The following is a 141,246-nucleotide window of genomic DNA, read 5'->3' as shown; positions in this document are numbered from 1 at the left end:
GAGCCACATGGAATATTAAGAGTTCAAAACAGCAGTGAACACTGCTTTCCCAAGGCCATTCCTTCTGCTGTGGTTGCAGCCAGGAGGGCTCAGGAGGGCGCGAACAACTATCTGTGCTTCAGCAGTGATGTTTTATGGCTGGGTGCCCAGATTGTCTAGCTCCGCACACAGCTCTATAGCCTTTGGAGGGCTACAGGGGAAGAATGCATTCTTAACAAACAGCTCTTCATCCCTGCAACAGCTTCTTCATTCTCTGAAAGCATCTACGGCCAAGAAAAGAATTCATTTTTAGTAAAACTCTAAAAATGGCACAAAGGGTATGAATTTTCACCATGTTTTTAATACACAAAACCTCATCACATCCCAGTTGGAGAATTAAAGAACATGTATTTTACTTTTCATTAAATAAGTTATAGTTCAAACGCATGCTCTGCACAATAGGAAACTTACAGGATTATTTTAAGCAAGTTATTCAAACAAGTTCACTGGGCAAGGATTACACATTTCTTGGTTTCAACATCACACATACAATCTCTACACAAGGTTATAGCTATTTCTGACAAGTAATCTTTATATTTGTAAGTAATTATATTCTTGAAAAGTCGTGTATAAGCTGAATGTTTATAATTGAGGACATCTTTACTGCATTGAAATCTATTTAAAGAAAGCTTACTGTATGTTATTTTGCAAATTAAGAATGCTCTCCTCATGACTGCACAATTATTTAAAAGCTAATTTGTAAAAATTTAGATATTCATGATTAGACTGGCTTAATGCAAGAAAATCTGTAAAAATCTACCTAAAAAAAAAAGGTCAGTTTTCATTTGCTATTCTGTTCTCTCTACTTAAATCTATGACATCTTCAAACAAAATTAAGATGCTTTCTTAATTAAGCAAATAAAATCCACTCATCATACAAAACAGACCGCAGCACCAATACTCCTTCAAAAGATTTCCTTACAGCTCATCTAAAACATCAGAAGACCCTCTGAAATAAAGCTAGCGTGAAAGGTAAAAAGCCATTTGTCTCAAAATCACCAGTAAGAAGCCATAACAATTTCAAAGAAACCAAAAACAAAACACACACGCACGCGCGCGCGCACACACACACACAAAACAAAGTTGCCTGGCTCTTCCCCACTTACTTCGACTTTCTAGGCGCTGTCTGCTAAAGGCTCCACCTCCTGCTCCCCCAGCCCATCCTTCTCCTGGTTCTAAGACCTTCTATAAATCTGTTCCTCCTCACCTCTCCATTTCTCATGTTCCCCCCCCCCCCCATGCCTGGGACTTCAGTTGCTCTGGCTAGATAATCTCTGTTTGCTGCGTCCCCAAATCTTAATGATCTCATATGTTGTTCTGATATGGGAAACAGCCTCAGTGTTGACGATCTATTTTCTTCCTTATAAAATCTTCTCAAATAGCAACCTTTGCACAATAAAGCCTGACTGAGTGCTAAAGAGTCGTCTACAACATACGCATGCCATCTCATGGATCTAATTCTTACTGGGGAAGGCCAAAAAGACCCATGAACAGTCTTTAAAATGGCTCTTAAGCCTTAAAATGTTGTTAGAAAAATTCTATGATGCCGAAGATATTCTATATACTCAAATAATGGATAAATAAACTAACTTCCACTAGTACCCCCCCCCTTTTTTTTAATTTAAGATTAGCATCACTTTGAGTGTAGCAAGAGTAAGTTTATACTCAGGCCCTTCTCGCCCCCACTTGGAGTTGGGGCAGTCATGCAGACACTCCGTCTGCAGCCAGTACTGTAGGAATTCTATCTTCCATTTCTTTCCAACTGAAAGCTCTCTTCACTAAGGAAAAAGGCATGCCCCACTCCAGCCCTGACCTCCTCCTCCCCAGCTTGGTTTTGGAAGTGAGCCAGATGACAGCATTTGGAAAAGCACAAATTTATCTCAGTAAAGCCGGCTGTTTAACAAAAAGGTAGTGGTGAGAAATACTGTAATTTTAGAGTATATCCCCCCCCCATTACTTACTTCTGTTTTAATCCCTGCGGGTCCAATGAAACAACGCACCCCACTTTCCCTCATAATCAGCCCTCTAATGCAACTATGTGTTCCAAAACTCCTGAGCCAACTAAGTATAAATATAAACCTGCTACAAAATAATCTTTGTCAAAGTGTTAAAACATATGCCACTTGAAAAAGAACAACAACAATAAACATTGTAAGAAGGAAAACCAAAGTCAACTACTAAAATATTTAAATGCCAGAATCCAAAATGAAATAGTGAGGATTAAGCCTTATGACAGCCTTAGTGTCAACCTGATTTAATTTAATAGCTTAAGAGTAAAACAGAGGTACCTGTCAGTAAGGTCTTTGGTTTGGACAAGAAACATGGACGACTTAGAATCAGTCTTTTAAAACTGGATCCTCATAATAAAATCAAGTCTCTCTCTCTCTCTGTATTTAATGTATATATAAAACATCTGGGATCCCCAGATCCATTCTCCTGCTTAAAGTGCTAGCTTGAAGAAATCACTGTGTCACCATAAGTCAAATTTAACTTAACCAATACTTTTACTGTTACCATTTTCTGAGCTATCAATTTCTCATGACCCAAGGTGTGAAAGAAAAACAGATTCTGAGAAACTATTCTTATGAAAATATAAATATTAAAAACTTTCTGTAGAAAAAGCAAACTGTCAGGATAGGTAAGTAAACTAGCAGCTGTTCAGACCATTACTATCTTCTGTAAACACTGATAATAAAATTAGCTTGGATAATGTAATTGGGCTAGTCATTTCTTAAAATCTCTTTTACCAGCATTTCCCCCAACAAAGCATCCTAGGAGTGCCACACTGAAAGGTGTTCAAAGACCTTCACATCGCTGTGGTTCGGGAATAATGTAAATTCCTTCAAGGTGCCCTCAGCCAACCAGGTTCATCTGGCCCGGGGCTAAGTTTTATCTTCTACTCCTTCTCATAGTACAGAAGGAAGTCTGGAATCCATGCATATAGCTGTCAACACCCGCACACATTTCAAGCTGGCCCCCACTGCTAAGATCACTCAAGCCACATTTCCCGTGTCTCCACTCATCCTCATAGTTACTCAATTCTAAACGTAGGAAATAAGTTGCATAAAATAAGCCTTCAGCGGGTCGAATTCCGTTCAGGCTCGTAGCAATCTCTACACAGTGATCATCATAATCTGACCACCTACACCGACCGCAGCGCAGCGACGAGCGTACCCGATACAGGAGAAAACCCGACCGTCGGCAACACAATGGATTAAACCAGCCAGACGCTTCCAACTTGCAACTCCTTCAAGACGCTCAAGTTGGACATCCACAGAGCACCATTTTGAGCTCAGAATCTGCAGTTCATGCCTAGACATAACCGAGCAGACAACTCAAATGGAGGTTTAATCTGACAGAGGCCGAGAGACAATTCCACTCACTCTGCACAGGATCACTGACACCGTCGAGTGCCTTAAAATGCAAAAGGTGCAGCCAGGATCTGCGGCTCCTCCTCCCCCGCCCCCCGCGGCACCGATCCTGCATCTTCGGTGAGATTCCCAAAGCTCCGTGCAACCGGCAAACGAACGGTTTCTCCGCCCGGTTAACACGCAGGGAACCCCTATATTCGCACCGGCAGGTTTTCACAGCCACGGATCAATTGATTAAATGTCATCCACAAGGTAAAGGTGCAAATGAGGCGTCGCTCAAGCAGAGGTGGCACTGAGGCGCTCGGGTTACGTGCTGTGCTAGCAGGGCAGCTGTGGTGCGGCTCCTTTTCCTCGTGCGCATTGCTCCGCAGTCTGCAACCCCGCTAGCAGCCCACCTGATCGCAGACCCGCAGAAGGCCGAGGGGCGCCTTCACCCTCCCCCAAATCACGCCCAGGGTTCGCTCTTCCCCCAAACAACGGCACGGGAGGCCCTACACCGAAAACGCTTCGGGTTCGTGCGTGCCATCGGAAATGCAAAACCCGTGGGTGACTGTTCAGGAGGAGCCCGGCTCCAACGACCCCACGAGCCTAAAACACACACAGCTGGCGTGTGACCGCACCACCCGCCGCGACCCCGCGGGCTCCCCCTCATTCGGCGCTCTGCAAACCTCTCTCCCCGCGCGCACGCACGCACCGGCCCCGCGCCGCCGGCGGCTCCTCCCGCCGCCCCGCGCCGCGCATCCCTTCCCGCCCGGACCCGCCAACCCCTCGCGCTCCGGGCCTGGCCGAACAAAGGCGACGCCGCCAGCTCGGCCAGCTGCGGCGGCTCGGAGGCCCGGCCCGCGCTCACCTGGGCTCCGTCCCCGGCGGCGGCGGCGGCGGCTCCTCGGCGGGGCTCCGGCGGCGCGGGCCTGGCGGCGACAGCGACAACGACGACGACGACCCGGGCGGCCGCCCCGGGGCCTGCGGAGCGCTCGGGCGGCAGGGGCCCGCTCAGCGCCGGCGCCGCGGGCTCAGGTCCCGGCGCTGGCGGCGGCGGCGGCGGCGCGGGCGGGTGGGCGGCGGCGCGTCCCGGCAGGTCCAGGTCCGGCCCCGGCGACGCCGCGACGCGCCCTCCTCCTCGCACCCGCGAGCGGGACGGCGGCTCTGGCGCGGCCCGGGATCCGAGGTGGCGGCAGCAGCGACGCTCGGCGCTCGGCCGGCTCCGCTCCCTCCGCCTCCGGCTCGGGCGGGCCCGCAGCGGCGGCGGCAGGAGCGCGGCGGGCGCGGGGACGGCCCTGTCAGGGGCGGCGGGGGCGGCCGGAGCGGCGCTCAGGACTGCAGGGCGGCGGGGCCGGCGGCGGCGGCTGCGGCTCCCGGGGCCGTCGCGCTGAGGTGCGGAGCTGCCACCGCGGCCATCTTGTTGCTCTAACTGACAAGAACCCCCCTCCCCCCGCTCCAGCCAGACGGGGCGCTCGCGCCCCCTTCCCCGCCCCGCGTTGGCCTCCAACAGGAAGTCGTCCCGGCCCCTGCCACGTGACTCCACTGTATCTGCATACCGGAGGGCGAACTGGCCAATCGGCGCTCTGCGCTCGAGCTCCGCCCCCGCGCGCCCCTCCCCGGCCCATTGGTTCGTCCTGGCTAGGCCACACCCCGTCCTTCCCCCTTAATACCCGCTCGCGTTGTCGTTCCGCAGACTGCGCTGGGAGCGCGCCAGGGTGCGAGCGGTTGCGCGCTCCCCCTGCCCGGGTGCGTGCAGGTCTCGGGGGCTCGCGCTCCGCCTGCGGTGTTTGAAGACCCGCGCGACATTCTTTCCGATCTGTGGGCGCCGTGGCTCGGTGTTAGCGCGCTGGACGGCGGGGGCGCGGACCCGGCCCTGCACATCCGCCCGGTTCCGCCCCCCCCCACTTCGCCAACACCCTGCGGTGCCCGGGCCCCGGTTTTGCGCGATATTTTCACCCGGCGGCGTCGGCCCTCTGTGCAGCAGCGACCGGAGCTCACTCCGGCGCGCGTCCTGCCGGTGCCGTGCACACGCCCTGCACCTCCCCACCGTGCACATACTCGTACACGCGCCGACCCGGGCCCGGGAGCATCCTGCTTGCCGCGCGCTTCCCAGCCTCCCCTTGCACGCAGCCGATCCCCGGGGAGCGCCTTGCTGCGAGCCAAACAAGCCTCCCTACGAAACAGCCCCCCCACCCCCAAAAGCGAACCACCCGCCCCCACCTCGTGGACTCCGTGCGGGGGGTTGGAGGGGTGGAGGGGAACCCGGACGCTCCCGCGCTCGGTACCCGGTGGTGGTCCTCCATTCCGCCGCTTTTCTTCGGTATACAGTAGTCATTAACCGTAGGTAGGGGTCAGGAGGGATGTGCAATTTAAAAGTCCCTTTTTAACTTTCAGTACAAGTCATGAGGAAATTTTAAAACCAAGAATTTTCTCCATTTTCGTGAAGGGTCGTGGTAGCAGGCCAGCTTTCCCCTTCGTGCGGTGGAAGGAAGCTCAGCGGTGCTCTTTGAAAGTTGTTCGTGTTGGAGGAGGCCATTCCCAGTCTACGTGTCCCCATCTTGAAGAGCAGATAATGACACACTACTTTCAAAATGCAATTTTGTTACCGCAAGTGTCATGCTTTGAAAGTCTGTGGATGAAAGAGACACAACAAATTCCCCGCTCTCGTTTCCCATCAGGGTCTCATGAGCTCGGTGCTCTCCTTTCTTCTTACTGCCATAGTTTAAGCCCTCTGGTAGCCAGATTCACAAACCACTCTCTAAAGTCGTCTTCAAATGTCTGTGTTGTGTATTTCCCTTCCCCCAAACCCGTATCACTTAGAAAGATCTGAAGTCAGATTTTATTTACATTAATTCTTGACTGCAGAGAAACCTGCATTTTTTAATTATTATTTCTCAAAGATAGAGGTATTATCACATGTTCCAGGAGGGAGTGCAAAATAATAACATCTTCAAAATAAGCAGCATCCACTAAGTAGATTGCTAAATCAATGGAGAGGAATCCAGGTACTTGGGTAGACCAATCATTGTAATAAACAGAAATTTGGGGGAAATGGAATCAAAGTTACATTATTTAATATTCTTGATGTTAAAATTGTGACTAACCTCTCAACTTTACCTACCTTGTTCTCTTTACTACTCCCCTCCCTACAGCTTAAACTGGGCAAAATAATTGTCTTCTCCTGTTATCTTAGAGCACAAACACTTGGAAGAAAAGTAGCCCTATATTGACCATATTTTTTTAAAAGATTTTATTTATTTATTTGAACGAAAGAGCATGAGAGGGGGGAGGGCCAGAGGGAGAAGCAGACTCCCTTCTCAGCAGGGAGCCCAATGCGGGACTCCATCCCGGACTCCAGGATCATGACCTGAGCTGAAGGCAGTCACTTAACAAACTGAGCCACCCAGGCACCCTGATCATATTTTCTGAACCAAAAATTAGACTCACGGTTTGGCATGAAGACGTGTGGCACTAGAAAAAAATATTTAAAATTAAGGTTGACCGAGAAACATTGAGGCATATGATGGCTCTGAGTATGGGGATTGCAGAACACAGTGTCACTCATTCATGGCTGTTTGAACCGATTAAAGAATGAGCAAAGACCCCAAGCAAAGTTGTAAAATGGGGAAGTGCATATTTGGGGTCTTCATCCCCTTATGGGCCCTGTCATTACCATCTCATAGCTAAGATATGAGTTAATAATCTATAATAATAGTCAAAACCGACAGAATCACATTTAAGAGGATTAAATGTTGAATGTAGCTCTTGAGTTAAAAAGTCAGCTAGTTGAGGGCGCCTGGGTGGCTCAGTCATTAAGCGTCTGCCTTCGGCTCAGGGCATGATCCCAGGGTCCTGGGATCGAGCCCCGCATCGGGCTCCCTGCTCAGCGGGGAGCCTGCTTCTCCCTCTCCCACTCCCCCTGCTTGTGTTCCTGCTCTCGATATCTCTCTCTCTGTCAAATAAATAAATAAATAAAATCTTAAAAAAAAAAAAAGCTAGTTGAAGGCATATGGAGAAGATCTGGCTGGACACAAAAAAATTGTGGTTTCAGGTGGTCACATGCTCACATGGCTAACCATGAAAAATGGTTTGTTAAAAGACATGCAATCTACTTTTTTTATTCTTAGAGGGGGGTGGGGTGGGGGGGAAGGGGCAGAGGAAGAGAGAAAGAGAATCTTAAGCAGGCTCCACGCCGAGAGCAGAGCTGACTAGGGGCTCCATCTCACGAACTGAGATCATGACCTGAGCCGAAATCAAGAGACACTCAACAGACTGAGCTACCCAGGCGCCCCAGGTGCCCCCCCCTTTTAAAGTAAGCTCTACACCCAACATGGGTCTCGAACTCAGAGATCAAGAGTCCCATGCTCTCCCTCTTGAGCCAGCCAGGTGCCCCCAAAAACATACCATCTGTATTAAAATAGTGTCCAGTTCAAGAGACGGTATTCTGAGCTGGCCAGACCCCACATGGGGTATTGCGGCCAGTTCTGAGTACTAAGGCACATGAAAGAAATGGACAAGCTTAAACACTGCATCAGGGAAGAGTCAGGGAGACAGCAGGTTGTTGATGGAAGGAACAGGAGAGGCTGATATAGGGAAAAAGAAACAGGCAGGACAGGATGGCTGTCCTCAAATTTTTAAAGAATACAAATAGGCACAGGTAAATTTTGTGAGATCCTAGAAGGCAGACCTGTGGTCAGTGGGTGGAAGGTTTGGAGGCAACTTTTGGTTTCATTCAAGGAAGAATCGTGAAGGTTATCCATAGAAACTCCAGCTTGAAATGTAACAAGATCTACATCTGGTTTATGCAGAAAGACGGGGGATCATGTTCCTGTCTCCATGGATATTGCAGAATAGATTACTGCATTGGGCACAAAGGTTGAACTAGCTCAGCGGTTCTCAAAGTGTGCTCCCTGGACCAGCAGCTTCAGCATCACCTGGGAACTTACTAGAAATGCAACTTCTTGGATCCCATTGCCAGATCTGCTGAATCAGAAACTCTAGGGTTGGACCCCAGGTACCTGCAGCTTAACAAGCCCTCCAGGTGATTCTGATACACACTAAAATTTTAGAATAAAACAAAATAAAAAATAAAGGGCATCTTTTCTTAGGGTTCTATGTGTGTGTGATACCTGCCTCCTTCATACCACCAACCCCTTCTGACCACACAGGACCCGGACCACTTTGCTTCCTCCTGAAATCCTGTCCATCCTCCCAGCTCTGTTGAGTCTGCAGGTAGAATTTGCAACTTAATGGTAAACTCTTAAAGGGAAAAGCTTCAAGACTCAAATGATTGCTTTCCAAAGACAAGGTAATGGAGCTGGGCTTGGTTCTCCCTGCTTGGGACCAGAAGATCGCAACTAACTTAGCCTTAAAAAATGTGATAAGCAGGGCCCCTGGGGGGCTCAGTCCCTTGGGTTTGCCTTCTGCTCGGGTCCTGATCCCAGAGTCCTGGGATTGAGCCCTGCTCCGCGGGGAGTCTGCTTCTCCCTCCCTCCCTCTCTCTCAAATAAATAAATAAAATATTTTTAAAAATGTATAAGCAAAACAAAATAAAAAACAAAAAAATTAAAAATTAAAAAAATTAAAGAATGTATAAGCTTGGGGTGCCTGGCTGGCTTATGTGCAGCATGTGACTCTTGATCTCCAGGTTGTGAGTTCAAGCATAAGCATAAAACACCTTTCAGAGCTTTGCTTCTCAAACCCTGTTCACATAAATTAAGGAGGTAGCTTGTTTAAAATACAGATTCATCAGGTTCAAGGTACTGTCCATGAAGCTGCTTATTTAATCAGCTCCCCACGTGATTCTGATGCTATTGTCCTCCCACTACACTGAGGAAAATACTAGAATAGAGCCAAGAACCTTAAATATGAACAAGGGCTTCAGATTTCTTTGTGAGTTAGAGATAACTCGTCAAACATTTATTGAAACTGTATTGTGTGTCAGGCGTGGACTAGGGCTTTTGAGCTGAAAGCCATGATTATAATACGTAACAAAGTGCTGAAGAAGGCAGGAGGAAAGACCTAGGCCATTCTGGAGGGCTCAGAAAGACTTCTGAGTGGGACCTCTGATTTGATTCTTGAAAGATGCAAGGGAGCAATGGTCAGAGGCTGAGGAAGGGCAGTGAAGACAGAGGGAACAGTCGGTATAAAGGGAATGTGAAAGAACAGTGTAACACTTTTGGGGGGCGGCAAAGTGTCAACAGGGTTGAAACAATCTTCATAGGGATGCCTGGGTGGCTCTGTCAGTTGGGCAGTTGGGTGGTTGGGCGTCTGCCTTCGGCTCAGGGCATGATCCCAGGGTCCTGGGATTGACCCGCATCCCTGCTCAGTGGGGGATCTGCTTCTCCCTCTCCCTCTGCCCCTCCTCCCTGCTTGTGTTCTCTCTTTCAAATAAATTTTAAAAGGAAGAAAGAGAGAGAGAGAAAGAAAGAAAAGAAAGAAAGGAAGGAAGAAAGAAAGAAGCGGCCCTCATATAAAAGCAGGAAAAGAATTGGGAGAAATGAGCAGGGGCCAGATTTTAAGAAGCCTCACATGTCACATTTAGGAGTTTGGGCTTTATCCTGAAGGCAATGTAGAGCCCTTGAATGATTCTAAACATTATACTTGGCTGTCTGAGAGATCACTGTGGAAACATTGTGGCAGATGGCACAGAGGAGGAGGGGGAGGAAGGTGGGACAGGAGGTGATGGCTCAGGGCAGGAGCAGAGTCCTGCAAGCAGGAAATGAGGACCTATGCGAGTGACCACAGTGGCAACAGAGGTCAAACAGGAAGGATCCATTTGAAAGATAATTTTCACTCTTGGGGACTCCGAAGGACTCCCAAATGATATATATGATGCCTATGCAAGGTGGTAAAGGATGATATCCGGTTTCCTTGCTCAGTGAGAGGTGGAGGGACGGTGAGGCAGGGGCCTTAGGTGAGACTCGGGGGTGAATCAGGTTGGGTACATTTGGAGTGGGAGGCACCTGAGGAGTTGCAAGTAGAGATGGTCAGATCTGCAAGTTGGGAAAAGTGTCTGGGCAGGGATGGTCTGCAGAGGGGTGCAAGCTGAAGGCAGGAACGCAGAGGATTTGCCTGGGCCATGAGTTAGGAGAGAAGCTGGGGAGGCTGGGTGCTGAGCCTGAGGAACCCTGAGGAGGAGGGGGAGGGGGGGAAGAGGAGGAGGGGGAAGAGAAGTGTCAGAGGAGCCTGAGAAGGTTCCAGCAGGACACATGGAATCTGGAGAGGCCAAAAGAGGAAGGAGAAGGAGGTCAGTAACAGTGTGACTGTAAGCTCCACATGTTAGGGTCAGGAAAGTTCTACCAGACTGGGCAACCACGAGGTCACTTAGTCCTCAGCAAGGGCAATGCCGGAGCCAGAGGGCAGCAGGTTGTGGGGTCAGCTGGAGGAGGGCAGACGGAGGGGAGGAGTAAGGAGGGATCCCGTTTTGAAGCTCGGCTGTTCTTATGGGTTAAATTGTATCCCTCGCAAAAGATTTACCAGAGTCCTAACCCCACCTATGTCAGAATGCAACCTTATTTGGAGATAGGGTCTTCCAGATACAGTCAAGTCGAGTTCATTCAGTGGGGGCGGGGGCTAACCCAAGAAGACTGGTGTCCTTACCGAAAGGGGAGATGTGGACGCGGACACGCACACAAGGGGATGGTCAAGCGCAGATGAAGGCAGAGATCCAGGCAATGCATCTATGAGCCGAGGAACAGCAAAGATGGTCAGCGAAGCCCAGCAGCTGGGAGAGAGGCCCAGAGCAGATCAGCCCTGCCGACATCGGGATGCTGCACCTCTGGCCTCCAGAGCTGGGAGACAATACACTTCTGTTGCTGAAGCCACCCAAGCGTGCGGTTCTGTGTCCCTGAAGCCCCAGAACACCAGTAGAGCCGTGGAAGGAGGGACAGGGGCCAGAGAGGAACGTGAGGCCAAGAAAGTGGTTTTTCATTGTTTTGTTTTGCTTTTTTAAAGGGAGAAACTTGTGTGTATTAATATGCTAAGAAGAAAGAGCCAGTAAAGAGGACAAAGCAAAGAGCAAGAGGTTACCTTGTTTGTTTGGAAGGAGTTGAGCATGGAGTAAGGAGTAAAAAGGGCCTTGGGCAGATGTGTGGGAGGGGGCTCTTCCGTTACTGAGACTAGAGGCAAACACGTGCGTGCGTGCATGAGTGTGTCCTTGTGTGCGTGTGTGTGCGTGTGCGTGTGTGTGTGCTGGGGGGGCATGTTTTGCAAAAAACGGAGGGCATTGCCATCTTTTAAAAAAAAAATTTTATTGGGACACCTGGGTGGCTCAGTCGTTAAGCATCTGCCTTCGGCTCAGGTCATGATCCCAGGGTCCTGGGATCGAGCCCCGCATCGGACTCCCTGCTTGGCGGGAAGCCTGCTTCTCCCTCTCCCACTCCTCCTGCTTGTGTTCCCTCTCTCACTGTGTCTCTCTCTGTCAAATAAATAAATAAAAATCTTAAAAAAATAAAAAAAATAAAAATAAATTTTATTTAGGGGCGCCTGAGAGGCTCAATCGGTGAAGCGTCTGCCTTTGGCTCATGTCATGATCCTGGGTTCCTGGGATTGAGCCCCATGTTGGGCTCTCTGCTCAGCGGGGAGCCTGCTTCTCCCTCTGTCCCTCCCCTGCCCCCCTCTCTCTCAAATAAACAAATGAAATCTTTAAAAAAAGTTTTTTGATTTAAATTCTAGTTAGCTGTTATTATTTTTTTTTATGAAGTAGCCTAAATTCCTTCTGGATCTAAAATTCTGTTTCTAGATCTTTCAGAACTCATAGCTATTTAAATACAAATTACTGTTTTATTCTATATCAATAATGTTGCATTGTAGCTTATTGTCTCTGGTGTATTAAACCTAATAGGAAAACATACTCCTTGTATCTTTGCCTGTTGTTAAAACAAATTCCAAATCTCAAACTATAGGGGACCCCATACTAAACCATGGGAGGCATATTCTGCCTGCCTTTGTTTTTTTGGGTCTGAATTTCAACATGACATTTTGGATGTCTGGGAGGCAAGCCTTGGTCTTGCATGTGCCCAGCACCTGGACACTTCATGGCGCTCTCTTTATATACACTTGGGTCTATTCCTTCCAGACTCAGGAGTGAAAATCTGTGAGGTCATCTAGGTACGGAACATAAGATGCTTGATGAAGTCACAATATGGATGTCACCTGTACGAGGTGTTTGGGTATGTAAAGCAGCTTTGTTTGTCTGGGTCCCGTGATACAGAGCAGAATTCTTTCTTCGATCCAATTCTGCCAAATTGGCAATCTGGTGTACCAGAGAGAGATAAGGTGGTTCATGTTGAAATGAACGAAATGAAATTCTTTACATTGGGGGTTGAAGGAAGGATTCCCTCATAGATTGTCCCCCAACTGGGCTTCCCTGTGGCCAGAATCTGCTCATATGTCTGATGATCACCTAGAAGTAGGGGTTTTGTCTCAGCAGCCAGTAACTCTTGGATTTGCCATCTGCTGGAACTCCCCATTCCTGGGCTAGCTCCTTTATCCTTGCATGAATTAAGCAAATATTTGCAAGCACCTGGCATATGCAAAGCACAGCAGACATTCCAAGTTCACTGGCAACCCCTCCTGAGCCTCTAACAGAGGAGACATGATAAAGATATAAGCAATTTGAACTTCCTGTTCTGTGTTTTACTTTTTTCTATAGTGTTTATCACCTTCTGTGATATATAGTTTGCTTTTTATTGTGTTTATTGTTTCTTTCTCTCCCGTTAGGACTCCACTAGTGCAAAATCCTTGTGCGTTGTTCACGGATGAATCTTAAGCACCCAGAGTAGAGATGGATCTAGGTGCTCAATAAATATTTCTTCATTGAATTAATGAACAAATTAAGATAGACTATGATAAATGTCATAAGAAAGTTAATATCATGGGGCACCTGGGTGGCTCAGTCCTTAGGCGTCTGCCTTCGGCTCAGGTCATGATCCCCGGGTCCTGGGATCTAGCATCGGGCTCCCTGCTCCGCTGGAGGCCTGCTTCTCCCACTCCCACTCGCCCTGCTTGTGTTCCCTCTCTCGCTGTGTCTCTGTCAAATAAATAAATGAAATCTTTAAAAAAAAAAGTTAATATCAAACGGCTATAGGGAAGTGACATCTAGATATTACAAGTAAGGAGTGAATCAGGGAAAGCCCCATAGGGATGTGGCATTCAGATAGCTTTGAAGAGATGGACAGGAGTCCTGCTCCCTCCCTCCTTACCCCTCTCCCTCCCATCTTCCCTTCATTCCTTTTTTCTTTCCTTCCTTCCTTCCTCTTTTTTTTTCTTTTTCTTAGTAGTTTATTTGGTTACTTAGGACAATACACAGAAGAAATACCAGAATGTTTGATATTTACAGTAGACATTTTATGTGCCCTTTGTAGAATCCAAATTAAAAAAAAAAAAACTTTGATATATTTTATAATTTTCAATTTTATCCCCCCCAAGTAAACAAAAATGCATTCTTGATATTGAGCAGAAAACAATGGCTGTGTTAGTTATCTGTTGCCGAGTGACAAATTATCCCCAAATTTAGCAGCTTAAAACTGCAGCCGTGTTGTATCACACAGTTTCTGAGAAATCAGGAATCCAGGAGCAGCCTAGCTGGTGGCTGAGAGTCTTTCATGATGTTGTGGGCGAGTGCTGGCTAAGTCTGTGATCAGGGCCGGCCGGAGGATCTGCCCAAGCTCACTCCCCTGGCTGCAGGAGGCTTCTGCTTTTCACATAGACCTCTCCATAGGGCTGCTCAGGACATGGCTTCCCCCAAAGTGAGTGATCCAAGAAGGAGGGAGCACCATAACGGAAGCCTAACTCCTCTATAATCAAATATTACAAGCAACACCCTGTCACTTCGGCCAGATGCTACGGGTCACACAAACCAACCCTGGCTCAGTGTGGGAAGTGACTACACAGGGCATGAATATCAAAAGGCAGAGCATATGGGGCCATCTTGGAGGTTGGCTCCTGTAACAACAAATCCACAAGGAGATGCAATGCTTGGAGTCAGCAAGGCTTACTCCCTGTACATACAATCAAATTCCTGGCTAGCAAAATTCAGATCATGACCTGTCCTTGCCTTTGAAGTTCCTGCTGAATGGTTCACATGCAGGGCAAACGGGTCTGCTTTGAATGCCACACTTTGGGGATTCCCTTAGCCTTCCTGGGTCTCATTTCCCGTCTCTTCTATCAGTGGGGTAGACCATATTGCCAACTGTCCAACACTCCAACTCTATGACTCAGAAATTCAGTTTAGGTGAGTCAGTACATGGTTATAGAAATGAAAAAGTCTTCAAAGAAGAGAGGGAGTTTGTATTTCAAAAAACCATCCTGTATTTAGAAGGATGGAATGTGCCCCATAGAATGAACATACAGAACTAAGTGGGAGAGATGTTAGCGAGACTGGCAGTGGGGACTACAGAAGGTTCCTGTTGGGGGGCAGGACCCACACAGTTTGGATAAGTAAGTGAACCATTGGGCTAAGCCAAGATTCTGGAAGTCATTCTGTAGGTGGTGAAAATGGCAGAGATGCCTCCATCAAAACGCATAGTGCCCTCCCAGGGTGAGTCTCCACTGAGCAGGGGCTGTACAGCCAGGGACTACATTTCCCAGCATCCCCTCCTCATCTAGGTAGGGCCATGTGATGACTTCTAGCCAATGGGGTGTGACCAGAAGTGATGTGCCTCACTCCTAAGCCAAGGCCGCAGAGAAGCAGTGCTGTTTTCTCCTCTAGCTCCTTCCTCCTTATTCCTGGATGGAAAGGACTTCAGGGCTCCAGGGGGTGGAGGAGCCTCAAAATCAAAAGGGCCTATGTTCCTGAGATGTCAAGAATAAGATCTCCTTGGAATGCCAGAGGAGTGAAAAATGTGCCTGTATCACGTGGAGCCCTTGCCAGTTGGGGGTTTGTTTTTTCCAGCAGCTACCGCAGCCCTAACACGCCCTGGAAAACCTTTGTCAAGTCTCTTAATAGGGAATGAGAAATGTAGTCCTAGGGAGGTGAGGGTGCCACTGGTCGGTGGGATGGGGCATAAGGAAGGAGAACAAACACCAAAGGCGGAGAGATCGGTTGGGAAGCTGTTGCGGGATTGCCACATGAGGTGACGTGAGGAGGCAGGGCACCCCCGTTCCTGCCTCTGCTTGGTGGCAGGATGCATGGAAAAGACACAAGTAATGGTGACTGTTTCTTCTTTGCTTATGACATGCCAGACATTATGCTATGCACTTTATAGACATCACCTCATTTAATATCTTTAGTTCTTATTTAAATTGTATTTTTATTATTTTTATTTTTTTAGGGGGGAGGGAGGGGCAGAGAGAGAGAGAGAGAGAGAGAGAGAGAGAGAGAGAGAGAGAGAATCTTAAGCAGGCTCCATGCCTAGCATGGAGCCTGTAGAGGGGCTTGATCCCTTGACCCTGAGATCATGACCTGGGCTGAAATCAAGAGTTGGATGCTTAACCAACTGAGCCACCTAGGCGCCCCTAATTCTTATTTAAATTTTTATCTTGCTTCATTGGCCATTAAAAACAACTTTTTACAAAAAGATTTTATTTATTTGAGAGAGCAAGAGAGCGAGAGCACAAGTGGGATGGAGGGGGAGAGGGAGAAACAGGCTCCCCACTGAGCAGGGAGCCCTACATGGGGCTTGATCCCAGGACCCCCAGATCATGACCTGAGCCAAAGGCAGACATTTAACCGACTGAGCCACCCAGGCGCCCCTAAAAACTTTTTAAAGCAACTTTTTTTTTTTTAAACCTTGGACTTTTGGGGGCGCCTGGGTAGCTCAGTTGGTTGAGCAGCTGCCTTCGCCTCAGGTCATGATCCCAGGGTCCTGGGATGGAGCCCCATGTCGGGCTCCTTGCTCAGCGGCGAGCCTGCTTCTCCCCTGCTTGCCATTCCCCCTGCTTGTGCTTGCTCTCTGTATCGCTCTCTCTCTCTCTCTGGTTCTCTCTGTGTCAAATAAATAAATAAAATCTTAAAAAAAGAATGAATCCATGCCTTTTAGAAGGCAATTACGTAATATCAGTCTTAGAACAAACAAAACCTCCCAGTCTTAAACCCTGTCCCTCCTAACTCTCAATTTCTACCCCTGGAAGCAACCAATATCAAGTCCTTCAGCTGTTTCTTCTGCCATTTACCTTCATATTTCTAAAAAAAAATGCGTATTCTCTTCTTTCTTGATTTTTCTATTTTAACATCAGGACTTCCCACTTTAGAAGATGAGGCTTTGGCTCTTCTCCACCAAATCCTGCTATCCTACACATTTCCCCTCCCTCAGATGAGTAAGATTTCACCAGCAGACGAGATCGGGCGCGTTCAGGGTGGTATGGCCATAGACTGATTTCACCAGGAGGACTAGAGGTGAGTTTTCTGGACAGGCAAAATAAGCATAGCAATAGTTATAATAGGACATAGGTTCTCCTAGTGGATTAGAAGGAAATGAAGCTGGAGAGGTAGCTTGGTACCAGAGCATGAAGAGCCACCAGGCTGGGGAATTAGAACTTAATCTAGTGGGCAGTAGGGAGCCATTGAAAGTTTTATGCAGTGGAGGGGAAGTACAAGGGGATGCTTATTCAGGCAGCCCACTGTAGGATGGATCAGAGCAAGGATCATACGGCAGTCCAGGTAATTGGCCATGTATGCATTCATTCATCCATTCATTTATCCTATCAACGTCCTCATTTACATTTACACAGGGGCCGTGGGTAGTGCTCCTCTCCCCTACTAGCCTGTACTTTCCACGAGAGCAGAGACTGCTTGTTCCTTTGCTTGCTGCTCTACCCCAGGGCTTTCCAAGTGTCTGGCACCCTGTAGGTGTTGAGTAAATGTTTGTGGAAGGAAGGAAAGACAGATGTTGAGAATGTGAAGATTAAGTCGGGTGGTGGCCATGATGACAGACTTGGAGGCATTTTCAAGAGAGACATGAGTCTGCCCACTAATGGGAGGGCAGCCGAAGTGACTCTGAGGACAAGGCAGCCATGGAGAGGCTGGCGGTGCCAGGAGCGGGGACAGGGGCATTTGAGGGGGTGGGTTAACACTCAGATGATAGTTCATCTTTAATAATGTTTGAGTAAACAAATCACCAACCACCTTCAGTCTGCTATTAAAGTCCACCCAAGGGAGCCCCAACCTGGTTTCAACCAAGATATCTCCTCGCTTTGCTAGCCCAGGGCTGTCGCATTAGGCTCCCACGCCCGCTGTGCTCCCACAGGGGCTGAACTTCCACTGCTGTCCTTTTGGCCGTTTTATTAAGTGTCTGGCTGTTTCCACGGGAGCAGAATCCTGTCTCACTGGCTCACTACTGTATCCCCAGTCTGGGGCACCTAACAGGTACTCAATAAATATTTGTTGGATGAATGAAACCAGTCATTACTGGGTTACCTCTGCCTGTGGGCGTCAGGGAAGGTGTCATCAAGAGATGACATCAGAACGAAGGAGTAGGTGAGTATGGGTGGGGGGGGGACCAGGGAGGGACAAGCATCCCAGTTCAGGGTTCCATGTATGTGAAGGTGAGGCAGCCAGTTTGGGGAATGGAAGTAGATTCCTCCTGGCAGTTAAAGAATGGAAATAATTCTGACCTCAGATACTCAGCTGCAATTATTGCTGAAATCAACAGGATGAATAATGAGGGGAGCAAGGCGGGAGAAAAATCCACAAGCTTAGACCAGCTGCCCAAACCAGAGATTTCAATCAGTTGATGCAGTGGAAACAAGAGCAGGTTTACCTGGAGCCTGTCACAGTGTGTGTGCCAATCTCCCGGGACGTGAGTGTGCTTCCCTTCTTGTGGGGACAGGTCTTGCTCTTAGATCCAGAGGAGGATGCTCGGGGAGGCTCCCTATGTTGACTCTCTCAAAGTCACCTCTGGAATGCAGACTTTGTGTTGGAAAGCATGGCTCTGGGAATGATCACTGAAATCTATCTCACTCACAGCTACGCATCAGGGGGCAGTGTCCCCTGGAGAAGAATGGAAGCGGGATTCCAACATCAATGAAAGGAGGTCATTTTTCCGTAAGGAGACTGTGTCACGTACCCTGTGAGTCTGTTTCTTGCAGAGGTGCCACCCATGTGAGCTCCTTCAGCCAAAACGTGGAGATTCTGGGACGTGTGTGCGTGTGTATGCAGCCAGAGTGAGAAAAAAAGAAAAACCCAAACCTGATAAAATTCAGAGGTTGCCAAACCTCTAAGTTTGGCATGTGGTGTGATCAGGAGCCGGCCAAGAGGCCTTGGGTGTTCATCTCGCAGAGCCTGGGCAGGGTGCCCGGCCGCCAGTTGTCAGACCACGGGTAAATGCGATTCCGGAACAAGGGAGAAGCTGGATAATGGGGTTCCCAGCCTATTCTCTCATAGCAACCACTTGTTTGTTTATTTTTGTTTATTTTATTCTTTCCAACTAGAAAGGAATACAGGCTCTTTATGAAAAATGATAGAAAATGGAGAAAGATAAAAGAAGAAAAAGATCACATTGTCCCACTCCTCAAAGATTATGTTAACATTTAAAAGTGCTTCCTTCCAGACTCATATTTTAGCATAATTTTAAAAAACCATAGACATGTTCACGCTCTATGAATTGTTTTTGAATTACTCTCTGGGGAAAAGAGAAACATGTTTAGTCTAGGAGTAAGAAACTTTTTCACATTATAATTTTTCATGTTATTACAATAAACTCTATAAAAACCATCTTAATAGCAGACACACTGTTTTATCAAATGAATTTGCCATAATTTACGTAATGACTCTCCTACTAGAGGCAAAAGGGTCTTAGATCTAAGTTCTTGCCTCCGCTGGGACCTGGGAGCTCTTGGTCCCCTTTAGTGCTGTGTCAGTAAAGATGCATTCGGAGGGGTCAGCCCTGTTTATAGAAAAAGCATCTCCCCTCGCTTTCTTCCACCTATTTAGTGATTGAAGTTTACCCCTGAAGAACAGATTTTAGGAACTGCTGCATTTATTTGGGAAAGTCTTATTTCTGTTAGTCTTCTTCTTTTTTTTTTTTTTAAAGTAAGCTCTACACCCAATGTGAGGCTTGAACTCCTGACCCTGAGATCAAGAGTCGCACGCTCTACCAACTAAGCCAGCCAGGCACTGCCCCCATTAGGCTTCATTTTTATTTTTACTTATTTTTTTAAAGATTTTATTTATTTATTTGAGAGAGAGAGAGATAGTGAGAGAGAGCACAAGCAAGGGGGAGTGGGAGAGGGAGAAGCCGGCTCCCTGCTGAGCACAGAGCCCCATGCCGGGCTCGATCCCAGGACCCTGGGATCATGACCTGAGCTGAAGGTAGACACTTGACCGACTGAGCCACCCAGGTGCCACTAGTCTTCATTTTTATTTATTTATTTATTTATTTATTATTTATTTATTTATTTATTTTTAAGATTTTATTTATTTGACAGAGAGAGATAGCGAGAGCAGGAGCACAAGCGGGGGAGTGGGAGAGGGAGAAGCAGGCTTCCCGCTGAGCAGGGAGCCCGATGTGGGACTTGATCCCAGGACCCTGGGATCATGACCTGAGCCGAAGGCAGACACTTAACGACTGAGCCACCCAGGCGCCCTAGTCTTCATTTTTAAGGCAGGTGAAATAGTGGGTTGGTTTTCTTTTTCTTTTTTTTTTAAAGATTTATTTGAGAGAGAGAGCGTGAGTGAGCACAAGTAGGGGGGAGGGTCAGAGGGAGAGAGAATCCCCAAGCAGACTCCCTGCTGAGTGGGGAGCTCAACGTGGGGCTCAATCCCAGGACCTTGAGATCATGACCAGAGCCGAAATCAAGAATCAGACGCTCAACTGACTGAGTCACTCAGGCACCCGCGGGATGGTTTTCATGAGAGAAGTCAAACTCAAGCAGTTTGCTGTTGTCTTTGGGAGCCCCTTCTTTTTGGGGCTCATGGACACCAAGTTCCTTGCTCATGATGGCCCTGGGTTGCCTGTGTGGCTGACCCCGTGGTGACAAAAGCTACCCATCAGGGGGAACATGCACAGGTCCCCCTTCTGAGCCAGGAAGCCTCAGTTTACTGGCTGCTCCTTTGAAACCCAGCTTTCTTCTCCAGCTCTTCAGGGAGGAGATGCTGCTTGAACTGGGACTGCGGTTGCCCCGGGGTGAGATATGACCTTGGAAAGCCCAACTGGGCACCCTGCAGCTGTCAATGGAGCAATGGCCTGGGAGACCGCATCACCTGCCCTCCCCAGCTCCTGGCTGCGCGGCCCGCTCGCGGGGCAGGGCAGAGTGGCTCCCCAGAACCCCATGCACGACAAACTCAGCCTCCTTCGTCCAAAGACCTGTGTCAAAAGGTCCAAGACACTTTCCTCAGCTGGTCGGGCACAACCGGGCCTTTGTGTGTTGGGGTCACTCATGGCTCCTAATTGGCAGGGTAAACAATGGGCCTCTGTGCTTGTTCCCAGAAGACAACAGCGTTCTGGAGCAACGACGCGCGTTCTCAACGTTAAAAAAAAAGAAAAAAAAAAGGAGCAGAGCCTGACATTCCAGGGAAAATCTCTTTGGAGAATCCTGTACTTCTCACTAAAAGACCTTGTTGTACATCGTCCAGATGGCTGCAGCAACAACCTCCTGCCACTCGGCGGGCCTCAGAGGCCACTGTCCCTCTGTGGGGATCGTGTGTGCGCAGGAGACGAGTGGGTGTGCGGTGCCAAACGGCGGGGAGCAGCTCGCAAGATCTTATTGGGCTTGATTTAACGGCCTTACCTGCCACAAAGTACCTCCATCCTGGGGCCACCTCAAGCCGAATACAAGAGCCATCAGGAAGAAAGCAAGCCTCTTTTCCATACAAATGGCCCCCAGAGGACTCTGGCTAGGGCCAGGGTGCAGGGCCTCCCGCCCCCAGACCCCTGAAAGAGGGAAATGGGAAGGCACCTGTGACCTGATCTTTGGCACAGGGAGGGGAGCTCCCACGCTGTTTGGGCTAGAAACTTCGAGGAGGGGAGTCCTGAGATGCATCCCTGAGCTTGGACGCTGCCCACCCCCCACCCCTCCCCCTCCCTCCCTCCCTCTGCATCCTGACTCTAGCAGCTAGTGAGGCTGGGAGCAGCCCCAAGCCAGCAGCCGTGCCTCGTGCATTGCTCCATTGGTCAGGGTTCTGCAGAGAAACAGAACCAATGGGAGAAAGAGAGACATAGGTAAAAAGGTAGATATATAGAAAGAGTGAGAATAAGAATGGGGGAGAGAGAGGAGAGGGGAGGGGGAAGGGGAGAGGGACAGGGATTTCAAGGAATTGGCTCAGGCCATTGCGGGAGGGGGGGCGGGGGGGGAGGGCTTGCAAGTTTGAAATGTGCAGGGAGGCCAGCAGGCTGGAGACCGAGGGAAGAGTTGATGTTGCAGTCTTAGGTCCAAAGACAGTCAGGAAGCAGAATTCCTTCTTCCTCAAGGGGACCTCAGGTTTTTTTTTCTCTTAAGGCCTTCAACTGATTGGATGAGGCTTATCTACATTATGGGGGGGGGGGACTGCTCTACTCCAAGCCTATTGATTTAAATGTTAATTGCATCTAAAAAATCTGATAAGGAACTTCACAGCAACATCTAGGCAGGCATTTGACCAAACAATTGGATATCATAGTGTAGCCAAGGCAAGCTGACATGTAAAATTAACCATCACAACTGCCTAGGTGCCCACCATGGTAGCACATGGTAGTTGGTCACTCTGTAGACTGCACAAACGAGCATCCTAGGAGTGCCCTTACCTTGTCCCCGGTCTTGCTCTCCTCTCCAGCACCTACTCCTATCTGACATCGTATTCGTTTTATGTAATTATTTGCTGTTGCCTGTCCTGGATTTGTGTCTGTTTTGTCCTCAGGGCCCAGAGGAGTGTCTGGCGCATAGTAGGCACACAGTAAGTCTTTGCAGAATGGATGAATTTAAAAAAAAAACCAGGATCCATCCTTAACGTGGGCCTTGAACTCATGACCCTGAGATCAAGAGTCACAAGCTCTATCCCGGCTGAGCCAGCCTGGCATTCATTCAAATGAATGAACTTAAAGGGTAATAATACCCACCAGCAGAGCATTAATCCAAGTGTGAGGTCCTTCTGCTTGGGGGGCCTGTGGGCCTGCACAGGTCCTATCCCTGGGGAGCCCACCCTGCTAGCCTCAGTCACTTCTAAAGCACCTTGCTCAATATGGTCATCGTCGGATTGTAGGTTTTTTCCTCCAACACGGAGGCTGTGAGACTCTGGAGGGCTGGGCCATCCCAGTTATCTTAATTTCCCAGCGCCTGGCACAGAGCCTGGCATCGACCAGTGAGCTCAGTAAAATCGAAATGATTGAATGAATCCATCGACAGCTTCATCATTAATTCCTCACCAACTTTTGGATTCCTGACAGTCTGCAAATGGCCATTTCAACCTTTGCTTCTCATCTCTTCCCACAAGGAGTGAATATAATTTGACTCTCAGTGCCATTCTGAAGACGCTGATGTTGTCTGGCCACTTTATAGTCTCTCCGCATTGTCTTCACCCTCCTGCAGCCAAGGGTTGCGCAGGCTTTTAACTGAGCCTGTCCGTCGCCTCTGTAATCTGATGGTGGGACCTCTCGTGGTTTGGAGGGATTTATGGACACACACCCACCTCTCATGGAGTGTTAGGGCAATACAGATCCATTAGACAGTCATTCAGAGAGAGATTAAAATAATGAAGGTGAGAATACAGTGAAACCCTTGTCCTGTTGGAACTCCATTAATCATAATTTGTGGCTTAAAGAAAGAGTTATCATCCTAGCCCATTAAAGAAAGTTGTCAATTAGGCACGATGTGAGATCTCAGAAAATTGTTCCCTGAAGAGAATTTCAGGAGGGCAGCCACATCCCTGTGATGAATTTATCACCAGAGAGCCCAGTGTGGTTCCCTGGGTGAAGCCGGGAGGATCTGGAATGCCAAACGGAATGCCCTGCTCACCACGGTTCCAAGGATGACTGGAGAGGGCAGACTGAGGCAGTCTCAGGAAATCGCTCACCAGGGTGGGTTCCTGAGGTCCCATCCCCCACTTTTTAAAGAATTACCTCCTCTACCCAACGCGAAATGTAAAAATGCTTCCGGTTGTATTTTTATTGCTATATTTTATAATAGCATCTATTTGAAAAGCAGCCCATTACAAAATAATTAAATAGATCGGTATACATCATTCCAACAACTTATTCTGCAGCTGTTAAGTGTTTATGAAAGCTGTGGTTTTAAGTGAAAAAAAGACATCAAACAAATAGGTAATATGATGACAGCTACAAGAAAATGTCTATATATAGAAAAAAGACTGGAAGGAAAAGCACTCCCAAATACTAGCAGTTGTTGTCTTTGAGGGGTGAGATTTTGGTAAGTGTTTTGGGGTTTTATCATTTCCTGTATTCTCAGAAGGCTCTACGCTGGGCGAGTGTGCATCGGCTCAGGCCCTGCCAGTGCAGCAGGAATCGGTGGTTTTGTGGCTCAGCTCTCCTCCTCCTTTTGTGATAATAGCCACCCCAACTTTTATTTAAGGACCTACCCATTTCTTTCAGATGACTAACAGTGGGATGATGACGATGATGGTGATGATGGTGATGAACTCCTGGTCCGATCAAGGGAAGGCAAGTAAGCTCAACCAGTCACTATTCCACTATTTTTATTTGAATTACCAGGAAACCAGACTCCTCCCCATTGGATATGAAGCTGAGAGCATCTCAGGGAGAGTGGGGCTGGGAACAAAGCCAATGGAGGGAAGCCAAGAGGACAGCAACAAGTTCTGATAACACCGTCCGGGTTCCTGCAACAAGCCGCACCTGAAGCCAGCCCGGCCTTCAGCCTCGGGAGCTAGGACATTTTTTGTGTGTGCTTGATATCATTGGGTTAGTTTTCTGTCATTTGCAGCTGGAGGCGTGCTTTCCAGTACACTTGAAGAGCCTTCTGTCGGGCGTTTGGCACAGGGACATAAGGATAGGGGGCCAGGCCTCTGTTCGTGGGGCTTAGCGGCACGGGTGCCTGAGCTGAGTTTTGCACGATTGGACTGAGTGAAGCGTGAGGGTAGCTGTCGGCATCTTGGTGTGCTTTGAGTTCATGGTGTGAAGCAGTAGGCGGGGGGCGGGGGCTGGGGGCTGAATCCCAGTGTCTCCAGAGACCCTGTGAGAAGCTCAGGTGCAGGGGCTGCAAATAACTGAAGTCTTCGTGGAGGCTTTCCAGAAAGCGCCCGCATTTCCTGGGTACTAGAGTGGAAACATTTATGCTCCATCGGGAAGGGAATTCTCCGTGAAGGAAAGCTGTGCTTTACTGTTGTCTGGTTCCAGACTGCCAGAGCAAGCTTTGAGGAGGAGAGAAACTGAGGGACAAAATGCAAACCTAGCACTAAAGCCCCCAGGGAGGAAATTTCACAGCGGATTCAGGTGGTTTGGGATTCGGAAGAATATACACTTTGGAGGAGAGCTGGGAGAAGCGGGAGTATATTTTTCCTTCTGCTTTTGGTAAAAATGTATTTGCAATAGAAATATCATTCAAGGGGCGCCTGGGTGGCTCAGTTGGTTAAGCGTCTGCCTTCTGCTCGGGTCATGATCCTGGAGTCCTGGGATAGAGCCCCGCATCGGGCTCCCTGCTTGGCGGGGAGCCTGCTTCTCCCTCTCCCTCTCCCTCTGCTCATGCTCTCTCTCTCTCTCTCAAATACATAAAATCTTAAAAAAAAAAAAAAGAAATATCATTCAATAAATAAGTAAGTAAATAATGAATAAACCATCCAATACTGCTTTGGGTTTCTGCTGACAGTCGGGAAGAAGCAAGTTCAAGCAGATCATCAAAGATAATGGTAAGGAGGAGGCTCCAGCTGAAGGAAGAAGAGACCACTGCCCTTGACTGATATTGCCCTGGGCATGGATGCCTGTGGTGGAAACACCACTGGTAAATACCCAGCAGAGAAGAGGGGCTGGCTGGATGCAAACAGGTCAGAAGGGAGGCCTTTGCACAAAATAACCCCCCAGGAAGATCTGGCCTGCGGTGATTTCCTAAGGGACAGTGCTCAAGTGCCTCAGTTTATTGAAAAGTGGACTGTGTGAAACAGGGTCAAATTAAGGGACCTTTCTCAGCAGTTACCTGAGGGACCTCTTCTCTCTAATTCCCAGGATTGCACAGTTAAAACAACCCCCATTGTTCGTCCCGGCTTCTGAAGGTGCACGAATCAAAGCACCACGTTTATCTGATATTCTCTGAAGTGGTTAATCTACCAGAGCAATGAAAGGGTGGTTTATTAGGTTAACTGCTGATGCAAAACAAAACAAAACAACATGCAAAAAAACCCCCAAAAAACCCAAAAACCCAAACTGCTGCTGGGGACATATATTTGAAAACAGACACAATGGACCGTGCAAGTAAAAATATAATTGCGCCCCCCTCCCCCTGTCCAGTTTCCTTCCTCATAAATCTGTGTGGTTAAAAGTATGGTGACCAGATTATGTTAAGCCCTTCCGATAACAAACCGGAGAAGTCCATACCAGTCTGCCGGCTGCACTAAGAACTTTAGACCGCCCCAGGTGATGTTCACCTTGTGAGCCTCAGGGACGACCTTGAACACAATTATTCCCCCCCTCTGTTCCAATTCACCATGATTGTAAGATGTACCGTTAGCTGGCAGGTTTCTCCTGATGCTGATTATAAGATGAGCTTCAATTTGGAGAACATTAGAAAGTGAAGCGAATGTGTATTTTCAAGTGGAGAGAATATGGTATTAAAAGGTATGATTATTTCCCTTTGTCCTGTTTCTTTTTTTCTCTTTCTCGCCTTTTCTTTTCTCTCCTCCTTCCATGCCTTATCCCTTCCCTACTTTCCATTTTTGGTTGTACAATACACTAGGGGCTGGGAGGGTGTGTGGGAGCCCTTAGGAATGTCTGCCCCGCCGCCCCCCCCCCCCCCCCCCCGCCACATTTGCCTGGAGACCTGTTCCGCCATGGCTGCTGAGCCCTGGGGAAGCAACCCCACCTCCAGCAGAAAGAACAGAGCTTTGCTATCTTAGGGCCAGCCAGGTGCTTCTTGCCAACCCCATCTGCCCCCTCACCAGAGTTCACACCACCACCTCCCCCCCGCCCCCCCATCCCGCCCCGCCCGCCTTAGGTCACTGACTTTGCTTCTCTGAGTCTCTTGATGGAACAGTGGTAGTGGATCCTATTTCATAAAGCTCTTGAGAGCAGTGAATGACATGATACCTTTATATTTTTTAAAAGATTTTTATTTATTTATTTGAGAGAGAGAGAGAGCGTGAGCAGTGGGGAGGGGCAGAGGGAGAGGGAGAGGGAGAAGCAGGCTCCCCGCTGAGCAGGAAGCCCCGTGCAGGGCTCGATCCCAGGACCCTGGGATCACGACCAGAGCTAAAGGCAGAGGCTTTAACCGACTGAGCCAGGCAGGAGCCCCGATACGTTTAGAACTCCACGGAGAGGTCTGGACACATGGCTGCTCAGTACACATCCAACTCGTCTCCTACCTGTAAAACCCTGAACATAAACTAAGAGCATCTCCTTGCTGGCCCGGACTAGACCAGTCTAATATTGGACTGGTTGTCGTCAGACATGCGAATGGATTCTTTGAACTTAAATGAGCTGGATCTCTCGGCCATCCTCTCTCAAGGTTGTGGAACATCTCTTAAGTCTTGTTCTCCGAATAATGAAGAAGATTTTCAAGGTTTGGAAAACTGGAAGGACACTGTGGGGATGAGGATGGGGTGGGGGGAGCATAGTGAAGCCAGAAAAGAAGGCGCCCAGGAGAGGAGACCCAAAGAAAGAGTCTCCTTTCTCAGACAGAAAGGTGTTGCCCAAGAGGAGTTCTGCAAGTGGGGGAGGGAACAGAGAGGGGCGCCGGGGGAGGGGGCTCAGGCGAGGGGGGCTGGGAGTTGATCTGGCCGCTGGAAGTCTGGGTGTCTCAGCTGACCATATTAAGAGGAAAAGCCTGTCCTGGAAGGTGATGCTCCCTGTGGGCATTAGGCCTGGAAGAGCCTCTGGGCCTTGTGCTCCATGGGGTTGGGTCCTGTCTGGACTCAGGGTGTAGCTAAACTGCAATGTAAAATGTGACACTGGACACCTAGTCCCGTAAGCCGGATTTTTTGGGAAGTGGGGGAAGTGGGTTTCTGGCTCCCATAGAACATTCCAGAAACATCTTGATCCTCCCCCACAATTTGGGGAGGCTTGCCCCATCCCCCTCCCTTGCTCCCCGTGGTGATGAGGCTGAAGAGGAAGGACAGGCACGTGGTGTAGAAGTGAAAACTCACCGTGCTCCCTGTTGGCTATGTGGACTGTAGGGTTTAGGTTCTGGAAAGGGACAGGGTTGACATCGGTTCAACCCCATAGGGGCAATTCCAGGCAGGGGGTTGGTTGGGTCAGGGTTGGCCCAGAGATACTCTTAATCTTGCCTGCTTGTACCATTCACTCCCTCCCCCATGAGCCCTGGCCCAGCTGCAGGCCCAGTGGCCTGGGTGCAGATCCCGGGGGGTGGGGTGGGGGTGGGGTGGGGGTGGAGAGGTGCTTGGCCAGGGGGACCTTTGGAGGCTTTTCAAAGTGCCTCTCCTAGGCTGGTCACAGCCTGACCCTGCCTCCTTCCTGCTGCCCTGAGACTGGGGAAGAATGTGCCCAAAGAGAAAAGAAGCCCAACATCCCTGGGAAGAAAGGTGGAGTCTGACCGCAAAGAAGGAGCCTCTGTCCCCTTACACTTTTTTTTTTTTTAAGATTTTATTTATTTATTTGAGAGAGAGAGACACACAGTGAGAGAGGGAACACAAGCAGGGGGAGTGGGAGAGGGAGAAGTAGGCTTCCCGCAGAGCAGGGAGCCTGATGCAGGGCTTGATCCCAGGACGCTGGGATCATAACCTGAGCCGAAGGCAGACGCTTAACGACTGAGCCACCCAGGCGCCCCGTCCCCTTACACTTTTCATGGGACAGGGAAGGGGTTGGGGCTGCAAGTCTCCACGGATACACCACGGATCACTGTGGTGATCCCAGGCAGACAGCTCAGTGCAAGCCTCCGTGTGTGTCCCCTGAGTAGCCACCTGCCCCATGGCCTTTGGTACAGGAAGTCCCACTGTCTCTAGGAGGCTTCCACAGCTGTCTCAGTGGAACCCCATTCCCCCTCCAGCCAAGCCACATTCAGGCCTAGCCCCATTGTGTGTGTGTGTGGGTGCGTGTGCATGCCCACGCCCGCGCGTGCCCACGCACACAGGCCCAGAGAAAGCCTTTGCTGGGCAAAAGCAAACAGGAAGAGTGCAAGGACATCTCTGTGTTACATTCTCCAATGACCCTTTTAAATATATGACAAACAGTTAAAACAAAAGCCCATTTAGCTTTTATGCCCGTGATTCTCGGTATCCATTCCAGTTAATTACAGTGATTTAAAAACATCTGCATTTAATAAAGAACCTTCTTTTCCTCCTGTTCTCAGTCCACCCCCCCACCTGATCTTTCTTCAGGCCACTGGGCTAACGCAGTAATTATCATCTCCACCAGCCCAGGCCAGAGCCATCCGTGGTGTCAGAAGACCAGACTTCAGGAGGCCCAGAGAGCAGAGTGAGACTTGGGGTGAAGGGGGGAGGGGGAGGGGAGGAGAGAATAGGGGAGAAGGGAGGGAGGATGGAAGGAAGGGGGAGGGGAGGATGGAAAGAGGATGAAAGGAGGGGGAGAGGAGGACGGATTGGGGAGCAGGGAGTGGGAGAGGAGGGAGGGAAGATGGAAGGAGGGGGAGGGGGATGGAAGGAGGATGGAAGGAGGGGGAGGGGAGGTTGGAGAGGGGGAGGAGGGAGCCTAGGCAGCCTTTTCTCTAGCAGAGGATCCTGGGCTGGGAGGGTTCAAATCCAGGGACTAGGAAATGGCAGTATTTCAAGTTTTAATTCTGGGCCTTAGGACTATTTATTTGACAAAAGGAGAGACTGAGGCAAGGCAGGGGACTTCACTCTTGACCCAGGATCTCCCTTTGCTCCAGGAAGGGGGCTGGGGGTGGAGAAGCCTCCAAACTGGGTCTTCCGCCCTGGGTCTAGAGCCTTCCTTTTATAAAATGCCATGTGTGGTCTCTGGCTCCCTTGGGCTGCTCTGGGGACTCGTTGGCGACTCCTGCTCAGGATAATGCCTGTCATCAGCCACAGCAACTCCTCGGTGGATGCGTGGAGGCTCAGTGGCCCCCAGATACCTTGGGTGTATTTTGCTAGGCTTAGGCCGGCAAAACACAAGCAGAAAGGCTCTCGGCTGGGGCTGCTCCTGGGGACGGGGATGCCAGGGGCCCAGCCCCCTGCCAAGGAATCTGCTCCCCCAGCTTCTGGCCCCTGCAGGTCTCCACCTTCAATGCGGAAGAAGGCCAGGCCCTGTCACCATGAGGACAGTTCTGGGCAGGTGCCAACAGCCCGATTTCAGTGGAGGTGAAAACAGAACATCTAGCTCCACCCAGCAATTCGGGGCTCAGGAGATCCCTGGGAGATCTGGGGACCCTGGGAGGGGGAGGCAGGAGCAGAAATCAGCTTTGGGGCCTGGAGACGGAAGGCCAGTGGGGGCATGGGGAGGTGACAGATTCCCAAGTTCCCAGTGGGAGACCTCAGGCTTTCAGGAAGTAGGGTGGGTAGGGGCAGAGGGGCCAAACAAGAGGGAGGGAGGGGCTCAGACTTCACAAGAGTGTATGTCCTCCCTACTGGTCTTAACACTTCCAGCCAGAAAGCTCCTTGACTCCTTCCCTGCAACCCATCCATAGCCCCCACTTCCTAATCCCAGAGGCAGAGACTCCTGGCACTGGGGGACAGACCATCAACCCCTAAAGCTTCAGGCCTTGGGAGGCCCACAGGGGAGGACTGTTGGGTGGATTCAGGGAAGGTGCCTGAGTGGGGAGGACCTTGCCTGATAGTAGAATGCTCTGCGAAGTTAAACACTGAACACCCACGACTTTGAAAGCCATTAGCCCCAGGGTATGCGGGTATGCGCTCAGGAGCCGTGTGACCTTGGACAGGCTACTTAACCTCTCCGAGCACTGCACTACCCCGGCTGGGAAGACGGTGGCGGAGCACGTTGCTGGAGAGGCCCCTGTGTTCAGCACTGCCTGGCTGGCCCCCGGCCCCAGCATCTAGCCCCCTCTTAGGTCAGGATCCTTGAGAGAACTGTCCTGTCTCGGTACCTCTTTAAACTTGGAAATGAGAAGGAACTTTGCTTCCCGAGGTTGCTTTTTTTCCAAAGTCGCAGCGAGGGGGAGGCAGGATCAGAGACTGAGTTCTCAGTGGGATTCAGGTAGCCCTGCTGGGCCCTGCTGCTACCTGCTGCGGGTAGGCTCAGATAAAACCCAGGGGGTCAGACTCTGCGGCTGGGCTGGGCTGGGCTGGGCTGGGGAGGAGGTAGGAGGAGACCGCCCCCCCCCGCCCCCCCTGACTTCCTGAGTGGCGGCCGGGGCAAATATCCTCAGCAAGCAAGAGCAACACTCAAAACCGGCTGTGCCCTTTTACCCCCTTTTACCCCCTTCACCCTGCCGAGAGCTCTCTGGGATGGGGCTGCCCCGGGGGAGGGGCTGCACCTGCCTCCAGGAGAGGTGGAAGGAGACTCAGGAAAGCTAACCTCTCAGAAGAGTGACCCTCGGGAGAAAGGAGACTTTCTGCAGTTCCCGGAATGCAATTTCTACACCCCCCCCACTTTGCGCCCACCACCCTCCCGTACCCCACCGATTTTTCTTCATTGTTGCTACCAGAGCATCATGTTGATTTGCTCCAAGAGAGCGCTGACTGGCTGTCCTTTTCCCTGTTGGGCCCCCTGGCGACTAGTACGGTGCCAGGCAGGGTGTGAGGCCTGTGGGGCGTGCCAGTTCTGGGGCCCGCGCCGAAGGGGGGGTTCCGCACAGCGCACGCAGTGCCTGATGTCTGGGAGCAGATACGGTGGTCTCGTTTTGATCCTGAGCTTGCTTCCACCTGGTCCTCCCGCCAGTCCCTTCCTGGCTCCTTTCATTCTGAGCTGGCCAGTTCCTGCCCCCTCCTTCGGTTTCCTGGGAAGTCCCATCGGTCCTCTCCCTTGAATTCACGGAAACTTGGATCTCCCTGACGACAAGGTGTACCATGCCTCTTCCAGGAGGCCTCCTAGGACTTTCCCTGCTCCTCTGTTCCTCACCCACCCACCGCTGGGAAGAGACCCCCAGACAGCGCCCTCCCACGGAAAGTTCCAGACTGACAATCTTCCCTGTGGGCTCCCCAGGTCCCAGCTCTTCCTCTGAGGAAGCCCCTGACCCTGCTTGCCTTCTCTTGCCATCATGCTCAGCCAGGAGCTTTGTGCTCTGCCCCCTCACCTCCCTTGTCTGGCGACTGTGGGGAGCCCTGACCTCCTCCTTCCTAGACTCTCCTTCTGCTCTCCCTGTTCCCCACTCTGCCCACAGCACAGCAAGGACTCACTGTCCCCAAGAACTGCTCCCCTCCTCCTTTCTCCTTCCTCCCTGATTCCTCAACTGTCCCCTAGATCGTTGGCCACTTCTGGGGCTCCCCAGGTGTCCCGGAGATCATGGACCTCACTCGTGAGGCTTTAGTCACCCTCTTTATCCACAGACACCTTTTCCTGCCCCGTCGGACAACGGCTCGCCTGCCCTGCCAGGTCCCAACCCGGGTCAGGGGAACCATCTGGTTTGGCAGGCAGCTAAGTTCAGTTCAAGTGGACGGGGCTCCCTACCTGCATGACCCGGGGCAGGTGGCTTGGCCTCGTGAGTCTCAACTTGCTCATCTGTGAAATGGAGGCAAGCGCCGCTTCCTGGGGCTCCGAAGATGATGAAGGCCTGCCGCGAAATGGTTCGTGCGGGCTCCAGTGCCGAGCACGCGCTCAGTGGACGTGACCTGCTATCAGTGTCCTTTGCCGGCTCCTCCCCACAGTCTTGTCGTGTGTTATAGACATGGCGCATCTGTCTTCTCCAGATTGCCTGTCCCTGAAGAAAAGGGCCCGAGTCTTTTCATCCTTGGATCTTCAGTACTAGGTGTCATTGAACCGTACTGAATCGCATCTGCATTTCTGGAATGTTCCCAAATTTTGGTGGTAAGGGGGCTGTGGGGACAGGTGACCTCAGAGTGTTCTGATAGGGCCTTCACATGAGAGGTGACAAGCCCCTCCGGCCTTTTCCCACCAGGAGAAGGAGGGCCTCTGCTGAAGGCGTGGCCAGGCATTAATGGGGCTTATTGGCCAAGGCTAGACCAGCAACGCGAAACCGCAAACCTCTCTCTTGGCGTGTGAACTCACAGCAAATTGACGAGTGCATGTCCTGTGTGTGAGCTGCTGAGGTTTTCCATGACATCAGCAGAACCCAACAATATCCTGGGTTCACCAAGAGCTTCGGGCCTTTTGCTCGTGAGAACCCCTAGCAATGACCAGCTGCTGACAGCAGAGAGCCCACCGCTCGGCGTTAGGAAGTCCACCCTCGGCAACCCCAGCCTAGTACGGATCAGCCTCCATCCAGTGCTGAGCACACCGTGGGTGCTTAATAAATATGCCCTGAATGGGTGAATGAGTGAACAAGTGAATAAAAGGCCAAAGTAGGGCCATCTGTTCTAAACACAAAGGTTGTGGGTTCTGTCCCTGGTTGTGCCAAAGAGCTTTATTCCTTTCCAGAATTAAATCTGTGCTCTGTGGCCCCATGAGGGGCTCTCTCTGTTGCTCATTCATTCATTCAGCAAATATTTATCGACCCCCGCCCCCGACCATGGACCAGGCTCTGAGCTCTTAGAAGGGGCAGGACGCACCCGCCCAGCCCATCACACTATGGGAGACGGTTCCAGCACCCGAAGGCTGTGGGGGGCGAAGCAGCGTCCATGGTAGTGACAGCTGTCTTCTTGCTCTGAAAATCATTATGGCCTGGTGTTTGCTCCCAGATGGCATTTTGAGCCTTGCCCAGTGTGATGTTCTCAATCTTGGATTGGATTTCTGGCAATTTCAAAATCTCCAGGATTGACTGACCCGTCTATTCCTTCATCAACCGTTTGTGAACGGGGCTGTGGCCCCAAGCATTACTCAAATTCTTGCTGGGGAACACAACCCGGCCCCACACTTTCTCCACCCAGTGCCAGGCCTGCCGGGTGAACCCCAGATATTGTTGGGCTCTGCTGACGTCGTGGAAAATCTTAGCAGCTCATGCATAGGACGCACACTTGTCAATTAGCTGGAGAGCTGACTGCCGAAAGAAAAAGGTTTGCGGCTTCACGGTTTCACATTGTCCTTCCAAGAGACAAAGGGTCCTCTCCTCTGGCCTCGGAGGAGCATTTTCCCAAGCGGGGCACTGGACAACCCGAGGCCAGGGCTGTGCCAGGCAAGCCCCTGCCCCTCCCTGTTCAGATGTGGGAGGTGGAGGTCAGGGAGATGCGTGTATTCGTTCTGGGCACCTGGGCCCGGGCTGAGCTACCTGGGTGGGAGGGAGGGCCGGGGAAGCTCTCGCGGGCTTGGCTTGCTCACTCCTAGGGAGTAGAAATGACAAACGGCTCCCGCTGGGAACCCTGCCGGCCTTCCTGCTGGATCGTTTATCTCGGCGGCGAGTGATTTGCATACTGACGGGGTGGGAATGCCTCTCTCGGCACCCCTCCCCTGCTCACCCCTCCCCTCTCCTCCCCTGCTCCCACTCCAGCACAACTCAGGGCGAGCCGCCTGCCCCACGGCCACCTTGAGTGGCGCCCTAAAGCCCTCGATCGCCTCCTCCACCGGCACTGCCGGAGACCATCATTGTGTCTCCAAAAGGCTCCTGTTAAAACAGTCAAAGCTGCCCCTGAGGGGCAAGCAAGACCTTTCCCTGTTGTAGCGGCAGAGAACAGGGGCTCGTGATGAATGATACTGAGCCCCACCATTTGGGTGTCCTGATAAAAATTCGGCCAGGAGGAGGAAAGGGGAAGCCGAGGCCAGGTACCCCCTCTGAACCCTTCCAGTCGCACACTCTCAGCGGCTCTGAACATTCCAGTCCCAGTTACGGGGGAGGCCTTGCCTGGGCAGACAGCCTGAGAGAGGCAGCATTTGAATCCAGGTCCTCTGACTCCAAAGCCCACAGGTAACAAGAGCTACCTCTACCCCAAAGGGCATCAGGGGGGACGGGGGTGGGGGGGCGTGGTGACCAGGGACTCGCCACCACATCGGCTCCGGAGGCGGTGACCAGGTGGGGGGCTGGCTGCAGGAGCTGGGCAGGGTGGCTGAGATCCAGGCCCCCTCCTCCCTCCCTCTGCTTCTCCTCTGCTTCCCAATGACCCCATCCCTCCACCAGCGGGGCGCACCACATGCCCAGAGACTTCCAGATCCTCCCAATTTGCAGGGCCAGTCACGCTGGGGGTGGTAACAGTCACGGGCCGGCCGGGTGGGGGAGTTCCTGATTGACAGTGTCCCTCTGGGGTAAGGCCAGTGTGGGGAGCTTCGAGGGGCTGGGGAGGGCTGTGCAGGGCTCTCTGGGAGGCCAGGCTCGGTGGGGCTGGGGTGGTCCAGGAGAGAAGTTTCCCAAGTCAGAGATGGGGCTGCACAGGGGACCCACTTGGTACACAGGCCAATTCTCTCAAGGTTGGTCTTTTCTGCAGATCCCTTGTAAGCCTTATCACAGTGGGAAGCCTCCTTCTGCCCCGTCGTTAGTAAGGGTTTCGGGGTGTTTTGTGGACCTTCTCCCCGGGTCCTCTGCCCTCAGGCTCTTTTTCTGAGACCACACACTGCCCTGGGTGTATGGCTCAGCCCCCTGGAATGGGGTGGGGGGTGGGGGGACTGGGGTGTCCAAGGAAGGCTTGGCTTTCCCTTTTCCTGGATGGTGAGCAATAGTGTGGGACCTAGGGCAGGCGGTGGGAACGGTCTGTTCCACGTGTGGCCAATGAGGACATGCAGCATCTGTAGGAATTTAAAAACAACAATAAAACCAGCAAAAGTTGGTCAGCTTTCTAGTCTGCTTTTTTTTTTTTTTTTGGCCTGCTTTTCGTCAACATCATGCACCCGCAATTCCCAACGATGTCCCTGAAAAATGTTTTTGTTGGTCTCAGTTCTAAATAAAAAATGCTGTTTGCTGTTGGGTTTTAATAACATGTATGTAAGCTTCAGATTAGCACGTTTTTATTACTTAACCTTTGATAAACCTCGCATTCTTTGTGGGAGTCAGTTTGGAAAACCCCCGTTGTGCTGGTGGCTCCCAGCACAGGGACGGCCACTTGGGTTCATTTGGGGAGGTAGCTGTGGTTCCTAAGGGTCCCGCATCATTCACGATAGTTCTAGGGGCAGTTAGTGTGTCCAACCCCCCCCAGAATGGCTTCGTCCAGCATTTGAACAGCAAGTTTGGAATAAACCATGGCGGCCCTGGGTTTGCAGGGACGAAGAGACAGAACTTGACTCAGAACTGACTTGACTCAGTCCTTCTGTGTGACTCCGTATGGTTTTTGTTTGTGTTTAAAATTTAAAACAGTGACACAGTGGCACCCGGGTGGCTCAGTCGTTAAGCGTCTGTCTTCGGCTCAGGTCATGATCCCAGGATCCTGGGATCGAGCCCAGTGAAGGGCTCTCTGCTCAGCGAGGAGCCTGCTTCTCTCTCTCCCTCTGCCTCTGCCGCTCCCCCTGCTTATGCTCTCTCTCGCTCTCTCTCTCTCTGTCAAATAAATAAATAAAATCTTAAAAAAAATAAAACAGTAACACAGTATGAACTGTGACGAGAAGTTATTTACGTTTGGCAAGTACCCGTTTCAGTTCACACATGAAATACTGTGCTGAATGTGAATGATCTTTTTAAGGTGAAAATTTATTCTTTTTTAAAAATAATTGTTTTAAATCACAAATCAGGAAAAGAGTGACTAGTACATATTTTATTCCTGTATGAGTTTCCTGCAGCTGCTTTAACAAATTGCCCAAAATTTCGTGGCTTACTACAATACACACCTGTTATCTTAGGGCTCTGGAAGCTGGAAGTCTGAAGTGGGCGTTCTCACCTGGTCAAAACCAGGTGTTAGCTGGGCTGAGCTCCCTGCAGAGGCTTCAGAGGAGCGCCCCTTGCCTTAACCTTTTTCCCAGTTTCTAGGGGCTGCTGCATGCCTTGGCCCCTTCCTGCATCTTCAAAGCACTTAACTCTACTTTGTTCTTATATTCCCCTCTCTCAAATCTGCGTCTGCCTCCCTCTTAGAAGGACCCATGCAATTACTTTTAGGGCTCACCTGGATGATCCAGGATAATCTCCCCATTGTCGCAAGATCCTTAACTTAATCACATTTGCAAACCCCCTCTTGCCATTTAAAGTAACATTTACAGATTCTAGGGATTAGGATATATTGGGGGGCTGTTTTTCAGCCTACCACAATTTCCAAAAATTATTTTGTTGTAAGGTGTAGGGGTTAAAACATCACCCACTCTGCGTGTGAATCGAAGCCGGAGGCCTGACATTGCAGAAGATGCTTGTGGAGAATAGGTTTTGTCATAGGTGTTGAGGGGGACGGAGATTGTATTTTGACACGAGTCAGGGATGCGTGTGTGTGTGCACCTGTTTATGTGTGTATGGTCCACCGGCTTGATTGATTGAATGGTATGTGAAGGGCAAGTGTGGGGCTGTTTTCAGGGCTATGTCCATCCCACTCCAGGATCAAGGATATTTGAGCTCAGCCCCTGTAGGACCTTTATGATTTATTCTTAGGAAGTGTTCCTCATGGTGTGCAGTATTTGCCGCCTGAATATGTAACATACCCAGCACTCCGATCCATGATTCAGCAACGAACACACAGACAATCCCTGTGCTTCTGGACTTTCTATCACACCTGTATGTGTTGGTTTAGTATCTGTCTCACCCACAGAAGGCAGGCTCCTTGAGGGCAGGCACTTTTGCTGGTAATTAGACACTGCCCAGGAAGACGGCCCGGCACCTGGCAGGCCTCGGTGAACAGTGACGAAACCAGCTCAGGTCCTGTTGGGTGCATCTCTGAGAGGCAAGAATTTGGAGTTATGGCTCTCGGAGTAAAAATGTCCCAGCAGATGACAGAAATGGATTTCCTCCTTTCCATGGTTTTTATCGTGGTGATGCCATTGTTTTGCCTTCACTGTTTGCTTGAAGTCTTGGAATTCAGTGTCTGTTGTGGATCCGAGTTGAATTTCTGAACAACTACATACGGGGGGTGTAAAGATGATCCTTCGATGGTCATTCACCATTTGGCCGAGACACTTATTAGGTACCATGAAATCTAACAGGACAGAAACCTGCCCTAAGAAGGACTTTCCCCCAAATCACTGGATAAGAAAACCTTCCATTTGGCCCTCAATGTTTACCCTGCCTTCCGATGCCTCCCTTTCCCTAAGCCCTCGACAGGGCATGCTGCTCCGGCCCCCTTGGATCCCACCCAGCCCTGCTCTCCATAGGGACAGGGAGGCAAAGGAACCAGAGAGGCAGACACTCAGCCTTACAGAGAACAGCATCTCCATCTTCAGGCAGACCCTGGTCCCCGGCAGAGTCAGCCTGCTGCTTGAGATGAGCTTGGAGGTCTTCCTGGTTCTCCTTCGACCCTGCCGAAAGGCATGAGGGCCTCATACTTTATTCCAGCTTTCTTGATTCAGTTCAGAATCTCAGAGCCAGCGCATCATGCCCCTTTAGGGAGGCGGACAATCTAGGTGCTCAGCATACGGTTCCAGCCGCCCTCGGGTGGAATGCAAAGGAGGAGAGGCCCAGACGGAACACCCGGGTTCCCGAAACACAAGCCCGAGACAAGAGACAGATGAGAGAAAATGATGTGAAGTAACCACCGCCCCCCAACCCCGCCCCGAAATGGACATAAATTCAGGCTGAGATCCCATCCTGGTGTTCCGATGACGTGAACCACAAGAACAAAGCTGAGGGGGATTTTTAAATGTCATCACCAGGCTCCTCTGTGGAATTGCAGCTTTGTTATTTATTACGTACCCCGCGAACATATCACTCCTTCTGTTCCGTGGTGCCAGAGCACTTGCAGCCCGGCCACCCCGCTGGGCTCCTCCCCACACCACCGTGTGAGTCCTGCCTCGGAGAGGTGCCAGCTGAGCGAGGAGAATTTTTTTGTTTTTAATCGATGTCATGGAGGAGCATGCCAGATCAGGAAGACAGAGGCAGGAAGGCTGAGGTGCGGGGCAGCGTGTGTGGTGCCAGCCCCCGTCTGCTGAGATCAGGATTTGGGGAGCCACGGTCTGTCCACAAGTGGCAGGGTGGGAATCTGCTTGTGTATTTGCGAACTAAAAAAAACTCCCCAAACCCAAAAAACCAGAGTCCCAGTGTGTGCGGCGAGTTGGCGGAGGCTCCAGGCTCTTGGGGCCTCCCTGAGCCCAGCGTCCCCGAGCCCCCAGCTGCTCCTCCAAGTCCTTGGGGGAGAGAGGCAAGCGCGCGTTGCTGGCCCATCTGGGCAGCCACCGCCCGGCCATATTTCACCTTTACGCCTGCTGAGCTGCCTTCTGCTTTCAGAAAAGGGAAATCCAGACAAAAGTCTGAGCTCTCCAAGAAGTTTCAGTTCCACGTTTTCAGCCCGCGAGGCGGCACGCTGACAGATTTCGCCCAGATGACGGCATTCAGGGGACGGGTGAGGCCCCCAAAGCCACCGCTTTCTAGCAAGGCTGTCGTGCCCGGCTACGGTTTTGGGATTCAGATGGGGGCTCCTGCTTTTCCCAGAGAATCCTTTCTTCTTTCAAATTTGACCTTTTATTTTTTATTAAAAAATTTTTATTTATTTATTTATTTATTTTAAAGATTTCATTTATTTATTTGAGTGAGAGAGAACGAGAGATAGCACGAGAGGGAAGAGGGTCAGAGGGAGAAGCAGACTCCCCGCTGAGCAGGGAGCCCGATGTGGGACTCGATCCCAGGACTCCAGGATCATGACCTGAGCCGAAGGCAGTCGCTTAACCAACTGAGCCACCCAGGCGCCCAAAACAAATTTTTTTTTTTAAATTCGACCTTTTAAACAAAGCTTTGGCCCTTGGTCATGCGAAGGCAGCCCTTACGGAGAAGCCTCACCGCCATGTTACGTTGCACACCAAAGATGATGGAGCAGCCATGCAAACTCAATTCTGTAAGAAATATTCTGTTTAATTGATTTTCTAAAAAAATCTATTATGTTTCTGTGGGCCTGTCTATTGATCTGCAGCCCCGCAGAAGTAATGAAGAAGCTTTGTGATCAATAAGGCCAAAGTGTATCTTACCCTGAATCTGCTCTGCCCGCCCGCTGGGGATGCGACCAGCCGGATTCCCCAGATGGGCTTCCCGAGTGTGAGCAGCCTTCTCTGTGACTGCTGAGATTTATTTCTATTGGTATCAACATAACAAATGAAACCCTGATGACTTTCCTTGCTCTGAAAGCCAAGAATATATCACACCAGAAGTCGTGAAACACACAAGAACACAATTTGCAAAAAGAAAAAAAGAAAAGAAAAACCCGGCATCTTTAACCTTAGCGCCTTAGCTCCTCCCCCACACTTAATTAGGATAATATTTTACTCCTCAGCTCTTAAGCTGGTTTTCTCTCGTATTCGCTGCCCGCCGCCCCCCCCCAACCCTTTCGGATTGGTTTTACGAGCCTTAGAAGGTTTTCCTGTGCCCGTCGTGAATGCCAAGTGCAGGTAAGTGCAATTGCAGACTGATCATTCTGGGTAGAGCTGACATTGCTGTCTTACCCTCTAAAAAATAATGTTGAAAGAGACAAGTCACCTGCAGTAACACACGAGCGGCGGTCGGTCGGAAATGCTGCAGACACCATCAGGCAGTATTTTGCTACAGAAAGAAGAGCTTCCTGAACCTGATAAGTAATCTTGGTTGCTGTTAATTTCAGAGTTTATCATTTGCATTTTGCCTTTAAAGCAGAGGACACTGCCTGAGGCAGATTCTGATCAGATGCTGTGCAAACTCAACCTACTGCTTTGAGTGGGTTTAGGAATGGGCTCTCTTCAGGGCTAGCGCTGTGCTTCCTGACCACCGCCCCCTCCAGGGAAGCCGGCAGGTGCAGCCGGATGGGGCGTTACGTGGTGCAAAGCGATGCTATCAAGGTCAGCAGGGACCACATCATGAAGGGCTTTGCCCAGGGGCACTGGGGAGCCATGGAGAGATTATTATAAGGGGAGAGAAGTGACCAGATGTGTAACTTTACAGCCATTACCCGCTACAGGGCAGAATGGCCGTTCTCAGCCCCCTTCTGTGTGCACACACTGAATGAGGATGGTAATGATAATAGCTAGCACTTACAACGGACCAAGCTCTGCTTCAAGTTTTATATGTAGCCACTCATTTCACACAGCAACCCTCTCAGGGAGATACTGTTATTCTCTCACTTTACAGATAAAGACACACGCACACGTGGAGTGTCCCACACGACAGGTGAGCATCTCATGAGCCACACCGCCCTGGTCAGGTGTGGCGTTGTATCCCTCCTCTCTCAGCTCCCCAGGAATGCATGCTGGATAGGAAGCACCTGGGGGAGGATGCCTTTCATGGAAGGATCATAACCCTGACTTGGTTCAAATTTGGATTCAAAAAGCAAATCATTTGGGGGAATGCAATTATCAGTAAATGATTGCACAAGCACGTCTTCCAGCAGGTTAAGACGAACCAGTGTGTTCTGGCTCCAAAGCCCAGCTAGGAGCGCGGCCCAGTGGGGGAGGAGGGTGTAGCCATCACGGGAGGGACAGCGCCTGCCTTGCCGTGGTGAGGGAGATGGAGCAGGGGGCGCTGTGCCCAGGGGTCCGGCCAGAGTGACCCGGGGGATGGCAGTTGCTCGCAGAGGCGGATGCCAGCCCGTGTGCAGGTACGTGTGTGTGCTGTCCCCCCACGTGTTCACCGGTACCTCCTCTGCATTGCACTCCTCCGTGCGAGGCACTGGGACATTGCAGTGACACGCTGGGGACATGGCTTTCAGAGCCGACATGCTAGTGGGGAGCTCACGTGTCTGCAGTGGGGGACAGAGAAAGAGGAGCTGAGATGAGCAGAGCAGAAGGGATGATGATGAGTTCAAAGAGAAATCCTTCTCAGAAGGCCTTCTGCACCAAACACTGAGTAACCCTTACAACCGGCACAAGGGGAGGCATCCTTGGAGGCTGGCCAGTCCCCAGTGGCCATTCAGACAGCTCCCAGGTTGGGACAGTTAGCTTTGAACGCCTGAGGGAGGGAGGGAAGAGCCCCGAATGGACGTGCAGGTGGAAGGAAGGGCAGGTGTCTTCTCCCTTGCACACCTGCCTGGGTGTTGAGGTGACTTCTCAGGCAGGAGGCCTCTGCCCTCCAGCATCCCCCAGCTCTGCTCCAAGCCATGGAAAGGCCCGCAGTTCATCCCTGTTTCTGTCCAGATGACAAGGCTTGGGAGGTAATTTGTTATCACAGTAGCCCTAAGTGGCCCTAAGTGGCCTTCGGGGCCAGAGGTTATCACTGGCTGGTGTGGTACAATGCCCCGGGATGCTTTATTTTATTTTATTTTATTTTTTTAAGATTTTATTTATTTATTTGAGAGAGAGAGAATGAGAGAGAGCACATGAGAGGGGGGAGGGTCAGAGGGAGAAGCAGACTCCCTGCCGAGCAGGGAGCCCGATGCGGGACTCGATCCAGGGACTCTAGGATCATGACCTGAGCCGAAGGCAGTCGCTTAACCAACTGAGCCACCCAGGCGCCCCGCCCCGGGATGCTTTAAAACCACGGAAGGGAAGCTGGGCCAACCCAGACATGCGAGGTCAGGGTCTGTAGGCGAGGCGTGGGTCTCAGTTTGCAACCCCCCACCCCCCCACCCGGCAGCCCTCCTGTGCGGCCGGAGCTGAGGCCCTGGGGTGAACCCTTCCCTGTGCTTCAACGCCATGGTCCTCAGGTTTGGTTGGCAGCTCTCTGAGAACCAAAACGGAAGAGGCAGGTGGGAAGGTCAGGGAGAGAGAGGCAAGAGGGTTGGCGGGGGGATACCTCAGGGACAAATTCTCTTTCCTTCCACTTTGGTGACAGAGGGCCACAGGCTGGGGACCTTTGGTGGATGAGAACCTTGTGCGTGCCTGGGCACAGGGAAGGTGCTGAGTGACTGTGTCGCGTGAGGATGGGTGGACAGGGGATGGGAGGTGGGGGATGGGAAGACGGATGGACAAGGGATGGGAGTGGGGGAGGTGAATGCGCCCAGGGGTGGAGGATGGGAGTGGGGATGGGAGTGGGTGGGGGATGGGGTGGACGTGGGGGTGGGAAGACAGATGGACAGGGGATGGGAGGTGGGGATGGGAGTGGTGGTTGGGAGGTGGAGCGGGGGAGGGGTGGGGGTAGGGGTAGGGAAGGCCGGTTGGCTTCTTAGGCTCCTTCTGGGTGATGCTTTCACGCGGTGTGTTTGTGGGGCGGAGGTGGGGCTGAGGAAGTGGGGTCTTCTGTTCGCCTTGGCCCTGGTTTCACAGGAAACGCTCAAGAAAAATGAAGACCATGTCGGTATAAAATTAGAGTTTTGACGGAGAGCCAGCCTTGAACACGATTTGTCTCCGGTTCTTTAACTGAGAAGCTGAAAGGATCTCAGTGTCCAGAGGGAATCTTTAAGAGTTTCCCGTTCAGCTTTCCAGGTGAAATCCTATCCAAACTTGGCTGGGTCCCAGCTCTTGAGTTCAGCTTTCTCCCCTGTGGGCTTCCTGGTCAAGATCCCCCTCATCTCCTAGTCTTGGTCTTGGCCTCTGCGTGGGAACCTGGGGTGTCCTGCTCTGACCGTGAGCCCCGGCCCCCCACTTCCTTCCTTCTTTCCTGGCCGGGCCCCTTCCTCCTGAAAGCCCTCCTAGTCCACTGTCTGAATGCTGGTTCTCGAAGGCGGGAAAAGGAAGAGAATACCGACAGAGTTCTGAGTTTTTCAAAATGCTGCAAGCGGTCCCTTTAAAGAGCCACCCTCTATTCTGCGATTATATCCTTCCCACCTTTTGGGTTAAGAAGTCCCTTATTTTATAAAATGACTGTGACGTGGGCTGGCACGTGCTTTAAATGTTGCGCTTACTCAGAGCATAAGTTGGCCATCCATAGTCATTCCCTACTTTCCTGTTCTGAAATTTTGCCACCTTGATGGAGCCATCAAGGTCCAGGTGAGGATGCCACAGAGTGGGGCTTCCAGGCCAAGGGACAGAATTAGGGGCGAGGGCCAGAGAACCCCAGGAACCCTTCTTACCCATCTGGGGCATTGGGAGGGCATTCGTTCGACAAATGTTGCTTGAGCACCTGCCGTATGAGAGACAGCGGGTGAGGTTCTGGGGAGACCAAGATAAATGACATGGTCCCTGCCCTCAGGTGTGTGTGGGGGCTGAGACTAAAAGTCACCAAGTGCCTTCAGAGGGTGGACACTGCTCACATCACATGTCCCCCCAGCCAAGTCACAGTGTTGTTGGGTTAGTAACTGGAGCTCCTTTCTGCTAAATGGGACAACCCCTGGCTAGTTTCATTGGCCGGGATGGATATATGACTGTATGGACGTGCGTACATTTTACAGGTAAACCCAGATCACTAACATTGTAACTGTTTTATCTCTGTGTGTGTTAGCTTCACGCCAGTGGTGAAGAACAGGCAAGTAATGCTGCTCAGATGTGGGAATAAGTGTGTCATTTTGCATCTTTAGGATTGGCTGCCATCCTGGTTTTTTCTTATGGCCGGTCCTTGTGTGTGCATATCTATGTGTGTGTGTGGGCGGCGGGGGGGGGGGGGGTTGCGGAGAGTGAGGGGAGAATGGATAGCCCGCCTGGGATAGAAAACACTTCCTAGCTGGGTCATATGATCCGTCCCCTTTTGGCCTGAGTTTCTAGTGAGAGCAGCCAAAAGAAAAATCAGAATGAAAAAGGGTTTCCTGGTAGAAAAGGAAACCATTTTGGGGACATGTCATGAAGTTTAAGATTTGGTGCCCTGGGGCGCCTGGGTGGCTCAGTCGGTGAAACGTCCAACCCTTGATCTCAGCTCAGGTCTTCTTCTTCTTTTTTTTTTTTTAAGATTTTATTTATTTATTTGACACACAGAGAGAAGCACAAGCAGGCAGAGGGAGAAACAGGCTCCTGGCTGAGCAAGGAGCCCAATGTGGGACGCGATCCCAGGACCCCGGGATCACGACCTGAGCCGAAGGCAGACGCTAAACAACTGAGCCACCCAGGTGCCCCCTCAGCACAGGTCTTGATCTCAGGGTTGTGGGTTCAAGCCCCGAGCTGGGCTCCAGGCTGGGTGTGGAGCCTACTTAAAAAAAAAAAAAAAGGAAGATTTGGTGCCCTGGTCCTGAGGTGGGATGAGGTTTGGGGTCTGGGCCCGCACACGTGGCGGTTGCTAGGCCACACGCTGGCGCGGGGGACACGGCTCTCCTGGGAGCCTCTGGGTGGGTGGGGGAGCAGGTGTTGCCAGCATTTCTGTTGCAGGGGTGCATACCACACCGTACTGAGGGAGCCCCCACATCTGCCCCCCTCCTGTGCCTGGTGGGCTCCGGCTCACCCTTTAGCTCTTGGCCTTCCCTGCCCCCCAAAGCGGGAAGCCTGTCCTCCTTACCCTCGCTCACGGCATCCTCTGTCCCCTTTGTGGCGCTTGTCACGATTCATTCTTCCGTACTTGTCAGTTTACTTGTTCGCCGACCCTCTCCTCAGCTCGACTGTGCGCCCTCAGGCTGGTGTGTCATAGGTGCTCAATAAACACTTCCCGAGTCGGTCCTTTCAGGGTCCTAGAAGTGGTGACGAGTTTAGCTGTGTCTTGCAGGTGAGGCAACAAACGTGGGGGGGCTGAGCCACCCGCCCGCGGCCACCCACGTGGGATGTGGTGGAGCTGGTACTTGACCCTGCGTCTGCCTCGCTCCAAAACCTAAGCCGTGCATGCAATGTCCCGACCCCACACATGCGCCTCTCTCCTTCTCTAAGACCTGGGGACGCAGAAGGGTCCTGCAGAACAACCTGGACCACCCTCTACCTAGTCCCGAATACCGCCGGCCCAGCAGAGAAGATGCCCAGAGAGAGACTGCCAGAGCACTGAGCCCACTGCAGACAGCACCCCTTCAGTGACCCACCCAGCTGGAGGAGGACATGACTCTTCACTGTCTGTCCCGGGCACCAGCAGGATGGAACCAGCCAGGTCTTGCCCTGGAGACTCCCCTGGTTGCCTGCTGTCCCCTTCCTCCTTTGGCACAGTGGCCTGACCAGGTGGTCCTTGCCTTGCAGCCTGGTGTCCACTTGAAGGGTCTCCTTATTTTGTGCTTAACGAGGACCCAGATGGCCCTTCAGCAGCATGGGTCTGGAGGCCTGAACTCCCAGCTGGGAGGGGACTGCTCGTCTCCAGAGGTTGTCCTTGTATTAACACAGAGCCTCTAGGGGCACCTGGGTGGCTCCATCGGTTAAGCGATTGCCTTCGGCTCAGGATGATCCGGGATCCTGGGACAGAGCCCCACCTTGGGCTCCCTGCCTGCTTCTCCCTCTCCTCCCTGCTCATGCTCTCTCTCACTATCTCTCTCACCATCTCTGTCTCTCTCTCTCTGAAATAAATAAATAAAATCTTAAAACAAAAACAAACACAGAGCCCCTATTAGCAGGTGGGGCACAGCCCGGTCAGGGTGATTAAAGCGCGCTCCTGGGTGGGGGGCTGCCCAGGTGGCACAGCTGGTTGAGTGTCAAGACTCTTCTTTTCAGCTCAGGTCAGGGTCTCAGGGTCCTGAGATCAAGCCCCACGTCCTCGGGCTCTGTGCTCAGCAGGGAGTCTGCTTGAGAGGCTTTCTCTTCCTCTCCTTCTGCCCCTCCCCCCACTCGTGCGCGCATGCGCTCTCTCTCTCTCTCTCTCTCTCTCTCTCTCTCTCTCTCTGTCTCTCAAATAAATAAATAAATCTTTAAAAACAAAAAGCCCTCTCCCGGTTGCTGCCAGTGCCCCCCAGGTGGCAACCGGGGGACAAGAGCTCCCAGCCTCTCAACCACCTTTTTCTGGCGCCCCCAAGCCCAGCACGATTATTTCTGTGCCTGCAGGGAGACCCAGGGTTGTGGGGTTAGGACTTGGGGGGGCGGGGGCGGGGGAAGGCATGTGAGGAGCTCTGGGTGGCTGTTGGGTCCCAGGCACTCACGTTCAAAAGAAAACAGTCTATGGGAAACCAGCGACAGAGCGCAGAGGGGAAAGCCTTCCGCTGCCCAGGGGGGATCTGCCCCAGGACAACTTTGGGGATGAGGTTCTGCGCGAGGAGAGATGAGGGAGGTCTTTTCAAGCCAACGTCCAGGAGCTGTCTCCATCCCGAGTCTCTGAGTGGTGCTGGTGGTGAGACCCGGGTGTGCGTGTTGGTTGTGTGGTCCCTGCCTCTGCTCGTGGTGTCCAGCTGCCCATTCAGGCCCGTGATGGTGTGAGAGGCTAGCGGCCAGGCTCTACGTACTTGATCTCATTTCAGCTTATCTCTGCACTTCATTTACACTCGGGTACCAGATGCTCAGAGGGGTTAAGATGCTTGCTTGGGGATGCACAGCTGGGGTTTGGACCCAGTTCTGTTCGCCTCCTGGGCTCCTGACTCCGTGCGGGATATTCCACGGCTGACCACATCAGCCTCCCAGTCTGCCGGCCTTGCTTCAAATTTTCATTCCTCCACTTATGAGAGCTGTGACTTACGATCTCCCAGAATCCATCTTCAGCTCCAAAAAACAAGCGAAATACCAGCCAATTCTTGAGGTTGTAGCGAGGATCAAAGACACAAATATACGTGAAAACCACGGTGGAGGGCACGCTTTTATCTGTCCAGCTGTTTAGGTTTGGGAATGAGTTCCCCATCAAAATTTTCTTTAAATAGAGGGGAGATATCCAGACAAACATGAGCATCATCACTCACTACTCATGCACACACATTCCCGTCTATTCACACACATATACATATATTTATATACACACATATTTATAGCCATCTACATATGTATGCATTCACATACACACATATCTATTCACATCTATTTATATACATATATGCATATCTATGTATGCACCCATAGACATATATTTATATATGCATGTATATTTATATCTATCCCTACGTATATTCCTATCTATCTGTGTATGCACACACACATACACACATTCCTTTTGCTTTGCTTTTCTTGGCTGGAAAGTTGGAGGTTCCTTCCTCCTCCCTAGAAACGATGGCATCATAATGATTCCTGAAGCTACATTTTCCGTGAAGAGAAGACAGCATGGCCCCTCCTGGTGCGAGAGGTGGCCTCGCTCCTCTGTTGTCACAAGCCAGCGGCTGATAGGAGCCTGGTCAGTCCACAGCCCCGGGCTCATCTTCCTTTCCTCCAGGAAGCAAAATGAATGCCTGATCTCTGACACCTCAAACCAGCAAATGGGTGGGGGGGGGCTGGGAGACCCCCGATCCTGACCCTTACCTATAAGGCTTAAAAATATGGAAATGCAATTAGCAGCCTCGGCAGCCTAATGAGACCTCTCTAAAATGCTGATAAAATACTACTCAAGGAAAATGCTTGAGAGCCTCTTCAAACTTTCCAAAATGTGAAGTGCGTCCTTATGGAGAAAACGCCAATCTAGTCTCCTTTCTTCAAGGTTCAAGATTAATTAGGGGCTTATTTAGTGCATGAATGACGAAACAAATGAACTCTTGGATCACAAAGCATTGAAACCAATTTTTTAATCATTTTTTTTTTTTTACAATTACATTCCTATCATAAAAGTCTTCATTAGACGTTGTCACCGGCATGTATTGTGCTAGGGGGAAGTGTTATCACCATGGGCTTTTGACAAGACTGCATTTCCTTCCCATTAAAGAGGGCTCTTAGAACAAAAGCCTTTTCTTTCTTCCTAACAGCTAAGGGCTGTGACTTGGAAGGCTAGTCTAAGCTCCGGGGGAAATTCAACTCCCTGTGTGTTCTCCTCAACCTGAGTGCACCTGCTTTTTCCGTAGACAAGGCTTTTTCCCAAATAGGACGGACCAACAAGGTACAGGGGACGCGTCCCTGGCTCCCTGGACTGTGTGTCCATTTACACAGCCCTTTGCGTAGACAAGACAGGCATGGAGAGCAAAGTGAATCCTGCACCCCTCTCTCTCCTCCTCCCTACAAACCTTTGAGTGGAAGCCAATCTGGACAGCCACCTGTTACCACCAACCCATCGGTTCCCTTCATTTGGTAAATGGTTATGGTGCACCTACCAGCGCTGTGCCCTGTTAGGGGCTGGCAATACAGCAGTGAGTCCTGGGTACCGCTTTGCCTGCCTCTCCCCAGTGGGGCCCCCAGTTCGATCTGTAGGGGCCAGCTAGCCCACTGGGTGCAGAGCCCTGGATGTGTGTCCTTGGTCTGCCACGTGGGGCTTTCCAGCCCTGGCCAGCTCTGAGCTGTATGACGCAGACACAAAACCAACAAAAGAAGTCTGAACCACACTCCCCACTGCCTTGAGTGCATGCCCCACCTAGGGCAGCCGCTGATCCGGCCAACTCGACATGTTGGCTCAGAGAAGGCCACGACTGCCACCATTATAAACAGGTGGGGTGTGGGAGCCTGCTCAAGGGAGCACATAATTGTCAGCAGTTGGGACATGGTCCTTTGCCTAGCTGTGTGACCTTGAACTTGTTCCTTAACCTCTCTGGACTTCTGTATCCTCATTTGTAAGATAGGAAAAATATTTTGCAGCTTTGTTATGTAGATTACATTTTTATTTATGCAACTAAAGCTGTGCTTTATTGTACACTTTCCATGGACAAAGCATTTGGTTAGATACTCTCATATCCAGGGCTTCATTTATTCATCCCAGGAGGAAAGGGAAGGGGGACTACCTTTACCTCTATTTTATTTTATTTTATTTTATTTATTTTTTTATTTTTTTAAATTTTTTTATTTATTCATTTGCGAGAGAGACGGAGAGAGAACAAGCAGAGGGAGAGGCAGAGGGAGAGGGAGAAGCAGGCTTCCTGCTGAGCAAGGAGCCCGATGCGGGACTCGATCCCAGGACCCTGGGATCATGACCTGAGCCGAAGGCAGACGCTTAACCATCTGAGCCACCCAGGCGCCCCTTTTACTTCTATTTTATATATGAGGAGGCTCTTGTTGAAGGTGGAGCATTTGTCGAGTATCACGCAGCTAAGTGGTCCCGCGGGATTCAGACCCAGGCGTTTTGACTCCCGACCCCGTACTCACAATGACTGCCACCCTTGCTGTTCAACACCTGGAACAGCGGCGGGTACGTAGAAGGCGCTCAACAAGGTGCGGCTGCTGTCGATCCCAAGTGCTGATGCTGTAGATAAAGGTGATGTGGGCTGTGGAGCCCGCCACAGGCCGACCACGACCAGAAACGACCCAGGTAACTTGCAGATATCACGGCCATCAACCTTGGTCTAGAGCTCCGTGAGCGGGACGATGTGAGACCTTCCTCAGCAGGTCCCAGGTGCCCTGGGCCTGGGAACAGATGACAGATGGGGGCTGAATGCTCGGCCTCAGCTGGACTGACGTGTGGCTTTGAGACACATTCCCGGAGGAGCAGAGGTGCTCCCCCATTCCATTCTCTTCCTAGGGGCAGGGAGCAGTCCTAAGGCTGCTCCAAACTCGGAGAATTCACCTTCGATACTATACCCACCTTTAACCACTACCCCTTGCAGCTGAAGGCGGGGGCATTTGCATTCCGGCCTCACTGCACACTCAGGATGGGGCACTCCCTGGGCTTTGGGGGGGCGCATCTTTGGGCACCACCCTGGAACTGGAAAGGCTGGCTATGGAGAAGGAAGTAGCCGTGGCCTGAGCCCCAGGACACATGGCAGCCCGAGGGTTGGTCAGGCCTGTTGTGGGTGGGCCGCCCCCTGCCTTCTGCGGAGCCCTGCTCGCTGCCCCATCGCCAGAGCACCCTGTCCCTGATGGACACGAAGGAGACGTGGCCTTCAGAGTGCCCGGAGGGCTGCAGCGGCTCAGCTACCAGATGACCACAGGAGATGCAGAGAGAGCTCGGATTTGCATCCGCTTACATCTCATTTGCATAGGACCGCATCCTGCCAAGCCGTACCTCTTGCTCATCGTCTTGTGGGGGTGATGGTGGGGGGGCGGGGAGGAGGAGGACAGGGCCCCTGCCCGGGGCTGCAGTGGCAGGATCGGCTGTCCTGAGGGACAGTGTTCCCTGGAAGACCTGCCAGTGGGCAGGAAGTTCTTCCTTTTCTGGGGAGGGTGTCATTTCTCTCTTAGCCAAGAGCTCACTGGGCTAAGGAAGTGGCCCTTGTGGCTTTTTTTTTTTTTTTAAAGATTTTGTTTATTTATTTGACAGAGACACGGTGAGAGAGGGAACACAAGCAGACGGAGTGGGAGAGGGAGAAGCGGGCTTCCCACCGAGCAGGGAGCCCGATGCGGGGCTCGATCCCAGGACCCCGGGATCACGACCCGAGCTGAAGGCAGATGCTTAACGATTAAGCCACCCAGGCGCCCCGCCCTTGGCATGCCAGGCCAAACACTGGGTCTGGGGGCTTCAGGGAGCCCCCTGGAACCTACCCCAGAGGGTCTGAGGCCTTTACCCTTTCCAGGTTTGGAAGGCGGAGGGACTGGGACAGAATCACAGGTCTGGTTTGACTGTGCCCACCCTGGGCCCCCCCCCGACACCGAATTCCAGAAGGTGGGAAACGACCATGGAAGCAGTAACCATGCACGTCACCTCTCTTTCCTCCTTTGGAAACAGACAGTAACTAACTGGGATTATGACACAGGGCTTTTCTACCCAGCGGACCGCAATCCCTGCCGGGAGCTCCGTGGTCCTGGATCCCGTGCCGGACAAGATCAAATCCCAGCTCTGCCTCTTGTCCTTGTGTGATTCTGGGCTAGTGCTGAACCCTTCTGAGTCTTAGCTTCCTGCTGCTTCCTAATCACAACACCATCCTGAAACTGATACATATGAGCAAATCTGAGGTCCAGGGGTCAGTGGCATCTGCCCTCCATGACCGGGATTCTCAGGGCATACACCTCCCTTTCCCCACCCCTCCTTGGTTTCATGGGTTCAGCATTTAGGGTGAAGATCAGCCCTCACCCAGAGGCTCCAGCGGAGTTGGGTCCTAGGATCTGACCTCAGCTGGTGCCTGTCACTCATTCTCGCCCTGCTCTGCCCAAGGGGGAGCCCAGCCTGGGGCCTCAGCCATGCCTGGCACATCACTACCAGGTACCGACGGCTCCGAAGGAGCCCACTGCACCGTCTCCTTCCCCACACCCGGGGAGGGAAGGGGGGCTTGGTTGGGGGCGGGGGGACCGGGACCTGGGAAACACCAAGCAATAAAGGACTTTAAAATAGATTTACTTTAATTATATACTTCGGTAATTTGCTGCAGCTTCCCGTCCCTATTATTAAATTACACGAGTAACTCATCTAATGGATTTTCACTGAGAAAACATTCATTTTATTTTATTATGTTTTTGTGCTATGGTCTATAATGAAGGCAACAGGGTCTGGCCTTGTACCTGGCATGGGCCGGCCGGGGGTGCCGGGCGGGAAGGGGGCTCCAAGGGGCAGGGGGTTAGTTAGGATGCTGCCTGCTGGCTTGGGGCAGGTGAGTGGGGTGCTGTCAGCCCGGAGAAGTTGACGGTGGAAGGCTGGGTGCGGTGGGGTCTCTGCGGGAGGAGGCCTGGGGTTGGGGTATCCGGGAATCGGGGTGGAAGTGGGAGAAAGGGCTGCTGGGGATGGGTGAGGATGGGTGAGTGGACAAGACGGACAGAACAGGGTCCCAGCTTTCCTCTGGGTCTGAACAGGCGCGGGCAGCCAGGAGGACTGGACCAATTCTCTCCATCCTCTGCTTGCTGCTCCTTGGGGATGGGACAGGAGGAGAGGGTGTGGGAAAGAGCCCAGGAGCAGCCACAGGAGTCCTGAGCGCCTGGTTTTCTTTGGCACGGAAGGAGAGTCTCTGAAGAAATTCAGGGCCACCTGCTCTGGTTCTGTCACCCTTACGTCTAGTCCCGTGCTCAAGAGTATGGCCGCCAGGGCCAACGCTGGTGTGAAGGCCTCTCCTACAGGTGTGCTGAGAGTCTAGAACATTCCAGGCTTGGTGGGGCCATCCTTGCTTCTTCACCTCTCTCTTCCCCGGATCCTCTGATCTGGAGCCTCAGCTGTCCCTCTGCCTGAATATCAAAGAGAGAGCGAGAAAGTACGTATGTGCGTTGTCCCCACGCTCCTGAGAGGCACGGATTGGAGGTAAGCCACTGGTCATCATCATCATCATCATCATCATCATCAAAACATGTTTTGAGCATTTGCTATTTGCTTGGCCTGTGTTCAGCACTTTCTAAGTACTTTGTTAAAATTATGGCTCTTGTGAGGTATCTGTCGATCGTTATTAGTTCTCATTGACATACAAGGAAACTGAGGCGGAGGTCAGCTTATTAGACGTATTAGTGCTGAGTGCCTGGCGGAGAACTTGACCTAGATGTGACCCCGAAGCTCAGGCTGGTCACAGCTGGCTCTCAGAGGCTAGAGCACCAGGGCCACCCGGACAGGCCCCGTGTCTGGACGTTGGGAGGGCTGGGCTGGCGGCGGCGGGAACGGACTCTTTACAACGAGTGTGTCCGGTGGCCCCGTGCCCTCCCTGGCAGCTCCCCGTTACTCCTCGAGGCCTCTCGTTGTCCCACCCTGCTCTTGCCTCTTCCTCTCCTGGCCGGCCCCCTCTCTCCAGGCCTAGGCTTCTGGTGACCCTGCCAGGGCCTGCCCCCTCTGGGATGGGGACCTGGCCCAGACTCAGGTCCGAGGGGTGGGCCCAGATGCCCAGCGTGCAGCGGGGGCCCAGCCTGCCAGACCCTACCCTCATTCTACCCACCTGCCAGTCCCACCTGTGTCCTTCCTGCAGCAGCCCCCTGGGGTGCCACAGCTCTAGGCATAGCTCACTCCACCTGTCACACGAAGGGCCTTGTCCTATCCCACTCTGTGACCCTTGGCCCTCGTGGTCCTCTGAGGCCCCTCTGTCTTGTGCCCAGTTATTCTCTAGGCTTACACCTCAGAGCCTTCCAAGCTGCCCAGGTTCTACTCAGCTTGTAAAAACCCTCTGATTTGGGGCTGCCCCGGAGGGACACACCTGCCTCACCCCAGGTAGGAAGGCAGCTGCCCAGGTCACTGCCCCCACCCTCTCCAACCTGGTTCCAGCCCAGGCATCCTCCCCTCCCCCCCGCCGAGCCACCCCAAGCCCCTAGCCTTCAGGTCCCCTGAGATCTGCCAGGGAGGAGGTGAGAGGCGAAGATGCACGCTCACCTGCACATTGTCATGGGAACAAACCATCCCGCAGGGACCACCATCACCTGTGCTTGGCACGTAGGTGAAGCAGAGGACAGAATGTCTCCCTCTCGAAGCTGCAAATAAAGACAGCCAGGCAGGTCAAAATAAGCGAGTGACATACCTCGGTGTCTTACTTAACGAATCCCTGGCAACTAAGCATCCTCATAATAAACAAATGAACAAGTGCAATTCACCAGCCACTCAACGCTGGGTATGAGGCTGGTACTCCACCAGAGGCATGAGGATGTTTATGGGAAGCAGGTGGAAAATTGCTTGGGAGGACGTGTGTAATTAATGGATAAACTCAAGCACCTTAAGGCAAATTAATTTGTCTCCAACCTTGAGTTTCTCAGCCAGGGATCCGGGGAGGAGAAGAGGAGGAGGGGAGTTCTGCTTGTTACCTCTCGATTTCCCATCCTGAGAGCACAGGTGTCTTCATCTGTTGCCCAGGTAACTCCAGGTCGCCTTCTCTGGGAGCGCGGAGTTCACGGCGGCCAGGTAAGCTATGGGTAGGAACTGTATCTGTTCGCAGGTTGGAGGTTTTCAGCAGCTCTGTTGTTCTACCAGGAGCAGCTTTGAGCCATATTCTTGGCGCCCTTACTGGACATCCTCTGCCTCGTCTGCATCGTTGTAGGGTACACGTTATCTTCACCCCTTTGCCCACTTCTGACCCCACAGTACTTCTTCAGGACGTGCTCTCTCCACCACACACTCACGCCCTTCGTGGGCCGAGTCCTGGTTCAGGAAGCTGGGGATGACGTGGAAGACCAGCACCCCAGCCGCTCCGAGCGGACGCAGAACACTTGCCCTTCTCCTTGGAGAATGTTTCAGAAGCAGAGTGAGTCTTGATTAGGAAATTAAAATGAGTTTATGCTTCCTCTTGCTGGGGAGCTTTTATTTTGATCTGGTTTATTGACCACTTATTTCTAAATTACAGCCTTTACCTTCACCCAATGGATGCGTTGCAGGTTTGGTTTCCCTGGAGGCAGACTGAGCCTGCAGGACGTTAATTAGAGAATGAACGCAGGGAAGGAAGCGGGAGGGGGCAGAGGGAGAGGCTGGCTCTCAGAGCTGTCCTGAGCTGGCTGAGCCCGCCAGCCCTTCATACGCTCCATCGGTGGGACCTTGGCTGCGGCCCCCCGAGGGAGGGCGAGGCCTTGGGGGGGCCTCTGCTGCTGAAGCCATCCCTGCGTGCGTGTGGCCAGCATTGACGGGGGATCTGGGCGGCGCAGCCCAGTGTCCACCACGCTGTGGCACTGCTCTGGGCTGGCCTCACTGACCCTCCCGGGTGGCCTAGGACCCCAGCCTTGGCCTCCTTCTCATCATTATCCATGGCCTAGCCACTCCATCCAAGTTCCCTTTGTCTGCCTAGAGAACTCCTACTCACACAGTGAGACCCAGACCAAATGTCCCCTCTGCAGAGATGGGGTCTCTGTCTTCTCTCTGGCCACTTGTGCTTCTTTCCCTTCTTAGGGCTCCACGGTGCGTCCTCCCTACCCCCTCCTAGGGTTTACCCTCATGCCTATAAAAATGATTTCCTGCAAGCCTGCCTCCCCTCCCCCGCAGACCCTGGGGTCAGAGAAATCTTTGATTTCTCTGTGCACCCTTGGCATGTAAGGCCGTGCCTTGGAACATGCCAGATGCTCAGGGGCTTCACTGAGCAAATGGTGGAGTGAGCGCAGCGGCCCTGCGGTGTCAGGCCCCAGGCAGAGCCCCCGCCTCCAGGACCCCCAGGACCCCCAGGACCCCCAGGACCCTCAGGGCCACTTGCCCCCTTGGTGGGAAAGGCCCTGTCATCAGGGACACACACGTCCCTGGGGAAAGTAGACAGAGAGTCTCAGTCGCTCACTCCGACCTCATCCCTTGGCCCTTGTCCTGCTTGGAAAACCTCCCTGGATTCTTGGTGGCCTGAGCTCAGTCAGTTTGATGGATGGGCTGGGGCTGCGAGGAGCTCTTCCTCCTTGTTCCAAACCCTCTTCCTTCCGGGACAGGGGAGTTGGGGGGCGGAGGAGGGGGCAGCAGGTGAGGATTTTTAGCTCTCCCTCCCTGGGGCTGCCACCGGGCCTTTAAAGGTTAGGTGTATATATGTGGCACCAGGAGGCGGCAGGCCTGACGAACGGGAGGAGAGTGATTAAGGCTGGTGTCCTCGCGCCTTGGGCTGGGCTGCTGCCCTCGCTGGAGGGAAGCTTCACTGGCTCCCCAGTGCCATCGTGCAGCACCTGCTTCATGGCCAAGCTCTCTTGGACCAAGAGGAGGGTGGGTGTTTGGGTGAACCTAGAGGGGAGCGGAGGATGCCCCCTTGGGAAGATGGGAGTGCCTCGTGCGGGGCCAGGATGCTCCCCATGCTGTGGCTGGCTGCTCAGCGGGGGCGGGTGGTGTAGCAGCAACGGGAGGGGGGTGGGGGTGGTGGGAGCGGACCCCCGACCCTCTGGATTGCGGGCGACCAGGACAGGGGTCTGTGAACCACTGAGTCTTGTCTCAGAAATGCACGTGCATCCTGCCCCCTGGTACAGCCCTGTGGATTTTCATAGACCCATTAGGTTTTAGATTGTTTGCCAATTGAATTCTTGAACTTCCCTTACCTCCCACCCCCCAGATTTTTGAGTAAAATGAGTACCTCAGCAAGATGTGCCAATGAATGTGTCCTGGGCCTTCTGGTGGTCCCTCACCCCCTGCCTGTCGAGAGACCTGGACTTACAGGCGATCCCTGGGAGGTGGCACAGGAGGGCAGGGGCGCGGGCACAGGGAGTCAGGATGGCCTGTGGCTTCTCCCATCCCTCGAGGCCTGTGTGTCTTTCGGAGGTGGGCCAGGCATGCTTCCTTGGGTCAGGGCCCGTGTCTGCCATTTGGGGCTCCATGGTGTAGCGTGGCGTCTGGCCAGCTCAAGTGCATGTGGGAGATTGTGAACAGTGATGGGGAGGTCGGCAGGTGACCCCCAGGACACAGTGAAGGGGAAGCCAGGTGTCAGAGGAACGAGAACCTGGGCCGGGAGGGATGAGGTCTCGTCTCACCTCTGGGCAGGGGCAGGCCTGCTGGGGAGAGGCGCTGGGACAAGGGCCATGTAGCCACGAGACCCGACACTCCAGCCTTTGACATCTACCACCCTGTTGATTTTCTTAGTTATAAGCATCCCCAAAAGAAAGCCCTGTGGTTCCCTGCCTCCTCATGAGGAAAGACAGGAACCACACTGAGTACTCTTGTGTGCCATGACTGTTCTAGAAGCTTCCCTATGACCCGCTCGTCTGATCTGCAATGACCACCCTTGTCTCGGAGGGTGAGAAGTAGTATCTGAGGTCCTAGCAGGTCCCTGGGAAAGGGTTGGCCCTCTTACTATTATTCTGAGTAGTGCTGGGAGGTGGGTGTTGAGAACCCCTGACTGAGGGCATGAAGTGCTGGCCCCCAGTAAGGGCTGCGCTGGGCCGGGCTCCCTCGGCCCTCAAGTCCTGCCTTCTCTGCTGGGTGGTAGTTGACCCAGTATTGGTATAAAAGTGTTTTGGGACCCAATTCCAATGTGCATGTGGCTTTCTCCCTCACACCACCAAGTAATTCCCTGACACCAGCTTAGGGTCCTACAGTGAGACTCAATTTTGACACCATCTGCCTGGAGATGATGTCAGATCCCCAGGGAATCAGTCCCACCAGACTGCCCCCCGCCCCTTTAGAGGCCAATCGAATGACCAGCTATAGTTTGGAGGTTCCAACGACTCCCTCCTTGGGTTTGATTAATTTGCTCGAGTGGCTCCCAGAACTCGGGAAACCCTTTTCCTCAGTATCTCATGGTGTAACTCAGACCAGCCAGATGGAAGAGACGCACAAGGCAATGTGTGGGGAAGGGGGAAGGCCTCTCCAGGCTTGTCACCCCTCCCAAATCTCCACGTGTCCATCAACCTGGAAGCTCTCCGAACCTGGTCCCTTGGGTTTCTATGGAGGCTTCCTTATGAAGGCATGACGGGTTATATCATGGACCTGATTATATCATGGTGATTGCCTGACCCTCCAGCCCCTCTCCCCTCCTGGAGGTCAGAGGGTGGGACTGAGAGTTCCAACCCTCTATCACTATCACGAGGCAGACAGCCCCCAACCTCAGTCACAGAGTCAACATAACAAAAGACATCTTTATTGTTTTCACCACTTAGGAAATTCCCAGGGTTTTAGGAGCTCTGTGCCAGAAACAGGGATGAAAACCCAATCTATTTTTTATTATAAATCACAATATTGCCTGGTGTTCCCGCGAGGACTCACTGACAACGACCCCAACCCCGTGTCCTTCTGAGGGTTGCTGGGGCTGCTCGCACAAATCCCCGAAGACTGGGGAGCTTAAAACAGCAGATGTTGACTCCCTCACGGTTGTGGAGGCCAGAGGTCCCGAAATCGAGGTGTTGGCAAAGGTGGCTCCCTCTGAGGCTCCAGGGGAGAGACTGCCCCCCACCTCTCTCCTGGCTTCTGCCGGGGGCTGGCAGGCCTGGCTGTTCCTTGGCTGCAGACACATCAACCCAATCTCTGCCTCTGTTGTCACTTGAACTTCTCCCGCGAGTGTGTCTGCGTCTGAATTTCCCTCTTACGACACCGGTCGTTGGATTTAGGGCCCAATCCCTATGACCTCATCTTAACTAATTCCATCTGCAAAGACCCTATTGGGAGAGGAAGAGCGGGCGACTGCAGAAGGTAGGGAAGTGAGAAGTGGCACCGGGGGAGGTGGTCCCAGCACGAGGCCCGGGCCCAAGGCCAGCCCAGGCAGGGCACCCACCCGGGAAGCATGGATGGCGGCACATGCACCCGAACCCCAGGCCAGTTGGGTGCCTCAGATGTCCAGCCTCCATATTCGGTCTCCAGGGTGACCCATAGCATGTCCTTATGTCACCCACGTGGTGGGTGTGGACCAGGCTGCACCGCATAGGCCCCTTCCAGCCCCCACTGCCTGGGGTAACCTGCTAAAGCGCCCACCTGCCTCTGCTTTTGGGGGAGCCTGGGAGGGGGCAGGGGGGGGCATCTGTGTGTTTGCAGGAGGGCGATCTGTACGGGGGGCAGGCTGTCTGGGGGAGAGACATGAACACATCTATGCACAGAGGCAGGACAGTACCACGCAGGGGAAAGGCCGCAGGAGGGAAGAGCTAATTGGTGGCACGAGACCCCTGGAGGTGGCCCAGGTGGGGCCAGGGCAGGATCTGGGGAGTGAGGCAGGGATCTGGAGTCTCAGGTGGCAAGGAGAGGTGAAGGTGGTTCGAGGAGCTGAGGATGAAGTCTCCGGGGAATTCTAGCAGGGAGAAGAGAAGGCCCCCGGGGTTCTGATCCCTCCCGGCGGCATCGCCCAGTTGGCAAGTGGTCTGACCCTTCTTGACCCTTGTCTTCCGATCACCCTAATTGGGAGAGTAACTCCTCCCGTTTGAGACAACAGAGGAGAAAGTGCTTGGAGAATAATAGCGCTGCTGGGCGTTTAAGATTTTACAACGTATAGAGCTCTGCGTGATTGCAGTCAAACATTCATAACTCAGCTATTTTCAAATTCATAATAATGATCAATGCCCCTGGGACTATTAAAATGCCATCCTAAGTGTTTACATTATTCTCTTGGGTGAGCGGAGCTTTGGAAAGGAAAAAAAAAAGGAAACTAGAAAATGCACAAACTTCTGAAAACAAGCAGGGCTGGTAGGAACTTCTTTCTCTCCCTGGGAGCCTCACTGGGACCCGAGGGAGTCTGTCTCCCTGAGCTTATCCTGGTCTCCAGCCACCTCCCCAAAGCAGCTCTGAGGTCAGCGACTCAGTGTACCCACATCTTTTTTTTTTTAAAAGATTTTTTATTTATTTTTTGACAGAGAGAGACACAGTGAGAGAGGGAACACAAGCAGGGGGAGCGGCAGAGGGAGAAGGAGAAGCAGACTCCCTGCAGAGCAGGGAGCCCGATGCGGGGCTCGATCCCAGGACCCTGGGATCATGACCTGAGCAGAAGGCAGACGCCCAATGACTGAGCCACCCAGGCGCCCCAGTGTACCCACATCTTTGAAATGAGCCTCTTTGGGGGGCGAGCAGGGGGGCAGTGTCTGTGTGTGCTTGTGCATGTGTGCACTTGGAAGGGGGAGGCAGGAACCTTCCGAATCTGGGGCTGGTCACACTTATCCCAAATCCGGGGATACGCTGACACGAGGCTGGGAGGGTTGACAATACCCCCATATGTTCTTTATTTTAACAGCTTTTGCAATGCCAGCCCGGCACCCCGGCCCTGCCCACGGTTGCCCTCTGAGGACTGCTGGCTCAGGGGGCTTGTTAGAGCCGTGTTAACAAGCCACATGCAGCTCCAGTCTCACTGTGAGGTGGGTCCCTCTGCCCAGCACCCCATTCCTCTCTCCAAGAATGAGGTCTCTTTATGGTGACTGTGTTGTCCAGTGGAGGGGACATTGCATCATGACATCGCTGTGTTATAGCATTTAACTAGAGCTTTGTACTTCTTGGAGCGATTTCCACACATCCTGTCTGAACGAGCCTGCAAAGGACGCAATGCTCTGCCATTGTTTCCATCCTCTGCTGTGTGGCAGATCGGACGCTTGGTTCCAAAATTCTTCCTTCCCTCTCTATGTAGAATTTCACGTCTGCGTCTTTGGCTAGGTGGCTTTGCGGTGCCCCCGCTGGAGTGGGTGCACAGCTTGCCCCAGCCCACTGATGCTGGCTGTGGCCACACGTGGAGTGTTTGTGGGCGTGACCCGGGCGGTCGCTTCAGATGTGCGTGTGTGACTGGGCCTTGTGTTTCTGTTATTCACCATGAGCAGAACGGGCTCCCTGTAGCTGCTGGTCCCCAAAGGAGGTGCTTGGTCCTGGAAGTGCCCCTGCTGGCTTGTACCCATAGAGAAGAAAAAAGTTCAGTGCTTTCGGTTGTGAGTCACTGAGATTTGGGGGCTTGTCTGTTACACAGTATTATCATAGCAATAGCTGACTCATTCATGGGTCATTCATTCACTCAACAAACACCAAGTGGCTGCCATTGGTTAGGAAGGCTGCTAGGTGCTGGAGATGGAAAGACGGTGTCCCTAGATAGTCCCAAGCCTCGAGGGGTCTACAGGATAATAGAGTCATGCCTTTCAAGTTGTGGGGAGACCAGAGAAATCCTGGGGGTGGTCTTTGGAGTTTGGGGTGGAAAGGATGGAAAGGGGAATCTGAGCAAGCAGGATGCCCCATTGCTCACCCAGAGCTACACTCCTCCTATCATCTGTGTTACCTATCGGGGTCCTGAGCAGCTATTTCCGCAACTGTGCAGCCCCCGAACCTCAGGCCCCATGGGGGATCTAAGGGTGACCAGCAAAGTCTTTCTCTTTCCTCCCTTTCTGCAAATACCAGATCTGAACGACATGTGAGACCCCACCTCGCTCTTCGCATGCTCACATCTGAAGAGAGAGAGGTCAGGAGAGCAGCCCAGGGTCCCTCCTCTTTGTCCTGGGAGACACCAGCTGGGAGACACCTGTTTTGCGGCTGTGAAAACCTTCCGTGTATCAGCTAAGTCTCACCTGGTCTGTGGGTTCTTCCCGAGCCGCACATGCTGGTGTAATGAGGAATGGCCACTTTCATTCCTGCAACTTTTCTTTTCCAGTGAGTGTCTGCAAGTGCCTTGAAGAGAATTGAAACATGAGCCTCCAAGATTGTCTACTTTTGGGGAGCTGTAAGCAAGCAGCAAATGCAACCTGTCGGTCCTGCCGAGTGCCCCCGATGTTGTTTTTCACAGTGTAACAGACCCAGCAGCCTCACGTAAAATGGCGAAGACACTGAGCTCTGTAAGAATTACTCAGTCAGGCTCACAGTTCTCCAATGGACACGCTAGCGTTGCTTTTCACGCGCCCAAATGTACAGGCAAGTCGCAACTGCTCGAGCCTCGGAGTCCGGCTCTGCGAAGTGGGGTAACGGGACGCCCCTCACAGCTCACAGTGGGGCTAAGAGCTTAGGGCATTATTCATTTTTATTATCCTCACCAAAAACTATGTTTAGTCACTTTTTCTCTAAATTTCCTCCAACTTTCTGTTTGGTGTTTTCCAGATCGATGAAGCGCACAAAAGGCCCTCTGACCCTCTATTTTTGTGTTAAGGTATTATCGAAATTGTTCACAGGGAGACCCATCTGGGGCAATCCGTTTGCAACCTCCCTTCCTTCGTTCCATCTCGGTTGGCTGGGCAGCGAGGTCAGGACACCATTCTGGGTCTGTTCTGTCCATGGGTAGGGCGGGTGGGCACGGGGCTGGCAGCACAGTGACAGGTCAGTCTGGGGTGGGGATTCCTGCCTGGGGGTGAGGGACGTAGGCCTGCCTTTCAGGGTGTGGAGAGTTCCAGGGGAAAGAGACTAAGGAGCAGAGCTGTGGGTCCCCTCCTTCTCTACCCCCACCCCCGGAGAAGCGTTCAGAGACCCAGGCCCCGGAATCCTGGCTCCCAGGGCCTGCCCGGTCCCCACCAGCTCTCATGGTTTCTGTGGGCCTTCGCTCTGAGAAGGACTCCTTAGTGGCTACTTTCTTCCAGTTCTTATAGACATCCATTCATCCATCCATCTGTCCAACCATCATTTAACAGAAGGGACCACTTCCTGTCCCCAACTTTGGGGACCGTTCCCAGCAGTGACAAAAGCCCAGCAGCGGGGCTGGATTGACATTCTGGAAAGGGAGGTGGGGGGTCACATTTTGTATCAGGGCTCACGCAGGCCTGCCTGATGCGTGCTCAGCTCCACTTGGGATGCGAGCTGGCCTGGGCTGCCGGGGAGAGCCAGCTCGGTGCCATGGGCCACTTACGGCATCTCCACACGTTCCTGTCCCCAGGTCCCCTGTGGGCTCAGGGATCTTCAGCTGTCCCCAGAAGTAGGCACCATGTAAAGCAATAAGGAGACCAGGAGACACGTCCTGCCCCAACCCTACTCTAGGGAGATATGGAGGCCGTCAGGCAAATCTGAGGGCAACTGATGTCGTTGGAGGGTGGGGCTCACTGCCCTGAGTGGGTTTGCTCATTATATGGCCAGAGGCCAGCGTGGCACCCACATTTGTGGCCCCGGGGCCAGACCACATTAGTGGCCCTGGAGGCTTCCTCTTAGTCTTCACATGTCACACACAGTCTTTTACTTCCAGCAGGGACTGGAGTCTCTCCTTCTTCCTGTCCCACCTGAGTTGGGGGGATTTGGGCACAAAGGCCAAAGGGACAGAAACTCTGGAAAAAGAAAGCTAATGTCGAGGCCGGCACCCCAAAATGACACGTTGATGACCCTTGCCTGGCGTGGTTCATCTCATCCCTCAAATCCTGCGTGTCTCAGGGAGGTGAAGTGACTTGCCCAAGGTCACCCTGCTGTGGGAAGGGCACTGCGGGTGGGCGGGTACTGGCCCCGAACCCCGGCTTGTCTGCGTCCGGAGCCAGGCGCCCGCCTCGCTGGGCAGGTGTTCTCTGTGCACAGCTGGCTGCCACCGTTGCTCTGCCCGCCCCGTGCAGCGGGAGGGCACGAGCCCATTGCGGGCTGGTCTCCATGGCAACGGCTGATGAGTCTGCGTCAGGAGGTGGCAGGGACGGCGGGGGACAGGAGCTGGAGGGTGGGGTAGGGCTGGGAGATGGGCCGCTCTCCTGGCAGCCCTTTGGAAGAGGCTCCCAGTTCCACTCCGTCCCATCTGTTGGGGTCACTGGCTCCAGGGTGGGGTTCGGCTCTGCGCGGGGGAGACCTGCTCATTCCATGTGTGCGTCATGGACATGTACTGTGTGCTGGGCAATGGGCACGCAACCCAGGCTGTCTTCCTCTCCGAGATTACACACCCTGCGAGGCAGGTGATGGGGTAATCCCAGGCCACTGTGATCAGTGCTATGGTCGTGGACGTTTGGGGCATGATGTAAGCTCCCAGGGGAGGCATCCAAGCCAGACTTGGGAACATGAGAGGTATCCAGGAGAGGGGACTGTCTCCAAGGCTTCCTGAAGGCTAGGGCAAGAGATCCCTGCAGAGGGAAGAGACAGGGGGAGAGACAGAGATAGAGAGACCGGGGTCTGCAGGTTCCGAGTGCCCAGAGTCTGGAGCTAGGTGAGGGAAGAGGTGTGGGGTGGAGAACCGGGCCTGTCTTGGGGTCTAGATTAGGAAGGAAGGGGGTCTGCTCCAGGCCAGGGCCTGGGTGAGGGATGCATTTGGTCTTCACAAGACCCTGAATTGGGCATGCCATGATTCCCAGACCACATCTGGGGGCCCTAGATAGGCCAGGTGGGTCTGCTAGGGCATAGCCAGGCTTCTGACTCAGGAGGCTCACCCAAGGAGTATTTCCTGACCTCAAGGGTGACAGTGCCCGGAGTGGGCTGCCAGGACCCTTGGAGAGCCCAGAGGAGAAGGGCCTGCTGCGGGCCTCCTGTGGTGATCTCAGCTGTCTACTCATCTCTAGACGTGTCCAGGCCATTGCACACTCAGGTTGCAGATCCCAGAGCAGGGCCGGGGCTGGGCGCCCTGGGGTCTCTCACACTCTCAGGTGCGACTGGGCTCAGTTCTAACCCCAGCTGACGCAGCTGGAAACACTGGCCATGTCCATGGGCGCATCTGGTCTGAGGAAGACTCTGGTCCCTCGCTCCTTTTGCAGGGCCCTGTTTCTTGCAGCCAGCGGTCTAGAGGCAGCACCAGCCTGGACGGCTACAAGATGCTGGCGGAAGCAAGCCAGCTAAGCTCGTCCCCAAAGGCCTCCGCATTTAGACAAATGAAGGCCTGGAAGGTTCTTCGGCCGAACACTAGAAAAACAGCTTACGTCACCCAGCCTGAAGAAACAGGCAGGAAATCCCCCTGTTCCTGGGTGAGGAGAAGCCAGCCCGTATTAAGAGAAGGCTCCCTGGGGGGCCTGGGGGTGGGGCGTGCTGGCCTGGAGGGGCTGGCTGCTGAAGGTGAAGGGGAAGTGGACTTAGGGGAAAGTGGGGGAACACATCCTGGACCGGGAGGCACCTATGACCTGCACGATCTGTTGGGCGGGCACCAGCAAGTCGCCGTGCACCTGCCGCGTGCTGGGTTCCGAGAAGGAGCCAGCAGCGAGCGTGCAGCTCCTACTTCCTGGGGCTTCCCGTCGGCTGCCCTGCTGGGCAGCAGGGCTTTCTCACTGTGGCTGTCTTTCTGCTCCACTCTGCTCTCCTCCTCCCTCCCTCTGCCCCTTCGCACACACACACGCGTGTGCCCAGGCACAAACGCACGCTCATTTGCACACATCCGCACTCCCACTCGCTTGAGCACCCTGCATTTACACATCCCCGTGCATGTGCGTGCGCCCGTACACTCCCATCTGCATCCATGCGTGCACACGCATCCGTGCACACACGTGCGCCCGCGCACTCCCATCTGCACCCGTGTGTGCACACGCATCCGCGCACACACGTGCACTCGCACACACCCTATATCCGTGTCTCCAGTCACTGTTCTCTCCCTGTGATTTCCCCACCTGTTGCCCCCCGCCATGGGAAGGGGCATGGCCTTGTCGCCCATCTTGTCCCCTTGTCTGTCTTCTCTCAGTGCAGGGAGGCTCCGTGAGGACTGGCTGCCATCTCCCCAGTGCTGCTGCTGAGCGGAAGTCACCAAGGGACAGATACGGGGAGGAAACCACATCATCACTCAGGGTGCCCACAGCTCCTGCCCTGGCTGTGGGGGGTTGGGGCGCAGGGAGCCCGTGGCCCTGAGAGTCACCAGTCTTAGAGGCGGGGTGTGAGATGGTGTGGACCGGGAGCATGGCAAGCTGTTTCTCCCAGTCCCTTTTCAGTCTCAAGGACAGAGCCAGGCCACCCTGCTCCAGGAGGAGGGAAAACCCACGTCCCGCGAGGCTGGGCCCTGCTGGTGAAGTGGGCTCCCCTGTCTGCCTCTCTCCCTTTTTGGGCTCACACTCCGGGCCTCTACATGGCTTCCAGTGGACAAATGGCCTTAGCCTGTCTCCTATAGGGCTTGCCCTCTGTGTGGAAGAGGCCACTGTGTCCCACGGATGTACATGGCACCCCCCGGAATTGTGCAGAGTGGGGTGACCCTGAGGCAGCAGCTCAGCGTTCCCACAGCCCACTCTGTTTCTTCAGTCCCAGTCGGGGGGGCCCGGGGCTCTGGGGACAGGGGCCCCCTGGGAGGTTCTGTCTCCCTGGGTCTGACTGTGGGAGAAAATACCCACCTTCCAACCTTGTGTTCTGCCAGTGGGGGTGGGGATTACCCTGCCTGCCGTGGGGGGGGGGGGGAGGCTCACTCAGGGCCTGGCTGAACACAGAGCTCTGCTCTGTGCCTCTGTCCCCAGGTCTCTGCTCTGTACCTCCCGTCACCAGGCACTGTTCTAAATTCCTTACCTATGGGACCTCTGCACGATTCAGGGAGACGGTGCTGCTGTCCGCCCCCCACCCCCCGCCGTGGATGCGCAGGAAAACGGGGACAGGCCAGGTCCCATGGTTAATAAGTGGGAAGCTGACTCGATGTGATTTGAGCCCAGGCACGGGGCCATCCAGCCTCTCTCTCACGCCTCAAGGCTTGCCCGTACCACCCTCTCCATTGTTTCCGGGGAAACAAACTCTATTAGCCCCCTCACCTTGTGGGCACTTTGGCCCGGACGTCTGCCTTGCATGGTGGGCAGCCAGCCCCCTCTCCGGGAAGGCGGGACCTGGAGTAGCTCTTCTGTAGCTGGCTCCTTTGTAGACCAGGGTCCTGGTGTTTTCGTGTGGGTAAGTGAGGGTGCCAGGGGGGTCAGTCCAGAGGGCGGCCCAGTTGGGGTCCCTGGGGAGTCCATGGCAGGTGCCCAGCTGGCTCTTCCAGAGGGCGGTGGGGCACGTGACCAGGTGCCAGGTGGAAAGGAGGGGACAGTGGCGGCTTGAGTCCCCGGAGAGAGAAGGAGCACACCTCATGGAGATTTTGACTCTCCGGGGCCGTAAGGTGATACATCAGATGCCCACAGGAACCCAGCAGCAGATGCTGGTCTCCCATGGTCCTGAGCTCACCTGGTGCCATGAGGCCAGATGCCCACCCTGACCCATCGCCCCCCTCTGCTGGCAGGAGGGGAGAGGGGAGGCCCATCTCCCAGCTGCTGGGCTTGGAGAGGAAGAGCCTCTGGCAGGTTAATACATCGCTGCACATCAGACATCCTTCCTGAGCCTCATTTTCTGTCTTTTTCATGCTAACTTTCCCACCAGTAAAGAGCATTTTTAAAAAGAAGACAAAAAAGGGAGAGAGAACCAGATGAAAGGGAGAATGGAGCACCTGGAATCCTTTTCAGCAGCTTGCTGCTGCTGGGGGTCTGATCTGAATGGCAGGCAAGTGGAGGATGCCACAGGGGGCGAGAATTCGTGGCAAACCTGCCTGTCTGCTGAGCCTGGGGCAGCGAGGGAGAGGTGGTGCGTGGCTGGTCGGCCGGACGCTCTGCTTGCAGCCCAGTCTGTGCCTGGCCCACGAAGGCGCTCAGTCATTGTTGAACGAATGAAAGAGAAAACATCACCAGATGGAGGGTAGTTAGACTCTTGGGGGGTGGAGAGTTTGCACACCTCCTTCTCCTAGGGGTTCTGAACCTGAGAAAGGCTCTGGGTTCCGCACTCATGAGCACCTGCTGTGGAGGACCTGACCATCCACGGCAAGGGGGCCCCGGCATCTTTCCCGCCAAACCCGGCTGGGATCTGAGTCCATGGATTTCTCCAAATCAGAGTTTGGTGGGTCTGGCTCCCAGAAATGCCTTCGGAGCCCCCAGGCAATGACCAAGGTCACTTATTCTGAAGGAAAACCCTGGCTCTGCCCGAGCTCCCTGCACACACACACGAATGCACACGCACACGCATGCTCAACTTTCTCGCTATCAGCATATTTGTCACACTTACTCCATTTCTCCTCTGGCTCGGTGACACAAGGTGAGCTGAAGGAGAGCTGTTTGGGTGAGGATTATGAAGGCACGGGTGCCATGGAAACCACTGGAAAGCCTGAAAGCTGCCTCCATCCGGAGAACCTGCTCTGCCGCTATTGGTCGGCCGTGTGGACCCTCTCCTAGCACCATATGCGATTTTATTTAGTTTCCCCCTTTATGGGTCTCACGCCCCCTTTCCCCTGCTCTGCCAGGTTGTACACACCTCAGCTCAGGACCCTGCCTGCAGGTCAGTGGGATAAAGGTGCTCATGATTTTTTTTTTTCACACTTTATGATGTTTTCAGCCTCATTTTCTGGTGCTCGCTCCCCCCACCCCAGGAGGCAGCACTGATTTTCAGCTACAGATGTTGGAGGCGGAAAATGAGATTGTGATAAACAGGGAGGGTGCCAGGTCCTCGGGCAGATGCTCTGGAAATGGCCATCATCTTCGGTCACAGAAGCAGCCCTCAATGTACCTGCAAATCTGAGGAGCCCTCACAGGGGCCAAAGGCGGGGCAGGCTCTCAGGAGACTGTCTGCACCACACTGGGGGGTCTCTTCAAGTTGGTGCTGAGATCCAGAGCCCTGTGGGCAAACTTGATCTTCCTGAGCTGCTTTCATGTAACTGTGTTGTGTCCACTGAGGGAGGCTGTGAGCTCCTGGCCCCCCAGCTCCTCCTCCCTTTGGATCGTCATAATAATAGTCCCTTGCACTGGCCTTTCCGCTGACAGTTTCCAGATCCTTCATTTTGTTTATTTCCAGCCATAGCCCTGAAACATTGGCAGGTCAAGTAGCATTAGCCCCACTTTAGAGAGGTGAAGACTGAGGCCCAGGAGTTTAAGTGGCAGGGCTGGGGCTGGGACCCCGGCCAAGGCTCTGGCTGCAAGGGCTGCTTCCGTTACCCTCAGTGTCTCTGGTAGATCCCCGCGGAGGCTGTGAGCCTGCTTTTGGGGGTGGGCTCATGGCCCGGGACCAGGAGGAAGGAAACTGTTAAGTAGTGAGGGGCAACGAACAGATCCCCTCCCTCTCCTCCTTTCATGGTCGGTCAGCTTCCTCGAGGAGGAGCTTCTAAACACTGTCTCTGTTCCCTGCACACGCAGGTGCACACACACACACACACACACCTGTTGATGCTTTACTCCTTTTGGTGAGGGGTCTATCCCCACCACATCATTAACCTTGTTCTGGTGAAGGCTCTGAGGACATTTGTTTATCTGCTGATCCTGTGAGTTGACTGGGCTCCGGGGAGGTCCTCTGGCCAGGCTGCCGTCCCGGGTAAGCCAGGGCACACCAGAGCCCACAGCACGCGTGCTCACGGAGCCAGCATTCGATGCTGACTGGGGAGGCTGCATGTGTCCCAGGCTGGGCTCCTCTCGGCATGGGGCCTTGGTTCTGCCAGGGAGTGTCCTCAGAGAGGTCATTTCAAGAAGGAGGAAGTAGCAGAGGCCCGTCTTCTTAAAGACTAGAGTCAGAACGGGCTCAATGCATCCTGGTGGTCAGGGACATCATGGGCAGCAGGTCCGGTAGGCCTTGGTAGACCTCATCTAAATGGCCCTCTCTGGCCACGGGACGTGGCTGGCCCATGGCGTGCCTCTCTCCTCCTTCTCCTCCTCCTGTCCATTCCCTTCCAGGCCTCTGACCATTTCTCTTCATCGGCCCCCTCTTCCTTGCTTTGTCCTTGGCTCTTTCTTCTCTCGGCCCTCCACGTGACCTAGAGGTCACGTCCATCCCCTGATGCCGATACCTCATTTGGGTTGAGGACCTGAGAGCTAGCCCGGGGTCTTTAACCTTCTCCCCACATTCCTGACCGGAGGCAGAATTAAGAATTCCCAAGTGCAATCTTGCTTGTCCCGCCCAGAGGAGGACTTGTCTTCCTTCCCCAGGCTCGGTTCTCCTTGTGCAGTCCCCAACTTGGTGAGCAGACCCACCCCATCCATGGCCCGGGACTTCCGACCCCCCAGGTGCCCTCCCACCAGTGCTCCGGGGTTATACCACACACACCACCTGGGTAAGCAGGAAAAAACACCCAGAGGTCGTTTAAAACAAAATAAAAGGGAGGGGTGTGCTCGTCTCAAGGGTTTTGTTTCTTTAGAAGGAAAGCGGAGAGGTGGTTGTTTAAAGCAGAGATCTGGGAGCAGTCCCAGCTTAATTGGAAAACCGCATTCAGACTGACTGGAGAGGCCTCAGGAATGGCAAACAGCTTCTCCCTGCTCGGAGGAATTTTCTGGAAACCATAATGGCCGTTCTTCCCAACCACAGGCTGGTCTTTCTGGCAGAATTAGCGTGAGTATGTGGTCTGGGCGGCCAGGCTGGAGCCAGCCTGGATGCTTCCACAGTCTGGGCTTCTCCAGCACTGATGAACGGAAGCCGGGGTTCGGGGGTGTGTGTGTGTGGCGTCCAGGAGCTGAGGGTCACGGAAATTGCCCCACGGCGGGGAGCCCCGTGGGCTGCAGCTTGGCCGGGCCTCTCAGCAGCTCCCCGCTGCCGCAGGAGCCCAGGCCGACGAGAGAAAGGGGCCGGTGACTGCTGAGTGCTGTCCCGGGGTGGGCGCTTTGCAGTGTGTCCCAGTTAGTCCTAAGGGACATTCGGTTATGTTTTCCATTTGTCATAAGGAGAAACAGGCCAGGGTGGTGAGGAATGTGCCCAAGATGTCACAGAGGAAGTGCTGGGTCCAGCCAGGTCTGATTCCACACCCAGCCCTGGGCGCTGCCTGGCAGACCGCAGCCCTCTGATGGGGGAGGCAGGGCCCGAAGCCGGGCCTCAGAGGGCGGGCCGAGGCCCTGGGGTCCAGGATGGGGCTGGACGCCGGGGGGATGGGGATGTCCTCTGCCGGCGTGGCTGCAATGGGTCTCCCCCCAGCGTGGTGCGGCCCCTCTTCCCTACCTGCTCTCAAGTAGTGGGCTGGTCCAGATCAGGGCTTGGCTGCTGAGGCCAGGAGTGGGGCAGGAAAGGAGGGTGTGGACCCATCCTCCATGAGGGTGGTGACACTGGTGGGAGGCGGGTGCTTGGTGGGGGCCTGGGAGGTTTGAGTCTGACTGGGTCTTTCTGGGCGCTCCAACAGCGCTCTGCGGGTGCCTGGCTGGGGGGAGTCACCCCTTCTGGATATATCATAGAGATGCAGCTGTGGGAGGGAGGGTGAGGCTTTATGAACCAGCGGTCAGGTGCTTATTGAAATATCAGAGATATTGGGTGTGCCCGAGGCACTTACATTTTTTACTTATTTGTGTAATTGTTTTACTTAAGCAATGACTACTTACCTACAAGGTGCAAAAATCATGTACAAGCAAGAGCAAGGTTTGCACGAAATGTGAGCTGGGTAATTAAAAAAAAAACCTTTTTTGTGTGTCTCTATAAGATAAAGACCATTTATTTATTTATTTGGGAGGAAGATGGGGGTGAGGGGCAGAGGGAGAGAGACTTTTTTTTTTTAAGTATTTATTTATTTGACAGAGCGAGAGATAGCCAGAGAGGGAACACAAGCAGGGGGACTGGGAGAGGGAGAAGCAGGCTTCCCGCGGAGCAGGGAGCCCGATGCGGGGCTCGATCCCAGGACCCTGGGATCATGACCTGAGCCGAAGGCAGGTGCTTAACGACTGAGCCACCTGGCGCCCCGCGAGAGAGACTCTTAAGCCGGCTCCACGCCCAGCATGGAGTTCCACTCCAAACTCCATCTCACGACCCTGAGATCACGAACTGAGCCAAAACCAAGAGTCGGACACTTAACCGGCCGAGCCACCCCGGTGCCCCTGTGGTTAGGATTTTTAAAGGGGTCTTTACCTGGGGCGTCTGAGTGGCTCCGTTGGTTAAGCATCTGATGGGGAGTCTGCTTCCTTCCTCTCTCTCTGCCCCTCCCCCTGCTTGTGCACTTTCTCTCTCTCTCAAATAAATAAATATATCTTTAAAAATAATAAAAAACCATAAAATTCATAACCACGATCCATGATCACAGCAGACAGGGCTTCTGTGCTGCCATCCCACTGTTAAGTTACAGAGAGCCGTGACTTTCCGTTTGACCCAGGAGGGATGCAGAGCCTTGAAAGGCAGCTTCCAGCAACACCTTCTAGTATCCTCACCAAGTGCCCCAACCTGGACTAAACCCTTTCCTTGTGTTAACTCCTTTACATGTCCCCACAAACCCATGACACAGGCACCAAGGTTGTACCCATTTCATAGGTGCGGAAACTGAGGCATGGAGAAGTGACTTACCCATGGTGGCACTGTGTGGGATTCCTAGCAGAGTGTGAGGTGAGGGAGGCTCGAGGCACCCAGAGAGCATGGTCCAGGTTGGATTTCCCGGGGCCATCACGGAGCCCTGGCAAGTGTCCAGCAAGGAGTTCCCCTGTCCTAGGGTTTTATAAAATGTGTATGAGGAAGACATTTTTATGTTCTTTCTTGAAAGAGTCCCCACATATGCGTATGCGTCAAGCTCCATAAATCCTGGATCCTCCCTTTCCAAGTTGGGAGACCAAGCTCAGCTGTTTCAAATTGGGAGCTGTTTCAAGTCGGGAGACCAAGCTCAGCAGCTTGCCCACTCCTTAGGCAAGAATCTAAGAAGCAGGGGCGCCTGGGTGGCTCAGTCGTTAAGCGTCTGCCTTCATCTCGGGTCATGGTCCCAGGGTCCTGGGATTGAGCCCCACATTGGGCTCCCTGCTCGGTGGGAACCTGCTTCTCCCTCTCCCAGTCCCCCTGCTTGTGTTCCCTCTCTCGCTGTCTCTCTCTCTCTATCAGATAAATAAATAAAATCCTTCCTGAGCCCTTGACCTCGGGCGCCTGCCTCCACCTTGCCCTGGCGGGGCCAACCAGCTCTGATTCTGAGTTGCAGAGGGAGTCAGGTGTGCAGGCAGATGGCGATGGGGGATGAGTCTAGCTCTCAGCGGTCTTTATTCTGTATCTCATGGTGGCCCCAGGCTCACGATATGCTACCGGGCTTTGTTTTCCCCATGCTTCTTCTCGATGTCAATAAGCCATTCGTTCATTTATTCCACAAGCATGTACCAGTGCTCACCAGGTGCCTGGCACCCAGCTGAGCGTGAGGGACAAGGTGGCGAGCAAGGGACATGTACTCCTGCCTTCAGGAGTTCATGCTCCGCAGGGGCAGGAGAACAGTGTGGCAAGTCCGGGAAGGGCAAGGAAGTACAGGAGCCTATGTGTTGGGGGGCTCTGACCCGCCTGGGGGGCGCGGTGGGCCTGGGTGATGCTCCTGACCCTCTGCAGCGTTTGCTGACCTGTTCTGCCCACCTTGGATTTGTAGGCTGGGCACGGAACGTCTGCCGCTGGATCCGGAGGTGGTGTTTCTTTTAATTCCTGGTGATCAGGTTGGCGGCCCAGACTTTGCCTCTGCCCTCTTAGGTCTCAGCCCCTGTGCTGGGGAAGAGATGAGGGCCTCAGTCCTCTGGCCCTGGTGCTGTCCCTTGCCCAGCTGGCCCCAGACTGCCCCAGTCGCTGCTGCCCCTGTCCTCCAGCCCCGGGCGGCGGTGGCTCAGCAATGGCTTGTGAGAGCAGCTTGCATTCTGGTTCCCTCAAAAAATCTGCCCTAAATTGCTTCTTAAAGTGTCTGTGACATTTCCCCTCCCACTAATCACTTAAAGATATGTTTTTCCCCATTTAGTCTATTTCCCCCAGCCCCCCAGCACCTCCCCTCTGGCAACCGCCAGTTTGTGCTCTGTAGTTAGGAGTCTGTTTTTTGGTTTATCTCTCTTTTCCTTTGTTCATTTTTTTTAAGTTCCACATAAAAGTGAAATAATATGGTGTTTGTCTTTCCCTGCCTGACTTATTTCCCTTAACATTATACACTTTAGGTCCATTCATGTTGTTGCAAATGGCAAGATTTCCTTTTTTATGGCTGAATCATATTCCATTGTGTATCTATACACCACATCTTCTTTATCCATTCACCAGTTGATGGACACTTGAGCTGCTTCCATATCTTGGCTATTGTAGATAATACTGCACTAAACGCAGGGGTGCGCCTATTTTTCAAATTAGTATTTTTGTTTTTTTTGAGTAAATACCCAGTAGTGGAATTACTAGATCATACAGATTTCTGTTTTAATTTTTTGAGGAACCTCCATACCGCTTCCTACAGTGGCTGTGCCCGTCTGCATTCCCACCAACAGTGCACGAGGGCTCGTTTCTCCGCATCCTCGCCAACACTTGTCTCTTGCGTTTTTTATTCTAGCCATTCTGACAGGTGTAAAGTGATATGTCGTCATGGCTTTAATTTGCATTTCCCTGACGATGATGATGTTGAGCATCTTTTCATGTGTCTGCTGGCCATCTGTATGTCTTCTTTGGAAAAATGTCTACTCAGGTCCTCTGCCATTTTTAAACTGGATTATTTGTTTTTTGGTGGTGTTGAGTTGTATGCATTCTTTATATATTCTGGATATTAACCCCTTATCAGATACGTCATTTGCAAATATCTTCTCCCATTCAGCAGGTTGCCTTTTTGTCTTGTTGATGGTTTCCTTCGCTGTGCACGTAAAGATATGTTTGAACAGAGAAGAGCTTGACCCATTTCCTGAAAGGCCCTTTATCCTTTGGGGATTGCCAGCAAACAGGAAGCTAGGGAGAACCTCTGAGCAGTAATTTACATCAAGGGATAGAGTGGGTGGCAGCCCAGGTGGGAACTCTGTCTCTTCTGTCACCATGGCCTGTAGCCCTTTTCCAGACCCACCAGATCACATGACAAGGTGGCAGCCATTTATCCAGAACGATGCCCTGCAGGGTGGTGGGGACTGGTTATTGAGCCCAAGAGCCAAGGAGCCTTCTCTGATGATGTGTTGTAAACTCCCACTACCCTTGGACTGGCTCATTGTTAAGCAGCCAAGACTTCTCATTCATTCATTCATTCATTCATTCATTCACCCATCCATCCATCCATCAAGCATTTACTCAACTGTACTGGGTGCCAGGGGCACCTCGAGCCCATAGGAAGATGGGAGGCTCCCTGGAGGCACAGATGGGCCAGCGGGGTTCTGCAGGAGGAGAGGAGCTGCCTAGGAGAGGAAGCTCAGTGGTGGTGGCCAGTGTGTTCAAGACCCAAGGCCTAAGAGCTGCCCTCGTGGCGGCTGGGCGAGGGCCGGGCAGGTGTAAGCTTTGGCAGGGCCATGTGGTTGGAGGGTGATGGGTGTGAGTGGGAGCCCCATGTTGTGACATGAACGAAGGGTTTCTGAGTCTGGGCTCTGCAGGCTTGGTGGCTGGCTGCAGGGGTGAGGGGAGCAGAGACCTTGAAGGGGACCCCCATATCTGGTTTGAGCAGAGCACAGGGGCCATTCTGGAGGAAAGGGAGCCAACCGACTGATCCAGAGAAAACGTGCTTGTCCAGGTGAGCATCTTTTCAAGGGCTGTCCTCTACAACAGCCTGGAATGAGGTGGGCTATTTGGTGAGGAGATAGGCCTCCTGCAAGGCGGTGGGCGTGGGGAGGAGCAGGACAGGGAGCAGGTGTCCTTCGCACTGTGCGATTCCTTTTGTTTCTGGCTCCAACACCCTCGGCGCTGGCCTTCCCGCCGGGTTTGTGGACACATAAATCATTAGATTTAATTAGTTGATCACACAGTCCCCTCGCAGATGCTAGAACCCTGGTGAAGTCCAGCCCGGTTGTTGGACGAAGAGGGAAACGTGGCGGGATCTGTGGCAGCAGGGAGCTGGGATCACATCGACCCACTTGCTGAAGCAAGATCCCGTGGGTGCGGATGACTTTGCTCCCACCGGCAGTTTGGAGGCTAGCAGTCAGGGCCCCTGTGGTCGTCCACGCCACGAGATGCGGTGAGCACGGAGGAGAGGACTTGCACGGGATCAGGATACCTGGGTTCTTGGTCTGCTCTGCCTCCCACCGGTTCTGTGACTTGAGTTGACTTTTCCACACCATCTTCTCATCAGTCAACTGGGACACAGTGATGGGCTGGATTGTCCCCCAGAATCCACACGTGGAAGCCCTAATTCCCAGTGCCTCAGGATATTTGGGGACAAGCACCTTGATCTTGGACTTCCAGCCTCCAGAACGGGGGAGAAAAGAAGGATCTGCTGTTGAAGCCCTTGCGTCTGTGGTGCTTCCCAGTGGCAGCCTGAGCCAACCAACATGGACCCTACTGGGCAGTTCGGGGTGGTGGGAGGGCCCCGCCAGGGACGGCGAGCAAAAGTGCCGGGGAGATCAGAAGGCCATGGGCACGCCTCTTTCTTTCCCTTGTGTTCCATTAAGGAGAGAATCTCCTTGGAAAAGATATGTCTTTAGTGCCTCTGTCTGCTAACACTTGGAAGTCTCCCTTTTTAAAAGGGAGGCGAAATTCTCATGCCATAAAATCAACTGTTAATTGTTTGAAAGCGGATACTTCTGTGGCGTTCAGTGCGTCCACGGTGGTGTGCAGCCAGCATGTCTGTCCAGCTCCGGGACACCGTCATCAGCCCGGAGGGAGCACCCATGCCCATTGCCCATCACTCCATTCAGGCCTGGCCCTGTCCCTTCCCCCCGCCCCCCCCGTTCCCCTACCATCCCTCCTGCTCCCTACTGTCACCCCATCCCCCACCTCCCAGTCCCCCCACCGCCCCCATCACCTCCACTGCCCCCCTGCCATCCCCCTACTGTCCCCCCACAGCCCAGTCCCCGCATCGCCCCCCATCACCTCCACTGCCTCCCCGCCACCCCCCCACTGTCCCCCCACCCCCCAGTTCCCCCACCGCCCCCATCACCTCCACTGCTCCCCTGCCATCCCCCCACTGTCCCCCCACACCCCAGTCCCCGCATCGTCCCCCATCACCTCCACTGCCTCCCCGCCACCCCCCCACTGTCCCCCCACCCTCCAGTCCCCCCATCGCCCCCATCACCTCCACTGCTCCCCTGCCATCCCCCCACTGTCCCCCCACCCCCCAGTCCCCCCACCGCCCCCATCACCTCCACTGCCTCCCCGCCATCCCCCACTGTCCCCCCACCCCTCAGTCCCCCCACCGCCCCATCACCTCCACTGCCCCCCCGCCGTCCCCCCACCCCCCAGTCCCGCCACCGCCCCCATCACCTCCACTGCCCCCCCCGCCACCCCCCCACTGTCCCTAGTTTGCTTTGTCTCTACGGAGTTACTTATTCACGATATTTCATAGAAATGCAATTACATTATCTTTGAACTTTTACCTAGAATAATGTTTTCAAGGTTCATCCACGCTGTGGTGTATGTCAGCGCTTCATTCCTTTTTACGGCTGAAAATATCCCATTGTGCAGACGGACCACATTTTGCTTATTCTTTCTTCTGCCGATGGACGATTGGGCTGTTTCCACCTTTTGGCTACATGAACAGAGCTGCTGTGAACACAGGGCACAGTAATTGTTTGGAAATCAATTTTTAATTCTCTTGGGCACATACCTAAGAGTGGAATTCCTGGGTTATATAGTAATTCTATGGTTAAATTTTTGAAGACTGGACATCTCTCTTTTTAATCAAACGGGAGCACGCTTCAGGATGCATCAAACCTTCAGCCAGTAGGAGTGCTCAGCTAGGCTTCAACGACCTTGATTTTTTTTTTAAGATCTTATTTATTTATTTGACAGAGAGAGACACAGCGAGAGAGAGAACACAAGCAGGGGGAGTGGGAGAGGGAGAAGCAGGCTTCCCGCCGAGCAGGGAGCCCGATGCGGGGCTCGATCCCAGGACCCCGGGACCATGACCTGAGCCAAAGGCAGACGCCCGACCGACTGAGCCACGCAGGCGCCCCGATGGCCTTGATTTTTAATGGTACTGATGTTTACAGGATCAGAACATCATACTGAATTTTCATATTGTAGTAGTGACATAAACTTTTCTTTTAAATTAAGTGTTACTTTGAACAGTGATTGGCAAGCCCCGGAAGGTGAGCCCCACACAGGTGGGTCATGCTGTCTGCTTTGTCCACACTCTGCCTCCAGCCCTGGCACATGTTAGACCCTCCATGGGTGTGTGTCTGATGGATGAGTGGACATACCTGCACAGGTTCACTGTTCTACCCGACAGTACAGGTGGGGGGGGCATAAATCCGGCAGAAACGATGAAGGTGCAGAGCAATGTCTGTGAAGCCTGGCACAGTAGCCACGAGAAAATGCCAAGGTTGGGACCCAGCCTCCCAAACTCATCTGCTCAGATTCTGGACACCTTCTGAGGCTTTCTGAGCCTTAGTTTCTTCATCTGAACAATGGGTTGCTGAGAGAATGGATTGCATGGAGGCGCGCGACATACCTGAGCAAGTTTAGCTGCCGTCACTGATCATGCACGGCACCTGCAGGGCGGACCCCACGATGGACTGCAGCAAGAAGGGCTGGGGAGGCCCCGCCATGCAGCCTGGACAGGGGAGGCTGGAAGCCGGGTCCGCAGAGGGCAGGGCTGGCCCCAGGCCGCCCTGGGTGTGGTCGGGTGCTCCCCACGGCACAGGGGAAGTGACATCATAGCAACAGCATCTTGTATTTGGCCGGGGCTGGATGCTTTCCAAAAGTGTTTTCACCTCCCTGTTTTCCACCCAAGCTGCCCCCAGCCTGACAGGCGGGCAAAGACAAAAATTGATTCCCCTTTCTAGAGGAGAAAGCCTGAGCCAGAGCTAAGCGAAGGGGCTCCCTGAAGTTCACATAGCTGGTCAGCTCGAGAGCAGGGATGAGTGAGCTGGGAATTGTCTTGGCTTTGCGCACCCACATCCAACATCCCCTGTCTCTCCTGTGGCTTCCAAACCTGCTGGCTCAGCAGTCTGGCCCAGGCCCGGCCTGGGGATCTGTATTTTAGGTGCCACCGTGACATCTCACGCTGCCTCATTTTGCAGAGCTCTTGCTTGGATCCTGAAGCACCTGCGAAGTAGACACATTTGTCCGGATCTTGAGAAGACAGAACCATCCACCCCCAGTGGAGAACAACTCGGGAGGAGGGTGGAGGTGGGATTCGAGCCAGGGGCAGAATGCTGTATGATCCTTGCATGAAGACGGAGGTCCCTCCTCATATGCCGTGGCCCTAAGCCACCTCACTCCCTTCTGCCTAGGACGCTGGATTCCAGACAGTGCGCATTCCTCCGCGTGTCCCCACGCCATCCAGCTGGGCCCCTGCTCCCCGTCCCACAGACGCCGACCTCTCTGGCTGCCCCCAGTGTGGGCTGAGTTAAAGGGGCACAGATAATGGGGCTCAGCTGGGGATCTAGGCTTGTGTCCACAGGGAGTGGGGGAAAGCCGGCCCCTCCCAAGCCCAGCACCAGCGACTTTGACATGAGGTGCTGAATGTCCTGTGTGGGCCTGGAGCGCCCCAGGGAGCAGCAGTCTTTGGAATGACAGGGAATTCATTACCCCTTCCATCACTGGGCGCCTCCCCCAGTTCCTTTCTCTCGAAAAGATCTTGCCAGCCTTGCTGTTTATTTACGTGGTAATTTATTTTTCCTGCTGCTGGTCTGGGTGTTCCTTGGAAGTTTCCCCAGGAGCAACTTAACCAACTACCCTTCAGGAGGGTCCCCCCACCTCTCAACCCTCACACACCCCATCGGGGCCCCAGACCCCCTCTCTGCAGGCCACCACCTGACACCCCACACTACTTGATGTGACAGCCCTCTGGCCAGCCTCGTTTAGGTTTTGGAGGTGTCCCTATATCCATTGTTGGGCCGCTCACGACCACCAGCTTCCCCTAACAGGCAGCCACTTTCCAAGGCCCCTCTGCTAACTTCAGCGGGGTGAGGAAGAGGAAGCTGCCTGTGTGCATAGAAGGTTCTCCTACGTGTCTGTGCTAGGACGCCAGCTGCATGCCCCTGGGTGCGGGGACAGGACGCGGAGAGCACGAAGGAGAATGGGATCCCTGGACCTCCAGGAGCTTGAACGGAACGGGCAGCTGTGTTGGCACCCAGCTGGGTGGTGGGGCCGGGGGACGCGCAACCACGCTCTGCGTCTGTGGCTTCCCACACAAGCCAAGTGCAAGGTGGGCCACCAGCTAGCCCGGAGACCTGGGCTGAACCCTTCCTTCTCTGGGCCTCAGTTTACTCACCTGGGAAAGAAGGGGCTGGCTTCCATCCCTGCTCCCAATCTCAGGAGCCCCAGAGACCGTGGATCTCATACCACTCGGCAGGTAGATGTTCCCTTCTGTTTAGAGTTTATTGGTGCTGCCTTGGAAATGAAGCCAAGGTCACCTTCCCAGCTGGAGTCCTGGGTGGGTACATTGTTCAGGGCCGCAGGCTGTGCCCGCCCCCAGGTCACCACTGTTTTCAAACGTAGGTTTTATTGTTATTCAAGTATGGTGGGCCAGCAGACCAGGGGTCAACTGCCATTGGAAGGATTGTGACTCATAGATCCCAAGAGGAGGGGGCATGCCCTGCCCTGCAGGGCCCCCGGGGAAGCGCCAGGGTCGGTCACGGTCACGGGGCAGAGGGACAGGGGGGAAGGCAGGATCCAGAGGCTGGGCTGTGGTTTTCACGGGAAAGAATGGGCTCGGGATTGGCAAGTTGGAGTCATGTCAGTGGACTCCGGCGTGTGCCCCGGAGCAGGTTGTTGTCTGGTCCCTGGCCCTGGGGTGATTAGGACGGGGGAATATTGGCCCCGAGTGCAAAGAGGATGGTTGGGGTGCAGGCTCTGGGTCGGTCTGTACACAAAAGATGGGCTCCCTGGGAGCAGAGTGGTCTGCTCTCTCTGGGAGGCCGCCAGCCCCTGGAGGGGCCCCGGGCGCCAGCGCACCGGGAATATAGAACAGCGCAGAGTTAATACGGGCACCTAACAAAATGTGTGCTGCATGTAATTTGTCATTTTTAAAAAATTAATCGACTTTATTTTTTAGAGCAGTTTTAGAAAGATTGAGCAGAAAATACAGAGTTCCCGCATACCCTCCATTTCCAGCGCACGCACACGCGCACACATACACAGGGTTTCTCCTATTATCAACATCTTACACGAGGGTGGCACATTTGTGATAATTGAACCAGTGTTGATACATTATGATTAGTCAAGCGTCCACAGTTTACATTAGGGTTATCTTGGTACTGTGCATTCATGGGCTCGGACAAATGTATAATGACATGCATTTGCCACCATGGTGTCATAGAGAGTAGTTTCACTGCCCTAAAAACCCTCTGTGTGCCTCCCATGCCTCCCTTCCCCCCAGCCCCCAGCAGCCGCTGATCTCGTCACTGTCTCCGCAGCTCTGCCTTTTCCAGAACATTGTACAACTGGAATCATACAGCCTTTTCAGACTGACTTCTTCCCTTAGTGATGTGCATTTAAGGTTCCTCCGTGGCTTTTCATGGCTCGGTAGCTCATTTCTTTTTTTTTCCCCGATAGCTCATTTCTTTATAAGCACTGAATAATATTCCATTGTCTGGATGGACCACAATTTAAATATGATGTTTTATCCATTACTATGATCTTGAAGGAAGGCAGTGGGCTCCGTTGTAAGGGCCGGGCTCACAGATGCACGGAGACAGGCCCGGGGCCGGGGGTACAAGGCGGTGAGGATCTCCGTGCTCCCACGGAGGCCGGAGTGACTCTGGGCTTCGGGGTCCGGGCCGTTGTTGGAGTTCTCCTCCTCACGGGACTCGCGTAGACAGCCGGCTGTGCCCCGCTCTTTCTCAGGGAAGCCTTCCAGGGCCGGCCGGCACCTCCTCCCGCCACAGACCTGCAGGCAGGAGAATCAAGGAGGGGCAAGGGGATTCCCAGGTTGGCCAGTCGGCTTCAAGTGTGAACACGGTCCACACGCTTACCTAATGACCTGTCGACAGCTTCGAGAAGTTAACCGCCCGAGAGAGAGGTGCTGCTGGGCCAGAGGGTCCGGGTCTCCCCGAGGCCCTGCCCACGGAACGCGGCCTCCCCTGGCAGCCGGGCCGGGCCTGCGGAGCTCCCTGGCTGGGACAGCAGGCTGTGGGCCGTGGCGAGCTGGGTGGGCTCTGTGGGCTCTGGCCCTCCTCAGAGTCCCTTCCTTTACTTTCCAGACTGGAATGAGGTCCACCCAGCGCCTGGGACGCGTTTTGCTGCCCTGAGGCAGGCTCCTGGCTGAGACAATCCCAGACAGGGCGTCTGCCCTCTCCTTTCCCCTCGGCCAAGGCCCTGGCTGGCGGCCTGGCGAGCCCAGAACGTGTGCGTGTGTGCGCGTGTGCATGTGTGCGCCTGAGTGTGTGTGATGTATGTGTGCGAAGAGGCTGCAGGTGCTGTGGACAGCCCCCGGGACCCAGAGATCTACGGGGGAGTCCATAGGTCCGGCAAGGGCCAACGAGGGGGGGTGCCCAGGCCTGGCCGCCCCTCCCCAATTTTCTGTCCCTCCCTCTTGCAGTTTCTGAGGTGGCCCCAGCGCCTGGAGTCTCAAACTGCTCAAGGCCATGAGAAGGCCACCGTGGAACAGTGACAATGAGTCAGAGGAAAAGAGCGCCCCTCTCATCTTGCCCGTGACACTCAGATCCAGTGTAGAAATCACCCCTCGGCCAGCCTGGTTTGCACCGGACACCTCGGTGTCCTGGTTCCTCACACCCTCTCCTGGAGGCCACCCGGCGGCTGGCTGCCCTGCTGGGCGAGCGCACAGAAAGAAGCAGGTGGAGATGCTCTAAGGCCAGGAGTGAGGTTAGTCCTGGTACCTCTCCTTCCAAACCTGACTCACAGTCCTCCTCTTCCAGGCAGCCCTGACTCCGTGCAGACAGCCTTCCTTTCCCTGACCCCTTCGGCCGGCAAGAGGGGGCTCCACCCACCTGTCTGTCATGCTCTCTAGTGTTCTCCTGGGATGTCCCTGCCCAGGTGCCGTAGGCCGACCTTGTCCTTGAGGAAGGAGGCGGGGAGCCCCTGAAGGTGGCTGACACCTGCCTCCAAGGCCCCGTTCCCCGAGGGCAGAGCGCTGCGGCAGGACGCACACTCAGCAGACAGCCCGCGGACTAATGCACCTTCTGTTTCCCCACTGGTCCAAACAGAAGAAACGAGGGGCCTGGACCAGGTACCCAAGGTGCTTCCCATGTGCCTGTCCCTGCGACCTTGTACTCCTGTGACCTCCAGCCCCATGCCCTGCATCCTCTGAGCTCTCCCTGCTGGGCCTGGAACCAGAGAGGGGGCCAAGGACAGGCATGTGGGAGGGAGCTATTTGCCCAGACCTTTGAGAGGCCTCTGGGAGTGAGGGCAGGTCCAGGCCGCCCAGCGCTGGCGGGGAGAAGCCGCTTGCCCCAGGGACCCGGCTCTGGGCTGGTGCGGCCTGACCTCCACGCTGAGGGCCACAGCGGCTCAGCGAGGTCGGCGTCTGTCCCGGCACCCTGTCTGACGCCTGCCCCCTCCCTGACTCGGGCTCATGTCTCCTCCAGCAGAGTCGCGAGGTGGAGAGGAGATGGGTCAGCGACCACAGTGTGAAGACAACAGGAAGCGCGTGAGCATCTCTCAGGAGGCCTCGGGAGGGAGGGAGGGGCCTTTCAGATTGACTGACGGCCCATTTTACCCTCTGGTCAAACTAGCGTGGTGGAGAAGACCCAAGGCTGGCACTCAGAACCCCGAGAATCTTCTGCCACTGCCTTGCTGTGTGTCTTAGGGCAAGTTGCTTACCCTCTCTGAGCTCATCAGTGAATGGAGACAGGGGGCCTAGAGGGCTGGCAAGTGTAACCCTTCTTCCCAGGGAGGGGAGTCCTTTCCAGGGGGATGTGGGCAGCCCAGAAGGAAACTTGTCCCTTCGACTTTAGTGCGTGTCCTGAGGAATGCATGTCTGAAGGTGGGGACCCGTGGGTGGAGGTGGGGAGGGATCGCACCCAGCCCAGCACGGGTGCAACGGCACCTGAGGATTTGGAGGGAGAAGCTGGGGGGTGGACCGGGCCAGAGCAGAGGCCTCGCGTCAGCCCTGCTTGGTGGCAGGCTGAATCGCTGCTTAGTGGGTGGGGCTGGCAGTCAGCATCGACTCAAGTCACCTGCCAGTTACCGTTTGCTGTGGGTAGAGTCCTACTGTTCACTATTTAGTAAGCTGTAAATAAAAATGGTAATATCTTCATCATTGACCCCTTACTGTGTCGGGCAGCACGCCGATCGCTGAATGTGGGCTCTCCCACTCACCCTTCCTGGTAACCCAAGGAGGCAGTATTGACATTAGTGTCAGTCCATAGACTGAAGACCATGGGGCACAGAGAGGTTAAGTAACTTGCCTGAAGTCACACAGCTACTAAGTGGCGGAGCGGAATTTGAACCCAGGCCTATCAGAGCTGTAGTTCTGGCTTTAGTGGGCAGCACTGGTTTTTAATGATAACAGTGAACAGCCTGGAGGACACGGGGCCTCTGCCCTTCCTGACCTGCTCCAAGGACTTCTCAGGGGACCGCTCGGTCTCTATGTGTCCTGCAGCTCAGACGGTCAGAACTACCCTCCATCGTCCTGAGACTTCTCCCGTGGCCTGGCCGGGGGACGCTGCCACCCTGCCCTCCACCGGCACCCCGCCGAATGAGAGGCGGTGACACGTGTCCCCTGCCCGGGGCTTTGGTTACAAAAAGACTTTTTAACGTTACTCTAGAATCTGCTCAGGGTTTCTTTTGCAGAAGGAAAGGGATTTGATTTTTTTTTTTTTTTAAAGATTTTATTTATTTATTTAAGACAGAGAGAATGAGAGAGAGAGAGAGAGCACATGAGAGGGAGGAGGGTCAGAGGGAGAAGCAGACTCCCCGCCGAGCAGGGAGCCCGATGCGGGACTCGATCCCGGGACTCCAGGATCCTGACCTGAGCCGAAGGCAGTCGCTTAACCAACTGAGCCACCCAGGCGCCCAAGGGATTTGATTTTTAAAATCGGATGTCAGCGCAGGCATTTTAGAGACAAGTTTCTGTGTAAAACAGGGGGTGCGGGTCAGTAGAGAGGGGTGGCGTGCCGGGGGGCTGGGAGTCAGGGGGACCTGAAGCAGGGCGGGGAAGAGCAGGGCCTTGACCCATGAGTGGTCATCTTGTGTCATGTGCACATGTGAGTGCATGCGTGACTGCATAGTGTGCTTGTGCTTCAGTGTGTGTGTGTGGCTGTGTGTGCATGCTTGTGTGTGCGCACGTGTGAGTGTGTGTACACGCGTGTGCATGCTTTGGCGTGTATGAGTGTGTGCATACGTCTGCATACTCCAGTGTGTGCGTGCTTGTGTATGTGCGCACGCGTGTGCACGCTTTGGCGTGTATGAGTGTATGCATACGTCTGCATGCCCCAGTGCGTGCATGCTTGTGTGTGTGCACACGCGTGTGCATGTGTGAGTGTGCACACGCGTGTGCATGCTTCGGCGTGTATGTGTGTGCATACGTCTGCATGCTCCAGTGTGTGCATGCTTCAGTGTGTATGTTTACTTCAGTGTGTGTGTGTGTGCATGCGTGAGTGTGTGCATGCCCCAGTGTGTGTGGCTGTGTGCACATGTGTGTGCATGCTCCAGTGTGTGACTGTGCGTGCATGCGTGAGTGTGCACACACGTGTGTGCATGCTCCAGTGTGTGGATGCTTCAGTGTGTGTGCATGCCCCAGTGTGTGTGGCTGTGTGCACACGTGTGTGCATGCTTCAGTGTGTGGCTGTGTGTGCATGGGAGTGTGTGAGTGTGTGCGTGTGTGCATGGATGGCTTTCTGTTGTCTCCGCTGAGGTGGGGTCCTCGGCAGTGGCAGCATCCAAGGCCAGGCAGCCGTGTTCCTTCCGGCAGAACAAAGCACACGGGATCTTGGGATGCAGAAGCCAAAAAAACCAAGTAAATAAAACAAGCGGCGCGGGCTATAAATAGATGCAGGCTGCAGGAGCTCTCGGCAGCCACCCGCCCCCTCCCCGAGCGGGAGCAGCAGTGTGGGCCCTGCTCTGCAGCCCCACATGGCCGCCCTTGGCCCGGGGCTGGTGCGGGGAGAGGCCGGCCCCTGACCCTCGGCCAGCGCCAGCGCCTGGCGTCCTTCTCAGACAAAACCCTGCCTCCGATCGGTGCCCGCGGCACCGATTCAGCCCGCACTGAAGCCTCTCCTTCCTTCCGCCGCCCAGCGGGCCTGGTCCCTGGGTGTGTGTTTCTACGGCTCAGGGCAGAAGGTGGTTTGCTCCTTTGCGCTGAGGGGTCACAGTCTCTATTCCCCGTTCAGACCCCAATCCTCCTCCTCAAGGCAGCGCTGGCCCGTGGGGGTGGCCAGAGATGCTGGAATCCTGGGCGGCTGCGTAGCGGTGTTAAACTCTCGGAAATGCCCTCTGGAGTCTGCATGAAGTATGGTGCCTGGCTTCTTCACCGTCTGGCTCAGTGCTTTCCTTGTTGCCATGTCAGAGCGTATCCCGAGCAAATGGTCCATTCATCTGTCCATCCTTCCATCCACCCACTCCGTCCATCTGTCCTTCCAGCCTCTGGAAGCCACTGGACCACTGGTCAATTACTCTGGGAAGCACTGTGCTAACCAGTGAACTGTTCACCTGGTCTTTCTTTCTTTCTTTCTTCTTTCTTTTTCTTCTTTTCTTTCTTTCTTCTTTCTTTCTTTCTTTCTTTCTTTCTTTCTTTCTTTCTTTCTTTCTTCTTTCTTGTCTTGTCTTTTTTTTTTAGAGAGGGTGGCGGGTAGAGGGGCAGAGGGAGAAAGAGAATCTTAAGCAGACTCCATGCCCAGCAGGGAGCCCGACGCGGGGCTCAATCTCAACGACCTTGAGATCATGACCTGAGGCGAAATCAAGAGTCAGATGCTTAAATGGCTGAGCCCCCCAGGTGCCCCTATTCACCTGATTCCTCAATCACACTGTGCTTGCTCTTTGATGGGGGGCACAGACCCGCACTCAGGCAAGAAGCCGTTGAGAAAGAGCCGACCCATGGCAGGAAAATACGGTTGCTATGGGAGCTCAGGGCAAGGGCTCCGTGCTGCGGGATGCTTGTTTCTCGCCTCCCACTTGCAGACGGATGGAGTAGCAGTGAAGGGGACTGTGCTATCAGACCACACTGCTCACGGCGTGTGTGCGTGGCCAGGTGACTCACAGGATCAGTGCAGTCGGGATGCTAAGGCACGCACCCGGGGCCACAGGCTATAGAAGCAGCACCTAACAGGGGTGGTGTCCTTCATCGCTTTCCGAGCGCCTACTAGGCTGGGCACTGTGTCAACCCCTGAGCCCAGATCTTTTTACTAAATCCACTCCACGATTCTACTCTATAGAGGACTGGAGACTCCAAGGAATTAAAGCACTTGCGCTGGTCCGGGGTCAGATCCTGGGTCGGTGCCGGCTCTGTCACCCGCATGGGCTGGGTGACGGTGGCTAAGGCTCTTCACCTCCCCAAACTGTATTTTCTCCGGCAAAAAGGAAGGCTCTGCCATGGAATCGAGGCTCCCCATCTTTCCAAGTCTGTGAACTGCATTTTAATGTCAAATGCTTTGAGGATCTTTTCACGTGCTGGTGCTTTTATTTTTAGGATTTGTTGGTTGAGAAAATTCACAATGACAAAAAGCTACTTTGAATTCGGTAGTGGTTTAAAAATCAATTTGTATCTGATTATTCACAACTGCATGTATATCCATCTGAAAAACAACTCTGATGCGGGCGTTATTTATGGAGTCTACACGGGCAGGTTGGGGGTGTGGATCTTGGTCTCTGGTTAAGACCCTGCAGCCCCCGGGCGTGGGGCCACCTGCCCACCCTTCCAGATCATTCTAACTTGAGCAAAGCCATCAACTCTCACTTCCCCACCCCTCCTGGATAGCAGTAAGAAAAGGTAAAATGAGACAGGACAGTGAGCAGAGAGACCCCAGTGGAAGTTGTTGGTTGCAAACCAGACAGAAGGCCAAGGGTGAGAGGGTCACACCGCCCCCGGGGATGCACTCAGTGTGGCCGGGACCTTGTGGCCACCGCCCTGTGCTCACAGGAGCAGAAATGAGTGGTGGTCCTGCAGAGGCTTACACCGTGGAGCCACTTCCCAAATGTCTTGTAGACCCCAAGACAGAACGTGCAAAAGGCTGGGAAACAGGTCAGACCTTTCCTTTTTTTCATTGTTCCTTTCCGAGAGGAGATTTGGGTTGACTGCATACATCAGCATTCTGGCCTCCCTGGGGAATGAGGAACAGAGCTCTCCTCCCTCCCTCCCTCCATGGCCTCCTCCTCCTCCTCCTCCTGGCTCCCCCTCCCTGCTGGCACCGAGGGCTCAGCGCATGATGCAACGGCAGGCAGAGGAGGCCCTGGAGGGGCTCCCCGAGTCTGGAGAGTCTGTGGCCAGCAGCCGGCCCTTGTCGGGGAGGGAGGCCAGGCTTGCCCGGTGGTGTCGGCCCTCGGAAAGCTGCTGGTGACCTGGAGCTTGTCTTGCAAACTGTTTATCAGATGATTTCAGGGTCGCGTAAACATTTTGACAAAGGAGAATTGAAAATACAGGGTTGCCTTTTGCTAGATGCCGTGTTAGCCCCCAGATGCTGTGACATAGCCGGCCGGCCCCCCACCCAGTCTAGTACTCCCCGTGGTGCTTCCCCTCTCTGCTTTTCCTTCATGCACATCTCTCAGTTGGTAGTTATTTGTCCCTGAGAGTGTTCGGTCTGATAGGGGATAGGGCAATCTCTCACCCTATCTGGGCGGCTCCCTGGAAGAGGTGATGCTTACAGTGAAAAGTGAAGGATGTGTAGGACAGAGGCAGAGGGACCGTGCCCAGTCTGGGCAGGGAGAGGATGTGGCTCCAAAGGATCCCAGGGCTCTGGGGACACACACAGGGAGGCGTGTCAGCATGAAGCTGGAGACGTGAGCAGAGTGCTGGGCTCGCAGCATCTGTGGGGACAGGGACGCAGGCTGGGGTGGCCATGGGAGGGCCCTTAGAAGCTGTGACGGCAGATTGTATGTGGACACTTGACCAGGTCACAGGGTGCCCACATGGCTGGTTAGATGTTATTCCTCAGTGGGTCTGTGAGGGTGTTTCTAGAAGGGGCGAGCGTAGGAATCCATGGGCTGAGTAAGGCAGGGAGTCCTCCCCGTGTGAGCGGGCATTAGCCAATCCATCAGGGCCCGAATAGAACAAAAAGGTGGAAGAAGGGAGAATTCTCTGTTGAGCTGAGATATCTTCTCCTGCCCTTGGAATGGACTTCACACCACTGGTTTCCTGGGTCCCCAGCTTGCACTTGTGGAGACCTCTTAGTTTCCATAACTACGAGCCAACCCCTTCATAATAAATCCCTTAACATCTCTCTCTCCTTCCCCTCCCCCACCCCCACCTCCACCTCATCCCCATGTCCAGCCCCATCTCCACCCCAATCTCCCTCCCCATCTCCACCCCCACCTCCATCCCCACCCTCATCCTTATCTTCACCTCCACCCTCATCTCTATCCCCATCTCCACCCCCACCCCCATCTCCATCCCCCACCTCAACCCCCATTTCCATCCCCCTCCCCATCTCCACCCCATCTCCCTCCCCATCTCTATCCCCATCTCCACCCCCATCTCCCTCCCCACCCCCACCTCCATCCCCATCCTCATCCTCACCTCCATCCCCATCGTTCCCTCCATCTCCATGTCCAGTCTCTCCTATTCTGTTTCTCTGGACAGCCCTAACTAATACAGACATTGTGCCCCACCCTGCTCTACACTGTCCCCTGAGTCCCCATGATTATTTGCAGCACCTCAGAACTCCCGGCTTGCCCAGGCCTTTCTTCTGTGACAGTCAGCCCACCCAATGACTAGAAAGCTCCTGACATCATGATAATGCCCTTGGCTCCAGGACCACATTGCCCCCCCGCTTCTCCCAAGGGATCTGGGGCCACAGAACTCATCTCCTTAGTCTTCCTGGGCAGTCCTTCAAGTTTCTAAATGCTGTCCAGGGCCCCCTGTAAGTCTTCTGTCTGCTCCTTGGGCCAGCTTCTCCTTCCACCCCCGGTAGGATGCCATAGGGAGCAGACATCTTTGGGGGTGACAGACCACTCTTCAACTGCCCACTCACCTACCCCATGTTGATCCTGTGTGATTCCCTACCCTGGTGCCTGGGTGAGGGGTGAACTGGCCCCAGACGGTGCCCACCAGCTTTTCTCTCTTGGGCATTGGAACTGATGCTATGAAATTACCACTGGGTTAAACTGGGCTTTGGGGCAGAGCTGATGGTGGCCGGGAAGCAGGGAGCAGTATGCAGCCACTGGGCATAGGAGAGAGCGTCGCCTTCCCTCCCTCTCCCTCGCCACTGCCGACTGGGGCAAACTCTGGTTTGTTAGTATCTCTTTTGCAATCAGGCGCCCAGGTGCGGAGGGACAGCCCGTCTTGGGGATCCCACAGCACACAAGACTTCTATTAGTGAGAGCTCGGGACAGGGCAGGTCCCCGGCTCCTGAGCCCAGACGGGGAGCCCTCTTATTTATGGTGCCCTTACTGGGCCTCGCTGCACAGGTGCCAACCCAGGCCACAGATTACAGCCCAGGGTGCAAGGTTTGTTTCCTCCCCATCCCTTCCCCAGCAGTCTGGAGCCTGGGGAGTTCCTCTAGTTTCTAAGAATATTCCTCTCCTCAGTGTTAATGATTCCCTTACGGCAGCCACCATCCCACTCAGCCAGGCTATGATTAGGATGATTACTATTCTTCTCGTTATTGCAATTAACAATAATCATGAACACAACTGCTGCTGAAAGCCCGTGGAGCCCCTTCTCTGGGCCTGCAGGGGCCCTGGTGCCCACGGGTATCATCCCAGCCCACCCTGCGGCCTCGGGGGTCTCCAGCACTACGAGCCTGCATCACTTACCCCAGATCCCAGGGAGTCATGGACCATGGGGCAGGAAGGGACGGTCCATAACACCTGGAGCGATTCTGTCCCCTCACAGAGAGGGCCATAGGTTCTAGAGAGGAGAGGAGCCGGTGAGTTAGCAGCAGTGCCCGGGCCAGACCTCCGGCTGCCTCCAGCCCTGGGTGGGACTTGGGGCCGACTCCAGCTCCGCACTGGCTGAGTTCACTCCTGCTTCTGGTGCGCTCAGGGCTGGTGGCTCAGATTAGCTGCGAGGGCCAGCCCAAGAGGAAGGTAAACCCTGGCCCAGCAGGAGCAGCTTCCTCTTGCCAGATCGCTTGTCCTCGTCAGCCTCTTTGCTCGGGGTCTTGCTGAGGGTTCGGCTCACTGGCAGGGCCGGCTGGGAGCAGGGGTGAGACTCTGAGGGCAGAGCTTGCCTGACATGTTGGGCTGGGTGAGGAAGGGGGGGAGGCTGAGGACCATTCCGTCGGGATTGTCAGTTGTCATGCTCACTGAAGTCAGAATGGAAGGTTCTGGAACATGTACCCTTCTGTAGGCTCCCTGCTCCCAGAGCAGCCACCCAGCCACTTGCTTCGCTTCCCCCCTTGGCACATCCTAGAGACAGCAGGGCTGCATTTTCATCTGACACACTCAGGGGTTCGGATGACGGCACACGTTGGCTTGCTAACCTTTACGTGGCATTAAGGGACTCCCTCCGACCCTCCCCCCCAAAGGCAGTAGGCTGCCTGGGCAACCCCTCAGGACAGCCAGCCAACACCTGGCCAGGGCCGGGCATGATTTAGAGCTTGTGTCTGAGCAAATAGAACACTTGCCTGAGACAGGACGCCCCTCCCCCTCCCCCCTCGGTGGGGATGTGCTGAGGGTGGGGCCCGGCGCGGGGGCACCCCTCTTCTGCGGCCAGGGTTGGGGCCGGGCTGCCCTTCCCAGCCCCCTGCCCAAGGCCAGGCCTCGCCGGCCTGGCCCCCCCCCCCGCCAGCCCAGAGCCCAGCCCATCCTTTACCCTGCAGCACACGTCCTCACTGGGCCCTCAGGAACCTGTCACAGCGCTCCGGAAGTGTTCAAGCCACGCCACGGGGCCACTGCCGGCCGCCTTCAGGGACGGGGCAGAGGCACAGGCAGCAGCCATGGGGCGGGGGTGTGGGGGTGCGGGGGGGGGAGGCTCAGGCCTGAGTCCGGCCACAGCTGCCACAGCAGGTGAGTGACCGGGGCAGGGGGAGCACAGCCAGCATCTCTCAGCAGAGCGCACCGCCACTAGCCACACGCACACCCCTGCACCCCCAGCCCCTGAATCCACGTATACTCCCCCCCACATCCACATATACTCCCCACATCCACGTATACAACCCCACATCCACGTATACTCCTCCCACATCCACGTATACTCCCCCCGCATCCACGTGTACTCCCCCATCCACGTATACTCCCCCATCCACGTATAGTCCCCACATCCATGTATACAACCCCACATCCACGTATACTCCTCCCACATCCACGTATACTCCCCCCGCATCCACGTATACTCCCCCATCCATGTATACTCCCCCCCACATCCACGTATACTCCCCCCGCATCCACGTATACTCCCCCATCCACGTATACTCCCCCATCCACATATACTCCCCACATCCATGTATACAACCCCACATCCACGTATACTCCTCCCACATCCATGTATACTCCCCCCGCATCCACGTATACTCCCCCATCCATGTATACTCCCCCCACATCCACATATACTCCCCACATCCATGTATACAACCCCACATCCACGTATACTCCTCCCACATCCATGTATACTCCCCCCGCATCCACGTATACTCCCCCATCCATGTATACTCCCCCCCACATCCACATATACTCCCCACATCCACGTATACAACCCCACATCCACGTATACTCCCCCCGCATCCACGTATACTCCCTCATCCATGTATACTCTCCCCCACATCCACATATACTCCCCACATCCACGTATACAACCCCACATCCACGTATACTCCTCCCACATCCACGTATACTCCCCCCGCATCCACGTGTACTTCCCCATCCATGTATACTCCCCCCCACATCCACATATACTCCCCACATCCATGTATACAACCCCACATCCACGTATACTCCTCCCACATCCACGTATACTCCCCCCGCATCCACGTATACTCCCCCATCCACGTATACTCCCCCCCACATCCACATATACTCCCCACATCCATGTATACAACCCCACATCCATGTATACTCCTCCCACATCCACGTATATTCCCCCCCACATCCACGTATACTCCCCCCGCATCCACGTATACTCCCCCCACATCCACATATACTCCCCCATCCACGTATACTCCCCCCCACATCCACATATATTCCCCCCACATCCACGTATACTCCCCCCGCATCCACGTATACTCCCCCATCCACGTATACTCCCCCCCACATCCACATATACTCCCCCCCAACATCCACACACACACACATACACATACACACACTCCATGCCCTCCCACTCCCCCATGCCTCCACCCCCCACCCCATACCCCCCACCCCCCTACACCCATGTGCCCCACACCTACCCCCACCCCACACCCCCTATATCCACACTCCTTCCCCATGTGCCCCACACTCACCCCACCCCCTACCACCCCCACCTCTACCTCCACCACACTTACACCCCCATCTCCCACTACACTCACCCCAACCCTTACCCCCACACTCATACCATACTCCCCCATACACACACTCACACATGCACCCACCCCCTACCCTTAACCCACACTCCCCCACATCCACACATCCCCCACAACCAAATCCCCCCCACCCCACACCTCGTACCTTCAAACCACCCCATATCCACATCCACACACCCATATACCCCTATCCACATACATCCCTCACTCCCCTACACCCCCCATACCCCTCCTACATCCACACACACTTATCTACCCACCCACACACGCACACAACAGCCCTCATCCCCCCACCACGTTTGGGAGAGGTCTATGGTAGTCCTGGCAGAGAGACGGGGAGGGAGAGGGGGGACAGAGGAAGGGAAGCAGGCAGGGAGCAGGAGAGACAGGCAGGGAGGGCAGCAGAAGGCACTGGAAGCCTTCTTCCAGTGGAAGAGAGGGAGAAAAGCTGAGAAAGAACAGAAAGAGAAGGCAGAGCAGGCCCCCCAGAGGGACCCTAGTTGCAGCCCCATTTCAAGGGCATTTGTCAGGTGAGACCCTCAAGTGCCTCTTTCCCATGTTCAGAAGGCAGATGAGGCCTCAGACTCAGGACCTCAGACATAGTCCCCAGGCCTGGCTGTGTGACCCTTTCCCCAAAGCAGCCACTAACGTGCCCAGCAAACCAACTTCCTACTAACTCTGGCAGAGACCAGAAAGGGAGACACACACATACTCACAGATGAGGCAGTCCAACCTTGACGCCCAGACCTTACAGGGACGTGTTCAGAAAAGAAAATTATAGGGTGACCTCTCTCGTGAACATGAGTCCAAGAGTCTTAAACCAAACATTAGCAGGTCAGACCCACCACTGGCAGGGTGAGCACATCACGATCACACTGGGTTTATCCCCTGAACGGAGAGTCAGTTAAACAATTGAAATTTAATCAGTGTAGCTCATTGTGTTAACAGAATAAAGGAGAAAAATCACCTCAATAGAATCTGAGAGGACACTTGCAATCTTTATGTATATGTACCTCTGTGTCTATTTCCATGAGCATATCTATAGCCATATTTAGTGGCCAGAATATATAAAGAACTTCTACAAATCAATATGAAAAAGGCAAATGACAAGCATATAAAAAGGTGCTCAACTTCATGAGTCATCATGGAAATACAAATTAAAACCACATCGAGACACCATTACATAGAAAACAGAGTGGCTAACTAACATGAGAAAGAAAGACGGATCCCCCAAGTACTGGCGAAGAGAGGCCAACTGAAACTTCTCCCACTGGTGTGGGGGGTAAATTGGTACAACCACTTTCAAAAACTGGCATATGTCTACTAAAGCCGAATGCAAGCCTGCGCTACAACCCAGTAATCCCATTGCCAGGTATACGCCCCAAAGAACGTGTGCAAATGTTCACTACAAGACTGTTCACAACAGCACTGTTCATAATTGCCGAAACCTGAAAACCACCCGAACACCCAGCAGCAGGGGCTGGATCGGTGTGGCTCATTCCCGCGATGGGCGGCTAGACGGGTAATGAGATGAATAGCAGCTCCCCAAGCCGGCAGGGGATCTCGCTCACCCCATGTTGGTGAGAGAGGGAGACACATAAGCATGCGTTCTGTGTAACTCCATTTAGGCAGAGGGCGATCTCTGGTATAGAAGTCAGGATAGTGGTTGTCTAGGCAGGGGGCTGGTGACAGAAAGGGGCGGGAGGGGACCTCTGCGGAGTGGGCAATGTTCTCTTCTTGATCTGGGCATCGATCACATGGGTGGGCTCCATTTGTGACAATTCATGGAGCTGGATACATAGTATCATGCTTTCTTTGTGCATATTATACTTTAATAAAATGTTTCCTTTTAAAAGCTGATATGCCCAACAGAAGCCTCCATAGGAACCTCGGAGAAGGGGATCTGGGGCCCAGCTGAGGGTGCCCACTGTGGGTTTGCATTCACGCATTGGGAAGCCCACCCCCAAAAGGGGACAGAGGTCACCTCACTTCCACAAGGCGGCCATGGTCATGGAATGTCAGTCACAGAGGACCTCAGAGGGCGCCGTGTTTCCACACCCTCACTCTTCACAGGAGGAAACAGAGCCTGATGGAGGGGGGCACTTGTCCAAGGTTGCTTGACAGGCCCTGCCCAGTGCTCATTCTGGGAGCCCATTACCATGCGCCTGGTGGCTCTGCCTGGGGACAGCGATGGTTTTCCTCCCTCTTCTGCAGCCTCCATCCGTCCTTGCCGAGGGATCCTGTGCACAGTCTGGGGTCCAGCTGACTTGCCCACCTGCAGGTCATTCTTGGCCTGTCAGCGCCACATTAGTGTCTGCAGGGCAGGGGGAAGGGCTGGTGGCTGCCCGCGGAGCACCTGGGGCCGGGACATGCTCCCGCAGAGACGCTCAGAGGCTCCGAGGAAAAGGTCACCAGAACCCTGAGGAGGGAGTGGGCTCCTTATGAACAACTGTGAGCATGAAGGGGTGAGTGGGGAACAAAGTTGGAGGCCCTGCCACCTTCAGGACTGGGTAGGGAGGGACTCACCCCCCCCCCAAAACCTGGGCAGAGTCCTGGGTCCATCCCCAGAGGATATTCTGTTCAGGCAGGTCGGGGGCCGGCCCAGGACTCTGCATTCTCCCCGTGCCCCAGGTGATTCTCAGGCAGGTGGGCTGTGTTCTCAATTGCAATCCCTTCTTTCCTTATCCCCGACCACTGATCTGTGTGCTCCTCAGCCCTGAAGCCCCGTGGGGCGTGGACAGGGTCAGCTTCCCTTGCCCTTATGTACTCACTGCTGCCCTGTACTCGGGCTGGAGGAGAGGAGAATGAACCAGGGGACCCTGGACCCCGTAGCCGAGGGGCAGAAACTGTGGCCTTGACCCCTGTCTACCGTTAGCCCGCGCTGTAGCTGCACACGGGTCCTGCAGCCCCCGGGGAGCAGGCGGCCAGAGGGACCCCGTCCTCCCCTTTCTCCAAGTCCTCATCCAGGGGGCTGCTTCGGGCAGGCTTGTGGAATCTCTCCGCACCCCTGCTTCTTGGGGTTATATATTTACAAGCAGAAAGGACAAGAGCCTCCCCTGGCAGGACCAGCATCACCATCCTCCCCAGCTCTCCGGCTGCTGAGGACTTTGAGTGAGACGTGATTAGAGTCTCTTACCGCCGGCTTCTGGGGACGGTGACATCATTATCTGACGGCAGTTCACCTTGACACACAGAGCACGGGCAGGGAACGGAATGATTCTCCAGCTCTGGAGAGGAGGGACCCGTGGACAGCCTCTGAGTGTGCTGAGCGAAGGTAGGAGTAGCAGAAGGAAGGAGGAAGAGGAGGGCTAGGCCGGGTCTCGGGGGTGACTCGGGGGCAAGGAGAGAGGGGCGGGCAAGGACAACCTGGTACCAACGAATGACCTTAGGAGGTGACCTGGTGTGGGTCCTGTCCTCCCAGGGGTGGCCAGCTGGGTTTTACTTAGTCATTTTCTAAAAGGCAGTTTGTAGTAGTTTGGGGAAGGATGGCAAATATCCCCAAATAGTGTTCACTGGCCTGGCCTGATGGCAGGCTGTGGGAGAGCCCTGTGGGGTCCTGGGCTTGGAAGCCTGGCTGTGGTGATGAGCAAAGGAGGTGCATGCATGGAGGGGGCTCTGCAGAAATGTGGCTGTGGGGGGAAGGCGGGGATGGGGGCAGCTGGTCGGCAACACAGGGCCCCTGCGGTCGGGGAAGGTGGCCATGGGGCCAGGCTCACGGGGCTGGCTGGACCATGTTCACGTGCCAGCTCGGATGCTCATCGGAGGTGGGACCTGAGGCTCAGGTCTGTTTTTTAAGTGAGATCCACACAATATACAATTAACCATTTTAAAGTGAACAATTCAGTGGCATTTAGTGGATTCACAGTGCCATGCAACCACCACCTCCCCCCAGGTCCAAACATTTTCATCGCCCTAGATAAGACCCTGTGTCCACTTGCACTCGCCCCCCCCCCCCACTCCCCCAGCCCCTGGCAACCACTAATGTGCTTTCTGTCTCTACAGATTGCCGTAATCTGGAGATTTGGTATGAATGACGTCATCCAGCGTGTGGTCTTTTGTGGCTGGCTTCTTTCATCTAACACTCTGCTCGATGCTAGATGCCATGCTGTAGCAGGTGTCCACGCTCCACTCCTTTCTAAGGGCTCAGTAATATTCCATCGTGTGGCTAGACCTCGCTTGGTTTATCTGTTCCTTGGCTGACGGACATGGGGGTTGTTTCCATCTTTGGGCTATTGTGAGCAGCGCTGCTATGAACACGTGTGCCCACGTATTTGAGTCCCTGTTTCCCGGGTGGGTCTCTACCTAGGAATGGAATCCTGAGTTATATGGTAATTTTGTGATTGGCTATCTGAGGAACCGTGAAACTGTTTTTCCACGGTGGCTGAAACATTTTGCATTTCCACCAGCGGTGTATGAGGGCTCCGATTTCTCCCCAGCCCACCACTCGCGAGGTCCTTTAGCAAAACAAAACTATAGCCATCCCAGTAGGTGTGACGTGGTATCTTCTTGGGGTTTGGATTTGCATTCCCTTGTGACTAACGATGCTGAGCATCTCTTCATGTACTGTTTTGGTCATCTGCCCATTTTCTCTGCAGAATGTCTATTCGAGTCCTTTGCTCATTTTCTGAGGAGTTTCTGAAGCAGAGTTGTGTGCCTCTTGAAGCCTTAGTTTTCTTCTCTGTAGAATGGGGTACATGATCACGCGTCCTGCGCATGAGGAGGAGCTGGCCTGGTTTCCCGAGACTGTTCTGTTTTCGGCAGTGCCCCAAAACCCCTCAGGCGTGGGCAGCCTGGGGATGGACTGAGGTGGGGTGTGGGAAGCGTGTGGCAGAGCGTCTGCTCAGTAAATATCAGCTGTTATCACTTTTAGTCATTTTTAGTGCATACTATAGTAGAGCAGTCTGAAATGTAAAAATCCAAAGGCAGAAGTTAAAGTCACCTCTAGCCCACCCCATGAAAAGTTTCAGGAGGTTTAAACATTTTTTAGGTGCTAGAACCTTGGGGATTGTTAGTATATGGAGGAGAAGGGAACAGTAAAAATCCTAATAATTTAATTAGTAATATGTATCAAGCCATCATCACGTACCAGCTGCAGAAGGAGAAGCTCAGGGCCCGGGAAAAAGAGAACACTGATGGGAGAGGCCCCTTTGGAGGCAGCAGAGCCGAAAGGGCTGGGATCACAGTGATGTGGGTGACGAAGAAGTGTCCAAGGAAGGAGACAGGCTTGTGGGTCCTGCCTCTCCTTGTGGCATCTCTGTTTCCGGAGAACCTTAAGCATAGCCTTGGCCCATGGCACAGGCCACTTGGGGAGTCTCCTGGGACCCCTCTAGTCTTGCTGTCTCTCCTTTCAGGGGTCAGGCTGGGCCTACCACCTGAGATTCCCAGCAGGCTCTAGAGCCCCTTCTACTCAATCATCCACTCAACACTTGCCGGGTGCCCCGATGGGTCAGAGCCTGTGCTGAAAGGGGACATGGGACCCTTGTGAGCAGCTCAGGAGCAAACAGAGCCTGGAGGCGGGTCCAGCTGTCAGTTCTGGGAAGGCCCCGGTGCCCCCGGAAGCACCCTGGGATGTGGTACTTCCTGGTGTGAGAGGCCACGTTCTGGAATGCAGAGCAGGTGCACAGCAAGGAACAACAGTTCCTGGATCCCTGTCCCAGCCCGCTGAGGCCCGCTGCTAGCGTTTCCGACTAAGGGGGTGGGATGGGCCACCTCTGGCTTGCCTGGCCAGGGATCAGGACAGCTCATAGAAAGGGGAGAAGCAACCTTAGGTACAATCTCCCAGGACGCAGTGTCCAGGTCTGCTTGGTGTCCTCCATGTCCAAAGACAGAGGCAGAGGGATGTGAGGAGACAAGGGGCCTGGCTCCAGGGAGTGGCTCTGCCACTTACCAGCTGTGACCTTGAGCAGGTCATAATTTTTCCAGTGATAGGATTGGACTGGATCCTCTATAAGTGACATGTTCCCAAGGGTCCTCAGGAAGAGGGTGATGGGGGCGCCTGGGTGGCTCAGCCGTTAAGCGTCTGCCTTCGGCTCAGGTCATGATCCCAGGGTCCTGGGATCGAGCCCCGCATCGGGCTCCCTGCTCGGCGGGAAGCCTGCTTCTCCCTCTCCCACACCCCCTGCTTGTGTTCCCTCTCTCGCTGTGTCTCTCTCTGTCAAATAAATAAATAAAATCTTTAAAAAAAAAAAAAAAAAGGAAGAGGGTGATGGTCTGTCTTCTAAAACCTGTGGGTGAGCAAGCTCCTCTGCAGAGCTGCCTCTGCATCGGCGCTGCCAGGAAGCCACCAAGAACCCCTGGTGAATTAATCTGTGTTCTCGCTTCTCTTAGCATGTATTTACTAAATACCTTTAATGGGCCTGGAACTCCCCGGCAACCCTCCTCCCTGAGCGTACGGAGGGCTCCTGCCCACCTGGAGCTCAGCTTCTACCAGAGTAGACTTTTTCTATGTCTTTCCAGACTGCAGAGCCTTGGTCAATGAGCGGAAGTCATAGGGGGGTGGGTTTGGGTTGATACTAGGAAGAACTTTTTTTTTTTAAAGTAGGCTCCATGCCCAATGTGGGGCTTGAACTCACGGCCTTGAGATCATGACTGAAATCAAGAGTTGGACACTTAACCGACTGAGCCATCCAGGTGCCCCCTAGTAAGGACTTTCTAATCATCCAAGGGACATCAGAATGGAGCAGGCTACCTTGTGGATAGTGAGCAACTTGTCCCTGGAGTTGTTCAGAAAGTGATGGAAGTCATAGAAGACGTGGTGGACAGACTCTAAGCCGATTCCCACGATCCCAGCTGCTGGTGTTCACAGCCTTATGTGTAGGCAGGGCCTGTGGCTTGCTTCTTCTAATGGATAGAATATAGCAGAGGTGACGGGATGTCATTTCCATGGTTGTGTTACATGGGATTGTGACATCTGTCTTATGTCTAACCAGGAGACTTTCTCTCTTGCTGGTGTTGGGCAAATGGCTGTGTTGGGGTGGCCCACATGGCAAGGAGCTGAAGGCAAGCCCTGGTCAGCTACGAGCTAGGGACTGAAGGTCATCTCTGGCCAACAGCCAGCAAGAAGCTGAGGCCCTCGGTCCAACAGGTCACAAACAACTCAATTCTGCCAACAACCCCGGGAGTTTTGAAGCAGACCCTTCCCCAGTTGAGCCTCAGATAAGCCTGCAGCCCTGACCTCACTGGCGGCTTTCAGGTGAGATGGAAGCCGAGGACCCAGCCAAGCCACGCTGGACTCTTGACCCACAGAGACGGGGCATGGTAAACGCATGCTGTCTTAGGCTGCGAGGTTGTGGTGATATTGTTACGCAGCAGTAGGTGAGCAGCTCAGGCTGTTGTAAAGGAGAGGCCAGCCTGGCTCTCCTGGAGGGCCCCTTCTAACCCGGAGACTCTGTAGCCATGCCCTACTCATCTCCATCTCCTGCGTTATGCTCAGTTCAGTTTCTTGCACCGATTAGGGACCCAATGCACATTTGTTAGGTGACACGTTGTCTTAGTACTAGCTTCTGCATCAGGGAAGCTGGAGGCCTGGCCCACGAGGAGGAAGTGCCCGAGCAACACTGGTGGAAGCCATGGGCCTAGATTCTGCGCCCACTCCAGCTGCCCCCCCTGCAGTGTGACCTTGGGCCCGGCTGGCCAGGCTTCGGGCACCTTATTGATGAAACATCAGACCTACCCACTCACGGTTTATGCAGGTCAGATGAGCTTATGTGACAGCCTGTTAAGAGGCTCACTGAGGTAAGGAGTTAGTATTTGTTATGAAATATCACAAGCATTCCTGCTGGGTGACTCATGAGACTCAGGGACTTGGAGAGTTTCCCTTCCAAATAAGGCTCAGACGGAGCTTCTTGTTTGAGTCTGGAGCCTCCGGGAGCTGGTCTGAAGACCTCGCCCATCCTACCTGCACCTCCTCCTCTCTCATTAGAGAACCCACCTGAAGAGATGGGTTTCTGTGGGAACTGGTGGATGGCCTCCTGCCGTCTATGAGGGCCTCCCCTCAGCTCTGAGCAGGTGGAGGGCCATCTTGAGCTCGCCTTCATGAGCGCAAGTGGTGACCACAGGCTGGTTCATGGGTAAAGAGACAGACAGGAAGATAGAGAGAACAGTAATCAGGAGGCACAAACGAATCTTTTTTTTATTTTAAAGATTTTATTTATTTATTAGAAAGAGAGCGTGCACAAGTGGTGGGGGGATGCAGAGGGAGAGGGAGAAGCAGGCTTCCCGCGGAGCAGGGAGCCCGACCTGGGGCTCGATCCCAGGACCCCGAGGTCATGACCTGAACCAAAGGCAGACTCTTAGCCGACTGAGCCACCCAGGTGCCCTGCAAACCAATCGTCTTGCCAGAACTTCTCGCATTTATTCACCACCCTTTGTAACAAGTCACTGTTAAAATAAAAACTTCAGTTTCATTTCCTGTGGCAAATCTGCCTTAAAATCTGCCAGTGCTCTTTTCTGTTCCTGAGTTGAAGCCTCACGGCTTTTCAGAGGCTTTGGGCAAGAGCCAGAAGGGCCCAGGGAGCCGTCAGGTGCTTGCCTTGGTGGCCAGGGGCCAGTGAGGGAGACAGATCGCTCTGCTGGCCTTTTCTGGGTCAGCCGGGGAGAGAAGCATCTGGTACCTGCGGACCCGTTGCCAATGACAGCCTAGAGGGCCAGGCTGGAGGTCCAGGCGGTGCGGACTCCCCAGGAGATGGTGTTGTCAATCAGTAGGGTGTCTGCTGCCAGAGGGGGGAGTGATGTGTGGGGGCCACATGTGCAGACCCTGGCCCAATCCAACCCCTCATTTCACAGGAAAGGGACTGAGACACAGGCTCTGGAACTGGGTTCGTCCCGCTATGCCCCTCCCAGCCCTGTGAACTTGAGCATGTTACTTTGTGCCTCCTTGGCTCTGTTCCCTTATCAGCTTGGCAAATAAGCACCACATCCATGTGTGTGCTTGTATATACACATCATGTACATGGTACGTGTATATTATACATAACACATAATACAAACGTGCATAACTATATAAGTATACATTTACATATATGTTAGCTATGATTTTCTGTTGCTTTCATTACATTTTTAAGTTTATGATCTTCTTAATCTGGTTTTTAAAAGTTTTGTTTATTTAAATAATCTCTGCACCCAACATGGGTCTCAAACTCACAACCTCGAGATTAAGAGTTGCATGCCCTTCTGACTGAGCCAGCCAGGCACCCCTTTTTTTTCTACTTTTAATATGTCGAGTGCCTAGCAGAATTTGGAGACACAGCAATGGGCAGAAGAGCCAGAGGCCTTGTGCTCGGGGCTCCAACATGCCAGTCAGGGAGGCAGATGAAGAAGTAGACAGATACATGTGTCACTGTGTGGTGATGAGTGCCACCAAGCAAAGTCAAACAGAGGGGAGAGACTAGAGAATGATGGGAGTTGTTCTTTTAGATCAGCCCTGGGCCAAATCTGGCTCACTGTCACCTGTATTTATAAATAAAGTTTTATTGGAACACAGCTATGCTATTTCCCTTATGTGCTGTCTACGACTGCTTTTGAGTTGAATAGTTGCCACCGAGACTGTCTGTCTTGCAAAACTGGGACTACCTACTTTCTGGCCCTTTATAGAAAAAGTTTGCTGGCCCCCGTGGGGATGATGTGGTTGGGGAAGGCCTGTGTGTGTGTGTGGGTGTGAGTTCATGTGTGTGTGGTACGGTGTGTGGGTGCGTGCGTGTCGGGGACAGGGGGAGACCGGGGACTTGGTGGGAGGCTAGTGCAATAATCTAGTTGTCTTGGGCTGCGGTGACAGGTTGAAGAGGATAAGAAGCAGCCTACTCTGGATAAATCTAGAAGGCACAAGTGCCAGGATTTGCCGATTCCCTGGAGAATTTGCTGAATGAATGGTTGAGCGAATGAATGAGGTGACTTTGCAGGGGTGCTGGTAAGCCAGGTCCAGCCTCCTGGACCCCGTCCCCCATGCCTCCCCCCGCCGAGGGACCAGGCGGGTGCTGACCGTGGGCACTCCGGGCGTCCTTGGTCCCCTGATGCCCAGCGGCCACGGCAAAGGGGCCACCTCTCTGGCCTCCCGTCCACCTGGCCCAGGCTCCCTCCTGAGCAGTGGTCACTGCGGGGTCCGCCGGGGGAGCCAGAAAGAGCTGCCTTGTCCTGCCCGCTCCACGCCCCAGCCTTGGTCCCGAGACCGGACTTGCAGGGAGAGGAGCTGGGGCTGCATCCCAAAGGGCTCTCGGGAAGGCTTTCACTACCTCTCATGACCTGATGGCAGCCTCCGCTACCCGTGCCGCCCGCAGTCCTGCACTCGCCCTCATCCCTTAATACCCACGGAGGGCTCTGAGGGTGCAGAGCCCAACCCAGCGCCAGGGATATTGATGCATGATAAAAGAAGAGGGGGCCCAAACTCATGGCCACCCCCCTCCTCACATGTGGCATGGGGGCTGCAGGCCCTGAGGAGCAGCCTGGTGGGCAGGCTTTCTCTGGATGGGGAGCGAGCCCTCTGGGGGCCCCTGCTCTGCTCTGCATTCAGGTGGTTCCCGTGGAGCCCCCAGGAGGGCTGGGGGGAAGGGAGAGAAGACGGACCCTGCCCCACACACCCCAGCTTCCAGGCTCAGGCTCGAGCAGAGCAGGGTGCCAGGGGCCGGGTACCCCCCCCTTGCCCGGCGCTGCTTCTCCCACGCTTCCGTCAGCAAAGCTCTTCACGCGTCCATGGGCTTGAGTCGGTGGGCGTTTGGAGGGACACCTGTCGCCTTGCCGGGGGCCCGTGGCTCCTGGAGAAGCTTCAGCCCCGGGTCCACCTGCCCAGCTGGGTCGAAACCAGGTCTGTTAGTTTCCAAACTGTCATGTTCTGTGTGTGGCCCGGTCTGCCCTCTGGGGAGTGGGGCAGTTAGAGAGTCATTGTTTGATTTGGCCTCGAGACAAATGGGAAGTTAAAATGTGGCCGCTCTTGGGGAGGAGTCAGATCCCCTTCTTTGGTAAAGGCTGTGGGGATTTTTCACTTTTTTTTTTTTTAAGAAACAGCTTTATGGAGATACAATTCACATATCATATATGATGGGCTGAATTCTATCTCCCCCAAGATTCGTATGTGGAAGCCCCAGCCCCTCAGGACCTCAGACTGTGACTGTATCTGGTGACGGGTTCTCGAGGAGGTGACCGCGCTAAAACGAGGCCTGTGGGGGGTGCCCTCCTGCCGTCTGACTGGTGTCCTTACAGGAGGTGAATCTGGGAGACGTGAGGGGTGCTCATGCTCACAGGAAGGACCCCGAGCGGACACGGTGAGAAGGCGGCACCCACATGCCAGGGTCAGAGGCCTTGGGAGAGAGCTGCCCCGCCCACGCCGGGACCCTGGACCTGTAGACCCCAGGAGCGAGAGAGAGTAAATGTCTGGTTAGGCGCCCCCCCCACACTCCCGCCCCGTCCGCGGTACTTTGTGGGGCAGCCCCAGCAAACGAACACCCTGTGCGATACATCCACTGGAATCGCACAAATCAGTGGATCGTGGTGTATTCGCCCGTTCCTGCAATCATCAGCACGGTCAACTTTGGAGCATTTTCATCGCCCCAGAAAGAAGACTTGTACCCGTTGGCTGTCCCCACCCTCGCCCCCCAGCCCCTGGCTGCCAGCCATCAGCTTTCTGCTCTGTGGATGCGCCCATTTTGGACGCTTCACATAAACGGAATCGCACGGCCGGTGTCCTCGTGTGTCCGGCCTCTTCCTTGGCGCCGTGTTCTCCGGGCTCATCTGTGTGGTCCTCTGTCACTTCTTCGTTCTCTTCCAAGGCCAGTGTGGTGGTCCCGCAGGGAGAGACCTCGGCCTCCTCGGTTCCGTAGACGGACGTTCGCATTGTCTGCCGCATTGCTGCTGTGAACGTTTGCGGACGGGATTTTGTTTGAACTCACCGTTTTCTCTTCTCTTGGACGTACGCGGAGGGATGGAGCTGTGGAGGGGTGCGCGAACTCCATGTTCGGTCCTGCGAGGGGCTGCGTGAGGCGGGCGGCACCGTCCTACGGTCCCACAGCGCGCGCTGGGGTCCCGGGCCTCACCCCCGCCAACGACCGGCCTTTGCCTCTGCTTCTGTCGCCATCAGAACGTTTCTGTAGATGGAGGCTGTAGAGAAGGCTGAGCCTCCACCCCTGCCCTGACTCCGAGGCCAGAGAGCTCCCCATGACACCCACTTTTTGGGTATAACTGGGAGCAGAGGCCTTCCCGTCTCCTCCGTGGTCCTCTTGGGAGCATCCAGTTCTCTGTGACACCCGCTCGGACGTCCGCACACCACAGGCTGACCCCGGATGGGACTCGGCCCCCTATGCCACCTGGGCCCCAAATGTCACTCAGCGACTGCAGAAGCAGCGGGGTGGGGTGGGTGTGTCTGGAGCAGGAGCGGAGGTGGCTGGACGGAGAGAGGGGCGGGGGACATGGGGACAGACCTTCCTTTCCCTCCTTTCTAGGGCCAGCCGCTCCCAGAAAAGACACCCTCGCAGTCTCCACCCTCCAGATCTTGTCCACAGAGCTTGGCCTTCCAGCCTGGACAGACCCATGCTTGTTAACAGGGAGTTTTGTGAAAAGGTAAGCTCACGACTCTCATACAAATACAAAATAAGTACGTGCCTAAGATTTCTTTAACTCATGAATTAATGGAGACACCAGTGTGTGTTACAGCAGGTCCCAAGCGCCCGACATCCGTAGGCAGTGAGGAACGCGGGAGCGCATTTACAGATGCACAAAGCCGGCCGCTCTCCACAGGGCAGTGGTCAACTGCATGCCACGGAACATGGCTCATCTGCCTTTCGTGGACAAGGTCGTTTGCGTTCTTACGAGTTTTGTACCACTTGCAGAGTGGCAACAGCTCCAAGACAGTCAAAGGTGAAGATACCTCCAGAAGGTGAGCTGGACATGATACCCACTGATCTCGTTTGCCCCCTTTCAAAGTCCCACAGTGTTCCCTGGCCCATTAATGGGACAGGGCCCATATGACCCATCAGCTGGCCTTCCTCTGGCCCTCCAGGTAGGTGGCATGCATGAAGAAATCGGGGTGCACAGAGAAGGCTCCTGGGAGGTGTGTGACCCCTGGGGGGAGCAAGGTGGGCACTTGGGGGTGGAGTCGCTCTGGACAGCAGGAGGGCGGGAGGGGCCGGCAGGAGAGGACGGGGCGCGGGGCCACCCTTCTGCTCCCCCTTGGTCTGGCGTCTGCTCCCGCCTCCCTCTCCTCTCTTTGAAGAAGCCGAGAGCAGTGGTCAGGACATGCTCGGGAGAAGGTGAGCCACTCACTGTGGGCTCTGGTGCAGTGGGGTCTGTTCCCCAGCAGAGGCCCCTCACTCAGCGCACAGGAGAGCTGCCTAGACCCCCAGACCCCAGACCCCAGCAGCGCCCAGGCTTCTGGGGCAGGAAGCACCGAGAGCTGGGCTTTCCTTTCCTGCTGTCCCAGGGGTCTGGGCAGGAATGCCCCGGGGGTCTCAGGGTGGGGAGGGGCCATGGGTCCTTGAGGACGCTTGACCGCCTGCACGATCCTCCAGATGGGCCTGGGCTTTGCTCAGAGAGTACAACTGGGGAGGAGGCCTCCCGAGAACAGGAGAGCAGCTTGGAGGGACAAGGGGCAGAGCCTGCAGCTCCCTGGGTCAGCCGGGTGGAGTGGTGAACAGCAAGAGGTCGTCTGGTCTCGGAGGCACCCCACTATGGGGGCATCCGACCCAACTCCAGAGTGCCACAAAAGGAGACATACTATTTCCCAGACTTTCCCGTGGGGACTGTTCAAATAGCTGGTTTTTCATAAGCTGCTAGGGGTGTAGGGAGGGTGGGGGGCTGAGATTCCCCAGAGAGCAAGGTTAAGGAGTAATAGATGTGGGGGTAAGTGGCCTTCCATGGGGGATGGTCCAGTCATCTGCTGATAATAGAGGGGCTGCTGTTGGGCGCCTGGGTGGCTCAGTCGGTTAAGCATCTGTCTTCTGCTCAGGTCATGATCCCAGAGTCCTGGGATCGAGCCCCGCATCAGGCTCCCTGGTCAGCGGGGAGTCTGCTTCTCCCTCTGGCCCTCCCCCTGCTCGTGCTCATTCTCTCTCTCTCAAATAAATAAAATTAAAAAAAAAACAAACAACTAGAGGGGTTGCTATCCCAGCCCTCCTTCCTGCATGTTGTGTTCAGCCTCGTAGTCTGGTTAAATGTTCAGTGAATATTATCAAAGATCATTTCACAGAGGCAGTAATCCATTAGCTGATCCACAGTGCCAAATTATAAACTTGCTGGCGGGACCCCCCAACACTGGTTTTCCAGTATTTAAATGCCTCCAGGGATGGGGAGTTCAGTACTTTTCAACAGCAGCCGATGTCTTCTTGAGGCAGCCAGGAGTGCTACCATATTTTCTCATATGTAAGACTGAAAACCTGTATTTCTGGAGCTTGCAGCCATTATCATCTTACTTTGGTCCCTTGGGGCCACATGGACTGAGTCTATTTTCTTTGGAGCAGCACAGTGCTTCAGAATTCTTTCTTCATCCCCGAGTTTGTCTTCTGCAGTCCTTAACCATTTTTCAAGGTGGGTTCAAGGTCCCTTCCCTTCCTGGTTAGTTCACATGAACTTGGTTTGGTCTCTGCACAAACACCTCCGCCCATCCTCAAACTAAATAATAGGGCAGGAGTTCAGGCCAGTGTGGAGGACAGTGGGTTATGATCACCTCCCTTCCTTAGGAGACAATACCTTTAATAATGGAGCCGGAGACAGTATCAGCGTTCTTAGGCAGCCCCATCACACTGTTGACTTGGAGTGCACTGACCACTGACCAGTTCCCTTGTTTGTGCGGCATGCGTGAAGAGGGCAGAGACAGGGGTGCTTATGACGTTGCCTTTCCCCATCTTATTTTGGAACCCTTTGAAACAGACCCTGACTGAAGCTTTTCAGTCTAAGTGGCTTATCTGGGAAGTGATCCCCGGGAGCCTCGACAGGGCAGTGGGGGCATGAGGGGCTCTTGGGAGACAGTGTGCTCCAGGGACAGCTCCCCATGGAGCGAGGGGGCTGGAGTGTGTCCCCACCAAGTCTTGTTGGGTCTTGACTGTGGGCTGCTTTGGTGGGGGGAAGGGGTTAGCTCTCCTGCGCTTCTGCTCTGCGGCTCTCATGGCCAAGAGAGAGATGAGGTGCTGGTGCTGGGAAGTCAGTTGGGGAGCCCAGAAATGGAAAGGCTGCAGGGGTGGGCGGGCCACCGTGGGCAACTCCGGTCCTGTGTCCTATCCATTGCCCTGATGTAAAGCCACACCAGCCTCTGTCACTCTTCCTCGGGGTTCTCTGGAGGTGGCCGGAGGTGGTGTGAGGAGGCACCATCATTTCAACTTACGTTGGCCCAGGGGCCTGCCCGACCCCTTCTTCTGACCTCCCAAGTGGCCGAGAGCAAAGCTTGAAGACCCCACCTGCCCAGGATGGATGGGCAGAGCACCTGGCGGGGAAGGCCCGGCAGGGAGGGCCCGGCGGGGCTGGGCTCTGGAGGGGTGCGGCAACCCTGCCGCAAGCTGGAGCAGGAGGGCGGACCCAGTTACCCCAGGATCTTCCAAGGAGGAGGCAGAAGAGGGCCCACCTCCAAGAGCTGCTTCCCCTTCACCCCACCCCAGCGTGTGAGTCAGAGGAAAACCGGAAAGGGAATACGAACCGCCCACGGCTCCACGGGGTTTCATGGCGAGCAGTACAGTGACAGGCTGGGAGCGGGGATTTGGGGGACGTCTCCGAGGAGAGGGAGGTGGGTATAGACTTCAAGAAAGAGGGGCACACTCCATGATTGAGGCCTGGGGGCTATAGAAACTCACTGACGGGTTTTTAAAACCGGAACCCTAACGTGTGTGTCCAGTGGGGGCTGGCCTCACGGTGGGGGGGCCTGGGGTCCGGGGTGGTCCCTGCCTGGCGCGCCCTTCTTCCTCTCCTGTCCTGCTCATGGATCCTCCTGACTCTGCCTCCTTCTGCCTCCTTGTCTCTGATCCAAACAGAGGGGCCCTGGCCCTTCCCAGAAGGGAGGGAGAGGGCTTGCTCAGCCAAGGAGGAGAAAGAGCTCGGCTGGCTCAGGACTGGTGGCCGGCCAGGCCAGACCAGAGGGTTTAATGAAGAGAAAACAATTCTCAGGGGGAAAAAAAGGCTGTTCCCGTTTTAATTTTTCCCTTTTGGCAGAAACTAATGGTTCTGTACAAACAATGAAATATCAGGGTGGAGTCTCCTCCCCTGAGCCACTCAGCACCCCTGGGAGGAAAGGTCTGTGGCCAGGGACGGGGCGGGAGGGCCTGGCTCCAGGGACAGCTGCCCCACCGGGGCTGGGCCAGGCAGGCGGGCAGGAGGGCTGGGGAGGGTGGGCTGTCTGGACCCGTCCTGCCAGAGACAGGGTCTATCAGGCCCCGCTGCCTGCCTGAGTCCTCAGCTGACCTGAGCTCTGCTGGCCCGGCAGACGGCCACAGGGTGGCCTAGACCATGGTTTTCATTCTGTGAAGTCACTGTTCCCTCCCAGGGACTGGCCATTGTGAGCAAAGGTCCTGTGGTGACCCTGGGGAGAGGCAGGCTGGGCCCATGCTCACAAGGCAGGGAGCTGGGCTAACAGGGACAGCCTTCCGTTGTATTGGGAAGGAAACATTTCTTTTGAGTAGGCACCTCATACCCTACTCGCTTCTTCTGGCACATCCAGGACCCTAAATCCAAGGGTGGTGGATACGTAATGTATATCCTACAGCTCACTGCTCTCTGACCACGTCCCTGGGACCCAGCTTGGCGCTCCCTCTCCCACAGACCACTGGTTTCCTTCTGAGCTGCTTGAGCACTTACTGCATACCTCTCAACTCCCCTTGGCAAGAACCATTTAAATATCTCACATGGGAAGTCCTGGGAGGCGGGAACACCTCTGCACTGGAGGCACCCGGGCAGGTCTGAATGGACCCCTCTTTGCGTACCCCACAGTCGCATGTTTGCCAGAGGAACAGACCTGAGCGGGCCAGTTAGTGGCAGGGAAAGCTCAGGATAAAATCCATCAAATGAAGATGCTTCCAAGAATCAGGGGCCATGAGTAGCTTGGGGTTGGGGGCAGAAACCCAGGGATGGGGCCCCAAGGGAAGCAGATTCAGCCACATGGAGACAGTGGTTGGGAATGCAGGAGGCGAGAACTGCCGAGTCAGAGGTAAGTGACCAAGGTGTGTAGAGCCTCCTGGAGAGGGGGCTCACCAGGGGACAGGCTTTTGTCCGAGCAGTCTGAGGACCCAGAGCTCCTGGATACACAGGTCGTGGGGTGGGGGGTGTCCCTCTTCCTTCTGTCACCCACTGGGTGCCCCTCTGCTGCTCCCTCAAGTCCTGATGTTAAGTCCCCAGAGGGCAGGACCTGCCAGTATCCTCCTCTTTGTGTGCCATGTATGGTGGAAGCTTCTGGAAAGTGGCTTTTAGAGGCTGGGGACACAGGACGTGCTCCCCCTTGTGACGCATTGGATGCACATCACAGCCCTGACAGAGTCACTGAGAGCCTGGCAGGACATTCATTGCCCAACTGAGATGAGTCCTTGAGAGATACTCGCATTGTACAGTGGGGAAACAGAGGCACAGAGAGGGGAAGGTGCCCAAAGTCGCCCCCCTGGTTAAGGGTAGAGAATCAGAATAAAAATCCAGAGCTCTTGGCTCATAGATCCCATTTTTCCTGTGCACCACCCTATTCTTCTGGATCGGGGGAATAAATGAACAGATACACACACACACACACACACACGTGCGTGCACACAGCCACCTGCCTGCTTCTGCTGCCAGACGGAGGGCAGAAGCTCCCGGAGGCTGAGGATCCCCGGGGACCTGGGCGCTGACTCGGGAAAGGGGGCACCACCGCACCCACAGCCTCGCCAGAAGCTGATTCTCCCACAGACATTGTTCTTTGTTTTCATTAGGGAAAATCTCAATTAAATTAATTACAGTTACAACAAAAAAATCACAGAAGAGAGAAAAAAGGAGTTCAGTTAAATGCAAATACATTCAGAATGATGTTATGAACTCTGCTCACCCCCTCTAAAATTATCCATTAATGACTACACTCTAATTACCCACCTTTGTATTGTTTTAGAAAGGAAGAGGTTCATTCTCGTTGGAACAGAATAGATACCCAGTAAAATGATGCCCGGCGTGTATTTCCCAGGGGACCAAACAGCCCTCCTTTTTGGTAAAATCACGAGGAAGCTGGGACGGCTCTGCAGAGCTGAGAGCTTTACCCCGAAAAACAAACACGAGCATGAGTGATGGTTTTCCCTTGTGAAAATTTTTCCCTCGCTTTATTAAAACAGGGTGATCTGTAAGCAAACCCTGGGACTTGTGTGCCGTGAGCCTCGGTCCCGCTGTGCTGCTCGGGTCTGATGAGGGTCTCATGCCCGTAGGATTCGCATCATTTTGTTTCTGGGGTCAAGGGGGCACTTAGTTCTCTTCGGGGGCTGCTGCTGGCCCTGGCTCCATGCTGGGCCGCTGATCTTCAGGCCACAGATGTCTCGTGTCAAGGACAGGGCAAGGTCGTGGCCGAGGCAACAGGTGAAGCAGAAGCGTGTGCACCTGGGGTCAGGCGTGTCTGTCCACATGTCTGTCCAGAGGCATTGGTCTGGATTCCCGCTCCAGTCCTGCTTCCGATGTCTGCCCCACCTCCAGAATTTGAATTTCCCACTATTTTGACATTGAAACCCAACCATTCCCTACTTCCTTGTGTATCTATGGGGTCTCTTCCTGGCAGTCCCAGGGGAGGGGGCAGTGTAGGTCATTTTCTCTACAGAATAGACGGGAAATCTCTGTCCCAGGAGGTAGGCTTGTCCAACATCATTTAGCTGCAAGAGGTGGTTTTCAAATACAGGTCCATCCCAAAGTTCAAGATTTTCCTCGCTGCCAGGATGCCTCTCCAGGGGCCCATTGCATGATCTGGGAAATTGGGGTAGGATGTGTGAGGTGCATCTGAGACTCTGGAAATCCTGCAGCTAGAAGACCAGGGGCTCATCCCCAGCAGATGCCAGTGATACAAGGCTCCAAGAGGTAAGCAGTACGGTCCTTGTCCTGGGAGGAGGGAGATGCAGAGAGAATTGATCCCAGCTGGTCTGGGGGGTGAGGAATTCCCCAGGGGTGGCGTGTGGAAGTCCATTTCCTGGGCGGGGGGTCCCAGATGTGCTGGCTTTCCATCCTGCCTGCATCTGCCAAGTGCCAATGTGACTGAGCTCTTCCCACTGCACATAGGCCGAAGACCACACTCCTTACAGGGCATTTGTGCCTTCTAGTCTCATAAGCTCCCTCCTTTCCTCACTGGGTTTTTACACTGGACAGTGCTCAAGAACCTGTTGTTCTCAGATCCATGACCCCCCCCCCCTTAAACATGGTCTCCTCTGCCCAGAGCACCCACCTTCATCCCTTGTGTGTTTGGCAAGCTCCTATTCGTACATCAAAACCCAGCTTCTGAGTTACCTTCTCTCATTCTCTCTCCTCCCTTGGGTTACTTCTTACTACCCTGAATATATCCTATTGTTGTCCTTATCACTTACTGTTATTTTGATCTGCTCACTCCACCCCTCTGGCAGGAGCCCCCCCCCCCCATCGAAGGTACAAAGAGGTGTAGGACACATCTCTGCATGACCAGTATCTAGCAGAGCCTGGCTCAGTGTGGGCTCAGCAGAATGGAAGCTCCTCTGTCCTTCCCCGCCCTGCTCTGCCTTAGTCCCTTCAGGGGCTCCAACTGGCCTTTGGATCCACAGATGTGAGGGAGCCCCCTGTGGTTTGTTGACAGGCTTGCTTCTCTCCCTCACCCTCTGCCATCTCCACCCCGAAGACCCCCTCTCGCAGCCTGAGTCTCCCGGCCTGCTTCTCCGTTTCTTCACTCAAAGCTCTGGTTATGACGGAGGTAAAAACCCAAGAGGTGGTTTTTGCTCTGCAGAAGGGATATGTTCCAACCAAGTTGGCTGATAAGTGATTTTCTGCGAGTAGAATAATTGGACATGTGTTCCCATGGCAACAGATCCCTTCCTGGAAACCGTTTGGAGGGGAGGCAGGAGGAGAGGGGCCGGCTCTGGCTCTGCTGGGCCCTGCAGAGCTCCTGGGGGGGGGGGGGGAAGGCGGGAAGGGGCACGCCTGCCGGCCATCCACTCCCCAAGATGCCACTGCCCTGCCTCCGGGGCCTGCCTCTCACTGTCCTGTCCTGTTCCTCAGGCCACAGAGGTCACTTCATGCTGGAACACCTCCTGAGCTACACTCACGGGTCCCAGGATCTGTCATCCGTCTCTCTCTCCATGAACAGCAACCATGTTTTTCAAAACGTCATATTTTACAACGCATACGGTGACAATTTGCAGACTGCTTTCCTGAGCGCTGTCATGGGATTCTCTGAAAGTGACCTTTGAAGGTTTATGATGTAAAAATCCCATTTTACAGATGTGGGAACTGAGGCTGGCATGGGATAAGTGACTGGTAGCACAGAGAGGCCAGAGGTGTGGCAGGATGCCAGGCAGGTGCGACCCCCAACTCCCCTGCGCGCAGACGCGCTCCTTACCCCATCAGGAGGGGCGGGGGCAGGGGGTGGGGGGACAGAGAGAGACAGAGAGGGAGCGAGAGAGGTGACCTTCCCTTAACCTCCCTCCTCCAAACGGGGAATTCCAGGGACGCTCCCCTGCGGCGGAGGTGGGCAGGGGAGAGGCTGCTCCCAGGAGTGGGAGGTTCCTGGCTGCTTCTAATGAGCTTCCTGGTGAGATGTGATCAGTGCCTCGCTCTCTCTCCATCGCCCGCAGAGGCCTGGGCCCCAGTAAAAGTGCTCACTGCACGAAGAAGAATCAAGCCCTTGCTTTGCATAGCTTGTCCTCTGATCTGGGCAAAGCTCCCAAGTCTATGGCGCAGGAGGGATAAGACCGTCATGTCTGTTTGAAAGAGAGAGAGAGAGAGAGAGAATGTGTGTGGGTGTTTGTGCATCAGGGAGGGCAGAGGGAGGCAGGCGTGGGGTCTCTCCAGAGGCCAACAGGGCCCGTACCTAAATTTGCTGTAATAATTATGTATTCCTTTTTGTCATTAGAAAAACATTTAGGTATATTACATGAAGATGTAAGAGTCGTTGTTTAGAGAAAAGCCAGAAAAGTCAGGAATCTGTAACCTTGCATCTGAGAGTTCCTGACGCTTTAAAAAATTATTCACAACCTACTGTGTATTTGGCACTAAAATTTGCTTTTACTCTAGGATTTGTCTTGTAAAAATTGCATTTTAGCTTTTGTTTTATATGTAAATCATTTCTTTTTCTTTTCTTTCTTTCTTTTTTTTTTTTAGAGAGGGAGGTGGACAGGGGGGGATAGAAGGAGAGGGAGTGAATCTTAAGCAGACTCCTTGCTGAGCGCAGAGCCTGAGGGGAGGGGGGGTGCTGGATCCCGCCACCCGAGATCAGGATTTGAGCACAACCCCTGTTGATCATTTATGTTATGAAAGCCTAACATATATACACAATGAGCAGGCAGAAAACGATACACGTTATAAATGCAGAGCTTGATACATTTTACCAAGTCTTCCTATCTGTGTAACTTGAACCCAAGTCAAGAAACAGAATGTTACCAGTTCCCCAGAAGGCAGCCCCCTTATTTCCCCCATTACTACCGCCCTAAATGTAAGTGCTGCCCTGATTTCTAACACCACAGATTAGGCTTGCTATTTTTTTTTTTTTAAACTTTACATAAATGGACGTGTACAGCCTGTGCTATTTTGTTTCTGGCTTCTTCATTCAGTGTTGGAAAGATTCTTCCAGTTCCTACACATAGTTGTGATTCATTCTCCTTGCTGCGTTGTGCTCTATTTTGTAAACATGCCACGACGCGTTCATCTCTTGCATCGCTGGTGGATGTTCATCTGGGTCGTTTCTGGTTTCCAATGTTAGTGGTGGTTCACATTACTGTGCACCTTCTTGCATGTGTCTCCTGGTGAACCATTGTGTGCCTTTCTGTTGAGTCTGTTGCTTTCCAAGGATACTTTTCTTTCTTATTCAGTTCCTGCTTGTTCATTGTTTTCCTTCAGGGTGTTAGAGGTGTCACTCCTTTCCATGGAAATATGGAAAGTTCAGCCCACTGCTGCTCCTTTGAAGGGAATATATCTCCCCCCGCCCACCCCGACCCTGCCAGGTTTTTTGGATATTTTGATATTTTTGTCTTTGGGTTGCAATAGGTTTGTTATGATATACCAGGGAGTGTGCACATGTGCGGGGGTGCGTGTGTGTGCTTATATTTGTGGTGCTTGGGATTCTTAGTGCTTCTTGCTCCTGTGTCTTGATGTCTTTTGTCAGCTTTGAAAATTCTCCGTTACCTCCTTAGGTTCTGCTTCTGCTCCACCCTCTCCCTGCTCCCCTTGGCCTGTGCCACAGGGGGACCCCTCCACGCCCAGAGAGCGAAAGTGACCCAGAATGTCCGCGGTACTTCTCTGTGCTGCTTCTTTTCTCTCCGGAATCTTGATCCCTCAAGCCCTGGCTTCCTAAATAGCCCTGAATTCCAGTTTTTGTCACCCAGCCTCATGGGATGGCTGACGCTCTGCTTGCTTCCTCTGTCTCTTAGGGGTTATTTCTGCTGGCCTGGGTCTCTCTGTCCATGCTGCCAGGGAACTGACTAATGGATCAGGAGGGAAAGCAGTATAGGATGTCATGGTCACCTCTCTCTCTCGGGATGTGGCTTGTCTATTCAAGCTCCACTGTCTTGATCACTCTCTGATGTCTTAACATTAAAAAAAAAGGTTAAGCTTCTCACCAGTCGTTCTCAGTGGGAGAACTGGTCATCTATAAGCTAGCCTGTCCCCTAAACCTTTGCAGTTCTTTTTTTTTTTTTTTTAAGATTTTATTTATTTATTTGCGAGAAAGAGAGCACAAGCGGGGGGGGGGGAGCAGCAGAGGGAGAGGGAGAAGCAGGCTCCCCTCTGAGCAAGGAGCTGGATGTGGGACTCGATCCCAGGACTCTGGGATCATGACCCGAGCCGAAGGCAGACAGACGCCCAACCGACTGAGCCACCCAGGCGTCCCTAAACCTTTGCAGTTCTAAGTCGCTAATGTTTTGGGGTTATTGCCACAGCACACTCTCACACATCCTGGGGTCCCTCGTGGCCAGGTGGCTCTTAGAAACATTCATTTTCCACGAATGGTACCAGAGCCTTCAATGTCTCCTTTATAAGATTACATTTCCAGAGAGGATCTACTCCTGATTTTATTTTATTTTATTTTATTTTAAAGATTTTATTTATTTATTTGAGAGAGAGAGAATGAGAGAGAGAGCGAGAGCACATGAGAGGGGAAAGGGTCAGAGGGAGAAGCAGGCTCCCTGCTGAGCAGGGAGCCCGATGCGGGACTCGATCCAGGGACTCCAGGATCATGACCTGAGCCGAAGGCAGTTGCTTAACCAACTGAGCCACCCAGGCGCCCCTCTACTCCTGATTTTAGAGCTGCACTGGATTTCCTGGAGGTTTAGGAAGTGGTCACCATCCACCCAGCTGACTTTTTTTATTTTGTTACAAATACTAAGCCTCATGGAGTCTATCACATAAACCTGAGTAGGTCCTTATGTTTGCATGATACGTTATTTTTATTTTTTGTCATTATTTTTATTTTTAATCTTTATTTTTTCTGATTGTAAAAGGAATGCACACTTATTTATAAAAAAGTTTCAGACAACAGAAATGTATAAAGTAAAAAGTGGAAGGTTTGGTAATCCTATGTGCCTTGATAATAACTATGAATAACAGGACCTATTCTAGTTTATAGCATTTTATGCAAATGCTAATATATATATGTATTCAAAAATAGGATCATACTGGATATACTGTTCTCCAATTTGCTCTTTTCATTCAGAAATATATTACCAATGTCTTTCTGTGTTCAAGAAGTATCTCATTACTTTTAAAGGTTATATAGTTTTCCATCATATGGACACATCGTAACTAATTAAGGGAGTCCCTTGATAGACATTTATTATGTGTGATTTAATATAAGGGAAGATTTTTTAAAAAATAGGAATGATTTTATATTTCATCTATTAGACTCCATTCAATGCTGTTGTAAACAAGATTTTAAGTATCAATTTAAAATGCGATACAGTAAGTGGTTGCCTGGTGTAAAGTATGAATGTGCCCCTCCAGGATGAATGAATGTCCTGAAATGAGACACTGTCCTCGTAGGAAGTGCATGGGCTCCTGAAATGGTCTGTGACTATTCCCACGGGCAGCACTTTATTAGGCTCCGTGGTTTCTGAGCATTTCTCACGGAATTAGGTCGGGCCTTTGGGGCTGAGAGAGAAGGGGGGTGATTCTGGGTCGCAGGTGCTCCCGGGGGCGGGAGGAGGCCAACCCCAGGCCTGGAGACTGAGGGGCTGGAGGTCAGACACAGCCTGGGCGAAGCCTCTGTCCCAGCAGCCCTCTCTGTTCCACACAGCTCTGGACGTTGCTTTGGACAGAAAACCTGACATCGGACCCTGTATGCTCTGCGATGCTCTTAAAAGTGTTTTATGCAGAGGCGTGGGAGTTAGGAGCCCCATCAATACAGGGGGAGGGGAGGGAGAGCTGCTGTTTCTCGGGCTCAGACTACAACACGGATTGTAGAAGAAGCGGACTGCAGTGAGAAACTCCAGGCACACCAAAGTAGGGCAAAACAGTTGGGGGGCAGTCCCTGCAGATGACCTGGGACCCCATAAATTCCGCTCCTGGAAGGGGTATCGAGGGGTGGCCTGGTCTCTGTTGCCCTGTGAGCCCTCCATCACCACCTCCAGGGACCCTCTTGCAGGTGTCATGGCCCAGCTAGTCAGGACAGTGGTGAGAGTCCTTCACCTCTGCTGCTAAAGCACCTGCTGGGGTGGGGGTGCGTCCTGGTCGGCATTTAGAGTGATGCCCTCTAAGGACAGAGGATGCAGGGTGCCCACACCCCTTACTGGGGCTGCCAGGTGCTGTAGGTACAGTGAACATTTTCCACAGGAAATCTCCAGAAGGGATGCTTGACATGCATGTGTCTACAGTTCATTGAGAAGGTAGGTGATGTGGGAGAAGTGTGTGTCTGTGCATGTGTGTGTGCACGTGCATGCATGTGAGCACGTGCATGCGTGTGAGCATGCGTGAGCATGCGTGTGCATGTGCGCGTTCCATGCAAACCATTTTATCCAGGGTCTTCTCTACAGCGCGCTGTTGCAGGCATGGAAACACACATTTACATAACACGGAGTCTTTGTTCTTCGGCAGCGCGTGGTGGGCTAGAGGATGGAGAATGCACCCAGAATAAATGACCCCCAAGTCGGGTGACTTAAAACTGCATTTGTTATTTCTTGGTTTTCTGTGGATTCGCGGGGCAGGTCTTTTCTGGGCAGGTTTGGCTGATCTGCAGGGTGGCTGGGCCGGGGCTGGGGGCTCCAGGATGGCCTCACTCCCATTCTGGCAGGTGGCGGACTGGCTGGTCTTAGGATCCAGGCTAAGACGGCCCACGCCGCCTCCCAGCCTCCAGGAGGTGAGCCTGGGCTTCCTCCCCCGGGTCTCAGGGTTCCCAAGAGCGCACGCCCTTCCTCAGCTTGCGCTTTTCTCATTGGCCCAGCCAGTCACGTGGCTGTGCTCAGAATGGGCCACGGAAGGGGCCACGGAGGGGGTACTGGAGAGTGCAGCTGCAGGCAGGCTCGTGCAAGTCGGGGCCATTATTACAACGATCTGACCCAGAAGGGCAAGAAGAGGGAGCCTGTTTTGGCAGACGGTATAATAAAAATAAAATTCTAGGGGCACCTGGGTGGCTCAGTCGTTAAGCATCTGCCTTTGGCTCAGGTCATGATCCCGGGGTCCTGGGATCGAGTCCCACATCAGGCTCCCTGCTCGGCGGGAAGCCTGCTTCTCCCTCTCCCACTCCCCCTGCTTGTGTTCCCTCTCTTGCTGTATCTCTCTCGGTCAAATAAATAAATAAAATCTTTAAAAAAATAATAAAATTCTAACGGTCCACCATCTTAATAAAAAAAAAAAAAAAGTCCCACTTAATGCCGAGTTAAACCAGGGGCAGCCAATTTGGGAATTAACCTTCTGGTAGGACCCACCTCTTTTTGGTTCAATCAGTCTCCAACATGGAAAGAACCTTTTGCACTCAAAGGTTTAATTACGGGCTTTTCTTGCCACTTTCCGCTCCCCTTCCCACCACAGGGCTTGGCTGCAGTATAATTAGCTGCCTATGGATCAAGGGTGCCCAGCGCTCACAAACGGGGTGCATGTGTGGCGGCGCTGGGGGGAACCGCGCATACTCGACCAGATTTCTAGTTGGATCGGTTCACTGTTTCATGTGGTTCGCTGCTAACAGCCACCTTCCAGCATTTTCCAGTGCACTGGAGGCATGGTGGAGCAGTGGGTCGTTAGCTCCCTGCCATGACTGAGAGTCCCGGGGACTGGGCATCCTGGCTGCCCTGCTCTCTGCAGTTACTGAACGCAGAGGAGAACAAAGAGGGGGCAGGCGTGGGTGTAGTCCTGGCAGCTGGCTCTGACCGGGTGACGGACACTCTCATTCTGGCCGTTCAGGGCTGGAGGGTCCCAGGGCGCTGGGCAGGGAGGCACTGGCCCAAGGTGGGCAAGTGGCCAGCCATCTTGGGTCACATTTTTGTTTTAGGGCCCCTCCCACCCCAAATCCCTTTCCCTGACCCTTGCTTCACAGTGACCACAGCGGGGTGGGTGATTTTCAGGGAGGCTGAGTGTTGGGGGCAGGGATGCGTCAGGGAGAAGGAGGTGGCAGTCTCTGCAGGGGGGGTTTCATGTACGGGAAGGAATGTCCAGTCTCTCGGTTCTGGCCACAGCAGGACAGGTCTCCTTGGGAGCTGGACAGGGACCTATCAGCACCTTATTTCTGAGCACCCATCCCTCTCCTTTCTCCCGTGTCCTCCGCAGGCCCACTCTGACCGGGTCTGCACCTGGAGGGGAGCGAGAGATGACCCGGCAGGTCACCTGGAATAAGTCAGGAATTGGAAAGAATCCTGATTCATCGGAGGGCCTTGGCTGCCAAGAAAATTCTCTTGAAGGCTTTCTTTTCCTCGGCTGCTGCTTCCCAGGGGTGAGGACTTAACAGTGTTTGCTTCTCGGCCAACCGTCCATGACTCAGAGACAGAGGGGCCCAGGAAGGAGAAGGGCCAAAGGCCCAGATGTGGGGTGGGGAAGGGGTGAGCGCGGTCCCACGTTTGGGAGAGCAGAGTGGGGGCATGGACACAGTAACTAACAGTGCGTGTTAATCTGCGACGACACGTTCCGAGCCCCTCTCTGGGGCCAGGCTTTGGGCTGGCGGTCTTGTATGCTCATGCTTCTTCATCCCACATCAGCCTCAGGGGCATCTGCTACTGCCCCCGTTTGGCTGAGGAGGAAGCCGAGGTGGCCTAACCGGTCTCCGATTCCAAAGTCCCATTTCTACAAGAGATTGCTTCTTGGCCCCAGGGTCTGTCCTGGAAGCAAGCGAAGGCCAGCCTCACGGAGCGAGGAGGACTGCTTAAGGTCCTCCCTGGGCACTCCCAGGGCAAGCTGCTGGGCTAGAGGAACCCTGGGGCGTCTGAAGAGGAGGGGTCGGAATGGGTCTATCTTGCTCATCTGGGCTGAGGCTGGGGCCCTATGGATCTATCCAGCAGCCTGCTCCCCACTGGTGCAAGGCTGTGGAGGGTTCAGGGTCAGCGGGCACATCTGGGCTGACGGGGGACGCTCTCACTGCCTCCAAAAGGCTGGTGTGAGCTGGAGGTGGCAGAATACAAAAGACGGTCAACAAGAACCGAGATCTCTACCTCTCACAAGATAATACCCCAAGGAACAGAAGGGCTCGAAGACATGGTGCAGAAGGTTTCTTACCAACTGTGGTGTCACGCCCTGAAGATGTGGCTGCCAGCTCAGAACCGCGGGTCTCGTCTGGGACCCCCTCTCTCTGCCCTTGTGCAGCTGGGTGCAAGCTCCGCGCTCGCTCTCAAGCTCTCAGCCTGTGCTCGTACCCTGGCCTGACTCCAGAGAGCAGAAAGGCCATGCGGAGTTCTCTCTCCTTTCTGTCTTCAGAAGCTGTGAGTCATGGGTTTGTATTTTTAGCAACACATAGGAATCTGCTGTGTGAAAAAGAATTGGAGGGGACACTTGCACCATTAACGTAACAAAGGCAATTAATTTGGATCCAACACACAGGGCTGGAGCCAGCCAGCCCGTGTTCTTTGATCCAGGAAAGAAAAGAGAAAGAAGGTCTGGTGGTGCTCCAGGGATGGAGGCCGCCCAAGGATGGAGGCACACCGGGGACGGAGGCACCCCACAGATGACACCCCACAGATGGAGGCATCCCAGGGAGATGGCGACACTGGGAGGATGGAGGAGGCCTGGGGATGGAGGCCCCCTAGGACTTTCCCGGGACAGCAAAGCGGAGCTGCCTGTCCTGGTGGGCAGTTGTCACCACCTGGAGCCCTGGGAATTGTGGACATAGGCCTGGCTCAGGGCGTGCCTCTACCACCTGGAAAGGTCAAAGGGTGTGGATTCCTTCCTGTTGAGTCCTCCGCCCCCTGAGCAAGCCTCATGATCTCCTGGGAGCCCCCCCACTCCAATGACAGGCTTCTTCTTCGTGACCACCCCGTGCTGGAGAGATGCTGGGTCCCTACCACTCTTGGGAAGAGCTGAAACTTCTGACCTGGGCTACCAGGATTGTCCTCAGTTGGGTCCTGATCCCCCTCCAACCTTATCACACATTGTAAATGTATAAAGCGTGGATGGGCGACACGCCATCAGCATCCACGTTGTCGCCTTTGCCATGACAATCCTTAAAGACACTTCCAGAGGTGGTATTGTCCAAGAAGAGTCCCAGCTTAGAAGTCACAAAGCACCCTTTTTGGGTCTGCCCTGACTGTGGCCCCTTGGACAGTTGCTCTAACATCTTTGGGCCTCAGTTTCTCTGTAGTGTCATTTGACAATCCATGTCATGGATGGACAGAGCATGACCCACATAAAGGAAGGGTGAAGGCAGGCCTTCCCCGCTTAGCTTATAGGATTGCCGAGAGGACAAAGTCAACTAAAAGGCGGGAAGGCTCTCTAGTAAATTAAAGAAGGTGATGCAGGTGAGTGCCTGGTAAATTCTTTCCCCTGGGGATTTGACCGCCTAGACTCCTGGATGGGCCCAGCTTCCTGGGATGAACTTGTCATTCATAGCAGATCAGCTCCCTTTGCTCCTGGAAAGAAAGCAGGAGGTTTCTGGGGGCCGGAACCATGCAGAGAGGTGGGCCCTTGTATGTCCCGCGTCATCGGCTCGGGCTGATTCACCCCTCTCCGGATGCCTCGTACTCTCGGGAAGCCCGCAGGACAACCCTGGGCCCCCAGCACACACACGGCCCTTGTGCTGGGATGCCCGTCACAGACAGCAGCAGCGTCCGGGCCCGGAGGGTGCTCCAGATCCGAGTCAGACCCCACAGCCCTTGCCCAAGGAGCAGACCACCAGGAGAGGCTGACTGTGGCCGCAGAGACTCTCCCGGTTGCCCCAAAACCACGGATTCAGAATTCATTCACTCTATTATCCAACAGTATTGAGCATTGCAGGAGAAGTCCCCATTACCCATCACTCGGCCGGGCCTGACCTGGATCCCCATGAGATGACGAGGCAGGAGTTGATGGCTGGTCATCCTGATTGGCCTCCTCCAACCCAATCCACACCATGGCCAGGCGGGCGGGGAGTGTGGAGTCCAGGCTGTTCCAGAGCCGCCTTCCCTGGCACCCCGCCAGCTGCCTTGTCCTGGTGGTCGACAAAGCCGCTGGCCTCTGTCTGGCATCCGTATCCACGTCAGCGCACCTGTCCCGGACCTGGGTCAGGCCTCTCCGCCTCCTGAACCCGATCTCACGACGGCTCTCTTGCCATTGCCCGAGTTTAAAATATATATATATAAATAGCATAACAGCATTGAGTACATTCTTGAGAAAGTCAAAGCACTCGTGAGCCCTCTGCCCAACACGAGTGTCTCCATCTTGGCCTCCTCCCTTCCCTGCCTCTCTGCACACAACCTCTCACGCTCGCCCGCTTGCCTCTTTTCAGCCGGCTTTGATTTGATCAAGTGAGAGTTTCTCAACTCTGGCCATGCAGTTAGCACCTCCCTGGCTCCCAGACGCAGACTCCTGAGCGCCCCGATCTTCCCGCCTGCTGTCTCCTTCCACCCCCCGCACCAGCTTGGCTTCTGGGGACACTCCTCCCTCGGGCCAGGGCCTTGGGTGCCCCTTCTCGTGGTGCTTGCGCTTTCAGCCACTCGCCTGCCTCCGGGCCACGTCCCAAGCACTCCCAGCCCATTTCCCTCACTTCGGGAGACCGACCATTCCTCAACAGGTGCTCTGCATTGGCTTTTTAAAGGGAATTATTCCTTTTGAAAAAATATCAAAAAGGGGTTTCGGGGCTGTGGGATTGTGGACCACGGGCTATTTTCCTCTTTATACTTGTTATTTAAGTTGAATCCATTTGGAACCCTGTAAGATGTTTCTGACATTCCGTCATGATGATATTCGGCAAAACTGTTTTGAGGAGGCTCACCTCTCAACGCGACATTCTTTCATCACGCAAGGATGCCGTCCTGCACGTGGACGGGCACGCCATGTGCAGCTGCTGCTCAGCGCATTGCCATGGGGCCTCTCAAGGAGATGCGTCTTTGCCCTCCCGGGGCCCCCCATGAGGACAAAGAAACGACACGTATGAGCACCTGCTGTCCACAAGTGGGCTGTGCTGGGTGTAGGCCAATTCTCAGCCCTGCGACCAAACCTCAGATGAGGCGCCCAACAGAAGAGGTGAGGGTAACCTGGAGTGGGGGGGACAGATTTGCCCAGGGAGGGCAGGTGAGGCTCCAGCTGGAGGTGGTGGCAGTTCACGGGTGGGTGTTGCTAAACTGAGCAGGGTTAAGGAAACTTCCAGGCTGAGGGATGGAGGTGTGATAGGGTGAGGGGACAGGGGGCAGGTGGGAGAAGGATCTGGAAAGCTGAGTCAAGGTCAGGAGGTGAAGTGTGATCAGCATCAGGCTAAGGATTTTGCATCGGGTGCTCTCAAGCAGAAATCCCTGGGGGCCCGGGGGTGGGGGGACAGGTGTGTGTAAGGAGAGATCCCATTGCTGGCAGCAGCCTGGTGGATGGGGAGAACGGAGGGATGGTGGTGGGGCAGGCACCAACGGGGACAGTCGTCATAACTCAGGGAAAATGGTAGAAGCAGGAGGGGTGGAGATGGGAGAGGGGGTGAAAAACGCTCACAATGCAGAATCCAAAGTTGACAGGTTGCTGATACACCGTTTGGGCCAGGGTCAAGGTGAGGGTGGAGGGAAAGAGGCATTGAAGGGAAACAAGCCAGTGCTGCTTTGAGGGCCCACAAATAAACAGTCTGCTCCCCAAGCTTGCCGAGGGCTGGGTCCACTTAGACCCACTTGCAGGAACCAATGTGTTTAGGCTCATGCATGCTCAAGCATGCATGCGTGTGTGTACAAACAAGAGGGATGCGGAAGTGGCTGCTTCCAGAAGATTCATGGATGAATGGCAGAGATCTCTGTGTCCAATCCCAGCCGGCTTCCTGAAAGAGGGGGCACCCTCCCCTCTGCCACCTTGCACTTCAGCCACTTCACCCCCAAATTCCTGCACCTCTACCCCCCCTTTATCTAGGGAGCAAGTGTGCTCTGAGAAACAAGAACCCTTCGCCTTTCTCCAAAGATAAGTCTGCATGGCCCCCATCACTTAAGGAAGAGCATCTTTTCAAACCGGAGGGTTTCAATCCTAACAGGTTCTCCCCCACCGCCCCCCCAGCTCAATGGAGCCACAGTCCCAAGTCGGTTCCTGGTCTTAGAGAAGCCGTCAGGGCTGGGGGCCAGGTGTCTGCTTCTCTGCACATCAAGGAGAGAATCAGACCTTTCAGGAAGGTGGCTGGTTTTGTCCAGAGGAGTGTAAGGCTGCCTGGGGTCTGTCTTCCATCCTTCACTCTCCCATTAACCCGGTGGGGGGCCCTTCCCCTGACTTTTTTTCCACTTTAGCCTCCTCTTCTGTATTGTTTTGTTTTTTTAAACCTCTGTGCCCGGCTCCCATTATGGAAAGTGCTGTTTATGTCCAGGGCCCCTTAAAAAGGCAGCTAACAGCTCCCTGGCTGCGGTCCTCTCTGCTTGTTTCCCTGGCAACTGGAGGCAGGGAAAACAGAACCTGTCAGATGGAAAATGTCAGTTACAGCAGATCTGGGGAGAGGAAAGAAGGGGTGGGGCGGAGGGAGGGGAGAGGGAAGGAGGGGGGAGGGGAGGGAGAGCTGGAGGGGACCTCCGGGGCTCAGGCTGCTGCCACCCCAGGCGGGTGCCCTGGCCCAGGCCAGCTAGTGGGCAGAGGGGCTGGCTTCTGAAGCGAGGGGGCTGCCCCCCCATGCCAGAGCAGGGGCCTGGAGGGGTGGGGAGGAGGGGGGTGCAGCCAAATAGGATTAGCAGGATGGTGCTGGAGGCCGCCATCCCTGCCCTGCCCAGCTGATTATCACATTGTTTCAGAGGTAATTTGGTGGCTTTGGGCACAGAGCAACGCATCCTAGAATCCCCTCCAGCTGCCCGTTTGAAGCTCAGCCTGGGCAGGAGAACGGGGAGGTTCAGGGGAGAAAAAAGATATCAAATCTTGGCCATCCAAAGACCCCGAAATCCACTCCTTCTGCCCTCTGTATTGATCCCTGTCCTTGCTTTATACCAATTGATCAACGGCTCTGCCGAAAAGAGGAACTGCCCTTTAAAATGGCTGGGAAAGCGGTTCAGGCGGAGCGTTAATATTAATCAAAACGGGCCCCTCTCAGAAGGACAGCGGGGAAGTGGAAACAAAAGAAGGAGGTTTGCTGAACAGCCTAGAATATTAGGGCGGGAGAAGCAATCAGTTAATGGGACTGGATGCCAATGAGGTGTGTGGGGGCTCCCGAGAGTAGGGAGAGCGCGTGAGAGTGCTGTGAGCGTGAGCGCGTGTGCGTGTGTGAGAGTGTGTGGGTGGTGGGCATGCGCTGTGTTCAACCTCCTGCCGTGGGCCTCAGAAATTCCCGGAGCCTCCCCAGTATCCTGATTTCCCAGAAGCAACTCCGCCGCCTCCCTGGGGCCAGTGGACCCAGAGAGAGTGGGGACAAGACAGGCTGCTGCCCCAACTGCGTGCTTGCATTGCTGTTCAGATGGTGTACATTTAAGATAAAAAAACAACAGGGGGGGCGGGGGGGTGGGGGGTGGCGGGCTCAACAGAAGGAGGAGCCAGGACTGGTTTCTGTTCATTCTGAGAAGCTTAAGCCCCGCAGAGGAGAATCTCCCCGTCTTGTGCTGGGTTATCTGGGGGAGTCTCCGAGGAAGATCGGTCTGTGAGGCTGGAGCACAGGGGATGTCCTGCTTCAAGGATGCTCGCACCTGAGGTGCCTCTGGCTGAAATGACATCGCCTTCTGGCCCAAGGAGTGCAGTGCATCCTCGAGCTCTGGTTGAGTACAGGTGCAAGGAAGGGCAAGCTTGACAACACGCGACCCTTTAATGCCCGGTCCCACGTAAGCATCCTCGCCAACAAAACTTCCCAATAGAAGACAAAAAAACCACAGCAATGCAACAATAACGCAACCGGATGTCACTGACCCCCAGACTTGCAGACTGCCTTATTTGCTCTAAAGATTCCAGCTTCAGGCAGCAGCAGGGGAGGAAAAGGGAGATCAATTATATTCTGTGTTCTTTCACTGTAATCTCTCCTCCCAGGGTTTGCTGGGCGGGCACCCTGCTCCTTTCTTCCATGGATTTCTAGGGCTTGCGGGGATGCGTCCACGTGACCGTCCGGTCCACGTGGTCCCTGAAGGTCGAGGAGGAAGCAGGTCTTCGGTGACAGTGTAAATCAGGGCTCCACGAGCCTCCTTGCATGCGCCTCACTTAAAGACCATATGGACCTTCTCGCCAGGCTGGGACAGGCTTAAATTATGACATTTTTCGTCTCGATTGACAATTCCCTTCCCCTGGAAGTTGGGGAACGGCCCAGCTCTATTACATCTTGTACAATAAAACAAAGGAAATAAAAAGGGGAGTCATTATTTTAGGAATATGGTCTCTGGCAGTTGGCTCCGGATGTAATCTTTATTCCCACTGCTCCTGTGTTTTATTATTTTATTAAGAGTTAACTCTTGATTATCCACATGTGAGCCAAAGAGAAGATTTTATTCCCACAGCTGTTAGGTCTTATTATTTCATTATTATTGGTTTGGGTTTGTCTCCGGGCTCCATTCTGGGCTGAAAAAGAGTCATGATTTCTCACGTGTTTTTTAAGTACCCCTTTTGAATTATGTGCAATAAATGCTTATAATTTCAGTATCACTTCTTCCTTCTTCTGGGGTGGGTGGTTATTTCTTTTTTTTTTACTGTGGTAAAAAACATTACACAAAATCGCCATTTTAACTATTTTAAATACAATTCAGTGGTGTTTTAGTACACTCACAATGTGGTGCAACCATTACCACTATCTGGCCACAAACATTTTCATCCCCCCCAAAGGAAACCCCACAATAAGCAGATAAACCCCATTCTGTCTCGCTCTGGTCCCTGCAACCACCCATGTGCTTTTGCTTCCATAGATTTCCCAATCTGGACCCTTCATGTGAATGGGATCATACAACACGTGGCCTTTGGTGTTTGGCTTCTTACTTCCCATAACGGAGCCAAGGTCCATCCATGTGGCAGCATGTACCAGAACTCCGTTCTTTCCGTGGCTGAAATAACACTCTGGCATATGGATTCACCACGCTCTGTTCATCCATGCTTTTGTGGACGGACCTTTGGATCATTTCCATCTGGGGTTGTTGTAAATAGTGCTGCTGTGAACATCTGTGTTCAAGGTTTTTCTGAACACCTATTTTCTGCTCTTTGGGGTATATTTCTAGGAGTGGACTTGCTGGAATTGCCGGGTAGTTCTGTGGCTAGCTCACTGAGAGCCACCAGATTGGTCTTGCCAGTGGCCGCACTGCTTACGTGCCCAGCAGCAGGTAGCAGTTTCTAGTTCTCCACGTCCTCTCCCACGCTCGTCAACTGACGATTCTTTCAGTCGGCCCTCTTTGTGTCAATGGAAAAAACAGTATTTTCAAGATCAAGTTCTTGCCATGTCCTTGGCCTTCGACCTTGGTGCTGTGGCATCATTCTGTGGTGCCACGCAATGGAGCAGGGGCATGGTTAGCAGGAGTGCCGCCATGTCTCTTGACCTGGGAGCTGGGTGTTTTGGGAAACCCACAGAGGCAGGCCCACCAGGGGCATTGCCAGGCAGGGGATCCTTCGGCAGGGTCAGCGTGGTGGGGCTGGGGGATGGTTGGGCTTTGGAGAAGAATTCTCCAAAAGTACGTGGCCTTGGCAAGTAATTTCCTCTTAAAATGGCGTAGCAGACCCTGTTGGTGCCCCGCCCAGAGCCCCATGACATTGACTTCTGTTTGCTCTTGCACCTGGACTCACTGCCAGAGTTGGGGTCCCTCTAGGTAGAGGGGCAGGTCAGAAGTGCTCAACCAAGGGTATGGAGGGATGGATAACCTCGTAACCTTCCGGATGGGTCACTCCGTCTCCCGGAATCTGCTGCTGGGCTGGAGCTCCATTTGCCCTCAGTGATAACTATATGAACGAGGTACTTATATTGGCTGCCTCAGGTCCCCACATCCCTTCCCCACTCCCCATTGGTGCTTCCTCTGCTCCCTTCTTGATTAAATGTCTTGTACTCTGATCCTGGCCTCAGAGTCCCCTCCCTGGGGACCCCGCCATGACCTGGGGTTCTGTCTTTCTGTCTTTATGGATTTCCATCTCCTGAACTGACTCAGTGCTGGGCACATGGCAAGCCCTCAGTGGACATCAGCAGTCCTTGTCACTGTTAACGTGGGTAGAAGCGGTTTCTAATTATCAGTCTGTTTTGGGGGACCATCTCCCCGCGGAGAGAAGTGAACTGGAAACAAATATGGAGGCAGCTTAATTTTAGCACAGTGTTCTTATCCTATTAAAAGGGATCAGCAAAGCGCGTGATACAGAATCCGGGTGTTTATCTCGCGACGACAGCACTCAACTTTCCCAGAGGTTTGAGTTCCTCTCCGAAAAGCATTTCTTCCAGGCTGAGTCGCAGATGAGCAGACTTCCCCTTTGAGTGTCCCCCCTTCAGATGGGGCGGGGGGGGGAGCATTGGGTGCGATAATGCTGGTCTAGAAGCAAAAATTGGCTTTAGGTAATCCCCAAAGTGGATCACCAGCCATGGAAAATTAAGAGGTGGCCATGCTTATTTATTTCCAACCTGATGGGTACAATCACAGGGGAGGGGGTGGACTGAAACCCAATGAGGGAGAGCACCAGCGTCTGGAAGAGTAAGGGGCGTTCAGCTCTGGAGTGGGCAGCTGCCAGCCAGAGCTGAGTGCGGGGAGGGCTGTGGGTTCTCAGCCCCCCTCACTCATACTCTATCCTTCCTTCAGAGTTACAAGTGGTTCTCTTTGGACCAAGTGTTCAATACTGGCTCTTTTGGGCGGTGGGGTTCTCCAAGAGGACGGGGCAGGTGGAAGGAGGGCCGAGGCCAGGGGCTACTGAGGAATGGATGGGCAGCCCAAGTTGGCCTGCCGTCCCCTTGTCACCCTCTCCTTGCCATTGGCTGGCACACGCTCAGGCATACTCAGCAATTATTTTGGGTAAACAGAAGGAGGATCAAGTTTCTACCTGTGCGGGCTTCCCACCTCCTAATCCTCAAGTGCAGAAAAACTTGGCGCTCCTGCCTCCTAGACCTGTCTTCTCATCGCTATGCATTGGCACCTTCCACAGTAAGACCAAGAAACTGGGTCCCCTAAGGGTCCCCTAAGGGCCCTCCTCCTGGTGCTCCAGCTGACCTCTGCCCCGGTGCGGGCCCCCTGCTCTGCCCATCTGCGGGTCATGTCTCGGCACTGCCTGCCCCCACCGCTCACCATCACCCCTACCCCAGCAGGCAAGGCGTGCAGTGTGTGTTGGGGGAGGAGGAGGACTAGCATGTAGGGCTGGGTCAGAAAGCAGGTGGTGGAGGGAACTCTGGAATGCCTAGACTCCTGTCCGTTCAGAGTGCTCCCAGTTCTCCCCAACTTCTGTGTGCAGGTTGCACCGAATGCCTTTTTTTTTTTTTTTTTGAGAGAGAGAGAGAGAAAGCGAGAGCATGAGCAGGGGGAGGGGCAAAGGGAGAAAGGGAGAAGCAGACTCCCTGCTGAGCAGGGAGCGTGAGGTGGGGCTGGACCCCAGGATCCCGGGATCATGACCTGAGTCGAAGGCAGATGCTTAGCTGATTGAGCCACCCAGGTGCCCCTGAATGCATCTTCAAACCCAGGAGACCAGGCTCCTGCCCACTGATCCCAAGTGCCCGGGGCTGCACCCACCCTGGCTGTTGGCAGCTAGCCACCAGTCCACTCTTACAGGCTGGGAATATGATGTTCGGGACGGCGGGGCTGAATTTTTCTCCACACATTCCCTGAGTTCTTTATATAAATACCTGCTCCACGGCCATCACCTACTCCATCACAGAGACCTATCAAATGAACCAGCCGAGCCCATAAATTATTGCACAACCATTCCAAACAATAAAGGCAATTTTACTTACTGAACCATTAAATTTACATACTTAAATTAGACCCAACCAGACGTCGCATGGGGGTGTCTTGGGGCCGGGCACACAATGAGTTTCGGGAAGTGCTGGCTGGTGGCCCCACCCCTCTCATGAAATTAATGAGATGCCTCAATTTAATCATCCCTACAATCATGTCTTTATTTAGGTACTTAGCTGGGTTTGACCTGCTGCTGTGGAGTCACCCCGTGCCCTGGGCCGTCCAGACAGCCAGCGAGAGGTCAGCAGGAGGCCGGTGGGTGGCTGCAATGCTGCTCTGGCCCAGGACGCCTCGTTGGCGGATCTTATTTCTGCCTCCAGGATTTACTGGGGGCTTGCCTGTGCTTTTCTCTTATCTGGAGATCAGAGCCAACAGCTAGGAGACACACGGTGCCCCCAAGGTGGTCTCCCTTGACCCCCACGTTGAATCTGACATCGAGCTTGACCCATTACATCTTTTATTTTTTTATTTTTTTTAAAGATTTTATTTATTTATTTGAGAGAGAGAGAATGAGAGACAGAGAGCACAAGAGGGAAGAGGGTCAGAAGGAGAAGCAGACCCCCCGCCGAGCAGGGAGCCCGATGTGGGACTCGATCCCGGGACTCCAGGATCATGACCTGAGCCAAAGGCAGTCAGTCGCTTAACCAACTGAGCCACCCAGGCGCCCGACCCATTACATCTTTTAAATATTTCTTGGATCTCTGCCTCTTTTCCATTCCTAACACCAGTGTCCGAGTTCAGGCACCAAACTTTGTCCCTTTGGTGTTAATTCAACTCCAAACCCTGGCTGTCAGAACAGTTAATGGAAAATCTGAGTCTGACCTCATCTACCCCAGCTCAGAGCCCTTCGGTGGGGCCCCGTTGTCTCCAGGGAAAAGTTGGATGCCTGGGTGTGGCGTTCAAGGTCCCCCTGCGCAACTGTCCCACCCCCCATCAACCCTTCCAGCTTTGTCTCCTGTCACTCCCTGCCTTGACCTTTAAAGTTCACTGAAACCAAACTGCCCGGGGGACCTCTGCCCCCCACCATATACCCCCCACAGTTAACTTTGCCACATGCCTCAGAGACTTGCTTATATAATGCCCTGGCCCAGAATGTCCCTCTACTTTCTTGTGCACCTGTCATTCATCCTTTCAAACAGCCGAGGCTTCGGCTCCTCCATTTCCTCCATGTGCATTTCTAAATCCTCAGGTTGGGCTCAATGCCCCCAGGTAGCTCATGGGCCTCCTGCCACTCACCCATGTATTTGGAACAACCGGTTAATACGCCTACGGAGGGGTGGCATACCTATCTTGCACCCTCAGTGCCCAGCAGAGTCCAGCAAGCAGGGTTTGCCAGGCAAATCCCTCAGAAGGAGGGGATAGTAGCCCACAGGCTGCTTCCCCTGGCCCTCCATGCACCTGTGCACTCTGCGGCCCTCGACCCTGGAATGCACTTACTCTTCATTCGTGCACGAGTCAGACCCAGGATGATGCTGATGGAGAAAAGCTTCCATGGTCCCACGGTAGGTACCCAGGTGCTTTTACGGACGGACAGTGGTGGAAACTAGGTTCTAGTTGTAGGGGGCCTGGAAAACACCCAGAAGGCATCAGGAAGTTCCTCGGCTCAGCCATACCTCTCCTTGATGTGCATCAACTGGTCATTTTAAGAAGTGGCTCAGGACAGATGTGTGCATCAAAATGTGTAGGGCAGGGGAGATCAGAACATCACCCAGGGGGGCACTCCTGATTGTTTGGGGTGGGCACCCACCGTCTGCTCCCTGCTGAGGTCATCCTCGTTCCCTTCCAAAGGGGGGACTCAGGGAGGCCCTGGCTACCTCTGCCTGTCTATCCCCAAGGTTATCATTGAATATCTATCCATAAAGTGGAGTGTGTCTCTACTCATCCTTGTCTGAGCATCAAGCTTGCAAAACACAGACAATCCCCCAAAGGGATGTTTGTGTGTGCACAATGCCCACCCACCACGAGGTTGGGTGCATCTGGTCCCCACGCAGGGGCCCTGCCTTCTCTTCTGCTCCCCATCTGTCTTCCCCACACCCAGGCCAGGTCTCTGCCTGGGACGTATGTCAGGCCTATCACCGCGTGCCTCGTGGAATTATAATGCAAGCCACATCCGGAATTTTAAATTTTCTAGTAGCCACGTTCAACGAGTAAAAAGAAAGAGGCGAAATTAAATTTAATAATGCATTCTTTTTAACCCAACACATCCCGAACATTGTCATTTCAGCATGTCATCAGCATAAAACTTGCTGATCAGATACTTTGCTTTTGTTTTTGCACCGGGCTTTTGAAATCTGTTTGCATCTCCCCATTATAGCCCCTCTCGTTTGGAGAGGTTTTCTTCTGAGCGTGCATGAGCCACGTGTGGTTGGTGGCTACCTAATTGGACGGTGCAGATGTTCCCGGCTGACATCAGAGAATGTCTTTGTGGAAGTGAATATCCTGAATTCTGTCGCTTGCCAGTCCTCCAATTAGGCAGACAGGGGGAGGCAGGAGCCGGGCCGCGTCAGGCGGCCCCTACCGAACAATACCCCAACTTCCAGCAGGAGCGGGAGGACCAGGCAAGCATCACAGACACCGCGGAGACCAAACACACGGCCTCTGCAGGGGCACTGAGCACCAGTTACTTATCAGCTCCACGGGGGATGGGGGGGGTAACGAAGAGACCTCCGAATCAGGGCCGCGTGGACGCTGCTGCTGAGGAGGAGGAGGAGGCAGGCTCCGGGCCCGGGGCCCTCGGGGAGATCAGGCCCAGGACGCCACGGGGCCGTGCCTGGAATAATGAAGTGAAGGCCCTCATGCAGCCGCCGCCGGAATGCAATGCGGGCCACGGATTTCCCAGGCAGCGCCCCGGGCACTCACAGGCACCGTGATTAATGGCTGGATACCCTGGTGTGAAAACCATTTAAAAGATGGCATTTTTGTCACGGACAGTGTTCCACACATAGTAAAGGTCATACATGATAAGACCATTATCCGTATTTCTTGGGCAAACACGCTTAACCTTGTAGAGCACGATTCCTCGGCGGATCAGCGATCCGTCTCTGGCACTTCGGAGGGGCCGAGGGCGCGGATTCCCTGCCGAAAGGGATGAAGGAGCGTGGCCTGGCACCATGCGGGGGCTGCACGCAACAGCCCAATGGGCCGCCGGCCTCTCGCTGCCCCGGCGGGCACAGGCACGAGGCCCCACAGCCTGCGAAAAGCTGCCGAGCGGAGAAGGTTCTTGTGAACATCAGCAGCTGCTCTCCCCAGCTTTGAGTCCCCGGGATGGCCCTGCGGGGTGCGGGGTTCCCCCTGGCAGGCTGGGTCGGGAGGGAGGCGTGCGCATCTCCAGCCTCAGCCGCCCAGTCTGGTGCTGGGTCCCCTCACGGCGCGGCCTCCGCAGGAATCCAGAAGGGGCTCCATCCGCCTGTAAGCGGGGGTTGAGTGATAGCGGCTGGGGCCATGGACGGATGACTGGACACCTGGTCCACTGCACGGGGTGGAACCCCAGACCCGGGAGAGCCCTAAGTGGGGAGCTATGGGAAACACCGCAAAAGAAGGCCAAGCCTCCGTCTCGGCAACTCACGATGTGAGTCTGATCAGCCATGATCCCCCGGGGATGGCTCACGCTCCCCGAGACTCGGGGAGCACGGGGTGGTGGCTGCCGCCCGTAACCTTGGCCGTGAGAGCGAGCGGCGGGCTCTGTTCTTCGGGTCTGGGCCATGTCCTTCTTGTGCACTGCCCACTCGCGGTCACCACTGCCGCACACATGCGTCGTTGGGCATCTTTCACAGCCCCCTCCCTGCCATCCCTGCCCCCCTAGCGGCTGGCCTCCTGTCCGTTGTCCACATCGAACCAGTGTCCAAAAACCTAATGTGATTACAACTCCCTCGGTGCTCCCAGTCCCAGTGAAGGGGAATAGCCTCTTAGTCCAGCACGAGGCTGCCACCTGACGTGGCTCTCAGACTCTGGTGTGCTGATAAATGTGGGACCACCGGCTCTCCGAAAAACAAATGCGTGTACATCTGTGTGTGTTTATCCTAAGTTTTACCGATATAAATGGTGTGTGGCGCCAATTGACAAATAATAATAAAATATACAATATTCCTTATTGCAAATTCCACGTAGCCGAGCGATAACTCAGAATGCCTTTGCTGATTTTTGCTGAGCTCTTGTATCTGTGGTCGACCTATGTTGCAATTCAACCCTAATTTGACAATCGTTCTGTGACATTCACAACATAATGGCAATAAGCCCATTTAAAGTTGAATCTGTATGATTAACATTCTCTCTACTGCTTTCTCGAGTCTAGACAATCAGCAACACCCCATAAATCAAGCCCTGATTTGTAGAGTTTGCCAATTTCCATGGTGTAAATCCTCCTATTGCAGCCAATTTCAGACTAACAGCATGACATCATTGAGCAGGGAGCTGGAAAGAAAGGTGTGGTAGTCACCATTATATAATGTTTCCAGTGTACAGATGCAAGAAATACAAATTATCTCGAGCACAGCTAATAATCAAATGTAGCGAAATAATTAGTAAGTGCGGGAGTCTCGAGTTTTTATGATCATTCTTTTTAACAAAATTTCTTTAACTGTGAGTTTATATAATTGAATTTTTAAAAAATGGCTCGATTTAGCAACCAGTCCACAAAATTCCCCATGATGTACAAATCGGATTTGGTGCGCAGGTAGAAGCTGGCTCCGGGGAGTGTCGGCCTTCGCCCCCGCAAGCTCTCTCTGCCACCTCTTCACTTCCCTCAGGCTCCCTGTTCCTTACTCTGCTCCTGCTGCATTTCTTTGAGCTTTCCCTGCCCTCTGAGCTTTACACACACTGCTACCTTTGCTGGACACTCTCCTCTCCTTGTCTCTTTGCCTAGACACCCCTGCCTCCCCTTCCCCCCCCTCCCCTCCCCTTCCTTTCCCTTCTTATTACTTGTAGATTCCAACTTGGAGCCTGGGGCTTAAATTATTCACATTATTATCTTACCTCCAGGTTGCAGCAAATAGCATCACTGCCTGGTATCTGTAATTGTCACGGAGACTTCTCTCCGTTTACCTCTGGATTCCTCTGGCCTCGATGAGTGGAAACAAAGAGACTCTGCCGAGCTGGCCAGCATTCTCTCTGGCCACCCAGGCCCACCTGCGCTTCCGGGGCCGGACTGCAGGTGGGACAAGGGTGGCATTCGATTGGCTTTGTGGTCCCCTCAGCCTTTCCCACTCCACAAAGTCGTGATCAGAAGGTCACGTCAAGAACGTCGATCTCAAAGGAGAGACAAAAGCATGAAGAAGTCTAAGGAAACTCGGATTTTCCATGTCCTCGTTCTAGACTGGAAAAAGCATCACAATGCTCACACAGCACGAATGTGGTGATGGAGCTGGAAATGCTTATAAATGAGAGAGTGCTGGCCACCCCTTATAACCAGGAGGACAGGGGGAGGCAGGAGACTGCTTGGTTCGTTCATTCATTCACTCATTCATTCATTCAACATACACCTGAGAGCCTTGCCTTAGGTGCTGAGAAGGGCACCACGAGGGGCCACATGCTTCCCCCCACCCCGAAGCACCATCGGTTCTCTCTTCCCCTTTCTTCAGGGAACGAAGATGGGAGAAGACAACGTAGGACACAAAGGCCACCCAGGAACACTTCAAGTTCAACCTTCACTTTGCAAGTCAATTATGTGATTTGCTCCCCACGACCTCCATCTTCCAGACTGGAGCACAGATCGAGACTGTGCCCTCTGAAGTCCAGGGACAAAGCCTGCCCGCCCGCTGCCAGAACCGCGTGGGCAGGAACAGCTCTGAGCTGCCCAGCAGAGGGCTGGAAGAGCACGACGGGGGTCCGGGTGTGGCCTTCTGCGGCTCTTATGGGGGAAGAAGATGCCGGGTTGTCCCCGCTTCCACTGGGCTCCTGATGAGATCAGGTTCTGCAGATGAAAACGGATTTGGGACGGGAAGGAGGGAGGTTTGAAAGTGCAGCATCGGAACGGGGTGGGGGTGCTGAGGCTGCGGTCAGGACTCCTTTCCGCCAGGGTGTCTGTTCCCCAGAAGCAGGGTGCATGAGCCGAGCATGCGTGGGAACAGTGTGTGTGTGTGTGTGTGTGTGTGTGTGTCTCGGGGAGCTGGCAGAGACGGTGGCATAGCTCTGAATAGACACACGGGGTGCAGGAGGCCGCACCCCACATGAACGAGTTAAGTGAGGGGAGAGGGTGTTTCTTCCCAGGACCCCCCATCAAACCATCCCATCACTCTGGTTCTCCCCCAGCCTACGCCTCCTCACACCCCTACAGTCACTCTGGACTTTTTCTCCTCCTTCCCCTCCTATCCCTCATTCCCTGTCTAGAAGCTGGTCCACTGTCTCTGCCCGGCCCCCCTCACCCGGAGAGGACAATGGTGTCCTTCCTGGTTCCTTCTGGCCCTCCGCCTCTGACCTGCTCTGATCTTCTGCCACCGGCTTCTTCGGCCCCACCTCCTGCTGTGTCCTTCCTACACGGTGCCACCGCCCTGCCGAGGGTCCCCCAGATGTCTCTGGCCGGGACTTTATCTCCTGTGCCTGCATCCTGTTATTTCTGCTCTTCTTACCTCTGCTCACCTGCCCACACAGGAGAGAGAGGGACCCTTTGAACCATGCATGGGCTTTGTCCCCGGGATGTATCCCGTGCACATTGGATGTGACGTTCTTGAAGACGAGCCTGTCTTGTCATGCATCTTCACCAGCTAGCTCAGGCACACAGAAGGTCAGCGCTGTGAGTGTCTTGAATAAACTGTGTAAGACATTTGCGGGTCGGGACACAAAGCAGAAAGCCTGGTCCACGGTGGGCACCGCTGACTCTCGTGGCGTGAATGGATGGTTCGGTCTGTGAGCTCCTGGGGGAGGCGTATGAGAATAGGCGTGAGACTGTGGGCAGGTATAAGGGTGGGAAGCAGGCTGCTGGGGTATAGGGGCACCATGGGGAGGGGGTGTGCGCTCCTAGCTTGGAAGCACCTGTTTCAGGCGTGGGGTGAGCATCCCTCACGATGGCCTTCTTTGGACTTCTTGAAACCGACTCCTGATGTGCTCAAGTGGGGCCCTGGCATCTTCGGGGCTAAAGATTCCGGATGCTGTGGTAATTGTTCTTGCTAATTACCAGGAAGCATCAAACAAGAGATTTTTTTTTACCCCCTTCCTAACGGATTTTGTTATGCAAATTAGAATTGTATGTACTGTTGCTCTCAAACCTGGAGAGTTAGGGAAACATTTGCATTAAGAGCTGCTGCAGAAACCAGTTATTATTTTAATGAAGTTCCGGTCATCGAAGAGATGCCCCTGTTTGTGGGCTGATTTCAGGTGTGTGTGTGCTCCCGAGCCCGTGAATGCACGTGTGTGCATGTGCATGTGTGTGCGTGCCATTTGAAGGGTCTGCCTTCTATTTTGACCTCTGCCTGCTCGGTGGGATGGTAGGTTTTATTGTCTCTGCAGCAGAACTCCTGTCCCTCACCCCCTTTTGGGGGGCCGGGGGCCGAGACAGCGATGTAGAAGTCATCAGCACTTAGATTCTGGCCTTCACTTGCCATGTCTACTACCAATGTTAATTAAACACCACCCACCCTGCTTCCGGAGAGGAGAGGGAAATAGGGGGCCTCTCTCTATGGAGCCCCCAGTAAGGGGGTTGATGCAAAGGAGGGGCCTTGTCTCAGCCACCTGGCTCAAAACCACAGGCCCTTCCCACAACCGCTCTGTGGCTGCCATGGCCTGGAGTCTGAGTCTCTCCATGTGAAGGAAGATGTGGGTGGAAACACACATCTTAAAAGGCACCTGGAAGAGGCGACTGTCTGCCAAGAACATGGGCAGTGAGCAGGGAGATGGATGCCACGCCCCGGGGCCCTGTCGACCATTTGCGTGGACTCTTACGGGAACCACAGCCACCTGGCCCTGCCCGGCGCTCACTGCGGACTTCTGGTGATGAAGGGGGTGGCCGTTGCCCACCGAGGAATCTTCCTTCCTTCCCTACGCCGCCTCCATCCCCTGGGTCCCTCGCAAGGACCGCCCCCCTGGTACAGGTCGATGACTCTCACTTGCGGGCCCATGAGTGCCCATGCTCCCCTCCCCTTCTCCGCCACCCCTTCACCGCCCGCAAGGTCCTGGGGCACATGGCTGCCCGGCGTAGGGAAGCTCACGGAGGCTTCGCGGGTCTGAAAGCCTCACCAAAGCCCTGGATGTCAACTTTGCCTGATTTTCTAATTTCATCTCTTACAAGCTTTCGGGATGCTAACATGATTAAGTTCTTCACACAATTTATTAGCATCATGTTGGAAATCCAGTAGTATATTATACTGTCTGAGTAATCCAATTAGCAAAATGTATTTATTTAATGGGAATATTAGCCACACGTGATCCCACACCAAGTTCATCCCCGCCTTCTCCGCTCACTCTCCTTGCGTTTCTGCAGAGGCAAGGGCTGGAGCTACCACAGACATTTGTGGGGGCAAGGGGGCAGCCCCCGTCACCGGGTAGCCAGGGACGCCCCTGTTTGGGCCTTGACGGGGTGAGTCACACAGAGTTACAGATTTTGGCTCTGAGACAGGATGGTCTGGGGGGAAGAAACTGTTTTCAGGTGCTTGCTTTAAGGCCCCTCACCTCGCTCCCCACACCCCCACGCTGCTGCTGGGGCTTCCATCCTCGACTTCACTCACCATGGCAGCCAGCTCTTCGAGGCAGGCCTCCTCCGGGTCCCCGGGTCATCACGGTCAAGACCACAAGACCCGAGACAGTGGGGGCCCAATAACCCCCTCACCCCCATTTGCCTTCCTCCCTGTTGGGGAGCAGGGAGCCAGTGCAGCTCGGTGGGGAGGGAGCATAGTGAGTCCTGGGGGCGGTCTTGCTTGGTGTGTTGGCTTCCTGCCAGGGAGAACAACAGGAGAGAAACAAAGGGACTCCCACTGGCAGCAGCTGGCCAGCCTTGCTTCAACCTGTGTCCGTCCAGCTTCCCCTCTACCTGCAAGGATCACCCCTGTGTGTGGCACTGACTCTGTCCTCTCGGAGGCCCCAGGACACCCAGAAACACCCCAGCTCCCAACTCGGGGCTCCCCTGTCTCCCCTCCCCTAGACTGCATTTTTAGGCTCCCGACGGCGCTCCCCCGTCCCCCCTCGTGTGACTGAGACATCTCCACCATGTGCCCCCCCAGACTAATAGCTGCGATGTTCCGCCTTCCACATTAATGACAGGTGCGCGGGGGAAGGGGAAGAAGGCTGCCTGCCTGCCAGGGGGCTTCGCTGATATCAGGCCGCTCTGCGCGGAGCAGCACACCCTAAGGCAACTGAAATCCTAATAGGTTCCTCTAACTGCCTGCTGCATCAATTCTGACACCAGGCGCTTTCTTCTTCCTCCCCACGGCTCGCCTTATAACTCTGTCATTGTCATTGATTTTGACTAAAAGAGAGAGAAGAACCCCGCTTGTGCTATTACCATTCTAAGTCAGGGAGGCAGAGGGCTCGGGGACAGCGGGGGAGAGGTCCTCACAGGATGTGCCCCACGGATCCTGGGGCAGAGAGGGGGTCAGCGAGGCGGACGGGGGACGAGGGGGCTGGGGGGCTGACGGCAGGTGAGTGAGGTCCCTGGGGGGCCCTCTGCTGCCTCCTCCTCTCCACCTGCACTTGGGGGAAACTGGCAGAGCATCGCATTTCAAAATGCTTTCCATCTCAGGGTTGGAGCCAACCTGGGTGCTGTGCATAGAAGTGGGGGGAGTGTGTGTGAACCCCCTTTGCACCCCCCCATTTACCTTATAGCTTGGGCCACTTGTGGCCACACCCACCTGATCTGAGCATCCCTGGTTCAAGGATCAATCAGCAATGAACCTACCTGGCTGGATCTGAGAGGTCTGGGCGCAGAGATCTGTGAGTGAGGGTGAGGGTGAGTGGTAGGGGTGTTCCCTGAGACCCTCACTGACCAAAGTCTCTCTCTCCAGGAGGAAGGGGAAGGGAGAGAGGGAGCCTGTTGGAGGAGCAGGGGTGGAGTGACTGCCCTCTCTCTCATCCCTTGTCTTTGTCCCACCTGCTACCAGGCTAAATACCCCTCACTGTAACCATTTTCAAGATGTTCAACCCTCCGTGGACCACCCAGAGCTGCTGGGTGGCCCTGCACAGAATCAGTCCAGACAAAGACACAGAGAAGCCCAAGGTAGAGCCCGTCCTCAGAGACCTCCTGCACAGCAGGGACCCCTGCTATGTCATGTCAAGAGGACAGGGAAGGTGCGGACCCATGGATGGGGGACCCAGCGGGTCTGGCTGCAAAGGCAGACACAGGGAAGGGCTACATGGAGTTCAGGAAGAGAAGCCTTGGTGGGGGCTCTGTAGCTGGTGGCCTGAACCATCCTGTCCCATCCAGGCATGCACGGGGCCCCTCCGTGGGCATCTCGGGCACCCAAGAAGCAGGGCCCAGAGCGTGCTGATTTCCTGCAGCTGTGCTCATTTCAACGGGAACTCACGGCCAGATCCAGCTCGGTTGCAATGCCTTTACAGTGCTTCTCACATCAGAGCAAACCCTTTGACAGATGTATCTCAGTTTCTAGTGGGGAAAACATGTTGACAGCAGGGTGCAGGCCTCTCCATGTCCCCCATCCGGGGTTCCCCTATGGTCCTCTGGGCTGGATGCATCTCTGGAATGGGGATGTGCTGTGGGCCCAGGGTGAAGGAATGAACAGGCTTTTCTTGTTTCTAAACCCATTGCTTGTTGGAATCTAGCAGCTCTGCTTCAGTGATAAATCAGGTTCTGGAAGGTAATGCATTTGGGGGTCTGCCCCTACCCCATGGCCCAGAGCAAGCCTGCCATGCCTACCTGCACCTTGTGAAGGGGAAAATGCTTTTTATTGCTCTTCTGCCCCCGACTCCTCCTTCATGGGGTGCTGGGTCCTTCCTCTGGGGCTCTCTATTCTCCATGCACCAAAAAATATTTGGGAGAAAAAGCAGGGACAGAGGAGAGCTTTATCTGTGTCCTTGGCCCTCCGGGAGAGACGAAGGCTTCCTTTGGTGGGGGTGGGGAGGGGGAGCTCTGGGACAACATGGCTCTGGTCCTTCCTGGGGGCCCTGGGCCCGGTGCCCTGCCCGAAGGGGAGGGGTCTTCCTGGGGACGGTCTCCAGCAGAGCCCTGTGGACGGACAGGCTCCTGCAGGTAGTCAGCTGGCTGTGGCTGGGCACACACAGTGACCCTTCTGCAAGCCTTCCTGGGCACCCGGAGGCTGATTTCCTGCACTTGCAGGTCGTGGGCCCTCCGGGGGCAGGTCCTCTCCACGCCCCGCCGTGGGCCCTGGTGAGTGGGCATCTCCGGGCCGGACTCAGGGGGCCGCCGCCCAG

The 141,246-nt window shown here is 54.0% G+C and overlaps 2 protein-coding genes and 1 long non-coding RNA gene across 26 annotated transcripts in view; 1 reads left to right on the top strand and 2 right to left on the bottom strand.

Moving 5' to 3' along the window:
- Positions 1-4,887, bottom strand: part of TNRC6C (trinucleotide repeat containing adaptor 6C) — a 148,860-nt gene extending 143,973 nt beyond the window's left edge. For 4 of the 7 annotated variants that reach the window (XM_078066167.1, XM_078066169.1, XM_078066168.1 and 1 more), the window contains exon 1: positions 4,261-4,887. The gene's annotated coding sequence lies outside the window, so the exon portion shown is untranslated. The remainder of the gene's footprint in view (positions 1-4,260) is intronic. The other 3 variants (XM_078066165.1, XM_078066166.1, XM_078066170.1) reach the window with 1 other exon arrangement.
- A 54,742-nt stretch (positions 4,888-59,629) lies between these two features.
- LOC144381035 (uncharacterized) lies at positions 59,630-64,909 on the bottom strand. Its single transcript, XR_013445445.1, has 3 exons — positions 64,799-64,909; positions 60,896-60,995; positions 59,630-60,227 (listed from the first exon to the last, which is right to left on the bottom strand). It is a non-coding gene; the product is annotated as an uncharacterized LOC144381035 (long non-coding RNA).
- Positions 64,910-67,516: 2,607 nt separating this feature from the next.
- On the top strand, positions 67,517-128,313 carry LOC118547164 (uncharacterized). 18 transcript variants are annotated; one of them, XR_013445245.1, is made up of 8 exons: positions 67,560-69,488; positions 81,442-81,725; positions 82,448-82,509; positions 102,225-102,356; positions 104,878-104,995; positions 105,089-105,434; positions 117,347-117,399; positions 119,273-121,450. XR_013445245.1 is itself a non-coding variant. In XM_078066163.1 (7 exons), the coding sequence occupies exons 1-5, from the start codon at positions 69,442-69,444 to the stop codon at positions 112,818-112,820; spliced, it is 354 nt and encodes a 117-aa protein (XP_077922289.1). In that variant the 5' UTR covers positions 67,517-69,441; the 3' UTR covers positions 112,821-112,884; positions 117,347-117,399; positions 119,273-121,450. The 18 variants fall into 18 exon arrangements, 3 of the variants coding, with proteins under 3 accessions (XP_077922289.1, XP_077922287.1, XP_077922288.1); XR_013445247.1 differs by having other exon boundaries at positions 67,562-69,488; positions 82,451-82,509; positions 105,089-105,311; XR_013445250.1 differs by having other exon boundaries at positions 67,562-69,488; positions 102,225-102,336; positions 105,265-105,434.
- The last annotated feature ends 12,933 nt before the right edge of the window (positions 128,314-141,246 follow it).

This window comes from Halichoerus grypus, chromosome 2 (assembly GCF_964656455.1).
Source record: "Halichoerus grypus chromosome 2, mHalGry1.hap1.1, whole genome shotgun sequence".
Taxonomy (NCBI): Eukaryota; Metazoa; Chordata; class Mammalia; order Carnivora; family Phocidae; genus Halichoerus; species Halichoerus grypus.
The sequence above is the reverse complement of the archived record's forward strand: the minus strand, read 5'-3'. Positions and strand labels throughout refer to the sequence as shown.

Excerpts from the sequence above, each read along its gene's own strand:
- LOC118547164 (XM_078066161.1), top strand. The coding sequence starts at position 69,442 with ATGGCCGTTCTTCCCAACCACAGGCTGGTCTTTCTGGCAGAATTAGC. Across the intron at positions 69,489-104,877 it reads GTCTTTCTGGCAGAATTAGC|GGCCAGCCGCTCCCAGAAAA; the intron begins GTGAGTATGTGG and ends CCTCCTTTCTAG. Across the intron at positions 112,715-112,807 it reads CATATTTTACAACGCATACG|ATGTGGGAACTGAGGCTGGC; the intron begins GTGACAATTTGC and ends CCCATTTTACAG.